The 144,179-nt window shown below is 48.6% G+C and overlaps 1 protein-coding gene across 1 annotated transcript; it reads left to right on the top strand.

Moving 5' to 3' along the window:
* Positions 1 to 21,659: 21,659 nt before the first annotated feature.
* On the top strand, positions 21,660 to 22,813 carry LOC123139248 (uncharacterized). Its single transcript, XM_044559045.1, has 3 exons — positions 21,660 to 22,255; positions 22,325 to 22,387; positions 22,466 to 22,813. The coding sequence occupies exons 1-3, from the start codon at positions 22,226 to 22,228 to the stop codon at positions 22,811 to 22,813; spliced, it is 441 nt and encodes a 146-aa protein (XP_044414980.1). The 5' UTR covers positions 21,660 to 22,225.
* Positions 22,814 to 144,179: the final 121,366 nt, after the last annotated feature.

Below are 144,179 nucleotides of genomic sequence, written 5' to 3'. Positions count from 1 at the left end.
GCTAAGTGAAAGTGTTAAAGCTATATAGTCCAGTTGCCTAGTTCGACGTGCGATCACCTCCTTAATGGACCAAGACGTTGGATCAAGTGTGATTACGCACATTTTCGCGAACACCCCCACATTGTATGCGTGGGGCTGAAGCCAATGACTGCTAACTTTCAGATTACATATATACATAAAACGGCCGCACAGGAGGCAAAATAGCACTTTCGGGCGAAAATTATAAACATAGCCTCATAATTACAATAAAATTGTTTTTACAATAAAATGATTTGTCACTCGAACATGACATTCTTCGAGCACCGAGCCTCTATTAGACGAGCACCTTCTGTTACCTGCTCCAAGATGTGCTCGTCCGGATCCTGGCTTCCCGTCGGATTCTGGGTCGCAATGATGGTGGCCTCCATATCTGTCCAATATGCCTTAACGCGGGCAAGAGCCATCCGTGCACCCTCTATGCACGCCGACCTTTTCATGGCATCGATTCGCGACACAGCACCAAGGAATTGTTGCACTAAAGCAAAAAAACTATCTGTCTTCGGCCCCTTCGGCCATAGATGGTCTATTATAGACCTCATTGCAGGACCGGACAACCTATGGAGCAATGCCACAATAGCCATCCTCTCGCTCAATGGCAACGTGCGCATTGGAGCACTGAATTGCGACCAGAACAGCTTTTCCACTTCATTATCTTCTTGATCCTTGAAAAACTTGGCCGCATCAGCCGTACTCTTCGCCAGATCCGCATACACGTCTGCAGGGCTCCAGCATCGATCCAGAGGAGCGTACTTCGGATCTAAGAACTTCATCCGCAATAAATAGGGGTTTCCAGCCGCTATTTCACCGGCCTATCGAAGCTCCTCCCGCGCATCCCTAATTTCGGAATGCGTCTCCTTGGCCACATCAAGGGCCTTCTTCAGGTCAGCCGAATTAGCCTTATTCTCTTTTTCAAGGAGCTCATACCGGTCGGCGCTTTTTTCAGCTCCACAGCCATCTCGGCTATTTTATCTTCGCTTCGGTGACGAGCACCCTGTTCGGCTCTCAACTCTTCGGCCGCCTTTAGGGCAGCCGCATTGCTAGCCAGGGCAAGTTCTGCCCTCAGGGCTTCCACGGCAGCAGCTCCATCTACAGTCCAAGCATATAACATTAACATTATTCTCCTCTTAGTTTTTCCTATAACAAATAAGGAAAGCAGAGCACATACCTAGTGAATCGTTAAGCCGCTCGTTCACAAGTGTGATATCGGCATCAATAACTCCAATCTGTCTCCTTAGTTCGGTGACTTGAACGGACCGGTCGGTTGCCGGACCCTTAGCCACCTGTGCATAAACACAGTATGATCATTACTCAACAATGTGATCCTCCGTTTGCCGCCTTGGGCTGGCAACCAGAGTCTAAGGGGCTACAATCCATATGGAGCACACCTAGCGCGTGCGCCACAATAATCAAGACTTGCGTATTTCGGTACATACCTCAAAGCCTCTGAGCATGCTCGTAAAAGCTTCATTCAACCCACTTGTGGCGGATGAAATCTTCTCAAGCACCATGCTCATTAATGAACGGTGATCCTCTGAGAGAGCAGCTCGCTCCAGAAAGCCCGTCAGCGTATCCGGCCGGTCGCCGAACTGTGCCGGACCTTTCCTATCGCCACCTGTGGGAGCCGAATGCTCCGGGCTTAGGGCAGCCAAAGTATTAGCTTCTGGCCTCGGCAAATCTAGACTCCTCCGTGACGACACCTCGGGGTCGCCCGCCCCATGAGACGGAGAGGTTGGTGGGGTTTCACTCTCCATCATCTCCGGAAGGATATCCCCCAAAGACGAACTCTGTCGAGAAGAGCTGCTAGCCGGACTGCAAAGAATGGATGCGAGTTACTGTTCTTGGAGGAGGAAGCACTAGCTTTGTATTTATGATTAACTTACAGCTCGGCTTAGGGCTGGCCCGTTTGCGGGCATGGCGCGGTGAAGACGCCCTTCGGGGCAAGGCCCCCTGGTGAAGTTTTCTTCCCTTGTCTGGGCACCTCCGTCTCCAAGTCTTCGGAGGTGGCCCTCTTCTTCCGGCAAGGGGAGGAGACCTTAGATTCCCCTCCCCGACTATCCTCCTTTGGGGAGGTAGCAATTCCGCCAGTTTGGAGGTGCAATGTGTGAAGTTCTGCTTCTCTGTTCTTTCCTTCGTCTTTCCCGGAGGGCATTTTACTTAGCACACTACAAAGCATCTTGGCTATGGCGGGACTAGGCGAGCCTTCGGGAAGTGGTGTCGGACACCTGATTCTCTCCGCCTTGCTGAGCCATTCCTGGCCACGGAGGATTTTCAGAATAATGTTATGATAAATATAAACGAAATGTTCGGTTTATGGGTTACTTACTTGGGTATCTGGGCGTTTGCAGCTCAGGCCCGCATCCTCGATGGTGTCCGGACACTTTACTTGTGGTCCGAAGAATAACTTACACATCCCTTCGAGCGTCATGCTGAAGAAGTGCAGAATAGTCCGCAGACCTTCCGGATTGAACTCCCACATCCGGAGAGGCCGGCGTTTGCACGGCAACATCCGTCGTTCTAGCATTACCTGAATTATGCTGACAAGGCTAATGTCCCTCTCACGAAGCTCCCGAATGCGGCTCTGCAATGTTGGTACATCATTAGCAGGCCCCCAATCCCGTCCTACATTGGCCCATGACGCCAGTTGAGGTGGAGGGCCTGAACGGAAGTCGGGGGAAGCCACCCACTTTGTGCCTCTGGGAGTCGTGATGTAAAACCACCTCCGCTGCCATAGATCGGACACCTCTGGGAAGGAGCCCTTTGGCCATGGGGCGTCGTCTTTCCTGCTTATTACAGTACCTCCGCACTCCGCGTGTCGCCCTTCAATCATCTTCGGCTTCACATTAAAGGTCTTCAGCCATAAGCCGAAGTGCGGGGTGACATGGAGAAAAGCTTCGCACACGACGATGAACGACAAGATGTGAAGGATGGCGTCCGGAGCTAGATCACGAAAATCTAGCCCATAATAGAACATGAGCCATCTCACAAAGGGATCAAGGGTGAAGCCTAAGCCGCGGAGGAAGTGAGAAACAAATACGACGCTCTCGTTGGGCTCGGGAGTAGGGATGACCTGCCCTGGAGCAGCAAGACTGTGCTTGATGTCGGTGGTCAGATATCTGACCTCCCTAAGTTTTGCGATGTCCTCCTCTATGACCGAGGAGGCCATCCACCGGCCTTGAAGGTTGGATCCGGACATGATTGAAGATCCGAAGTGCTTGAGTTTGGGCTTTGGGTGTTAGAACTCGAGATGCGAAAAGGCGCAAGGGTGGTAGAAAAGAGGGATAGGCCTCGGCACCTTTATAAAGGGGGTGAATATCAAGCGTCCTCAGCGTAACCGCTTGGGACTTACCTAAAAACACGGAGTCATACCTACAGATGTCGTGGGGTTGCACGCGCCCGTATTGATGGAGGATCCCGCGATAAGAGGAACATGATCTCTGCTTTGGCAAGGCGTGCCAATAAAACCGCCGCGCAACGTGTGTCGAGGCAGGCTAGGAAAACCGGTTCGTATTGGACATGCCATGATGTAAGGGCTCCCCGTGAGAAAAAATATCAGCAGATCAGATTTGTGGGGTATTGTACCCTCTACGATGGTGTGCAGGTGTTATATCACAAAGCTGGAGACGTAACCCGCCTTGCAATGCCGAAGACAAAACTACGCGCCGGACTCATCGTCATTGAAGCCTGGTTCAGGGGCTACTGAGGGAGTCCTGGATTAGGGGGTATCCGGACAGCCGGACTATATACTTTGGCCGGACTGATGGACCGTGAAGATACAAGACTCAAGACTTCGTCCCGTGTCCGGATGGGACTCTAATTTGCGTGGAAGACAAGCTTGGCGATCCGGATATTAGATCTCCTTCTTTGTAACCGACTCTATGTAAACCCTAGCCCCCTCCGGTGTCTATATAAACCAGAGGGTTTGGTCCATATAGGGACGATCATAATCATCATAGGCTAGCTTCTAGGGTTTAGCCTCTACGATCTTGTGGTATATCAACTCTTGTAATACTCATATCATCAAGATCAATCAAGCAGGAAGTGGGGTTTTACCTCCGTCGAGAGGGCCCGAACCTGGGTAAAACATCATGTCTCTTTCCTCCTATTACCATTAGACTTAGACACACAGATCGGGACCCCCTACCCGAGATCTGCCAGTTTTGACACCGACAGCGGTGCACAGGGTCTCCTGCCCCAGCTTCTGCTGACCCGGAGGTTATTGTTGCCGCAGCTGTAGAATTCTGACCGGGTTGTGTACCAGCCATGAAGATCCCTACTCTGCTCAGTGGCTCAAAGGGGTCTGGAATACTGCTGACACCGGAATAGCCCCCAAGCCCGCCGTCTTGTAGTTGATATAACGAATCCGTCTCACCCATGGACGACTCATCATCAGAATACATGGCCGTCTCACTGCCAGACACGGATCCTTCAGGAAGTTCCCCTCCATGGATGCACCCTACAAAGGCACGCTTCATGGTGGGCGGAGCCCGGGCGGGTCTTGCACGCTGAGCCGTCTCGATGATGTCGGTGCAGATGTCTGGCTCAGGGTCCAGCTCGCCGATCCGGCCGATGAAGACGTGAATTCCGCTGAAGGGGGGCCCGGTACCCGTACTCAATTGAGCCGGCATCGGGGCCCAGCCTGCGTTATCGATGTAGAGCTTGCCGCGATGACTCTTGGTCATCTGGCCCACAACATATCCCTTGAGCCCTTCGAAGCTGCCCTTCAAGAACTCAAATCCGCCGTGCGCTTGCCCCACGGTGGGCTCCAACTGTCGTGGAATTGTTACGTTAGATGTCCTATTGAAAGGACTTAGTCGTGGATCCATCGTAACTAGGAAGCTTAAAGGGGTTAATCGGGACAAAGGACATGGGGTTTATACTGGTTCGGCCCCTTACGGTGAAGGTAAAAGCCTACGATCCAGTTTTGAGTGGGATTGCTTATGTCTCGATAACCAGGGAGCAAATCCGCTTGACCTAGCTCTCGATCTGATGTTACTTGCCCTGAACTGCCGCCGGGTCGTCCCTTTATATATAGAGGTCGACGTCCCGCATCTCATAGAGTCCTCGCCGGCTCATAAACAATGTCCGGCTCGGTCTCTCTCTATTCCTGCCTTATATTACAAGTCTACACATGTGTGGCGGTTTTTCTCTACGGGCCTTAAGTCGCCCTTTGGGCCTTGGGCCCTTAACTGAACCGCCATCTTCAATATTGTCTTGGGCTTCAAGAGTCCTCATAGGTATAACCCGGCCCCTCCCGGGTGGGTCATACCTGATAGTTATATCCCCAACACTACTGTTGAGAGAGAACACGATTTGGTAAAGGTATCGATGAAAGGCCATGTAGGAGTACATGGTGGGTTGTTTCATTGGAACCGTTCTTAGGAACTGAGATCTATGTATGTGATTTAAGATCAGCTACTACCACGTGTTGGGCCCGAAACCAATGGACCCTCTCGACTTATTAACCGCCCCTGTCCTTTGTCCAGGAGTTGCAAGTATTTTGTGGTGTTTGTAGTATGCTGGAGGCCGTGCGTAGTGCTGACCTGAGGGGTGGGCTGTGATGCGGTAGGCACGTGGCCCGGTGTATCGAGTCGCCCGTTTGGTGACCCAGGAATCCTGCACACATCGTTCGGGGATGTAGTGGAAACCTCGGCTGGACTCCCTGCAGATGGCACCTGAATAGGCGATAAACCTGGAATAGGGACTTGTGCGGTTAGTCAGGTCATGGCTGACACCCTCGCCAGGCTTCTGCTTGAAGGATGTCAAGATACATGACGTGTACATGGCGGTAAGTGGCGAGAGCGTGTGTGAAGAAATACACCCCTGCAGGGTTAACATCATCTATTCGAATAGTTGCGTCTGTGGTAAAGGACTATTTGGTTGCTTATGCAGTTCATAGACAAGTGAAAGTGGATACTCTAAAATGAGCAAGATAAGCGTGAGTGCTATGGATGGCGTTCTCGTAGGGAGATGGGAGCGGACCCTTAGTGGTGTATTGATTGGTGAATATGTGGACTCATGTGCGCCACCTCAAAATAGTTACCAGCAGACGTAGTACATGATAGCAACAGAGTCAAAGCTGGCTTGCTGCAGTTAAACCCCCCCACCCCCTTTGTTGATACTGATGCATATGTAGCTAGTTCTGATGTAACTCTTGCTGGGTACATTTGTACTCATGTTTGCTTAATTTATGTTTTTGCAGAGAGACTGTAGTCTCACTAGTAGTTCCGCGTGGACTTTGACATTTAGCCTGTTACCTCGGCTACGATCTTGTGCCCTCGGCAGGGTCTTGTAGATAGTCAGGCTTCTCAGCCTTTTCATTTGTAGTTGTCTGTACTCAGACAAGTTAAGCTTCCGCATGTGCTTATTGCTTGTATGACTTCAATGTTGGGTCATCAGACCCATGTTTGTAATATCCAGCTCCTCGGAGTCTAATAAATAAATACTTTGAGTGGTAGAGTTTTGTTGTGATGCCATGTTGTATTTGCACATATCGAGCATATTTTTTGTATGTTATTGAAATGCTTGGTATGTGTGGGATTCGAGAACCTAGTTGTCTATTCTTGGTAGCCTCTCTTATAGGGAAATGTTTCCTAGTGCTTCCACTATGCCATGGTAGCTGGCTACTGCTCCGGAACACTTAGGCTGGCCGGCATGTGTCCTTCTTTGTTCCCATGTTTGTCCCTTCGGGGAAATGTCACGTGTTGTTCCTTTAAGTCCTTGTAGCCTGCTATGACTTGGGTTCATACATTGATGACCGACACGTTCATTGTTGGGTCATGTATGTCTGTTGCTGTAAGTTAGTGCCACTTTGGATTCACGACTTGTCATGTCAGCCCGGGTTCTCTGTCATATGGATGCTAGCGACACTATCATATACATGAGCCAAAAGGCACAAACAGTCCCGTGCCAGGTAAGGTGGCACCCGTGGGAATACCGTGGGTGAGGTCGCAAAGTAATATGATGTGTTACATGCTAGATCGGTGTGACTTAGGATCGGGGCCCTGACATGGTGGGATTGAATACTGAAACTCGGTCAGACCAATTTAGTTCAAAATGTGAACGTCAGGCTTTTTGGTGGGACCGACATGTCAACTCGATGGGACCGATTTAGTTAGGGTTAGGGCATAACCTAATCTCGGCGAGACCGATCACATGAACTCGCTGAGACCGATTTCTTTAATAGGCAAACAAAGAGTTGGTCAGGAAAACTTGGTGGGACCGATCCTTCATTTCAGTGAGGCCGAAACGTTACGTAGAGGAAACAGAGAGTTTGCATTGCGAACTCGGTGGCGCCGGATAGATCATATCAATGGGGCCGAGTTTTACTTTTGGTTTGGGACATATGTGGATATGAGAAAGTGATTGAGGGCTTTTGGAGCATATCATTAAGCATTTTGAGAAAGCAAGCCATTAAGCAACACCTCATTGCCTTTTAATAGTATTAGATTTTCCTACGGACTCAATGTGATCTTGGATCACTAAAATGAAAATGTAGAGTCTTGAGGTTGAGCCAATATGTGTCCTTAGCATTTTGAGGGGTCCACATTCCTAGTCCATGTGATGCCAATCATTGAACTTTCTGAAATGATCATTTTGATAGAGTATTAGTTCAGTGAGCTATATGTTGTTAGGAATTACCAAAACCACCCAGGGATTAGTTGCACTTTCAGCCTCGCGGCGAGCGCGACCTCCAGGTGGACGTTCTTCGTTGCGTCGGCGGGCAGTCGCAGGTCCACTAGTGCTTGAAAGAGGTTCCGTCCATGGAGGCCGATTATGGTAGCAGGCAATGAGGAGCTTGGGCGCGCGGGCTGGAGGAGTACGGCGATGTTGTCCACGAGCTTCTTAACGATGGTGAACTTGTTGATGGTGGCAAGGATCATCTGGTCCAACTAAGAGTCATAGCTGGCATCGACGATGACCATCCACCAGCCGATCGCCAACATCGTCTAGAGAATATCCGCTGGCCACTCGCGTGCATCACTGCTATGGGTCTAGAGTGAGCACTTTTGCGCTTAGTGTAGGTGCTTAGGTGCATACGATGTGGTAGATGCATTGGAATGGAGGGGCTCCTTTATATGAGTGCAAGCTGCATTGCATTCACATCGTGCTGCCTCTTTTCCCCATCCTCCTCCCATTACTTCCCTCATGCATTCATGATGCTAATTGAAGGAGGATGCATCATTGGCCGTTCAACAATTCGGGAACCGCTACCCTCTCCCTTGTATGCATTAAACTCGTATCAGGAACTGTCCTGGTTTACTAATAGCTGTCAAATCGAATAGTATTGTGCCACCCGCTACACACCCGGTTGAACACGCCTCCTCGCCTCCATCAAACACCTCCGTTAAACCCGCATGCAAACCAAGAAACCTACTCCAGCCACACGTCCGTTCATGATAGGGCCAGAATTAAATGCAACATCGGCCGAGCTCCACCCGTCCACCCTTAGTTTAAACGAGGCCAGACGCCCGCCAAGCTCCTACCATCCGCCCTCTATTTAAACGAGGCCAAATAGACAGCGGGCAAGAATCGCACCCCTCCGCTGCTCTCCCATCTCCTCCTTCACAATTTTCTCCACTCTTCTGATGTCTTCTGAGGAGCCGTTCTCTGGCATACTACCCGGGTGGGTGGCCTACTATCACGCCCAATATGTGACCCTATCCTAAAGGAACTCGAAGGTCCCACCAGGGATAGAAGCGCATATTGGAGTTGCTTTTGCAAGGAGGATAGCATTAAATCATACCATTACATAATAGTTGGGGATATATACAAGGCATACAAATGCCACATGAATACATCAAACATCATACATGAGACCAACATCCGACTACGGATGAATCACAAACAGAAACTCAAACGAAATCCATCATGCTAGCCCAGGCTACCGACCAGGAACCTATCCCCTGAACAAAGGAGAAGCAGAACAAGAACTCCAAAACAAGTAAACATCGCTGTCACATCATGATCATCGCATTAACTGTACCTGCAACTGTTGTTGTAGTAATCTGTGAGCCACGAGGACTCAGCAATCCCATTACCATGGGTATCAAGACTAGCAAAGCTTAATGGGTATGGAATTGATAAGTGGTGAGGTTGTAGCAGCGGCTAAGCAATGAATGGTGTCTAAATTACGAGTACAAGAGTAGGATGAGAAACTACGCAAACGGTCGCAAACTAGTAATGATCAATAAGTGATCCTGAACTACTTACGTTCAAACATAACCCAACCGTGTCTCCTCTAGAACTTCCCCAAAAAGAGACAGTCACGGTTACGCACGCGGTTGGTGTATTTTTAAATTAGTTTATTTCAAGTCCTCTATAACCGGATATTAACAAATTCCCATCTGCCACATAACCGCATGCACGGCTCTCGAAAGTTTAAACCCTGCAGGGGTGTCCCAACTTAGCCCATGACAAGCTCACGATCCGCGGAGACAATCCTCCATCGCAGGACCCTCCGATCAGACTCGGAATCCCGGTGCACAAGACATTTCGACAATGGTAAAACTAATCCACCAAGACCTCCCGGCGTGCCGACACCCTGATAGTAGCCGCGCGTATCTCATATCAGGCCACGTCTGGATGAGCTAAGCATACAGGTAACAAAATACCCCAAGTTGCCAAGGGGCGGCCCCGCACGGTGCTCTAGTTTGGGACCAACACCATCAGCACTAGCCCCCCTGTTTATGTGGAATTACTCCTCGGGTAGCGCTAACTCCCTATGCGTCAAGTTTAATATTAGGTTTAGTTATTATGTTGAGCAAATGGAAAACCAATGTTGGGTCTTGCTAGAAGAGTTTCATTCAAAGCGAACTATAAAGAGGGGCCCATAAACCCTCATCGTGTTAGGGACGCAAAATCAAGGAACATAACACTGGTATGACGGAAACTAGGGCTGCAAGAGTGGAACAAAACATCGGGCAAAAGGTCGAGCCTTCCACCCTTTACCAAGTATATATGTGCATTAATTAAATAAGAGATATTGTGATATCCCATCATATCCATGTCCCAACATGGAATAACCTGCAACTACACCTGCAACTAGCAACGCTATAAGAGGGGCTGATCAAAGCGGTAACATAGCCAAACAACGGTTTGCTAGGATGGGTGAAAAGGTTAGAGGCTATCATGGCAATTTGGGAGCCTTGATAAACAAGTGGTAGGTAGCGCGACATAGCGATAGCATCGAGACAATTAGCATAGCAAAGACAATAGTGAAATACAAGGTGATGGTCATCTTGCCTAAAATCCTGCTAGGAAGAAGAATGAGTCCATGAAGAAGACGAAACCACGAAGACGAACCAAGCGTAGTCGAACGAATCCTCACGATCGCAACGAAATAGGAACTAATGAGAAGAAGCACAACCGGAAAGAAACAAACAACATGGTAAACAAACAAGAACATAAACATGACAAGATGCTCAACCAAGTATGATACATTACTAGGCTATATGATGCTACTCATGCCAAGAGATGATGCATAAAAGAACACCACATCAAAGCAAGTTTAAATGAGGCCGGAATCAACATACAACAATTCTGGAAACTCCCCATATGCAAATTTCGAAATTGGTCCAGATCTGACTAACACATTATGTTGAAGTTGTCAAGCATCAAGTTAAAGTGCACCAAGATGATCTATGCAGTTTTCTAGTCAAGTTACATATAAAGTACATTTCATTCGGAGCTACAGCCTAGAAGATATGAGCAAAACAAGTTACACATGGCATTGATGCAAATGCAAGCAAAACACAATCACAAACACACCAAAACATGGATGCAACAAGTTAATATGAAACCACATGCAAAACTAAGAAAGTTTCATATAGGACATGCTCAAAACGGAGCAACGGTTCAACACATACACACGAAACAAGTTTAAAGGACAAGCTGTCCAAAACAACAACTAAGCACTTTGCAATCAAGGAAGCAACTTGCTACAGGAAACATATGGACACAAACTTGATATGCACTGAGATTAAAGATTACATGCCTCAAATAACATCATGGTTCAGGTTCATAGGCATCAAAAATAATCTAAGATGATCAAAGCAAAAGGTAACTTTATAACACATATTAGGACTTGGTGAAAAACAGGACATACATGTGAGCAGAAATAACATGTTGACATGTTGGAGGGATGGAACAATAATGCTACATTGCAAGACCATGGCAAACAAAAGCATTTCATTTAAGTACAGGTTAAACATGACAAAACATGATTCCTAAGAATCTCCATATAACCTCTAGAACAATGGCATTAATCAAGACAAGATAGCAAGTCATAACAGGTTCCCTGACATGGTGAAAAACAGAGGAAGGCTGAAAACAGATTCATGATGCATATTTTGAGACAACAAAAGACTATGCTACAGGAATATTTCATGGCATCAAAGGGCATGGCAAGCATGTACATGTAGATCACTGCAAAACATGAACACTGAGCTACTGCTAGAAAACAATAGAACATGCTCAAAACATCATTGCAAGATTGCAAATGATAACAGTTTCGCAGACCGAGTGAAATAAACTAAACATGGCAGTAGCAGCGACTAGTAGACATGTTTACGAGCTTATGCAACTCAACATAAAGCATTTCATGGCATGTCAATACAACCAGCAGCAATAGGGCATATTAGTGCAAGTACTCATGTCAAGAACATGGCCATAGAATCCATAGAACACTAGCTATTCACATGGCAAAACTGAACTTACTATTAATAGGCTGACAGCAACATTATTTAGCAATTAGAGAGCATGATAACAACAAGCTAAAGTAGGCTATAAATGCAAACAATGGCATGGATGAACAGAGAATAACAATATCTACGAAACCTCCTTACTGAGCATCTCCAGATTATGCATGGATACACTTGTAGAGTCAAGTTAACATGGCAACATAATGTAATAGTTATAGACTTGACAGATTTTACTAAGTCTCGGAAAACAGCAAACAACAAGTAGGACACTTTGCAAGCTTGATGCACTCACGACAAAGCACACAAAAATACATGGACATCACCACTATAAAAATGGCATGAAGATGGTCCTAAAATATGTTTGCATGATGCTCAAAACATAAACACGCAAAATGATATGAAAAAGACAAACAACAAGTTATGACAACTTCCAGCAGATTATAACATTTAGCACTTCTGCAACGAGGATTAAGGCATCAAGATGAACTCAAATAAGCATGCAACAGCAACCATCATGTAGAGCACTCTAAGATGAACATTTGCATACCAATAACATCATCATAGGTTAAACATGCACAAAGTTAGGGCCCACACAACATGGACACATAATGTTGAAAACTCAGGGACTTGGTCATTTTCACCTTGAAAACTGGGACGGAGGGGAGCGGGATGGCGCGGTCCAGGGGATGGCGGCGCGTTTGGATGGACGGGCCGGTGGATCTGGCCGACGAGGATCCAGCGAGGCGGATCGGGCTCCGGCGAGGTTGGAGCTGACTGGAGATGGCACTGGAGGAGCGAGGGAAGGCGGATCCGACGACCTCCCTGCCGGATCCGGCCGGGGCGATGAGGTGCGGCGAGCGGCGCGCGGCGGGGCTGCGAAAGTCGGTGGGTGATGCGGGCGGTGATGGATGCGTAGGGTGAGGCGGAGCCGGGAGGCGCGGGGAGGCGGAGAGCGGGCGGAGCAACGGTGGAGGAGCTTAGCGGTGGTGCTAGCGCGGCGCTGGAGCGGCGAGGCGGCGGAGCTACAGCGCGGAGGCGGCGGACGCCACGCGGTGGTGGCGCGAAGCGGCTACGGTAGTAGACGACAGCGGGCAGCGTGATGGACGGGCGCGGGGGCGGCGGCTCGGGCCGGCACGGCCCGGGGTGGGCCGGCCGTGGCCGGGCAGGCCGCGGTGGTGGCTGGCGGCATGGGGCCACGTGGTGGCGTAGGATTGGTGTCGTTGCATGGTGGACGCGTCTGGCGCCGGGTGGACACGTCCGGCGGCGGCGGGAGAGGGGGAGACTAAGGTTTGCGCGGAAATGGAGGGAGAGGGGCCTTTATATAGATTTTGGTAGCTGGGAGAGGGCTATTGAGGTGCGGTTTTCGCCCACATGATCATGATCCAACGACGAAGAGCATGGAGCGGCTTTAGATGGGCTAGTGGGCTGTTGTGGAGGGGTGCTAGGCTGCAAAGAGAGAGGGGTTTCACGGTTACATGGTTAGCCGTTGGGGCATCAAACGACCTCCAACTGGAACGAAATTTAACAGTCGGTCAACCGATGATGTACCAAGACCACTCGGCAATTCTCGTCCCATTCCGAGAACGTTTTCCTCCCGCTCACGAAACAAGATTTGGGAGGTGCGGCGGGTGCATGTGAGAGAGTCGAATTCCGAAACGGACAACGAAGAAAGTGACCGGATGCAAGTTTTGAGAAACATGCAGATGAAATGCACATGACGACATGGCAAAGTGCAACACACAAGCAAATGACATGGCAACGATGGCGAATAACTGGAAGACACCTAGCGCATCGGTCTCGGGGCATCACACCCGCCGAGCCCTTTGGATACGAACGAGGCCACTGGGTGCTTCATCAACCTCGCTTGGCCCGACGGAGCCAGTTGCCATCCCAAGCTGGTGCGTGGTTCAGCAACTAGACGCTCCAGTTCAGCTCGATGAGGAGTGGCGAGTTGCTCCATGTCGGCACGGCGGCGAGCACAGCGGCACGGGCGTCATCGCTGCCGAGTCCTATCGCGCCACCAGTTTCTGCGATGGCCGCACCTCCCGTGTCTGTGGGCACACCTCCCGTGCCTACGGCAGTGCCATGCAGGTAGAGACAGAAGCCGTGTGTGTGGAGAGTGACGAGTTGGTGGCCAGCTTCTCCGTGTCCACTGCGATCATCGTGGAGAAGTAGAACACGGGAGGACGCCGCCACTTGGGTCCCTTGAAGGCCACCGCCAAGGCGACGACTACGTATTCAAGTGGTTTCTTTGCTACTTCGTCTCTTCGTAGGACCTGCGTCGAGCCCGCAAGTGTTTGCCGGACATGAGGAAGACAAAGGGATCCGCGGGCGGCCATGTAGATTAGGTACTCCCTTCGTCAGGAAATATTTGTTCTAAAAATGGATAAATTGGATGTATATATAACTAAAATAAGTCTAGATATATCCATTTCTAGGACAAGTATTTCCGGACGGAGGGAGTATTAATTATATCACGAGAGTCCGATGAGCATCGCTTAGTTCATGCAAATGTAATGAAATGCATCATGTTTATATGAAGATCTGCCTTTTTTTATACGAAATCCTTCATGCTTATATGAAATCAGTCCTTGTTCGAACGAATTTCCTCTGGTTGGTTAGAGTTGTGAAAATGTATGACTCTGGCATTTGATGTCGTCCTCCGTGGAAGGAAGCGGGAGGAAATTTGTCGACTGCCATGGGAGATGCTCTTGTGCTGGAAATAATAGTCACATCCAATCCATTTGAGTTAATTACATGTATGATTCTCCCTCATAAAAAGTTAATTGGATGTATAGTGTACACTTGACTTTCTAGGTGGCTACAGCTTCGTACAGGAAGTTAAAAAGAAACAAATCCATCCTTAATCTTGTATTTTAAGTACTCTATGGGTTCCACTATCACTACAGTAGCGAAAGAAGTATATACTACCTCCGTTCCACAATGTAGCGCATATAGATTTTTTTAAAAGTCAAACTTTATAAACTTTGATCAAGTTTGTAGAGAAAATCATATGCATCTATAATACCATAGATACATCACAAGACATAGTTTCATATTATATACATTTGGTGTTGTAGATATAAATAGTTTTCTCTATAAACATGGACAATTGCAGAAAATCTATATGCGCAACATTATGGAATGGGGTGAGTATTAAATAATATATAATATAAAAATCTAAAGTTAAATACAGAATTCAAAATCAGGTCATTGCATTGCGAGCATCTGACGCTAACTAGTCCAGCAAATTTTCGTTGTGGACCATGTTGGAGATATATCTCTATGTCTACTCTTATACTCCCTCCATTCCTAAATATTTGTCTTTTTCATATTTCAAATTGACTACCACATACGGATGTGTATGTAGACATATTTTAGAGTGTATATTCACTCATTTTGCTTCGTATGTAGTCATTTGTTCAAATCTCTAAAAAGACAAATATTTAGGAATGGAGGGAGTAGAAAACAGAGTTGGTGATGATGGTGTGCGTGCCATCATGCAATATAGGCTGCCGGATGGGAAGGAAACTATGGCAATTTTGCAAAAAGATACCCACAACCCTCTCCACATTTGCATATAAGGCCTTCCCTCGTTCATCCTTTTCTCTCACAACATAATCTACTCATACAAATGCATCTTGATGTTCCATGCAACGCACGGGCATGTAGCTAGTTTCTTTTAAAATAGTTACTGCGATAATTGGGTTGAAGTGATATATTTTATGTCTGCCCCGAATGATTTCAGATTCACTAGTAGTAACAAAGAAAAGGTTGCCTTGTTAATTTACAGAAAACAGGGTGAAAACTATCACATGAGGCCAGTAAAATCAAGGCACATTGGGTTCAGCGTCATCGTCACTACAACTGTGCGCACGCGAGAAGTCTACATATCGAGGGGGCTACAGAGAGAAAGACGTATCGAGTGTGTCTGAGCGAGGCATAGAGACACAATGTTTGATAGAGAAACCAATTGACAGATTAAGATCATATTGAGTTGTCACCCTTCTGCTATCATTGTTGGGGGTCCGGAGGGGGGAGGGAGAGAAAGACGTATCGAGAGTGTGCGCGGTAGGCACAGAGGCACAACTAGCGAGTGTGTGTATGTGTGTGTGTTTGAGAGAGAAGCAATAGATAGATTACTATAAAGATCGAGGTGCCACCCTACTCCTTTGGTGTCGGGTAGTGTGTGTGTGTGTGTGTGTGTGTTTGAGATAGAAGCTAGTAGATATATAAGTATCAAGATCGAGGTGTCACCCTACTCCTTCAGTGTCGGGAAGTGTGTGTGGGTGGGTGTGGGGGGGGGGCAGTGACACTTAGATATAGGGATAGGAGTTTGTGGGACACATATCTATATTAAGGGATAGGTAGACAGAATGTGTGTGAGACATACTTAAAGCATCATGGAGATAAACAAACGGTGTGCATGTAAGTGTCGGAAAAAAATGAAGCAAGAAACAATGTCTACGCGCGCGCGCGTGTGTGTGTGAAAGATAGAGAGGGAGAGAGCGAAATCTCAAAACAAAAGGTGCTCTGCTAGAATCCCATTGTATGTATTCATATGGTTCCGAAGCTCGAGTTAACCTTAGGCATATGTGTGAGAGACATAATTATACTTTGAGACATTATTGGCGGTAGGTGGGCGGAATTAAAGGGGTGGGCGTGTTCGAAAGAGAGAGCGTGTGTGTTTCTGTGTGAGAGACTTGTAGGACAGGGTAGAAAGACGAATTCTAACCTTGACAGAGGGAGAGAAATACACGAAGTGCGCGTGTGTGATTTCGATGCCCACAGAGAAATGAGATATGTATGCGTGTGAGAGAGATTGCACAATTCCGTCACGTATCACTATCTAGCGCTCGTGGATGTGCATCGCTTGAACATAAATCAATGTCTACTTCATATCGTCGCCAAAGATACTATATCGATTCAATGTTGTAAAGATTGGACACTCTCATATCACATTTTTTCTTTCTAAATAATCCTTTTCAATTGTGCATGCCAAACTTAGAGTGATGTTTTTTCAAACAACCAATGTAGCTATCATGTACATGCACCATTGTTAGTCTTGCATTCAAATTCATTAGTCTTGGATGATTTAAGGTCCGATTATGAAGTAATATATGTAATATTCATATGTGAATTCAACGGGTACGCAATTTATAAAATGGAGGCTATGTAATCATATGAGGTAACACTTTTAAGTAACGGACTACAGTACCATTTCTTTTGTGGGACTCCAATATCCATTTCTTTTTGTGCGCCTGTACAATAACACGGCAATGCATTATGTTCAAAGTAAATAACCAATGGCACTAAATTATCTATTTACACGAGAAATACATAGGCTGAGCGTTTGATCCCCCTTTTTTTGAACGTGCCTCTACACCCGTACGATTGCCACGCACATGTGAACGTCCAAGTTATCTGTGCATCATCCCGAGCTATTGTCATTTTTTCTGGGGTGGAATTTGCACAAGTTATTAACTACTGACGCGTTCCCCATGTACATAGTCTTGCATGACCTTCCCGCTAGCAATGTCCAAAATTAGTGGAAACGGGATACGAACGACCCCGCGGGCAGCAAAATCTCCGTCCTCCTTCTAAAACATCCGCCACCTAGTCTTTAGCATGCGAAATTCCCCTTTTCTCCTTGGTGCACAGAGAACAACAGTTACAATACCGCCCTCATCTACATAATAGGTCAGTGCTTCTTTGGTAACTTCCGGTTCCCCCTACCACACGACACCCTCATTTCCTCTCCCCCTCCCGCAAAAAACGACTAACTCCACATCACGAGAGCATATTACCTCACGCAGTCCGTACTTCATCAGTGTTTCTACCCCTCCCCTCTCAAAACCCTAGATTTCTCATCCACCGGTGTATTAGAGCCCATTCACTACCGGAGCCGCTTCACCTTCCTCAACCCTACCGGAGCCGCCTCCCCTCTCGCCGACACCTTCCTCAACCCTACCGGAGCCGCTTCACTGACACCATCGTCAACCCTATGGGAGTAGCTTCGCCTATACCATTCTCAACCCTATCGGGGCCGCTTTGCCAACTCACAATTCCACGGCCTCATATCCGCTTCGTTGCACCCTCGTCCAACCTACCGGAGCAGCTTTTGAGGCATCGTCCACGACCGTAGATCCGCATCATCAACGCCATCCTGAACCCAACCATCGGAGAAGCTTCACCGACGCCCTCATCCACGACCTCAGATCCACTTTGCCCACACCATAGACCACCCTACCGGAGCCGCTCCACAAACACCCTACTCGACGGTTCTAGATCTCCTTACCGAACCCCGATAGCCAGTGCAGCGTCATCACCCTTGATGTTTCTAACCTGATTCCCATCGTCTGGCAATATGCCAAGCACCCGCCACGGCCTAGGTACTTTTCACATTTAAACCCGTCCAACATCACCTGCCCGATGTACTTCAAATATACTAACAGGTCGCTGTTACATGTTATGCAGCTGGCAAAAACTACAAGGCTGATATTTCTTCTAGATCTAATAGCTTGGCCAACCAAGATCCTGGATTGAGGCATTGCTATGATCTTGTAAGTGCATCTCTCTCTTGTATTGTTGTGTGCTTGCCACCGTACTTTGCTAGGATTTTCGACTAGTAATCCCTTTGTGCAGACAATGATTTCTACTACTAGTTGCTAAATTAGATATGTAGATGTCATACATGATACTACGTCGTACCTTCAATCCTAAATATTAGTCTTTCTAGATATTCCACTATAGGCTAGATACAGAGCAAAATGAGTGAATCTACACTCGAAAATGCATCTATATACATCTGTATGTGGTCGATATTGGAATCTCTATAAAAATATATATTTAGGAACAGAGGTAGTACATTACACAAAATCATAGGTGGCATGTAGGAATTCCAGTGAACTACATTAGGCTCCCTTAGAGTGCCTGCTAGTCCAGCACACAGAGTCATGGCTAGTTTATGCTCCGCACACAATCATTAATTGGTGGTTTAAATATGCGCAAGGGATATGCAATGTATTATCATGTAGAGATGTCTGAAATTAGCTTTGTCAAATTGCATATAGGGTTACGCAATGAAAAAGTACAAGATGTATGTGGCAATTTCATGGAACATCGTAACAAAAAAAGAGGCATCAGTGATCCTATACAGTGTGCTATGGTAGGTCACACCTCCGTTGCAACCATCATGACATGGTATTTGTATGTCAGTTCTATTGGCCAAGTTTCTTAGGGGCAGTTATTACAAGTTATCCTAAGAAAATAAGCACCTGTGAATATAAGCTCCAGGTAATAAGCCCACCAGTTCTTTTCATTGCCTTCCTTTTCAGCTTATCTTTAGTATGATCAGTGAAAAGTCTAGATTGCATTATTTTGTCATTTTACTGCCCATATGAAAATTTATTTTACTTGCAAACATCACAAATTGAACACAATGCAGTAATTAATATGATAGGAAAATCGACCATCACTATTTGTTCAAAATGCAAATACAAAGATACCATCTACTTGGCACCATCTACTTTGGTCAATGTCTTCCATAAATTCCCATTGCTTATTTAAACAAAGAATGCATGACCCAAATTTAAATGAAGAACAATTATTTATCGAAATTCGATGGTCCAAGTGGCTAGGTATTATCATATAGCAGCACCACCTGAAAGCATCATATAGCAGCAACAACTCATAGCAACTCATCATACAGCAGCGGCAACAGTGTGCAATTCATCATATGCCAGCAGCAGCTCATAGCAATTCATCATATATCAGCAGCAGGAGTAGCTCATAGAAATTTATCATATAGCAGCAACAGGAGCAGCTCATAGCAATCTATTATTTAATTAAAATAAGAGTCAAACAAAACACCACGTGCGTCCACATAGATTAAATTATCTTGATCCTTAATTTTGTTTATCGATGGCTGAGATTAAAAGATGCAAACGTTACGTAAAAAATATTTACACGTACAAGTATTAGAACATGGCACGTACAAATAGTGCACACAAGTTTAAAAGAGCGTCCATGTCCATCGAAACAAAAACTAGCACGCACAAACAAAAAAAACTTCACATCAATGGGTCAAGGATAACAACAAACAATAGTCAAACCTAGACAAATAAGGAATCTAAACAAATAAGGACAGCCACCAGACCACGTGAGGAAAGTTCCAAAACAGAAATGATTACATGCAGATAAGACAAGTTTACAATATGATCTCCACAAGGTCTCGGACACCCCAACCCAGACACCTGAGCCCATTATATAAACAAGTGCACCCGACCGCACAAGCACCCAACAAACAAGTAGAAGTCGGCAACCACGACGACCTGAACAAGGCACACGCAACTCGACATCCACGCGAAAAGCCACCTCCAGCCGCTTCTTTTGACTTCCAACAAAGTCACGCCAGAGCACAGTCGACGTCGGAAGAAGTGACCCCAAAGCACTTCTGGCCTGCATCATCAGATTGGTAATTTTATTTAGTATTCTTACTTTTTTTCGATAGAAATCTTCATAAATAGTATATCAACTGACAAATTGTTCCTGTTAATTTTGAAGACATAACGCTATGGCATACAAGAAGTTGAGCGACTTAACTACAAGGGGACAAAATTGGAACATTCAAGTGAAAGTAATGAGAATGTGGGATTCGATCAATCCTACGACCGATGAGCTTATTAGCCTAGATATGATACTGATGGATGAGCAGGTGTGTTTTTAATATATTTAATTGGAATCTTTCTGTCACATGAAGCAACAATTACTAACCATATTTTATTCTTTCGGCAGGGTGAAACAATCCATGCTACTATCTGGAAGAATCTTATAGACACTTTTAGATCAAAGATCAATGAAAAATCTATTTATGCATTCAGCAATTTTAAGATCATGGAATCCACAAAATATAGGCCAGTGAGCAATGACATTAAAATATTTTTTGCATACAATACAAAGGTAAAGGAGATAAAAGAATCTTCAGAAGTTTTCCCAGATTATTGCTTCGAGTTTGCTACCATGGAGAGACTAGAAGAAAGGGGAGAAAAAGATACACAATGCTCAGGTATGTTTATAGTTGTAATTTCGACTTCGAAATAGTTGATATTCTAATTGTTATATCACTAATATCCAAATATGCAGATGTCATTGGACTACTAACACAAATGAAGCCTGTGGAGACAAGAATAACAAAGAAGAACCCACAACCTTCATATATCCGCGAGATTGAAATCCTAATGCCAGAGTAAGTGCATATGCATATGCATGTCTCAAATTTAACCAAACCTCCCCGTGTGCACTAACTTCTTAGATTAAATGCTTTAGGGGTGATAAAATCAGAATCACGTTATGGGGAAAGTTTGCTTATTTTTTGACCGAGGATGTAATCGGCAGCCAAACTGTCCTTATTATTAGATCAATGATGGTATAAAGATTTAATGGTAAGTCCATAAAACTTACATGTTATTTTTATCATTTAAAATTCTAACTGATTGATTAAATAGGTCTGTGCCTAAAGTCAACCAGTGCCACAAGAATATATATAGATCTGGATATACCAGAAACACAAGAACTTCTTGATAGGTATGAAATACCACCAATTTATTTATTTTACGCTTATAAATAGTGACTCAAGTTCATTCAAGATTCAATATTCTTATTCACTTCATGCATGTGCAGGGACTCGACAGAAGAAACCTTACCAAAAATGATCAGTATAGATAGGAGTAATCAAGGAACACTAGAAGAACAAATGTTTTATAGGAGGAAAACATTGGAACAACTTACTACAATGAGGCACGAAAACCAGCCAGACCAGGTAATGCATCGGAATTTCAATAAATATGTCATTAGTCTTTGTAATATGAGTAAAATACCTGCAAGGACAATTCATTCAATATTAATTATAATGAAACCATAATGTACTTATATATGTCTCTTAATCCCCTACCCCTACCCCAATGCTAACGTTGATTTTTTTAGAATTTTGTCTTCACAACAATAGCTACAATAGACTGTTTGCAAGAAAATATTCAATGGTGGTACATGTCATGTGATAAGTGTCGCAAATTGGCTACTAAAGAAACCGACAAGTATTATTGCAAGAATTGTGGTATATATCCAGAAAAGGTCACACCACGGTAAGCATATTATATTACTAAAATATGAACAAGAATTGTTATATTGTATTTACTCTCCACTAACATGAATTGTATGTTAGGTATCGTGTTCGTCTTCAAATTAGTGACCATACATCTACTACAAGCTGCACTTTATTTGACGAGGAGGCTGCAAGATTGCTTAATACGTCTGCATCTAAGTTGCTGGACACACTAGATGGGAAATCAGAAGAAGCGCCAAAGATTATTCAACAATTATGTGGAAAAAGACTTATATTTCGATTCAAGCTCAATGATAGTAATCTCACATTTGGCACACAAAACTATGCAGTAAAAAGAACATTTGTTCCTGATGATAAGCTTGAGATGCTCTACTTGGACAATAAAGCCGAGGAGGTAAAGTTGCATTAACTTTTTACCATTTTTAGAATTCCTTTACTAATTAATCTTACATATGTTGCACAGGAACTGATGGATGATGAGGTTGACATCGTATTAATGAAGAAGCAGAACATGCTAGATAGAAAGGTGATTGATTTTTTAAAACTATATACACACTTTAGATTTTATAGATGTGTCTAATTTTAAAAATGTATATGTTTGCAGTCAAAGAATAATAAAGTTTCACCTGGCGAACTTTCATGCGAACTGGTGCCTGTGAAAGAGGAGCCACATGACAGCAATGGGACTACATTAAACAAAGATAATAGTCAAGACAAAATATCATCATCATCCCGTGAGCTCCGAAGTGGCAATAAAAGGAGACTGAGATCTGTTGTAATATTAGATGGCTCGGAGGATGAATGCATTGAGACGAATATGCCTGAACAAAACGAAAAAGGTGTCTGCGGGAACAAGAAACGTGTTAAAGCAAAAGCCAAAAATACAATGCTTGAAGATGAAGATGAAGTACAGAAAGCAAGGCCCAGGAGAACAAGGATGTTATCTAGATAATTAGTGGATCAGTAGCTTATGAACATGATAAGTAAGAGTAATTGACATGGATGAGGATAAGAAGGATATTATTAGATTAAGGGTGTGAGTGTTACCAATGTTCTTAGACATCTAGATAATTAGTGGATCAGTAGCTTATGAAATAAATAGTATAACAGTCTATTTGTATCGACCAAGATAAGTAAGAGTATTTGACATCGACTTGGATAAGAAGGATATTATTATATTAAGAGTGTGAATGTTACCAATGTTCTAAAACAGATTGATTTACTTTCTTCATGTACTTTCCTTTATGTACAAGCTATTTTCAGCAAATCTGTACAAGCCAGCACAATAGGTAGAAACACACTACAGGATCATAGTTTCCACATTAGGATTCAAGTCACCATTTGAAGAAATTATACTTTGGCAAATCTATACCAGACCATCGCCATATAGAGGAATGTACCAGTTATAAGCAAGTCAATGGCGTCTTGCTGGCAACTGGAATATGTTTCTCCGTTACTTGATGTGGTTACCAGACGTTACTTGAGAAAATTCAACAAGTTAGCTTTTTGCACAACAAACCTATACAAAAATTAATATCCATGGTGACATATTAACACGTAGAAGATAAGGCCTTTACAGCTTAAGAAAATAAACAAGAATTAATCTTCGGTACAAAGGATGCATATCATCAGTTTGCACTTACATTTAAAGTAGTCTGACAGCAAGAACAATGAGGAGGACATCATCTCATGGTAGTCAGATCCAATCATTCACCACCAGCAGGTGACTCGGTGAGTTCCCTCACAGCCTCCTCCACTGGGCCAAACTACAACACCTCTGCCATGGTTTTCTAGCCGTCGGCCATGTCATCTTGGCCGAAACCCTTGAGAACGCTCCGCCGAACTGCACGAGGTCGTCTAGGATCTAGATCCTTGAGAACGCGACGAACGCGTCCGCGCACTCCGCACAACGGCAAACTGCGCCAGACGATGAGAAGTTGGAAGAAATGAATGGAGAAGTGCAGTCGTGATGGTTTGGGAATTAGTCCGCTGATGGCAAGCGACGAGATCTTCATCAGCCGGATAATGGAGAGGTGGTGCAGGCGGATGGATAAGGTTACTGGTGGGGATCGACTGAGCTGAAAGATTTTTTCTTTTATAAAAGAGGAGAGTTCGACGTACACGATGACCTGTACGGGTTTGTTTATACAGGCTGGTCATTTTCTAAATGACTAACATGGGCCTGCAATAAAACTGTTGGGCCTGAATAGGCTTCATATATGGGGTATGTAAACTTGGGTTTGGAATTTATCTCTCTATACCATGATCGTTACCAACTCAGTTCCGACTCCTTATAAAATAGGCTGATACGAGGACGTGTTAGCGTACTGCCCTTAAATAGCCGGAATTTACACTTCCATTAACCAAGGGATCATATCATCTAGACCTTTGGATCATCGACCCATCAAAAACAAAGTCGACAAGATTAATCAGAATCGACCTAGATTTAATCGCTGGAAGAACTTGCACACGCATCAGGCTTGCCAGACTTCAGATTAGAAGGTAAATGCCCTCCGTGGAAAACTACTACTATCAGCAGTTCAAAGCGGCCTCATGATTTTTTTATTCATTATTACATTGTTTTACATTTAGGCATATAATTATAATACTAACTAAAAAAACTATTCTTACATGTCTTGCCTTTGATCTAGACATAAACTCTATTTTCTTTGCGAAAACAGTACCAGCTTTTGTTATGAACTAAAACTGACACAAAGAATGATAAAGTCATGGCAGCAATACAAAGATATGCTCTAATCATTTGTACATGCTACAAAATATTTTCCAGGATCGCTACAGGATTTGCTTTGAAGCAAAGATACAATTACGACAATAATTAGCACAGGCATGTGAAGCTTTACAAAAATTTAAAAAAATACAAGAAAACACAGTCGGGTATATCATTGACCTTTTTCTATCTTCATGTAATGCACACTATTTTTTGGTACTTCTCTAACATATATATTTGAAAGATAGCCCTTAGAAAAAATTGCAGAACCTAATAATTTTATGTATAGAGTTAAAATGATTTTAGAGAGTACTTCGCCGTAGTAATTCCCACGGAGCAACTGTCGTTCACTGAGAAGCACACAGTCACAGCAATAATACCATCCTCTGCAGCTCGAACCACACAACAGAATAATCCTGAAAGCATGATCGATAAGTATTATAGGTTGTTTCTACATGCAGCCGGCATCTCCTATTTAGTGCATATATTGTTACTGTCTTGATGACATTGTGCATAAAGTAGCTTTCAAATATATGGCACTATATTGCTAAAAGAATATTCAATGCAGAAATGAAGGGACAGCACACGTCAAAATCAGCAGGCCAACTTACAAAAGAAGCTAGAGAAGCTGTTATCAGGAGGAAACAACAACTCCAAGAAAAAAGGAGTAAGAGATGCAAGAATACAGAGCAAACAACCAATAAAAAAGAAGATGCTTCACGGAAGAGAAAGGAACAAATCAAACAAAGAAGAAATGTCAAGCGTGCAAAAACAAATGGGAGCGACAATGACCTTGAAAGCAACATCATAGAAACAAACGGCAGCACTACGTCCGAAAGTTATTATAGCACCATATGGAACTTTGGAAAGCCCACATACAGATGCGAACATTGCAATGCAATACTATGGTGTGAAGAAAGATTAAATTCTCATAGAGGAACCAAAAAACCTTCTTTCGGAATTTGCTTCAAACAAGGTAAGATTGACCTGCCAAAGATGGCACACCCTCCACCTTACCTCGAAGGACTATTAACAGGTGAAGGAAGTGATGCAACAAACTTCAGAGAAAATATCAGGTCATACAACTCAATGTTCTCATTCACATCAATGGGAGGAGCTGTTGACAAAGAAATAAACAAGGCAAAGGACCATATGTTTTTAGACTGCATGGCCAGAACTATCACCATATTGGAACTCTTCTACCTGAAGAAGGTAACAAACCTCGATTTGCCCAGCTATACATCTATCAGACAGAAAATGAGGTGCAAAACAGGATAGATGCTTCAAGATGCAATGATAATAAATCAACGGTGGACCCTGCCATTGTCAAAGAACTACAAAAAATGCTTCATGAGAACAACATCCTCGCAAAATCTTTCAGAATGGCAAGAGATAGATTCAAAGAAGAAGACTACCATGATTACACACTTAGAATACTTGGGAAAAGGAACGGAACACACAACCTTCCATCTGCATCAGAAGTTGCAGCATTGGTTGTAAGAGACCCAACTGGAGAGAGCGAAGGACGAGATATCGTTGTCGAGTACAAAAATATGGAGCCTCATAGAATATCGGAAATCCATCCAAAATTAATGTCGATGCAATACCCATTGTTGTTTCCATACGGAGAAGATGGCTTCAAGCTTGAAATACCTTACAAGCGAACAAAAGAAGGTGACAAAAGCAGGAAATATGTAACTATGCTGGACTACTATGCATACTAACTACAGCAAAGACCCGACCAAGGAATGTCGCTGCTAATGTCTAGACATCTATCTTTGCAATTTTGGGTAGATGTTTACACATGCATTGAGCAAAACAGACTAAATTGGATCAGGAATAATCAAGGGAAGCTACGGACTGAACTTTATAGTGGACTGCAGGACGCGATTGAGCGAGGGGACACCAGAACAGAGCAGGTTGGAAAGAGGATAATTGTACCTTCATCTTATACAGGAGGCAGAAGAAACAAGGCACAGAACTTGCAAGACGCTTTTGCAATATGCCGTTGGGCTGGATATCCAGACCTATTTATAACATTCACATGCAACGCGAAGTGGCCCGAGATCCAATACATGCTAGATGAAGCAGGAGGAGGCCTAAATCCAGCCGACCGGCCAGATATTGTTGACCGAGTATTCATGATAAAACTGAAGGAGCTAATGAGAGACATCGTTGTGAAGAAACACTTTGGAGAAACTATATCAAGTAAGATCAGCCGACTTCTCATCGCTAACTAATAGAACCTAAAGTTTAAATTTTTTAGCGCACCATAGCCATTTACTAAAATGCTTCAGAAATCTAACAAAATCAAACTTTTAATCAATGCAGTTATCTACACAATAGAGTTCCAGAAGAGGGGACTCCCGCATGCGCACATATTGGTATTCCTCAAGGAGAATTACAAGTGCAAAGGACCATCAGAAATCGATCAAATAATCAGTGCAAAGATCCCAGACAAAGATGTCGATCCTGACGGATATGCAGCTGTTGAAAACTTCATGATGCACGGGCCTTGCGGAGAGGCAAATACGAAATCACCATGCATGATGGACAATAGATGCACTAAACACTTCCCAAAACGATATAATGTCGATACCACAATAGATGAGGATGGCTTTCCAGTATATAGAAGGCGCGACAATGGAAGGACGATCAAAAAGGGAGGAGCAATGCTCGACAACAGATTTGTCGTGCCATACAACCGAAACCTTTTGGTCAAATTCCAAGCTCACATAAATGTCGAGTGGTGCAACAGGTCCACGTCAATCAAGTACCTATTTAATTACATCCATAAAGACGACGACCAAGTAATAGCCTTACTAAAGGAAAGAGACGCGACAAACGACTATGATGAAATCAAGAAATACCTAGAGATGAGATACATATCAACAACTGAAGCATGCTGGCGGATATTCCAGTTTGATCTACACCATCGTGATCCACCAGTAGAGAGACTGCCATTCCACATTGAAAATGAACAACAAGTTATTTTTCCAGACTCAACTGACATCGAGAAGATATTAAGAAAGCCAGGAACCACAAGTACTAAGTTCACTGAGTGGATGGACGCAAACAAAATACATGAGGTGGGAAAAGAATTAACCTATGCAGAATTCCCATCAAAATTTGTATGCAAAAGCGACACCAAAACTTGTGAGGAGCGGAAAAGAGGCTTTGCTATTGGTAGAATCTACTATGCACACCCTGCAAGTGGAGAGCGGTATTATATGAGAATGCTTCTAAACACAAAGAAAGGATGCACATCATTTGAGGATATTAGAACAGTTAATGAAGTTGTTCACCCAACATACAAATCAGCATGCCAGGCGCTCGGTTTTCTTGATGATGATAGTGAGTGGATTGAATGCATCAATGAAGCATCAACATGGGGATCAGGGACACAATTACGACAGCTATTCAGCACAATTTTATGCCATTGTGAGGTTACCAGCCCAAAGATGTTGTGGGATTCAACATGGGAGGCACTATCTGAAGATATCCAGTACAAAAGAAGAATTATCCTAAACTTTCCTATGCTGCAGCTCACTGATTCACAAAAAAAGCATATGCTCTGATCGAGATAGAGAAACTAATGAGGCAAGCAGGAAAGACACTAAAGGACTATCCAGACATGGAACTACCAAATGCTACAGAACTTGAACAACTTGGGAACAGAATGATAAATGAAGAACTTAGCTACGACATGGAAGCACTAAAGAGTGAGCACCAAACCATAATAAGCAATCTTAACCATGACCAGAAAATGGCCTTTGATGCAATAATAGAGTCAGCTGAGAGAGGACAAGGAAAACAGATATTTGTAGAAGGCTATGGTGGCACAAGGAAAACTTATCTATGGAAAGCAATTACAACGAAACTACGATCAGAGGGAAAGATAGTGCTTGCGGTAGCATCATCTGGCATTGCAGCTTTGCTGCTCCAAGGTGGAAGAACAGCTCACTCAAGATTCCACATTCCAATAAATATCACGGAAGAATCAACATGTGAAATAAAACAAGGCTCACATTTGGCTGAACTGGTAAAGAAGACCTCACTTATATTGTGGGACGAGGCTCCGATGGCAAACAAACACTGCTTCGAGGCACTAGACAAAAGCCCTAGGGATATTCTAAGGTTCACAAACCAAAACAGTAACGAAAGGCCATTTGGTGGCATGACCGTGGTGCTAGGAGGCGACTTCAGACAAATACTTCCAGTCATAACAAAGGGAAGGAGAGAACAGATAGTAAATGCCTCAATCAAAAGGTCATACCTATGGAAGCACTTCGAAATATTTAGCCTAACTGAAAATATGCGGTTGAAGTGCCTGTCAGAATATCCAATACAAAAGCAAAATGTGGCTGAATTTGCAGAATGGATATTACAAATTGGCGACGGAAAAAGAAGAAACGATGAAGGGGATGATTGGGTAAAAATACCTAAAGACATAATTCTACATAAAGGAGAAGACCCCAAAGAAGAGATAGTCAAAAGCACGTACCCAAACTTGCAACAAAACTACCGTGACCGTAAATTTCTCGAAGAAAGAGCAATACTATGTCCAAGGAATGAAATAGTTGAGAAGATAAATGACTACATAATGAGCCAAATACAAGGGGAAGAGGTGACATACCTAAGCTTGGACACTGTATGCAAGGCAACAATGAAGTACAACACAATGGAGAATATGTGTCCAACAGAGTTTCTTAACAACATGACCATCCCAGGAATTCCAAACCACGAGCTAAAACTGAAGGTAGGTTTGCCGGTGATGCTCCTACGCAACATCAATCAAGCAGCAGGTTTATGCAATGGTACAAGAATGACTATTACACAGCTGGGAAACAGGTACATTGAGGCACAAATAATCACAGGAACACATGTCGGTGACAAGGTATACATACCTAAAATCATTATGTCACCAAGCGACTCAAAGTGGCCCTTCGTGCTGAAAAGAAGGCAATATCCTCTATCAGTTTGTTTTGCAATGACAATAAATAAAAGCCAAGGTCAATCCCTAAACAAGGTGGGTCTATATTTGCCTAAGCAAGTCTTCTGCCATGGGCAACTATATGTGGCACTATCAAGAGTCACAAGCAGAGAAGGATTAAAGGTGCTGACTGACGACACGGAGTGCCCAAGCGAAGATGGCGCAAAGAATATAGTATACAAAGAGATCTTCTAATTTTTTTTGTTACTCAAGTAAATGTATATCAGGGCCAAATCATGATTTTAAAAAATACAATGTATGGTTCAGAACTGTGACGTCCATGTATTGTTAGATATGACCGGAAATAATGTATACAAAACGATATTACAGATTGGATTTCTCATTATTTCGTAACAAGAAATAAGAACATAACAATGCAGATTATTATTGCCATACACTGCTTTCATGAATAGAGATGTTAACAAATGTGTACAACTAGCTGACTTTCTGCATGGGCAAAAGTTTCAAAATCTTATTGCAGATCTGGAATAATAACCAGTCTGAAACATGATTCTCGCAAATCTACAATTTGGTAAAACTTGAATGTCAATTCTATCAGAATATATTACAAGTTCATCCATCATAATTTTTACACTAATGTCAGTTTGATTCCCTAAAAAATGCAAGGTACATAAATTGCAGAACTGAATATAGTTCCATGCATTAACAACAAAAGTATGTACGAGATTATCTAAAAAGTTCAAATTACAATGGCATAATCGATGCTAGGATGTAAACACGAATACTTCAAATTTTAAAAATGTAAAGCCAAATATCTAAATTTACATTTAATATAAAAAATGAAATTATGATGCAGATTATGGAAAGCAAGAGGCGAATGGGAGAGTACAAAGGGATTCATACCTGTCAGCACGTCCGCTGCCTAAGGCGACAGACACACAGAAGATGGCCCATCGCAAATGGACTTTCAACATAAGCAACAGTGAGATGCCGCCTCGCTGGTGGGCAAAAAATGGCCACCATCGTCACCTCCTCCAAGCTTTGGCCACGGATGGGCAAGCAAATCAATCTGATACAGTACTCCACTTGCGATTTGGTACAACATCTCCCCGTGGACAGGCAGGGCACTCAGATTTGGGGCAGCAGCCTCAATTTCTTTTTCCCCTTGCGACTTGCTACAGGATCGCACCATGGACGGGCAGGGCACTTAAATTTGGGGCAGAATCACCCCATGGACGGGCAGCCTCAGTTTCTTTCAATTCCCCTTCAAAGGCAAAGAAGAAAGGGAGCGGTGTACATCCCTTAAAAAAAAGAGGCGTACACATTTCTTCTAAAAAATGTACGCATAATGGGATGGGAAGCACGTTGTACATTTTTTTTAAAGGAAGCACGCCGTACAAATATTTCATTTAAACCTTAAGATTATAGAGGGGTAAATCCGGATGTTATAATGTACATTTTTTAAAAAACTGAGAGGTGTAAAAAAAATAAAAATGTGACTTTATATTTCATTTCTTATACAAATTAGATGGATCACAAGCATGTAGTTCTACAGGAAATGTGAAAAAAATGAATGAAAAAATCCAAGATAAAATAGATACTCCCTACATCCCATATTACAAGACATTATAACATCTAATATGTAAGTGATGTAATAACATCTTATATTATGCCAGAAAGAGAGTAGGTAATTTAAAGAAAAAAAGCACATATATGAAGATAAAAAAATACACAAAGTTTTCCAAAAAAATAATAATTTAATTCTTATGTGCAATGTCACAAGAAAAATGTCAACATGTTTGAAAAAGTAAATCAAGATCATTTAGCAAAAAATAGCAAATCTACATTATATTGACAGCACCATTGACAATCTTCAATGTCTCTATCAATAAAATAATCAAATGACTAAACTGAAATATGAAAAATGTAAATCATTCATTGCAAATATAAATATATCGAAACCTAGCCGCGCAAATGCGCGGGTACAACCGCTAGTTCATCATATAGTAGCAGCAGGAGCATCTCATAGCAATTCATCATATAGCAGCAGCAGGAGCAGCTTATAGCAACTCATCATATAGTAGTAGTAGGAGCATCTTATAGCAACTCATCATATAGCAGCAGCTCATAGCAATTCATCATATAGCAGCAGCAACTCATAGCAATTCATCATATAGCAACAGCAGGAGCAGCTCTTAGCAATGCATCATATAGCAGCAGTAGAAGCATCTCATAGCAATTCATCGTACAGCAGATCAGAATGAAAATTTGGCAAAAAATCAGAGGAGATCCTCACCTTGTTGGATGAGCTCATCCTTCAACAGCACCCCAAGGCCACGGCCTGGGAGGAGGGGAGGGGGAATAAGGTGCCTTCTGCCGCAGTGTGGCATCGGCGTAGTTGTGCGGCGCCTGCCGGAGAAGTGCGTTGGATGGACCATAGTGGAGTACCTGCTAGAGACCATGAGGATGAGGGACGGCGCTAGAGGGAGGAGCAGTCGGGGATATTTGGCCCTACCCACCGGTCATGTAGCCTAAATGGATATAGCATCGTCGAGGACCAGGCCAGATGGGACCAATGGCGATGGCTCGCTGGAGGAACCCTAGCGCTACAGGCAGGGGATTGAGGTAGAGGGAAAGGGGAGAGGAGATGCAAGCGGGCAGGGCAATGAACACTAGCGTGTTTGTTTTTACTTGAGGGTCAGGTGTGACGCGCGCGTGAGCAGTGGCATTTTGAGTGTAATACAGGCAGACAACAGAGTCATTTCACTATTCTCCTTCCCTTCAATTTTTAGTGAGCTTCTACCCGAAACACCCCCCTCCAAAGTGAAATAAATTTAGCCTAAGACTAATAACTCAAAAATGACTTCTTTACATCTTTTATGGCTTATTTTGACAATAAGCTCTGAAAAGGCAGGAATAGAGCTGGCTTTTAACCTGCAATTCAATTGTGCGTGCAATGATGAATCACTCCTGCCTGCTATAGTGTACATTTAGGCATCATCATACATGGCTGTTGGAGTAAATGACCACGGGTAGCCTCATCAGCTTCCCATGTTATTTCAAGACATGGGGCCGGCTGCGCCCCTCAAGCATCAAAGACAAAGGACCGCCTTTTTGAGGCCGGCTGGTCCAAACGACCAGCTTCCAGAAGGCGGCAGAATCCAGAAGGCGACCATGAAGCGGGCTGACTCCTAGTAGGCGGCCTCCAGGGAGGCCGGCTCCTAGCAGGCGGCTCCTCATGCCCTCAAAGTTTGCACCACATAAAAATGACGGGGTGGGGCGTGGCTACAGTGCACCTGCCACCTCTGAATCCAGGACGGAATGTGGCCACAGTGCAACGTACTAGGCGGACATCCTGCGCCCGACGCGGCACTATTGCCACGCTGCCCGTGACATCACCCATGAAAGAGGGAGCCATGCTCCCATGATAGGCTGTCGGTACGGCCAGCAGGCAGCGGGCCCTACCTGTTGATGAGAAGGTGGAAGGCGGCGATCCCTGACCAGTCGGCTCAAGGGGAGGCCGGCTCCTAACAGGCGGCCCTCCCCTTTCTTGGAGTTTGTGCGCCATTAACCAGAACAAACGGGGAGTGGCTACAGTGAACGGCCACCAGGCGGTGGGACTGTAGCCACGCCCTCCATGACAAAGCACGCATCATCAACAGCACGTCTACAGTGCTGAGCAGCCGGCAGGACCAGCAAGCGACGGGCACGGCCTATCGGTTAAGTACAAGATAGCCGGCGGGACCCACCAGTCGGCGGGTCCTAGCAACCAGCGGAGAAACCGGCCACCAGAGACGCTGACGGCTGGGACTGGCACCCAGACGAATTACCATTGTACCCCTGGGGGGTTGGTCTATATAAACCCCCCAGGGCACCCATGCAAAGGGTCCAGCTTCTAAAAACACCACGCCCACATAGAGAGAGGAGTAGAGCTAGCCTTGCCCTTCTTCCTCTTGCAAAACATCTCAACGAGCAAGCTTGTAACATCATGTTGAGTTAGTGATCATGCGGATACCCCGCAGAGCAGGACTAGGGGTGTTATCTCCTAGGGCAGCCCCGAACCTAGGTAAGATGCATCGGCGCATGTGTTTACGCCTTATCCCGTTTCCAGGCACCGGCGACATACTACTCTCCCCCACCATGATAAGCCATCCTTTGGCATATGTCGCCTGAAACCCCCGACATTTGGCGCCCACAGCGGGGCCAGGTGCACCATCGTCCGCACATCTGTTATGGACGGGAACCCTCTTTTTCCCTGGCGTGCGCAGCCAGCCTGGCCCACCTGATGGCGTTTGTGCCGACGCGCTGCTTGGCGCGGATGTCGCTTGCGCAGTGAGCGGCCTCGCCGATCTCATTGGCGAAATCTGCCTCTCCGACGAGCCCCCACCCGACGCGGGGGCCACTAGCTCCGAGAGCTGCCTCATAGAACTCCTCGGCAAGCTCCACATCGCCAACGAGACGGCCTCTAACCTAGAGTCAATCGGCTCCACCGACCCGATGCTTGTCGACTCCAACACGGCGTCCCTCGACGCTTTCCCCACCAACGTGGTGGTCATCGATGACCCGCTCCCTCGCACGGACAGCGGCGGCAGCACCATCACGGAGGTGCTCATCATCAGCCACAACGAAGCCTCTGGCGGAGCCGTCCAGGATCCGCTACAAGCGGCTCTGCAGGACCTTTCCGCGCCCATTGCAGCAGACGCCCACGCTGAGACACTAGAGGCCTGCCGTGTCACACACTAGTTGGCCACCATGAGACGCCTCTCTGAGGCCTACCAGCGTGAAATCGACCGCGCCATCGACGGCTCACCTGCTGCTGGTGAGCCCAGCCGCGTGGGCACTGTCCGACAATGCGGGACTGCCATCGCCAGCATGTTCCGAGTAGACCAGCCAGTCTACGCCACGCCCGCGGAGAACATACGCGCTGCTCATGTCAGGACCCCGACTCGATGTCACATCGATCTAGCCGGTAACACCTCATATCACTTTGCGGCCTCACGCACGGTATCCCCACGGGTGTCGTCTTACCTTTGCCCGGGACCGTTTGCGCCTTTTGGCTCACGTATATGATAGTGTCGCTAGCATCCATATGATAAGGAGCCCGGGCTGACATGACTAGTCGTAAACCCAAAGTGGCACAGACTTACAGGGACAGGCATCCATGACCCAGCTTCGAACGTGTCGGTCATCAGCAAGTGGGTCCGGGCTGTAGCACTGGGCTAGCAGGACTCCGGTAAACCGGGCTGTAGCGGGCTAACAGGACTCCGGTACTCAAAGCGTGACATTTCCCCGAAGGGACAGACACAGGAACGAGGAAGGACACATGCCGGCCAGCCTAAGTGTTCCAGAGCAGTAGCAAGCTACCATGGCTCAGCGGTAACACTAGGAGACATTTCTCGGTAAGAGAGGCTACTAAAGATAAACAACTAGATAGTCAGATCCCACACATACCAAGCATTTCAATCATACACACAATATGCTCGATATGTGCAAATACAACGAAGCATCACAACATGACTCTATGACACAAGTACTTTATTTAGGGCTCAGGGAGCCATACATAACATACACAAAGGTACGGGTCTCGCGACCCAACATACAAGTCATACAGTCATACAAGCCAACAGCGGAAGTAACTTGTCTGAGTACAGACAACTAGTAAAATAAAGAGGCTTGGAAAGCCTAGCTATACTACGTGGTCCTCCACAAGCTCAGGGTCACCACCTGGGTCTTTAGCCTACTCGTTGATGTCAACATCTACATAGAACCCATCAGAAGGGGTTGCAGCGTCTTCTGTAAAAATGTAGATTATAGCAACATGAGTACAAAGGTACTCAGCAAGACTTACATCAGATCCTACATGCATGCATAGTATCAAGAAGGGTTGGTGGAGTTATTGCAGCAAGCCAGCTTTGACTCTTGGCTAGACTATCCTACGATACTCCAACTTGAAATGGTTTTGCGCACACGAGTCCACTATTCACCACTTCAATACACTACCGAGGATCCACCTCCGTCTTCCTACGGAAGAGCCATCCTCGGCACTCACACTTATCTTGAGGCTTTTAGTAGTTCCCATTTACTTGTCTATGAACTGTATAGGCAACCAAGTAGTCCTTTACCGCGGACGCGGCTATTCGAATAGATCATGTTAACCCTGCAGGGGTGTACTTCTTCATACATGTTTCCACCACTTAGCGTCTGCACACGACATGTGCTCGGCAGACTTCAAGCGAAAGCCGACGTGGGTGTAGACCACGACCTACCTAAACACTTAAGCCTCTAGTCCAGGTTTATCGCCTATTCAGGTTCCACCCGCAGGGAGTCCGGCCGAGGTTTCCCATACGGCCCCGAACGATGTGAACAGGGTTCCCGAGATACCTAACGGGTATTCGGTACACCGTGCCACGTACCTACCGCATCACAGCCCACCCCTACGGTCAGCGCTGTCCACGGCCTCCAGTAGGCTACAAACACCAGAAACTACTTGCAACTCCTGGACAGAGAGCTAGGGTGAATAAGAAGTCGAGCGGGGTCATATTTCAGGGCCCAATGTATGGTAGTAGCTGATTCTTAAATCACACATACAGATCTCAGTGCTTAAGGTCGGCTTCAATGAAACAACCCACCATGTACTCCTACATGGCCTCTCATCGATACCTTTACCAAATCGTGTTCACCACACCACTCTTATTACCGACATAATCATTTCACTCTAGCCCATCACCCAGATGAACCAGACCTGACACGACTCTAAGCATAGCAGGCATAGCAAGGTAGGACAACACATACATAGGGCTCAATCAACTCCTACACATGCTAGTGGGTTTCATCTAGTTACTGTGGCAATGACAGGTCATGCAGAGGAAATGGGTTCAACTACCGTAGCACACAGCAGTTTGAATCGCGTTGTCTTAATGCAGTAAAAGAGAGCAGGAGCGAGAACATGGGATTGTATCGATATGATCAAATGGTTGGTTGCTTGCCTGATGGTTCGATGCACGGATACGGTTCTTCGTTAGGGTAATCGCGGTACTCCTCGGGGACAGAACCTGTCGCAAAGGACATCGATACACAAGCATCACCAAACAATGTGCAACAATATGATGCATGCATGAAACATGGCAATATGAGTGTGTTGGGCTAATGCAACTAAAGCCAGAAGGGTTTGAACAAATTTGAATCAAAGATTCAAATTCCAAATTCAAATATGGCCTTTTAAAGTGCCTTTTCTTGTTCTGCTTAAAACATCAATTTAACTTGTTTGATCATGCATGAAAATAGTACAGATGGATAGATTGGATTTTTCTGATCATTTTCATATATAATTTGTCCAATTTGGAGTTACAGAATAAAAGTTATGAATTTTTGAAGTTTAAATAATATTCTGGAATTTCCTGATTTAATTTAAATCCAGAAATTCAATTACTGCGTCAGCCTGACGTCAGTGTGACGTCAGCAGGTCAACGGAACAGGTCTGGGTCAAACCTGACAGTGGGTCCCGCATGTCAGGGTGATTATTTTAATTAAAACTTAATTAAAACTAATCCTGTTTAATTAACAGGGCTGGGCCCCATCTGTCATTGACTCAGGGGAGTCAACCAGGGCCCACCCGTGGTCAAAGTCAAAGTCGGCTGCCGGCGTTTAGTCGCCGGCGAGCCCGACGCGGCGGCGGGAGTGGTTTTGGCCATTTCGGCCACCAAATGGACCGCGGAGGCCACCGGAGTGGAGCTGAGGGCAACCCGCAGCTCTTGGCGGAGCCCGTTGGGGTCGGGGTGGCCGGGGTCGACGGCGGCGAGCTCGGCTGCGGCCGCCAGGGTTCGGTCGTGCACGGGAGCGGTGCTGGAGCTCGAAGTCGAGCAAAGCGAGGCGCTAGGGATGCTCTACGGGGTCTTGCGAACTCGTTGGACTCGCCGGGGTGACCAAATGGTCACCGGAGCTGCGTCGACGGCGAGCTCGGCGACGGCGGAGGTTCGGCCGTGGTGGGGAGGAGGCTACGGTGAGGGAACGAGGGGAAGGAGAGGGGGAAACGGTGGCGTAGCTCACCGCGGTTGCAGTGGCCGTCGAAGCGGGCTCGGGGACGCGCTGGAGACGGCGAATTCGACGGCGACAGTGGTCGGAGCCCGAAGAGGGGAACGGCGACGTGGCGGCGATGCAGGGCTTCCGGGGAGCTGTGGAGCGGTGGGGAGGAAGAGGGAGTCGAGGCGGAGCTCCTGAGCTAGTCGGGGGAGCGAGGGGTGGTCGGAGACAGCGGCTCAGGCGAACGGCGGCGACGGTGGTGTTCGGCCGGGCGAGGGAGAGAGCGAGGGGAGAGCCGGGGGAGAGTGAGAGAGAGCAGGGGGGGAGGCGTGGCGTCGTCCAGGGACACCGAGGCGAGGAGGGGAGGGCAGGCAGGCAGGGAGAGAGGTGGCGTGGCGCGGTGGCCGTGCGCGCGCGCCGGCCACACTCCCCTCCCTCTGTCGGGACGAAGACGACAGAGGAGGGAGGTGGGCTGGGCCGGCTGCTGGCTGGGCCGGCCAGCTGGCTGGGCTGCACAGGGAGGAGCCCAGGTAAGCTTCTCCCTTTTAGTTTTTCTGTTTCTGTTTTTATTTAATATATCTGCAACTTTGTTGAATTAAATAAAATACCTAGGCAACTCCAAAAATCACCAAACTATTTCTGGCCCATAGTTGGATTATTTCCAACATGAAACATTTTAGTTTGGAGATATTTGAGCATTTAAATATTTTATATTATTTTAAATGCCCAAATTCAAATATTTATGATTTAAATCAAAAACCTTAGGATGGCCTAGGAAAATGTGCACCACTTTTGGCAGAGGTTCTGAACCAAGGCAAAAATGATGGGCATTTTAGAAGGGCATTTCAGGTTCATTGAAAAATTATTTTAGTAACCCTAGTTGGTTTCAGAGGGGACTGGGGGTTCTGTCATCCCCATTTCAAGTTTCTGATGAAAAAGTAAACATGATGCAACACTCTAATGCATAACTAGCTAGGGTGTGACAACTCACCCCCACTCAAAAGAATCTCGTCCCGAGATTTGGGTTCCTCCGGGAAGAAGGCGGGATACTCAAGTCAAAGACGATCCTCCCTTTCCCAAGTTGCTTCATCCTCAGAATGATGAGACCACTGAACTTTGAGGAACTTGATGTTCTGACGTCGAGTGGTACGCTCAGCCTGATCGAGGATACGGATGGGGTACTCTCGATATGTAAGATCATCTTGGAGATCAAGCATTTCGTGGTCCACTTCACGGATAGGATCCGAGAAGCAACGCCTGAGTTGAGAAACGTGGAAGACATCGTGGACCCTGGAGAGGTGCGGAGGTAGTTCCAATTGGTAGGCAACTTCTCCTCGTTTGGCGAGAATGCGAAAGGGTCCAATGTAACGAGGAGCCAATTTGCCTTTGATACCGAAGCGATGGGTTCCCTTCAGAGGGGTGACCCGAAGATAAGCCTTCTCGTCAACCTCGAAAGTCATAGCCTTATGCTTTCGGTCATATTGACTCTTTTGACGGGATTGGGCTGTTTTCAACTTTTCACGAACGATACGAACTTGTTCTTCTGCTTCCTGAATCATATCCGGGCCAAAGAATTGTCTTTCCCCGGTCTCTAACCAATTAAGGGGTGTTCGACATCGTCGTCCATAGAGGACTTCAAAAGGGGCTTTACCCAAGCTAGATTGATAGCTGTTGTTGTAAGCGAATTCGGCAAATGGAAGGCACTTCTCCTAGTCCATTCCGAAAGAGATAACAGAGGCTCGAAGCATGTCTTCTAGAATCTGATTGACGTGTTCCACTTGACCACTCGACTGAGGGTGGAAGGCGGTGCTAAAGGAGAGACGAGTTCCCATAGCATTTTGGAAACTTTCCCAAAATCGAGAGGTGAAAAGACTTCCTCGATCCGAATTGATTTCCAAAGGAACACCATGGAGGGACACTATTCGGGAGATGTATAAGTCTGCCAGCTGACTAGCGGTTATACTCTCGCGAACAGGTAGGAAATGAGCTACCTTGGAAAGACGATCGACCACGACGAAAATAGCATTATTCCCTCTTTTGGTCCTGGGAAAACCGGTAATGAAATCCATACCAATTTTATCCCATTTCCATTCAGGAATAGCTAAGGGTTGAAGGGTGCCAGCAGGCCGTTGATGCTCTGCTTTTACACGACGACAGACGTCGCAATTAGCAATATACTGAGCAATTTCTCTTTTCATCCTAGTCCACCAGAACCTCTGGCGTAGGTCCTGATACATTTTAGTGGTACCGGGATGAATGGTGAGAGGAGATTCATGAGCCTCCTTAAGGATCAGCTGCCGTAGATGCTGGCTCTTGGGAACCACTAGACGGTTCTCAAAGTACACAACACCATGATCATTGGTGGAGAAACAACTAGCACCTCCGCTAGCAATGTTCTCTTTGATTTTAGATATTCCCTTATCTCGCTTTTGGGCAGCGATGATTTGATCCGTAAGAGTAGGTTTTGCTACCAAGGTGGAAAGAAAACCTTGAGGTACAATGTGAAGGTTAAGCTTCCGAAATTCCTCATGGAGAAGCGGTTGACTTTGTTGTAACATCAGGTTGTTACAATAAGATTTACGACTTAGCGCATCAGCCATAACGTTGGCTTTCCCTGGGGTATAGGTTATTCCTAAGTCGAAGTCTGTGATCAATTCAACCCAACGTCTCTGCCTGAGATTCAAATCCGGTTGGGTGAAAATATACTTCAGACTTTGGTGATCAGTGAATATTTCGCAACGATTTCCGAGGAGGTAATGTCGCCAGGTCTTAAGTGCATAGACTACGGCTGCAAGCTCTAGATCATGAGTAGGATAATTCTCCTCATGTGGGTGCAATTGCCGTGAAGCGTAAGCAATTACGTGTCGATCTTGCATGAGAATGCAACCTAGTCCTTGTCGCGAGGCGTCGCAGTAGATAACAAAGTCTTTGGAGAAGTCTGGCGGTACCAGCATGGGAGCAGAGGTCAGGCGTCTTTTCAGTTCCTGAAAACTGTGCTCACATTGTGGAGTCCATTCGAACTTCTTATCTTTCTTGAGGAGTTCGGTTAGAGGTTTGGCAACCTTGGAGAAGTTCTCGACAAAGCGACGACAATAGCTCGCTAAGCCTAGAAAACTCCGAACTTGCTTGACCGATTCGGGTGGAGTCCAGTTAAGGACGGCTTGAACTCGCTCAGGGTTAACAACAATACCTTTACCAGATATTACATGACCCAGATAGGTCACTTCTGACAACCAGAATTCACATTTAGAGAATTTTGCATAAAGGCGATGCTCTCGAAGTTTCTTCAACACTAGCCTTGGATGTTCGGCATGTTCTTCCTCGTTCTTGGAGTAGATGAGTATATCATCGAGATAAACTACGACGAATTTATCCAAATACTCCATGAAGATTGAGTTCATTAACCGAGAAAAGGTGGCTGGAGCGTTGGTTAAACCGAAGGACATGACGGTGTACTCGTATTGGCCATAACGAGTAACAAAGGCCGTTTTAGGAATGTCCCCGTTTCTGATTTTGATTTGATGGTAGCCCAACCTCAAATCCATCTTGGAGAAGACTGAGGATCCAGCGAGCCGATCATACAGGTCGTTGATCCTGGGAAGCGGGTATTTGTTCTTGATTGTGACCAAATTGACAGGTCGGTAATCTACAACCATCCGGTCCGTACCATCCTTCTTCTTGACGAATAGGACGGGGCAAGCCCACGGAGATGAACTAGGGCGGATGAAACCCTTTTTCAAGGACTCATCGAGTTGTTTCTTAAGCTCGGCTAGTTCTAGGGGTGCCATCTTATAGGGTCTTCTAGCAATCGGAACGGTTCCTGGAATGAGGTCTATTACGAACTCAACATCCCTGTCAGGTGGAACACCTGGCAATTCCTCTGGAAAGACATCCGGGAAGTTACGGACTACCGGAACGTCCTCAAGGTCTGGCAAAGGGCTGGCGTTAAGAGAATATAATTGTCGCTTGGCTATTCGGGTCAAAACATTGACTATCTTCCCCGAAGGATGGGTGAGTTGAACAGTCCTAGAGAAGCAATCAATTTTGGCTTGATGAGCTGACATCCAGTCCATACCCAAAATGATATTAATATCTGAAGATTTAAGGGCTATCAAAGATGCGAGAAAAACAAGTCTATCGACTTGGATTTCATTTCCATGGCTTACTCTAGAAGTTTGCCATTTGGATCCCGGAGTTTGGATTACCATAGAGGTTGGCATATCACCGAATGCGACGTTATGCAAGCGAGCATAGTTTTCAGATATAAAAGAATGAGAGGCTCCTGTATCGAAAAGAACAGATGCCGGGTGGCAATTAACAAGAAGCGTACCGAGAACGACGTCGGGATCCTCTTGAGCTTCTTCGGCAGAGATACAGTTGACATGGCCACGTGAAGCGGTGACCGGTTTAGCATGAAACACTTTTCCTGTCGGCTTGCCACGGACAACAGCTTTAGCAGATTGATTGGGGTTGGTCTGGGGACACTCACGCATATAATGACCAGATTCCCCACACTTGAAACAAGTCACGGAACTGGTACGTGGAGGAGCATTATTGGTTGGACCCCCATAGGGCTTGGCTGGGGCAGACTGTTGAACGGGGCGAGGCGCCTGGAAAGATGGCCTCGGTGTGAATCTGGGTGGCAGGGCGGTGTTGGGTACCCACACGCGGCGCTTCTGAGGACCAGCACCGGATGAGGAACCCGTGTCACGTCCATGCTTGCGTGTTGCGTCATAGTCAGTCTGACCAGTTTCAGCACTGATGGCTTTGTTGACAAGTTTCGAAAAAGATGTGCACTCATGCAGACGGAGGTCGCGGCGAAGCTCAGGACTAAGGCCCTTACGGAACCTTGCTTGCTTCTTGGCGTCAGTAGAAACTTCCTCGGTTGCATATCGGGCGAGATTACCAAACTCCCTGCTATAGGCATCCACAGAAAGTCGGCCTTGGGTGAAACTGCAAAATTCTTCACGTTTACGGTCCATGAGACCCTCCGGAATGTGATGTTCACGGAAAGCCTCGCTGAACTCAGCCCAAGTAGTGACATGGCCCGCTGGGCGCATAGCTCCATAATTCTCCCACCATAGACTGGCGGGGCCTTCAAGATGATATGCAGCAAAGGTGACCTTGTCAGCCTCCGCTACCAACGCGGAACGCAGTTTGTGAGAGATACTGCGAAGCCAGTCATCAGCATCGAGAGGCTCGACGGAGTGGTGGAACGTGGGTGGATGCAATTTGATAAAATCACTGAGTGACACCACGTTAGCCCTCTGATGGTGTGCTGTATTCTGTTCAATACGCTCCAACAAACGGTTTGTCTCCCGCTTGTTTCTCTCAGCTTCCATCATCACCTCGGCTAGTGAAGGAGGATGAGGCAGATTTTCATTCCTGGCTTCACTGCCTTCGGCCTGCTCTTGGGAAGCAGGGTTAGCGCGCGTGTTGACCATCCTAGGTAGACAAGACAAAGATTTAGTCAGGATGGTAAAATTCCGACATAGGATACATAATGTAAGGAATAACTCGGAATGCAAGATGATCATCCGTATGACATGGTAGATACAGAAACTGCTTCTTTTATTCCATCGTCATACACACCATACAGGGTTTAGTACAAGACCAAACAAAGTACTATTACGGTGAAAAGAGGATTACATCTCATCGGAGGCATTCCAAGCTCCTATACATTATTTTTCTACACCCCCGGAAGGAGTACAAACTAGGTCATATCCCACGAGTCACGCAGGACGATAGACGACACAGCTAGTGCGAACTAGTGATACTACTACTAGCTCAGACTGATCCGTAGTAGTCCTCGTAGAAGTCACCTCCATAGCCTGGAAGTTCAACATGTTCATCCGGAAATAGACGATCTCGCGGAGCTTGTGGACCATAGGGGCTAGGATGAGGTCGTGGACCAACAAACGGTGGCCTGCGGGGACCGCGAGGTGGGGTGATGCCTCCTACATCACGCCAAACCATCACGTCTGGCAGAGCAGATCTCACAGGATAGAGATCGCGCATATCTGAATATCCAGCTTGCACCGCCGGTGCGAACCGAGTCAAAGTGGCCCAGTGGTCAGCACGGGTATTGAAGAGCTCTAACCTTAAGGCCCGATTTTCACGGTCCTTATCCTCGAGCATCTCAGCAGTGGTGCGAGTCCGTGAATCCTCCTGAGTGGAGTCAGCATAGATAGCCTGGAGATACCCTTGTGCTCCCGGAAGCGATCCTGGCATATACCGGAAATCAGAGTCCTGAAATAAACCAGATCTGACTCGCATAATGGTCATCATGGAGTAGGCGGCGTCCTGCACAGCCATCTCAATAGTAACCCCGAGTCCATAGGAGCAGTGAAGAGGCTCGGTGGATCCAGGATAAGATGGAAATATCCTGACAGTGCAGAGGTACTGGCTTTGATTAAAGTCTCGGAATTGCTCTTCGACCGTGTACTCAGGATACCAGCGGTATCCAGCCTCAGTCATTACCCTGACCAACTTAGCAGTATGGCCGGGTACATCTAGGCATCGAGTCAGGCGAACCACTTGATTGAGGTCGCGAGTGGCCATCTGAAAGCACAATTATAATGCAAAGGCATTAGAATTTCTAGCAAAATTTTGGCAGCATAACAGCTGTAAATGCTCAAAAAGGATATTGAGACATTTGACAAAGGATTTCGTGCATACTCAACATCATCATATCAAAGTTCCGAAACCATTCTAACAACATAATGTGGTAGTAGAACTGATCTAGGCTGGTAACCATGAAACTTATAAGGTACTACTGATTAGTAACTCGTGATCCTGATAGAGAGAACAGATCCTAATTCCTTAACCCCCGGTGGAAGAATGGACTGACTCAGATTAGAAAGTCATAAGGTATAAGGAGTAAAAAGAGCCTTACGTTCCAACCCACAAACAATTCCCCTACATATAACTAAAGAATTTCTAGACTCAACATCAACCAGTTTGGCTTGGAGAACCTACAGGCAGTCCGGCTCTGATGCCAACGCTGTCAGGACCCCGACTCGATGTCACATCGATCTAGCCGGTAACACCTCATATCACTTTGCAGCCTCACGCACGGTATCCCCACGGGTGTCGTCTTACCTTTGCCCGGGACCGTTTGCGCCTTTTGGCTCACGTATATGATAGTGTCACTAGCATCCATATGATAAGGAGCCCGGGCTGACATGACTAGTCGTAAACCCAAAGTGGCACAGACTTACAGGGACAGGCATCCATGACCCAGCTTCGAACGTGTCGGTCATCAGCAAGTGGGTCCGGGCTGTAGCACTGGGCTAGCAGGACTCCGGTAAACCGGGCTGTAGCGGGCTAACAGGACTCCGGTACTCAAAGCGTGACATTTCCCCGAAGGGACAGACACAGGAACGAGGAAGGACACATGCTGGCCAGCCTAAGTGTTCCAGAGCAGTAGCAAGCTACCATGGCTCAGCGGTAACACTAGGAGACATTTCCCGGTAAGAGAGGCTACTAAAGATAAACAACTAGATAGTCAGATCCCACACATACCAAGCATTTCAATCATACACACAATATGCTCGATATGTGCAAATACAACGAAGCATCACAACATGACTCTATGACACAAGTACTTTATTTAGGGCTCAGGGAGCCATACATAACATACACAAAGGTACGGGTCTCGCGACCCAACATACAAGTCATACAGTCATACAAGCCAACAGCGGAAGTAACTTGTCTGAGTACAGACAACTAGTAAAATAAAGAGGCTTGGAAAGCCTAGCTATACTACGTGGTCCTCCACAAGCTCATGGTCACCACCTGGGTCTTTAGCCTACTCGTTGATGTCAACGTCTACATAGAACCCATCAGAAGGGGTTGCAGCGTCTTCTGTAAAAATGTAGATTATAGCAACATGAGTACAAAGGTACTCAGCAAGACTTACATCAGATCCTACATACATGCATAGTATCAAGAAGGGTTGGTGGAGTTATTGCAGCAAGCCAGCTTTGACTCTTGGCTAGACTATCCTACGATACTCCAACTTGAAATGGTTTTGCGCACACGAGTCCACTATTCACCACTTCAATACACTACCGAGGATCCACCTCCGTCTTCCTACGGAAGAGCCATCCTCGGCACTCACACTTATCTTGAGGCTTTTAGTAGTTCCCATTTACTTGTCTATGAACTGTATAGGCAACCAAGTAGTCCTTTACCGCGGACGCGGCTATTCGAATAGATCATGTTAACCCTGCAGGGGTGTACTTCTTCATACATGTTTCCACCACTTAGCGTCTGCACACGACATGTGCTCGGCAGACTTCAAGCGAAAGCCGACGTGGGTGTAGACCACGACCTACCTAAACACTTAAGCCTCTAGTCCAGGTTTATTGCCTATTCAGGTTCCATCCGCAGGGAGTCCGGCCGAGGTTTCCCATACGGCCCCGAACGATGTGAACAGGGTTCCCGAGATACCTAACGGGTATTCGGTACACCGTGCCACGTACCTACCGCATCACAGCCCACCCCTACGGTCAGCGCTGTCCACGGCCTCCAGTAGGCTACAAACACCAGAAACTACTTGCAACTCCTGGACAGAGAGCTAGGGTGAATAAGAAGTCGAGCGGGGTCATATTTCAGGGCCCAATGTATGGTAGTAGCTGATTCTTAAATCACACATACAGATCTTAGTGCTTAAGGTCGGCTTCAATGAAACAACCCACCATGTACTCCTACATGGCCTCTCATCGATACCTTTACCAAATCGTGTTCACCACACCACTCTCATTACCAACATAATCATTTCACTCCAGCCCATCACCCCGATGAACCAGACCTGACACGACTCTAAGCATAGCAGGCATAGCAAGGTAGGAACAACACATACATATGGCTCAATCAACTCCTACACATGCTAGTGGGTTTCATCTAGTTACTGTGGCAATGACAGGTCATGCAGAGGAAATGGGTTCAACTACCGTAGCACACAGCAGTTTGAATCGCGTTGTCTTAATGCAGTAAAAGAGAGCAGGAGCGAGAACATGGGATTGTATCGATATGATCAAATGGTTGGTTGCTTGCCTGATGGTTCGATGCACGGATATGGTTCTTCGTTAGGGTAATCGCGGTACTCCTCGGGGACAGAACCTGTCGCAAAGGACATCGATACACAAGCATCACCAAACAATGTGCAACAATATGATGCATGCATGAAACATGGCAATATGAGTGTGTTGGGCTAATGCAACTAAAGCCAGAAGGGTTTGAACAAATTTGAATCAAAGATTCAAATTCCAAATTCAAATATGGCCTTTTAAAGTGCCTTTTCTTGTTCTGCTTAAAACATCAATTTAACTTGTTTGATCATGCATGAAAATAGTACAGATGGATAGATTGGATTTTTCTGATCATTTTTCATATATAATTTGTCCAATTTGGAGTTACAGAATAAAAGTTATGAATTTTTGAAGTTTAAATAATATTCTGGAATTTCCTGATTTAATTTAAATCCAGAAATTCAATTACTGCGTCAGCGTGACGTCAGTGTGACGTCAGCAGGTCAACGGAACAGGTCTGGGTCAAACCTGACAGTGGGTCCCGCATGTCAGGGTGATTATTTTAATTAAAACTTAATTAAAACTAATCCTGTTTAATTAACAGGGCTGGGCCCCATCTGTCATTGACTCAGGGGAGTCAACCAGGGCCCACCCGTGGTCAAAGTCAAAGTCGGCTGCCGGCGTTTAGTCGCCGGCGAGCCCGACGCGGCGGCGGGAGTGGTTTTGGCCATTTCGGCCACCAAATGGACCGCGGAGGCCACCGGAGTGGAGCTGAGGGCAACCCGCAGCTCTTGGCGGAGCCCGTTGGGGTCGGGGTGTCCGGGGTTGACGGCGGCGAGCTCGGCTGCGGCCGCCGGGGTTCGGTCGTGCACGGGAGCGGTGCTGGAGCTCGAAGTCGAGCAAAGCGAGGCGCTAGGGATGCTCTACGGGGTCTTGCGAACTCGTTGGACTCGCCGGGGTGACCAAATGGTCACCGGAGCTGCGTCGACGGCGAGCTCGGCGACGGCGGAGGTTCGGCCGTGGTGGGGAGGAGGCTACGGTGAGGGAACGAGGGGAAGGAGAGGGGGAAACGGTGGCGTAGCTCACCGCGGTTGCAGTGGGCGTCGAAGCGGGCTCGGGGACGCGCTGGAGACGGCGAATTCGACGGCGATGGTGGTCGGAGCCCGAAGAGGGGAACGGCGACGTGGCGGCGATGCAGGGCTTCCGGGGAGCTGTGGAGCGGTGGGGAGGAAGAGGGAGTCGAGGCGGAGCTCCTGAGCTAGTCGGGGGAGCGAGGGGTGGTCGGAGACAGCGGCTAAGGCGAACGGCGGCGACGGTGGTGTTCGGCCGGGCGAGGGAGAGAGCGAGGGGAGAGCCAGGGGAGAGTGAGAGAGAGCAGGGGGGGAGGCGTGGCGTCGTCCAGGGACACCGAGGCGAGGAGGGGAGGGCAGGCAGGCAGGGAGAGAGGTGGCGTGGCGCGGTGGCCGTGCGCGCGCGCCGGCCACACTCCCCTCCCTCTGTCGGGACGAAGACGACAGAGGAGGGAGTTGGGCTGGGCCAGCTGCTGGCTGGGCCGGCCAGCTGGCTGGGCTGCACAGGGAGGAGCCCAGGTAAGCTTCTCCCTTTTAGTTTTTCTGTTTCTGTTTTTATTTAATATATCTGCAACTTTGTTGAATTAAATAAAATACCTAGGCAACTCCAAAAATCACCAAACTATTTCTGGCCCATAGTTGGATTATTTCCAACATGAAACATTTTAGTTTGGAGATATTTGAGCATTTAAATATTTTATATTATTTTAAATGCCCAAATTCAAATATTTATGATTTAAATCAAAAACCTTAGGATGGCCTAGGAAAATGTGCACCACTTTTGGCAGAGGTTCTGAACCAAGGCAAAAATGATGGGCATTTTAGAAGGGCATTTCAGGTTCATTGAAAAATTATTTTAGTAACCCTAGTTGGTTTCAGAGGGGACTGGGGGTTCTGTCATCCCCATTTCAAGTTTCTGATGAAAAAGTAAACATGATGCAACACTCTAATGCATAACTAGCTAGGGTGTGACAGCTCAGGCGGCCGCAGATGAGTAGGAACACTTGGAGGGTGATGAACGTCGCTACATGACGGAGGGCGTTCAACAACTCATAGACGCAGCTGCAGCGCAGCAAGAAACCGGGCGGCGCGTGGTGGAACCCGTCCAGCAAGCCGAGAACTTCCCCCCTCGCCGAGAGCATGGCACGACCTCCCGGACGCCGACTGGTGGCACCCGCGGCCCAAGAGACCAAGAGTCGGCTACTAGCCGTAGCCGGAGACGTATCACCATCGAGCGCGACCAAGACGACCGCCCACAAGCAGTGGAGCGACGGGACGATCGTCAGCCTCCCCCGCGCAGGGAGAGGCGCATCTCCCCGCCGCCTAGTGAGCATCCGACTCTCGGCGGCCGGCTTGGCCCCCCTGAAGAAGTCAGAGAGAATGATGCCCATCATCGGATCGACCTCCCGGCGCTAGAAGAAGAAGATGCAATTGGTCCGCCTTGTTTCGGCCCCTGCATTCGCGACGAGCCCTTCCCCAAAGGGTTCTCGCTCCCCAGAGATACCCCCAAGTACATCGGCTCTGTGTAGCCAGAACATTGGCTGGTTGACTACTCCACTGCGGTCAACATAGCAAATGGCAACAAGCGCGTTGCCGTGAAGTACATTCCGCTCAAGCTCCAGGGCATAGCCCGGACATGGCTGAACAACCTCAAGCCCTACAACATCAACAGCTGGATAGACTTCGTCGAAGTCTTCCTCCGCAACTTCACCAGCGCCTACAAGCAGCCGCCTAAGCCTCGCCAGCTCTCTTTATGCGTCCAAGGACCCACAGAGTCCGCCCATGATTACTTGACGCGGTGGGCCGAACTGCGCAACTCCCGCGAAGGGGTGCAGGAGGTACAGGCCATAGAGTACTTCACCGTTGGGTGCAGCGAAGGCACCCTGCTCAAGCACTGACTCCTCTGCGATGAGCCGGCCATGCTGGACGATCTGCTGATCATAGCAGACAAGTACACCACCGCCAACTCCTCCATGAAGTCGGAGCTCCATGTGGACGCGTCCGGGAAGGTACTCCTTTTGGCTCCTCAGACGCCGGCTGGTGACAAAAGTCGGCGCCGGCAACAGAACGACAACAAGTGTAAGGCCCCGCAACCGGCTTCCACCAGTCGGGAGGTGGAGACAGTCGAGGACCAGCAGCCGAAGGGACAACCCGGCCCCAAGTGCCGGAAGGGTGGCAAGGTTAATTGGCTGCCCGCCTTCTCCTATGACCAAACCTCGATGCACCGTACAAGTTCCATAGCGGCACGAAGCCGTCCAACCACACCTGAATCTCCATGGGCGAAGGACTGCTGCCTCCTCCGCCTACTGGCCAGCCGCCGCCGCCTCCTTCCCAGCAGCAGCCGGCCCAACCAGTAGCCGGTCTGCCATCTACCAGTAGAGTCTACGCCGCTACCATAGTCGGAAGGTCAAGTCAAGATCCTTCCAGGAAGGGGACCTTATGCTCTGGCTGATCCAGCGAACAGCCGGCCAGCACAAGCTCTCGGCCCCTTGGGAAGGCCCCTTCATCATTAGCAAAGCCTTGAGCAACGACTCCTACTACCTGATTGATGCACAGAAGCCCAGGGCACGCAAGAGGGACAACTCCGGCAAGGAAACAGAGCGCCCATGGAATGCAAATCTCCTTCGAAGATTTTACAGTTGATGCAGTATGTACCACGCTACCTTTTGTATTAAGCACAAAGACATCGAGTCCCTCGAGGAGCACTTGGGGGCTACCTTTTTATTTATATGATAAGTTTTACGCCTATGAATGTGTTATTTCATTCTTCTGCCTGGCACCGGTTTCGACCAGTTGGCCCGGGGGCTTGTCGCCTTGTACTAAGTTGATGCTACCTGCAGTCGGACAAGTAGTATGAAGGCATCTAAGCCCTCTCTTGCCATAAGCCGCAGTTCGCAGAGCGACTGTCCGGCTGGAAAGAGTTAAAAGGCAGGAAATGGTGGCCTCATGAAAATGGATAAGGACCAAAGCACTCGCATAGGACAAGCCGGCTCCTCGCCTAACCAACCGGCTGCTGAGAAGCCGGCCGGCCGGCTTCATACTTAACTTTGTACGTACTAAACAGCCAAAGTACTTGTCCTCCCAAATGGCTAAGTAGTTGACCAGGCCACAGACAGCAGAGCAGCTCTCCGGCTATGAAGGCGGCAGCCAAGGGAAGGTGAAAAAGGAAAAAGCCTAAAGAATGGAAAGCAATACATGTCAGAACTCGACAAAGCACAACTCATGCACGAATTAATTTACATAGCGAAAGGCCCTCGGCCAGCATTCAACAAAGTTTGAATACACCCCCAGCGGGTGGAACTGCGCAAAGTTAACAAGTTTGTTTAAAAGATTACAAAAGCAGGAGAAGATAAGATAAAATTGGCTGCCTAGGCCAGAGGAGCAATAGGCGGCTTCGGCAGGCTGGTGGAGTCGGCGGCGCCGGCTGGTGGAGTGTCCGTCTGGCGAGTCTCGGCCTGGTCATCGTCGGTGGCAGTTGGCCCGGTCACGCGTAGCTCGTTGCTCGAGGCTCGATCGTGCTGAGGCTGGCTGTCTACTCTGTCATCCGGTGCGTCGTCTTCACCAACTCGCCCTCCTCGTCCTCACCCTCATCGCTGGACGCGATCTCCTCCACCGAGTCCTCGCCATCTTCCGGGTTCAGCCCGAACCAGTTTGGCGGCACCTCTGCACCCTCCTCGTCCATCTCGGGAAGGAAGACACCGGTCTCGGTGTACTCGGCAATCGCTGCCGCACGACGAGTGAGCGCAGGCCCCATCGCCACCAACTCTTCCCTGGCCTCCTGCCGTAATGTGGCCAAATGGGCTAGGTTCAGCCCAACATGCCTTGATGAACTCCAAGGCTCTCTAGGAGCCTGCCCGAGCAGAGGAGCCGTTCCAAGCCTCGAAGCGGCCGATTGCCACCTCTAACCAGTCGGCGGTCTTGTTGGGGGTGCGTGGTGCTTGGAGGCCTGGACAGAGCACGAAAACCAACTGGGACCCGACGCACTAAAGGCAGCAGAGCAGACAGTGGGCTGGCTGCAGGCGCGTCCTGACGGCCAGGAGCTGCTCGTTCATGTTTCAAGGCGCGTTGAGCGGGATCTCCACTCCTACCCTCCTACACTGGTCGCTCCACGCCTTGATGGCCTAGCTAACAGCGATGGCATGTCCATGAAAGAAGTCTACGTAAATAAAAACAATGATCAGATGTCGGAAGCCGACTCTTGACGCAGTCGACGGCTATTTCAAAGGAAAAGAAGTTTATCGTCGATCATGTCCTCGATCTCGCCGTAGACAGTAGTGATGATCGCCTCCTTCTTGACCCACTTTCAGCGCTCTGTCTCAAACTCGGCCTGGTTGGCATCTTCCCCCTCCTTGAGCTTCTGGAGCTCCGCCTTGTGTTGGTCCGCCTGGTCCGCCAACTTCTTGGCCAGGCGGTCGCGCTCCTGGGCCACCTTGCTGCACTCCTCCTCCTTGGCGCCCAGCTCGGTCTGGACTTCACCCAGGCGCTGCTGTAGTGTGGCCTTGGCTCCTGCAAATATGAGAAAAATAAGACAATCAAACACATGACAAGGAAAAGAAAAGTGGTTGCTAGGATATCCGGCCCGACTGCTCGGCAGTCGGCCCGAATCTCAGGGGCTACACCCGGCGGGTGCGCTGAAGCGCCCCCACGAGAAAAAGACGGAGTGCTTCCTCCATCTCTCGGATAGATGAGTGTTCTGCTTGGCTAGCTCCTAGACCTGGGAATTGAAGGCGGCCAAGTGGAGGTTGTGGTAATCTTGCAACGGAGATAACAGAAGGAAAAGAACTTAGCTCTCGGAACTTATCTTTAAGTTCCGAGCCGCCTGCTCAGCAGCCGCCCCGGAACTCGGGGGCTACACCTAGTGGGTGTCCTGGCGCGCACCCACGAAAGATTACAAGAATTGAAAAACAAAGCACAAGAAACATACCCGGACGACCGCTCGCGTCGCCAAGAAAGCCTTGGTATACTCCTGGATGGCGGCGCCTTGGGCCTGAAGTTGGGCCCGAATGTCGTGCACGGCCGTGTTAGACACTCGTCCCGCCCACAGGCATCCAGTCTGCTGGGGCGGCACTGGTGGCCTATGCATTTGTGGCCGATGAGCTTGTGGCCATGATCTCCTGCGGCCGAGGCGCTGACACCGCCTGCGCCGCATGTCGGCATCCCGTACGTATTATGGACGACGGGGTTGTCCCCACCACCAGCTCGCCACTAACCGGTGGCGCTAGTGGCTCGTCAGGCTGACCGCCATGGGCCCTAGCTGTCGGCGCTTGCGGAGTCGCCTCCGCCCCCAAGATGATGGCATTGCCCCCTCCCGTCTCCATGGCCGGCTGATCATCGGCGGCTCCTCCAGTCTGCGCTGGGATCTCTGGCGTTGGTGGCACTGCACGCAATGGGAAGATGAGTTCGGTAGCCAACCGCGTGCGGCCTCTTCTGCTTGCGCCTTGGCGGCCACGTCCACCTGGGCCTTGGCCACGGCGTCCACCTAGGCCGCCTTGCCTGCCTCTGCCCTCTTCCGTTCCACCTCCTCCCGCTCCTCGTGCGCCTCTCGTGCATTCCTTTCTGTTGCCTCCTAGAGGTAGGCGAGCGTGTCCACGCGGCAGGTGTTGGCAAAGCCCTCTGCCGCCCCGATCACTAAAGCAGAAGCAGACCGCTCAAGAGAGAGCTGGGCCCTGTTCAAGCAAAATAAAAGGAAGCTTAGAAAGAGTTTGCTAGAAAGAAGAAAAGAAAACGTAGGAGAAATCAAGCACTTACGCGGACACCATCGGGGGCTGCTTCGAGGCTTTCTGGAACTGGGCCGCCTGGTCACATCAGCTGTATTCTTGGGCTTCTTCGGTTGGCTACCGAACAGCAATGAGCCGGCTCGGCGCTTTGACGTGCCGGCCTGGTGCAGTCGGCGCAGCTGAAGAGCTCACGCCCGCCTTGTCGGCACTCTACGCGTGGTGCGGGTCGTTCTCCTCCTCGTCGTCATCCGGCTAGTCGTCGAGGCCGCCTCCTCCTCTGGAGCCGCCTGCTCCACCACCGCCACCCGTGGCGTCATCCTCTTCCATGGAGGCAACCCCCAAGTCGGGGTCATCTATGTCACTCCTCGACCGGTCCGGCATGTATTGATGACCCGACTCTAGGGCATCGGTGGCCGACTAGGTTGTGAAGACATGTACCATTTCCGACTGATCAGGCGGCAAAGAAGAACTCGGATAAGTAAAGAAAAGAAAAGAACAACAAGACTCACTGCAGGCGGCGGGTGTGCGCGGTCCTACGGCCGCTTGCCGAACTGCTAGTACTTCTCCGGCAGCTTGCAGTTGGAGATGTAGTTGACCAGCCGGGCCACATCCACGTCCGGCAGGTCCTTCGAGCACATCCGGCACGGGTCCTGGTGCCCGTCCTCATACAGCTGATGATGTGCAGCCGGGCATTGAGGGGGAGCACTCGGCACGCCATGTAGGTGGCCAGCAAATCCGAGCCCTTGAGGCCCTCCGACTGCGTCATCATCTGAAGTCGGGTGAGGGCAATGTTGGAGGTGGCCAATAGGATGGCCGGCTTATACCGCCAGTTAGCGCATGGCTCAACAGGCGGGCCGGCTGCGTAAGCCGACAAGTTGATGTAGTCCAGCGTCGGATGGAGGTTCTGAATGTAGAAATATGACTTCTGCCATAGTTTAGCCAACTGCAGCAGGGAGACGGTCGGGAAGCGGTTCTCAGCACGCGGGCGCCGCACCGCCATGCAAGCTCCGCACTGAGCCACCGTGCCCTTGGCGGCGGTGCCGAGCTTGAGGTAGAAGCACTCTCCCAGAGCTTGAGGGTGGGAAGAGTACCAAGGTTGCCTTCGCACATGGTGACGAAGGCGGCCAGCAGCACCACAATGTTTGGCGCGAGGTGGTGCGGCTTTACTTGGTAGAAATTGAGGAAGGAGCACAGGAAACTCCTCGCCGGAAGGTTGAAGCCGCGAAGGAAATGCGACCAGAAGACGACCCGCTTACCCTCTTCCGGTGCCAGAAAGATTTCTACCTCGGGGGGATGCGCACCTTCACATGCGCCAGGTCTGGTGGAGGAAGGCGAGATGGTCCTCATGCACGTTAGAGCCGTCCCAGTCCCCGGCCCGCGCGCAAGCCATGAGCTCAGATGATCGCCGGAGGCGCGGCGCGGTGAAGAATGCTCGAGTCGTCGGCGGAGCAACAACATCGCGGCAAGAAGAAGCCCGATGACAGTGAGCTGCGGCAGCGCTTCGGCAAGAGGAAGAGGTGTTGCGGCAGCGGAGAAGAGAAGAGGAAGAGTGGAGAAGGAAAAACGAGAGGAGGGCACGTGTGCGTATGCTGCAAGCCTCCCCCTACTTATAACCCCAGGCGGCGAAGCCGAGGGGGCGAGGCATGGTGGGTCGTCGTATTAACAGCGCCCACTCCCCTGACGATCCCATGATTACCACGCCAGTTACGGCGTGAATTAATTGCGGCGGAAGCCCAACCACCCGCCCCGGCGGTAGCGGATTGGCGCGCTTGCCGAGGCCCTATAGTTGCAGGCCCGGGCCTGCGGCGACATCCCGTCACGCTCGTGGGCTGGCAGGCTGGCCTGGCCTGCTGACTTTGCATGGCGGGCGGGCAACGGGCGATAGGACTACCATCGGGCCGTCATGCCACCCGACACCGCGCGATGTTTCAAAATCATGAGGCGGCCTGCCTGGTCTAGGCCGACTCATACCAGGCGGCACTTCAGAAGACGGACAAAGCGGAGCACCCGGACCACTAGGAGTAGGAAGCTGCTGAGGCTCCTTGCCTTTTTCAGCCGTGGCGCCCCACCTGCTTCGGGGACTACTGTCGGAGTAAATGACCATGGATAGCCTCATAAGCTCCCCATGATATTTCAAGACATCAGGGCCAGCTGCGCCCCTCAAGCAACAAAGACAAAGGACCGCCTTCTTGAGGCCGGTTGGTCCAAATGGCCGGCGGGCAGAAGGTGGCAGAATCCATAAGGCGGCCATGAAGCGGCCAACTCCTAGCAGGCGGCCTCCAACGATGCCAGCTCCTAGCAGGCGGCTACTCGTGCCCTCAAAGTTTGCACCCACATAAACATGATGGGACGGGTCATGGCTACAGTGCATCTTGCCACCCCAGAATCCAGGACAGAACGTGGCCACAGTGCAGCGTACTAGGCGGACATCCTGCGCCTGGCGCGGCACTATTGCCACGTTGCCCGTGACATCACTCATGACAGAGGGAGCCATGCTCTCACGACGGGCTGTCGGTAGGGCCCGAAGGCAGCGGGCCCTACCTGTCCCTGAGAAGCCGGAAGGCGGCCAGCCCAAACCAGTCAGCTCAGGGGGAGGCCGGCTCCTAGCAGGCGGCCCTCCCCCTTTCTTGGAGTTTGTGCGCCATTAACCAGAAGAGACGGGTAGTGGCTACAGTGAATGCCCACCAGGAGGCAGGACTGTAGCCACGCCCTCCTCGACAAAGCACCCATTATCAGCAGCATGGCTATAGTGTTGAGCAGCCGGCAGAACCCGCAAGCGGCGGGCACGGCCTGCAGTTAAGTACAAGACAGCTGGTAGGACCCACCACTTGGCGGGCCCCAGCAACCAGCGGAGAAGCCGGCCACCAGATACGCTAACGGCTGGAAATGACACCCAGCCGGATTACCATTGTACGCCTGGGGGGTTGGTCTATATAAACCCCCCAGGGCACCCATGCAAAGGGTTCAGCTTCTCAAAACACCACGCCCACATAGGGAGAGGAGTAGAGCTAGCCTTGCCCTTCATCCTCTAGCAAAAGAGCTCAAGGAGCAAGCTTGTAACATCTTGTTACGTTAGTGATCGTGCGGTGTAACACCCCGAGTTCGATGCGCCAGGTGTCCTCCAGTTATTCGCCATCGTTGCCATGTCATTCACTTGCGTGTTGCACCTTGCCATGTTGTGCATTGCATCATCATGTTTTTCAAAACTTGCATTTGTCCGGGCCTCCTAGTTCTTTCGATTGTCCGTTCTGAGTCCAGACACACTTGCACGCACCTGAAGCACCTCCGAAATATTATTTTATAAGTGGCATAAAAATGTTCTTGGTATGGGATGAAACTTGGCGTGCAGTCTTGTTGTGTTGTAGGTAGACCGCCTGCCTAGTTTCATCGCATTTGGAGTTCGTTTGGTGCCCCAACGGATATCCATAGCGGCACTATATAGCCGGTCAAACGTCGGACGTTTTCGGTATCCGGAAATGGTTGCCGGGCTGCACATCTCTTCTCTCTTCTCAACCCACTCCCACTCTACACAGCCCAACTGCAACCCACATTATCTGCCTCTATCCGGAGCCGTCCGATCATGATCCGAGGTTCCAAAAATGGATGGAAACCCCCAAACCAAGCCCCCTTTTTCTATATATTACCCCTCCTTCCAAATTTGGACTAACCTAGCTCTTCCCCTACCCCCTAGACCCATTCTCCTCGGATCCGCCGTCACCAGATGCAGCGAACCCCCACCACCTCGAAATCCGCCGCCGGCCAATCCCTCCCCACCACTTGTCGTCGCCTCCGCCACGCCATTCGGCCAATACCAGCGTGCCAGCTCACCCCGCCATACGCTCTTAGCGAATCGCTCCGCGCCACGTTGCCCAACCATCCTCCCACCTTGCAAAAGCGTGTCAATATGCAGTTCTATCCTTGGTGGGACCTTTGAGTCTCTTTAGGATAGTGTCGCATATTGGGCATGACAAGTTGGTATCAGAGCCTCGATCGACCATAGGAGGCCCCTTGATAGTTCGTAGTTGGCCGTTGTCGAGTCTAGAAGAAAACTTTTTCGGAGTCTAGTTATATCAGAGAGTAGGAATTATTTTTTACTCCTCAGCCCCTTCGTCACTCTGGTGAGAAATCTTGATGTAGGTGTTTTGATATACTACTCTTCCCCTTCAATTTTTTTAGGATCACGCAGTTAGTTCTCGTTCATTGCGCTGTCAGCTCTTTTCATCCGGCGCTTTTCTCTTCGAGTGATTTGATCCTCGTCCTCTTTTCTGAGATCAATCTTCAGTCCCTTCTCAACGATGTTGTTTTCCTCATATGAAGTCGTACTTATTTTCCCCACCCGCCCACCATTTTTCTTCTCGAAGCCGGAGTCCTTCGTCGAGTATCCATCCTACTCGTGCGAAGCCTTTGCATTCTTTCCTCAGTTATTTCAACCGGTGTTTTTCTCTCCAAGTTATTCGTTGGTTCCCCTGTACCAAGTTGTCGTTGTTTTCCCTCCCTCCCACCCTTTTTATCCCCGGAGTCTGAGCCTCTATTCGAGCATCAATTTCATTCGTGCGGAGCCTCTTCAATCTTTCCTCAATTGTCTCAACTAGTGAATTCTCGTCTAATTCATCATGGTTCTCATTTTCTTTCCGGTGGATCCAATTCAAGTTTTTCGTTGTTGATCATATTCTTTTCCTCGACTCAAGTGCTTCCCCTTGCTTGTTCGCCTCTCGCCAGTTTATCCTTCCGGAGTGTTGGAGACATCTCAGAAGATCCATTTTCATAGTCAATTATTTCGAGGTTGTCATCTCAGTCAAGCCTTTCAGTTGTTCCGGTGCATCGTCTCTATCCAACAATCCTTTCTAACAGTGTTTCTTTTCAGTGGGCCCCAACCCACAGGTCTTTTCCCAGGATCTTACCTAACTCTTTTAATTTTCCTGAAGTTATTCTAAAATTCTTTTCGAAGTTTGACGTATGTATGAATTTCGTCAGCCAAATGCCTTTCTCAGACCGACTTCAAGTCATTTCATTGTTGGCTCAACCTCTTCCTTTTCATTCTCCTGTGGTATCTCAACAATTTTGGTGATGTTTCCCATCGTCATTCTCAACATTTGAAGACCGGAGAAGAGTTTTCCCTCTAAATCTTGTCCATTCTCCCGGAGATTCGTGGTTCTAGTTTCATGTTGTGCGATCCTTTCTTAACCATCCGGAGTATCTCAGGAGTTGTTTTTCCGTTTCGATTATCCAGAGGCCTTCATTTTAGAAGATTCCTTCATTCTAAGTTTTCATCTTTGTTCGCTTCATATCTGTACCGGTGCTTCGTTCAAGCATTCTTTAATCAGGTCACGATCTCTTCATCCTCTTGTCTCTAAATTCCCTCAAGTATCTTTGTGCGTATGTAATGCTTTCAGGAGAGTCATTCTTTTTTTCGTCATTCATTTCAATTCTTACGGTGGTTCATTCAAGATTTCTCTCCCTTCGTTATCGTATCAATTCATCCATCCATTCCAGTCCTACTAGTGTTTCTTGAAGACTTTCTCAAGGGTTGCGCTATATCTCCCCTTATCTTTTCCAACGCGAATAAGTTGTATGCAAATCCATTGCTTTTCATCAATTTTATTGGTGGAGGATAAGCATAACATAATCCTTATTCTTCTTTCACCAAGTTGATTAATCTCTTCTTTCCGGAGTTTGTCCATCATATCACATTCTCGGTTCTAAGTCGTCCATTTTTCTTGTCCGGACTACCAAGTTTTCTCGCTTGTCTTATCGTAAAGCTCAATCCGAATCATCGCAGGGCTTTAATCTTATTCTTTTCATCCTTCAATTCTTTCTCATCATCGTTGTGTCACTTGAGTTCTTCAGGGTGGTTAATCAGGTTTTAAGTCATTCTTCAAGTGTTCATCAAGATTCTTGTTGGATCTCAAGTATCTTTTCTTCTCGCGTCTCGAAGTGCCAGTAATTCTTCGTATTCTTTTGATGTGGAGTTATGCATTTCTTCGTCTTCACAACTATTCAATCTTTTCCGTTTGTGGCCGGTTATCACCTCATAAGGTTGAGATGTTTTCAATAAGTCCACAACAGAGCTAATTCTTTTGTTGTTGAATATCCAACAATTTGGTTCAATCCTTCCTTCTAGGGATGGATTCAATTTCATTCGTGGCAGAAGTTGTCATCTTCTTCTTCGTTCTTTTCATTCAACTATTTCAGTCTTTTGGAGGTATTGTGTTGTTCCTCTCGTCAAGTATCGTTCAATCTTGTTAAGTTCATGTTCTATTCCATTCCATGTTCAACAAGGTTGCTATCCCAAATTCTTTCGTTCTTATTCCTTTTCTATCTTGTTCTAACCGGAGTGTTTTCAGATTCTATCTTGTTCCTGAGCTTTTGATTCTCATCATATTCGCCGTCCTCTTTCCTACTCGAGTGTTCTCGACTTTGTTCATCCTCTCTCATGCATTCTTGTTTCACCTCTTCCTCTTCCCTTCTGTCTCGTTCCTAAACCTCGGGGCGAGATCTCTTGTTAGTAGAGGAGAGTTGTAACACCTCGAGTTCAATGCGCCAGGTGTCTTCCAGTTATTCGCCATCATTGCCATGTCATACGCTTGCGTGTTGCATCTTGCCATTTCATCATGTGCATTGCATCATCGTGTTTTTCATCATGTCCAGGTCTCCCAGACACACTTGCACGCACCCGCGGCACCTCCGAAATATTATTTAATAAGTGGCATAAGAATGTTGACGGAATGGGATGAAAATTTGCATGCAGTGTTGTTGTGTTCTAGGTAGACTGCCTGCCAAGTTTCATCGCATTCAGAGTTTGTTTGCTGCCCCAACGGATATCTATAGCGGCATTATATAGCGGGTCAAACGTCGGACGTTTTCGGTATCCGGAAACGGTTGTCGTGCTGCACATCTCTTCTCTCTTCTCAACCCACTCCCACTCTACAGAGCCCAACTGCAGCCCACCTAGGACCGCTCTATCTGGAGCCATCCGATCGTGATCCAAGGGTCCGAAAACGGTTGGAAACCCCCAACCCTAGCCCCTTTTTGCTATATGTAGCCCCCTCCTTCCAAATTTGGACTAACCTAGCTCTTCCCCTACCCCCTAGACCCATTCTCCTCGGATCCGCCGCCACCAGCCGCAACCAACCCCCACCACCTCGAAATCCGCTGCCGGCCGTTCCCGCCCAACCACTTGTCGTCACCGCCGCCACGCCATTCGGCCAATACCAGCGCGCCACGTCACCCGCCAGACGCTCCTAGATAATCCCTCCACACCACGTCACGCAACCATCCTCCCACCTTGCAAAAGCGTGTCAATATGCGGTTCTATCCTTGCTGGGACCTTCGAGTCTCTTTAGGATAGTGTCACATATTGGGTGTGACATGCGGAGACCCCGTAGAGCATTACAAGGGGTGTTATCTCCTAGGAGAGCCCCGAACCTGGGTAAGATGCGTCGGCGTACATGTTTACGCTTTATCCTGTTTCCAGACACCGGCGACGAACTACTCTCCCCCACCATTATAAGCCATTCTTTGGCATATGTTGCCCGAAAGCCCCGACAATGGCATAACCTAATACATGTGCATTCCATTGTAGAATCTGGAATATGCAATGGTTATGTTAGTTCATACGTTGCACATGATGTTTAAATGCCCCTTAAATATGGTCAGTCAAGTGATGGTCTTTAAGCCTCCTTCTTTGGTTATTTTCTTGGTATGTAAGATTTGCTCACACATTTGTTCAATTGCTTGTTTGTATCAGCCAGCCATACTAGGGTTGTTTGCTTTGATTACTTCCTGTTCTTGACCTAACACTATAACAGAGCTTGTCAATGACTTAAACACTAAGGGCTGCTATAGTGGGGACTTGTCTAACTCATAGGTGACATAAAGGTTTGGCTATACACTTAAACACTAAGGGCTGCATTCAACATGAAGTCGAGGAGGTGGAATCCATAGATGGTCATGATCGCCTCGAAGAATTCAGAGACGGGGGGACAAAGGCCACAGATGAAGTGAGCACAGAAGAATCGATACGAGTTCGGCGGATCTTCCTTCCCCTCCGCAAAAACTTTGAGCACCCCATGCCCTTTCGGAACGGTCCTCCCCCATAGATACCCACACCTCGCCTGAAGAACTGGGCCACTCAAGGTCGTCGGAAGGAATACAATGTCTCCCCTCCATTTCTAGTTCAGCTCCGCTGCTCTCTTGCTCCCTCGGTGACAACTTCCTTAGCCGCGGCCATCTACTTTCCCTTCTCTATGGGTTTCTTCCCCATTTCCGCGATGGTGATGCGGAAGGGGAAAAGATTCAGTGGGAAGGGCGGTGGCAGATGGGAGAAAGGAAGGAGGAACCATTGTCTGGTTTACGGAAGTAGAAGATGGGAGAGCAAGGCAAGAGACAGGTGAATCGGGCTGCTCTGCTTTTCCCTGCTCTTAAAGGGGGGAAGTGCGGAACAGAGGCACAACACTTCTGAAAGTTACCATTTTACCGTAACTACAACAGTCCCATGACCCCACAACACACAGTAATTGTGCAAAGTGGACGTTGGATTGTCTAGTCGCCATGGCAAACCGGCATGTGCAACCCTCTCATGCCACATGTTCGTGCATTGTTTGGGTCCAAACCCAACGAGCCGCGTCAACACGTGTGGCTCGGGCCTAGGGGCTTATGTCGGGGAAAACAGACAGTGGTATATATTTTCCCGTGACTCTTTCACGGACGAGCTAAGGCTATGACAAGATACAAGGAATCAAGAGCTTCGAAGGACTAGCATGCAGATCAAGAGGACCAAGACCAAGTCGGAGAAACAAGATGCCACCAGGAGAAAAGCCATCCTTCCCGGGCACGCGAGCGCGCCAAGGACGGTGTCGCCCCCGGAAGAGAACATCCAAGATGTCCCGGCCTACTAGGACTCATGAAGGCAAAACCACCTCACCCGACCACTCCGCCATGACCCACGTCACCAATCAGTGTAGTGTCAAGCCGCAAAGGTGATTAAGTGGGAGCCATTCGCCACATGGTGGCCTTTATCTACAGGAAATGCCTACATATGACACCCATCCTACGACGTGTCAAGTGAGCAGACGCGGAGCTGGCGAGAGAGCCCAGCAAGGCTTGCCGGGAAACCAACAATGTGACGTTGAGCGATGCATTTAATGTGCCCTGTCAGCCTGCAGAGTTAGGTGTGATAGCACTGTTTGCTATCTTATTAGTGCATAATGACTACTTTGCCATTGTGGTAACCCCTTAATCTACAAAAGAAGGCCCATGGCAACCGCAAAAAGGGTTAGAAGGTTGGACAACACACACCAATACGCGCGTAGCCACTACCGCCCCTGTCGGGCAAGTGTACTATGCTCCACCACCATTCTTCCACCATCAATCCAACAAAGCAGGAGTAGGGTTTTACGCCTCACGATCACCCAAACTTGGGTAAAATCACATGTGTGATCGCTGCCACGCTGCCCCGCACCCCGCATTCTTCTGCTCTTTTTGCAATGCGACACCCCCCCATCCGATAGGTGGCCGTGCTTTCCCGCGACATGTAGCGCACCATTAATGGGCTGAAATTAATGATGGGCTGGAAATTGTCAAATCTGGAATGGGCCTTTTATGGGCCGATTCTGTCTAACTTTTATGGGTCATGCTTGTGAATGGACCTGACTCAAGTAGGCCGCTAATAGGCCGCCCGCTTATTTTGACAGGCCTAGCCTTTTAACCTGAATGGGCCACTATTGGGCCGACACACGTGTCGACGTATCATAGGCGCGTTCCGTCCATTCACTTGATGACAATTGTCCGAACGCCGGGCCGACACATGGATCTTGCGGCGAATGAGAATTTTACACGTGGAAAATCCCCATTGGTCCGGGCTGTTAACGGGTTATCGGATCCAAACTAGAACCCGATAGCTTAATGTTGACCCGTTAAAGTGGATGCCACGTGTCGGTTACCCTTGACGAAAGCACTTCTATGACGCACGATTTATCATCATGGATGTGGACACTTCTGTGATGATAATTTTGGTAATGTCATGGAACACTTCTACGATGGCACATGCATGACTATCTTGATTCTGTCATAAAACTGTAATGGATGTACATGCATGACAGAAAACGTGACCTACTTTTTCAAACACGTATCATCACGGAAGTGTATTTTTTTGTAGTGAAGGATACTCTGAAACCCTGAGGCTACCGGCAGAATAGTGGAGTGCGCTTTGGAGTTCTCCAGTTTTGGCCTGAAGTTTGAGAGAACATCAACAATCCAGAGCAGGGCAGTGGCAGAGTTTATTGCGGAATGGACGCCAACCTCTGAAGAGGAAGTGCCAGAAACAGCTATCCCTTGCAAGGACGTGCCACAAGAATGGATTATGTATTTCGATGGTGCCTTTTCCATACAAGGTGTAGGGGCTAGCGTGCTTCTCTTCGCCCCCTCAGGGGAGCACTTGAAGTATGTCATCTAGATGCACTTTGCCTGGGAAGAGGCAACCAACAATACAACAGAGTATGAAGGGCTCCTTGCCGGGCTCAGAATTGCTGCAGAGTTGGGAACCAAGAAGTTGATAATTCAAGGAGACTCACTGCTTGTGGTGATACAAGTCAACAAGGATTACCAGTCCATTGATGGAGGCATACATTGAGGAAGTGAGGAGATTGGAGGAACGCTTTAACGAATTGCAAACAGAGCATGTACCCTGTGCGAAAAACAGCACTGCTGATCATCTGTCAAAATGTGTTGCTCAAAAGCTTCCTGTAGAACCAGGGATTTTTGTTCTCCATCTTAATCAGCCCTCCGTATCCCCAACAACAATGGCCCGGAAAAGGAGAAAGATGGACTCTGGTAAGCCTCTCCCGGTGGGGCCTTCTGCTCCTAGGAGGGACCCTGCCGGAAACAACTCCTCACAGCTTGCCGGACCGCACCCTCCATCCGAACCCATGGTCCCTGCGAACAAGGAATGTGTCCCCGCAGTTGAGGAGGTGTAACTAGTCCTCGTTGCCAAGCCCCAGGCTCCAACTTGGGCAAGGCACACAGTCCACTTCCTCCAAACTGGAGAACTCCCCAATGACCAAGATGAAGCTGAAAGAGTAGCCCGGAGGTCCAGTTTGAATCAGTTTGTCGATGACACTCTGTAGAGAAGGAGGCCCAATGGTGTGAAATTGAAGTGCATATGCCGGGAAGAAGGAAAGGAACTGCTGGCTGAGATACACAAAGGCATGTGTGGATCCCACATTGGATCAACGTCATTGGTTGGGAAAGCATTCCGGCAAGGATTCTATTTGCCCACAACCCTCCAAGATTGGGTTGAGCTAGTCACCAAATGTGAAGCCTGCCAGTTCCATTCCAAGAACATCCACCTCCCACCCAAGCTCTTCAAAAAATCCCTTTATCATGGGCATTTTTAGTCTGGGGGCTCGATATCCTCGGCCCTTTCCCCCGAACAATCGGGGGCTTTGAATTCTTGTTCGTTGCTATCGACAAGTTTACAAAGTGGCCGAAAGTGACTATCGTGAGAAAGGTGACTGCTTAGTCAGCTATCAAGTTCTTGAACAAACTAGTGTGTCGTTTTGGAGTCCTCACAAGGATCATTACTGACAATAGCACGCAGTTCACGAGTCGCGCCTTCTTGTAATTTGTTCATACCCTCGGAAGCAAGATCTCATTTGCCTCTGTTGCACATCCCAAAAGCAATGGGAACACTGAGTGGGCGAATGCTGAAGTGTTGCGAGGACTCAAATCAAGAACCATTGATACGCTGCAGAAGCACGACAGGCGGTGGATCCATGAGCTGCCGGTAGTCCTTTGGTCCCCCAGGACGACACCAAATCGAGCTACCAGGCAAACTCCGTTCTCCCTGGTCTATGGGGCAGATGCAGTTATCACCACAGAACTCATTTACTGGTCGCCTCGAGTACTTGCCTACGTTGAAGTAGCGCAAGATCAGCACCAGCGTGACGATGCTGTGCTACTCGAGGAGAACCGTCTCCGGGTTGCTACGTGTGCTGCACGCTATCAGCAAGCCTTGCCTCGCTATCATAGCCGCAGGGTTCATGACCGGTGTTTTGAGGAAGGCGACCTTGTCCTTAGGCGTGTTAAGTCCGCCAAGGGTACAAACAAGTTGACACCAAAGTGGGAAGGCCCTTACCAGGTAGTACGAGTTGCTAGACCTGGCGCAGTCTGTCTGGAGACCGGAGATGTCATTGAAGTGCAAAACTCATGGAATATTGAGCATCTCTGCAAGTTCTACCCATAAGGCGCGGCTGTTGTGCCCTACCCGGCAGCCACCCTTTAGTACAGGCCTTGCCTCAACTGCATGTAACCCCTTGTACAAAGCCTGTCGATGACCCTAAGCGGCAGAGAAATAAACGAAGCGCCGGGGCCCCCCGACCAAGTTGCATTCATGCATGAGCATTCCAAGAGCATTGCATAAGCATTTCATGAGTATTTTGCATGTGCATATAGATAGGATCGCATTCTACATCATTCTCATGTGCATGAAGCCGTAGGTTCCTGTCGTGAACTTGGCTTCTACAAGAAGATGAGGAGATGGACCATTGCTGTGATCCCAGCAAGCCAAACAGATAAGTTCTACCTCTTGTCCATTAGTGTTCTGTAAGCTAAACCTTGTGCATGAGAAAACCTCGCCGCTCTTTGAAACGTAGGTGCTCCCACCATTGGCTCGAACGTTGCTTCGGCCAGGATGGTCGTAGTGGCCTTTGATGACAAGGAGTTAGCGGGGGTCTGGACCCTTTATTTTTTTGCCCGGTAGGCTCAGTTCTCCGGGAAACAAAACAAAAAGTGTACCAGCAGGATAGCCTGCCGGGGAAAACTCGTTTATTTACAATAAAGATACATTTCATCTCTGCATGGACATATACATGCACGGGGTTCCTGGCAAGGTTCATCTTTTTCATTAATATGCTTATCATACAAGTACAAGCCTTACAGAACACAAACATGGACTCGAGAGATTACATTATTTGAATTAAAATTTGGCAAGTGCCTACAGATTTAAGATTGGAAAAAAGTGCTCCCTAATGCCCTTTCGTGTCCCTCTCCTTCTAGGTACAACAGTCGAAGGCGAGGAGGGCAAAAGGAGTGCCAGGGCACAAAACCAGCCTATTCTCGTCGAGCTCGAGGAGAGGTAGCCTGGCGGCGGCGGGAGAGCGCTAGGGAACGCGTCGATGGAGAGCATGGCGGAGACAACCCGTCAACCGCCACCACCAGAGCCAACATGATGCGGCAGGGCTAACGGTACTGCAGCTCGAGAGGAAGCCTGTCGGGGTCCAGCTGGAAGGCTGCTGGAGGAAATCAGGAGGCACCATCTCCACCCCTGCATCCAACTCCCCAGGAAATCGCATTTCCAGGAAGGTGGTGCAGGTTCAGATGATGGCATTGCCGCCTAATGAAGATGGTGTGGGCGGCACTCAGCCGGAGTCAGAGTCGTTGCCCTCCCGCCCACTGTCGTTATCATCGCTGTCACTGTCCTCCTCATCCCTTTTGCTCGAGGAGGAGCTTTCGTCGTTGGTTGAGCTCTCTGCGCAGCACCCTAAGCAAGCCCCTGAGCGCCCAAAGATCTTGATGGAGAGCAGGAACGTGCCCCTCTGAGAAGCCATGGGCTCGAGCGAAGGTCTTCCAACCACGGCGGAGGTACATCACATGAGAAGCAGAGAAGTCGACATCAACCCACATGCCGCCATAAACACAACCCCTCAAATGCAACCTTAGAGAGCGTGGGTGTTCAAGCTCCATTTCCCACGTGAATGGGGTTGGGAGGCGAAGATGACCGCACGGAGGTTTCTACAGCCTGATGATGAACTATCGAGGCTGATCCTCGACGTGGCCTTCTATTGGAGGAAGGGCCGCCGGTGAAGGCACGACCGAGGCACCACCCCGTCCACCTCTTCCTTGAGCACCACGGCGACCTCGATATCGGCCCTCCCTCCTCCTCTCACGGTGGGCTCCACTACCACGGGATCTGGAGGAGGGGAGATGCGTTGTTGAGCATAAGCCCTCATCGCCGCTGCTGGAATACCACCGCACCCTCGTCCTCTCTCCATGGCGAGTGAAGAAAGATTGTGGAGGAGGGGAAGAAGCTTGTGTGAAAATGCGCTTCTCTTGTCCCCTCTTATAGAAGGATGAGGCTGGGGGCTAGCCTCTCGCACAGGTAACAGCCGCCCCGCTCCTCCAATGCGGCCTCCCCGCGCCTTCTGTGGCTCTAAGAATCAAGGCCGACCCTCTGCTCCAACTAGCGATGTCGGGTTTACGACCAGGGCACTCGTCCTCGCGCTCTCTGCATCCACCACCTACCATGCCCAATGCATGCCGAGCACGTGTCAGGTGCGTATGTAGCAGGAGGCAAGTGGGATGGCAGTTTCAGTCCCGTGATCATGGGGCATGGGCGATCTGTGGGCCACGATCCAAGTTTTTCCGCAGCGATTGCGCACGACGCATGGGGAAAACGGAAACTTGCCTAGGCTTAAGATTAATGAAGAAGCAAACAAGACTTCAAGAGGCCACCCTCTTCATTACCCCTGCCTGTGCACATATTAGGGCCTGCCCCGACGACGCTCGGAAGCGCGATCAGGGCAGGCACAGGGGCTTCTATCGGTGCAACAAACCCTAGGTCTATTGCCGAGACTGTGCACAGGCATGAGAACAAGATTACGGCACCAGGCCGTGCCAGAATGCAAGAGACCAAGACCTTCGAAGAACCAACATGCGGATCAAGAGGACCAAGACCAAGCTCGAAAAAGCAAGATACCAGAAGAAGGAAAGCCTCCCTTGCCGGGCAGGCGAGCTCGGCGAGGGCGGGGTCGCCCTGGTAGAAAATGTCCAAGACATCCTGGCAGGGCCTGCCAGGACTCACGGGGGAAAAACCACCTCACCCAGGCACTCCTCCATGACCCACGTCACCAATCAGTGTGGTGTCAAGACGCAAAGTGATTAAGTGGCAACCACTCGCCACATGGTAGCCTCTTTCTATAGGAAATGCCTATGAACGACACCCATCCTGCCATATGTCAAGCGAGCAAGTGTGAAGCGGGCAAAACAAGCCAGGCAAGGCTTGCTGGGCGAGCAACAATGTGACATTGAGCAGTGCATTTAATGCGCCCAGTCAGCCCGTAGAGTTAGGTATGATAGCACTATTTGCTATCTTATCAGTGCATAATGACTATTTTGCCATTGTGGTGACCCCTTAACCTATAAAAGGAGGCCCACGACAACTTTAGAAAGGGTTATAAGGTTGTATACCCACACACTCATACGCACGTAGGAACTACCTCCCTCGAGGAAACCCTGCCGGGCAAGTGTACTATGCCCCACACCACTCTTCCACCATCAATCCACCAAAGCAGGAGTAGGGTTTTACACCTCGTGGCGGCCCAAACCGGGGTAAAATTGCCCGTGTGATCTCTGTCATGCTGCCCCACGCTCTTCTGCTCTTTGTGCAACGTGACATCCCCCCTGCCAAACTAGAAAGGGGCCCTTGGTCCCATAGGTGGTTGCGGTTTCCTATGACACATACTTTGCAGTGCATACATACTAATCATCGTGACAATTTCAGGCTGACTTGACACTCCAACTTCACGAGGAGATGTCCGACTTTCAGTGTTCATTGTTTTCTGGACCTCTACTCATTCCCCGGCCTCAGATCCAGAACTGGGTGATCCACATTGAGGGGAGTCTGCGGGCTATGTATCGAGCTATCACGTGCACCCGCACTTCAGACGTTCTTCACCACCAGCCCCTACAACGCCCCCGCATCACTCCATGCATCACCGACATGACCCACGTCCACGTCTAGCTGAGCAGTGGACGACCAGGCCACACCCTCCTGACTAGGCTGGTAGTTTAGTATGGCAGCACCAGCAGGATCCCATGTCGGGCTACGTGTTTCGGCCACACCCACACCAGCAAGGTCCCACACCGGGCTTCGTGATGCAAGTAGGGGTGGGCATTCGGTAGAAACCAAAAATTTGGCTTATACCATTCGGTGTATAGTCAAATTCTACAAAGTTAGAAACTGAAAATAACAACCCAAAACAACAAACCGAAAATTCAGTTAACCGTTAGTTTGGTTCGGTATTCAGTTTTGATCGAACATTTGCTTAGATTGCTTACAAAGTTGTGCATGACTAATACCTACTCACTCCTAGCCTCTTATATAATTGGGCACCTCGTCTCCTTGATCTTAGCTAGGAGATGTGGTTCTAAAAGAAAGTTGCTACATGCTCCACCATCCCTAAAAAACATTGGTTATTGGGTTTAGGCATGGAAGCTCGGTAAAAGGCCTATGCCTGATGCCAAAGGCTCTAGCCTCGAGGCCCATCAAGTTGGCTGGCTAGCTCGCACGTGAAGCTCTCATACGCGGCTGTGCGGGCGAACACACGGCATGGTCGCGAGCGGCGGCTAACGGCTTCGATGTGACTGTGAGCTTCGTGTGACGTGTGACTTCGGTTTTCCTTCGGTAATATGGTTTTACACTGAACCGAGTGATTTCATTTTGGTTTTCGTCGGTGAAAACTTAATTTTAATGTACCAACTGCAAAAACAAAAAAATCGGTGGTTTCAGTTTCGGTTTCGGTTCGGCATTCGGTTTTTATGCCCACCCCTAGATGCAATAACAACCTACAGATATCTTTCTTCATATTAATTATTTTCAATGACGATTGGGACTACGGATTTTGTCAGTACTTATGTTCCTCCCTCCCGCAGGAGCCTACGGATATATGGCGTGTATGTCCGAACATGAGGTGTCTATGTCCGTATCCAGGTGGGATAATATCCATGAAGGTGGGCATAACACACATGGTTACATATCGCAGCACAACGACTGGATAGACATATATTCGACTCCTGCACCAGGACCCACACAGGAAATACAGTATGACCAGGACGGGTCCGAGCTTCCTCCTCGTAACCCTAGGGCACCCCACAGGTATCACTACTAGGGAAAAGCCTAGCAGCAGAGCGGGTTCTTGGAGTATCAGTAGCGCGGGGACCAACGCTACTAATAAGGCGCTACAGCTAACTCGTAGCAGCAGCGCATGCGCTCCCGCGCTACTGATATACAAGTGTAGCAGCAGCGTTCTTACCGGGAGCTTGCTACTGCTAATAGCTATAGCACGCTTCTCTGGTGTGCGCTACTGCTACTACCCCGCTGCTGCTAACTTTTCTCCACTCGCTACTGCTAATTTTAGTAGTTTTTTGTTTTTTTTCCCGGTATATTTGTTTTGTATTTGAACAGGCTTTATAGAAGAATGTTTAGCACATACAAATGTCATGATGATACACATACAAATGCCTGCGAGACCACAAATGTAATCATAGCATATACATACAAATAGTCTCATCATAATCATCATCCAACACAAAGTGGTATCTTTTCGAAAATAGCAATACATGCAAGTCTCAAATACTTGCAACTACAACGTCATCCATCTAAACAAAGGTATACGCGAGAAGAGCTATCACTATGAGTGAGAGTGGAACTATGCAGTACATGAGGTGGCGGTTACGAGTCCTCTCTCGCTCTAGCGTGAACCTCAAGTAACTAGCTTCTCCTTCTTGTCTGCTTTTGAAGCCTTTATGGCTGCACCCTAGAACCCATTCACTTGCGCCTGACACTCATGCCACTCGTTGTACACCCCTGGAACCTTCCCTTTATATACGACATACCACTTCCATCTCGCCATCAAGAAACTAGGTACCTGTTAGAGATGCATGTTCATGAAGAGGATGTACAATCATATATATGCAACAAAATATACTAGAGCAACACTGAAAAAGAAAGGGTTAGCAACTAGATGCAACATACAGTACGCAAACTAATTAACTAGAGGTACACAGGTCATCGTACGCAAACTAACAAAGTAGCGTTACGCAAGTTTGGCAGGGACCGTGGACATCACAAAGTTTCATCGCTACAAAAAGTATACAAGTTCAACCGACACATATCATCATCATCGGCATCATAAATCACTAGAAGTTCCATCCTTCCATATCATCGACGATGGACCCTAGCTTCTTGAATGGCGTGAGGTCTAGACATTGCATGCCTATGCGAGTTTGGACATCAGCTCGCGATATAGGGCCGTGGTGGAACATCCCCTTCTCATCGACGACTTCTTTCATGATGATCGTCGCAATGTCGTTTTGGATGCGAAAGAAGTTATCTCTAAGTTTATAATCCGCTTCTCCATCAGATTCTAGCCACTTGTGGATATGATCATCATTTCTGCTTCTCATGCAAAGATTTTGGTGATCCGTGTTGAACTGAATCATGAGATGGACGATGTAGAATCCATCCTTCTTGCTTGGTTTTGGGACATGGATGCAGGAGAAGTTAGTTTTATGCGCGAAACCCATCTTCTTGTTCCTTTGTTTCCTAATCTGCATGTGGCCACCTCTAATGCTGAAGCCTTGGAGAGCATCATCTAGAATATTCATTATGTGGGTGTAGTCTTTTTTCTCATAGTCTCTGGAAGGGTCAAAATACACGGCGTGGGAGACTTGCGGGTAAAGAACGATAAGGACGGAGCGCCCGTTGCTGCAAGGAAAAGACACCTCAAATTATTCCCCATATGAGAGAGAAGGAATGATTGAAATTCATGTAAGGGTTGTCCGGAACTGACTTACTTTAGAAGATAAGGCACGAGGACAGTTTCCTGGTCCTTATTCTGTACCATGAAGTTTTGGAGGTACTCCCTAGCAGTTTCACGCTCAAAGTCGCCGAGAGTCAAGAAAGACTCGTGCATGTAGTACGGATCCGCCACACAGATTTGCGAGACTTCTTCACTCTTCATGTAGGAAGAACACCTTGTCAGAAACATCTCAAAGATATGGTCAAACCGCAGGAAGAACACCTTCGCGGGCCATGTCTCGATGTATCACTTCCCCTTAGGCACACGAGCCGCGTATGTCGGATATCCTGGATCCTTTGAGGCTAGTAGGCTTTTCTCAGTCGACAGAACATGGTCGTGCAGTCTCCTGAGATCCCCTGGTAGTGCCTCCAGCGGTTTTGGCGGTAGCATCGGCTCGCCCATGAGATGGAACACAGCCGCACCTTTCATGGGTACACACTCTTTAGAATGCATCGTCTGGCTGCTTTGTGCTCTGGCTTGTTTGGAGGCAGTTATCTTCCCCGATCTCTTCCTCTCCTTTTTCTTGGGCACACCTTCCAGACCCTTCCTTAACCCCTGCCCCAGGGTTCCCGGGCTAAGCATTGTACCACCCCCGGCTAGTTGAGCTTGTGTTGAGGCGACATCTTCAGGCGTGTCCTATGAGGAATTCATGAAGAGAGACTTTTTGCAATCCTTCCAACGACCTTTCTGCCCGGGCATATCATCCATATCCTCATTAGCATGCTGATAGCCCGATTCGTCATATGATTGACTCATCATATCTATGTCACAATCATACGCGTTTGTATTGAGGAAACCCATAGGGCCGATTCTCTGTTCTACAGGACCGATTACATCAGCCAGTACTATTGCACCCCCTTCATCACGTCGTCCGCTGCTCTCACTCGGCACTACAGGAGCTGGTAATTGCGTAGGGGGGGTGGTGGTCTCCGCACATGCTTGTTGATGTGTGGTTATTGGTGTGCTCTCGGCCGGCTCCAGATGAATAAGATTCTTCGGCCATAGCAGCACCCAACCCTTGCAGCTTCCAATCTGCGGCGGGGTCTCGTCGTCCTCTCCCACATGCTGTACTGGAGGAGGCAACGCCTCGTTCCACGATTTCACACTAGACAAGCTAACCCTGAAGTGCCCAGCGGGGATCGGCTGGTTGTGGAACATGGGTTTCAAGGGGTTCAATATCATCCCCTTTCCCACGTCAACCTTCTGGCCTTTTATTAAGTAGAGTATGGTGCACGGGGTTTCTTCGCCCTGCAAACACATATGTCTATGGCGTAAAACATCCGAAAGGCAACAAAAATGGAATATTCTATATATATATATATATATATATATATATATATATATATATATATATGTTGGTGCGGCATGTAATTACCGTGACGGCGTTGAGCTCAGCCAAAGACGAAGGCCCACCTAGCACGCCAGAGACTGAGGACGGGCTGCTATGAGCGGGAGCGACCGCGAGAGGACGCCCGGTTGCGTGAGCAAGTGATGGTGCGGTGTTGTTGTTGTTCATGGAGTTGCTCCCGACGAAACTGGGCATCGGGAAATCATGTACCGTCTTGTCTGGATTTTCCTTCCTGCACGCAGTTACAGCTGCATTGACAGCCTGCTGTAGCAACTCATTTTTCTCCTCGACTATTTTTTCTGCGTCCGCAGCTGCTTTTTTCTCGACCGCAAGCTTCACCTTCGCGTCGATGTCCTCCTAACTAAACTTCTTTTTCTGCTTCTTGGCCTCCGGGCCCTCGTTGTAAAACACCTTCCACGTGACGCCGTCTCCAGCGCCGTGCACACGACCATATTGCGGCCGCTGGCCCAAAGGGAGTCCCTTAAGTTCGTTCAAGGACTGGTTGAGAGGGGTGTCGCACTTGGGCCTCATCGGAGAAGTAGGGCTTTCGGCTGCAAGCTGGTGATGCTTCTCCAGTAGTCTAATCAATTTCCCCCTGATCTGGTCCGTGTAAAAAACCTTTTTCTCCTTGTCCCACTTGTAGCGGGCCCTGATGAAGTCACGCTCAAAGGGGTTGGTGAACTTCGCGAAGGGGTCTGGGAGACCGGCAGCTTCATGTTCCGCGTCCTCCTTATCCCATATGGGCTTTTACCGAGGTAGCCACGGCTTCTGAGCCGATGCTTCCCCATGTTCCTTTGCTAAAGGCTCTTGAATTTTGCAGCCTTAGCCTTGGCTGCCTCGGTAGCGCAAGTGTCTTGAACTTTTCGAACTCCTCTTCCGTAAGTGTCGGATTTTCCTCCAGAATCTTGGACAGGGGTTCCTCATCCTCAATAGCTCGTTTCACCCTCCCTTTCCAGGAGGCCAAATCATTGCTAAACATGCCCATGGCATGATTGTTAATCTTTTTCATCTTCGGATCATCCCACGGTTATTCTATGTTATCATCCCGGTTGGGGAACTTGAATCTCTTGTGCAACTTCGTTAGGAGCAACTGCATCAAATGTTCTTTACTCCTTAAGTCATCATCGTTGATGCTCGCGCATTCCCGTAGGATGCATCCTACTTTGTTCCCGTAGCACTTGCGAGGTTCTTCCGGCTCTAATGGCTCAAACTTGCCAGGTGCCATCTTTGTTATCACAAGTCGTCCAATCCCTAGTTTGTTAGGTTTTCGTATCCTCTGCTACTTATGCTTCCTCTTTTCGATAGCGGCATCGGCGCCGGTACCTTCCCCGTCGGTATCTTCCCCGCCGGTACTTCCCCGCCGGTCTCGGCGCCGCCATCGGTGCTGGCGCCGTCAGTGTCGATGTCGGCGTCAGTACCATCGTCGAGGCCGACCTGCAAACCTTGCTTAGTAGTCAAATAGTCGAGGTACTCTTGTTCACCGTCATAATCCATCTCGTCTGCATCTTGGTCAGAAAGCCCAGTTTCTTCGTTGTTCGACATGTTTCCTATGATTAAGTGTCCTCGTTTATTTCTAAAAGTATGAATAAATGAGAAATGACATAAAAAAGTAATCTATGTGCCAGCACTCGATATGCCAACTATGTAGCACAAATCATGCATTTATTCATGGCAAATTTCGGCATGACCTTTGCTAAAAAAATGGACATATCGAGCGCCTGAAATTCATCGCAATGGAAATGAATCAACATTCCGGCATAACATAGGCCACTCGGATCATTTACCAAAATTGAACCAAAACATCACATGTCCAAATGACATGTTCAAATTCCAAACATGACATATCCACATATCACATGTCTAGTTCAAATTTGCATATAAATTTAGTCTACCTAAATTTGCTTTAACAAGGGATGTTGATTTGGACAATTGCTTAAATGCTGCCTTTTCTTTTAACTACAATTGCTTAACCCTAAATTTCTGTCCTATTTTAAAACCTAGCTAAATTCATAACTAAATAGATAACCTAACTAACCTACTACCCTAACTAAAACCTAAGTAAATTAACCGAAGAACCCTATCTAGCAGAGAGAGAGGGGAGGGGGTTTACAGAGGGTGCAAGGGCGAGGAGGCAGGCCCGACGATGGCCGAGGTTGGGAGGGGAGGAAGCAGAGGAGGGAGGCGAGGGCCGACGGATCGGGGGCGAGCGCGCCAGGGTCGGGGGTGAGCGCCGGGTCGGGGGCGAACGCCGGGGTCGGGGGCGAGCGCCGGGGTAGGGGGCGAGGGCTAGGTCAGGGGCGAGCGTCGGGGCCTGGTCGGGGGCGAGCGCCGGGGCGCGGCGGTGCGACGGGGGAAGAGAGAGTGGGGATTTGGGGGGAAAAGAGGCGGGATGAAGCAGCGAGAGTGAGAATTTTGGGTTAAGTGGACGTAGCAGTAGCGCGTTTAGAAAAAACGTGCTGCTACTACCTTCACTAGCTGTAGCGGTTTAGAAAAAACGCGCTACTACTACATTCACTAGCTGTAGCGGTTTAGACAAAACGCGCTGCTACTACCTTCACTAGATGTAGCGGTTTTATAAGGAAATCGCTACAGCTAGCTTGACTGTAGCTGTTTTATAAGGAAATCACTACTGCCAGTTTTCCTTTTTCTTTTCCTTCATTTTCTCCCACTTTTATTTCCCGAGAGCAGTGAACGAAGGGAAGGCGATATATATTGCATCATTTGACGGTTAAATATATATAAAAAATAGGGACATATATATTACATCATTGGACCCATGCATAATAATGGCTAAGTGTGTATACAAAATAGGAACATATATATATATATATATATATATATATATATATATATATATATATATATATATACAGACGGTTTATTCTGCTAATATTAGCAGAATAACTATTCTGCACACCACTTCGGCACTGCACGCTCAACAGAAGCGCACTGCATCATTTTGACGACGAGCACTGCAATAGAGACTAGTGAACTTCGTGTCGAAAAAAATTGCACGCGGTGTTTTTTTGGTACTGTTTTCGCTCTAATTTTATAACCGTTTATCGGAATGAGGCGTGTAATATACCATTGAAAAGCTATGGATTAGGCGCAACTTTGACATGTTGAACACTTTTTGAGATTCCACACGGTTTAAAAGCAGTTTTGAAAATAGTGCGGCGGATGACGAGTGGCAGCGAGCGTTTTTTCGCGTTTTTTTCTAGACCACTTGTCGGAATGAAGAAAATGATACGCCGTTGGATAGATATCGTCGAGGCGCATCATTTCCATATATAAATCTTTCTGTAATTCATTACGGTTTAAGAGCAGTTTCAAATTTACTAAATCGAGTAATTCTATTTTTCAAAAAAATTCAAATTTTTGGTACTGTTTTCGCTCTAGTTTTTGAACCGTTTGTCGAAATGAGGCATATGATATGTCGTTGGAAAGCTATGGACAAGGCGCAACTTTCATATGTAGGATTGGTTTTGATATTCCTTACGGTTTTAAGTTAATTTTAAAAATCGTGCGGTGGAGGACGAGTGGCAGCGGCCGTTTTTTTAAATTTTACAAACCGGTTGTCTAAATGATTCAAATAATATGTCGTTGGAAAAATATCGACGAGACGCAAATTTTTCATGTAGAACACACTCTCTAATTCTTTACGGTTTAAGAGCAGTTTTAAAATTAGCAAAAAGCGGACACTCTGTCTTTTCGTGACACCAAAATCGTCGTCGGACAGAAGAACACACTGCTTCAAACTGAAGACCGCACTGCAACAGACATTCAAGAGAACTTCATGATTTCTTTTTGTCGAACATAAAATTTCTTGCACAAGTTTTTGTTGTCTTTTTTTTAACTTTTTTCCGAACGAGAGTGGACCACAACACTTCCGAAAGTGAACCGTAACACTACCAAAAGTGAACCTCATGATTTTTTGTTGTCGTTTTTCCATACTTATTAATTTTTTACGCGCGTTGACCAAGCGAGTGGACAACGGGGACTGAGCGAGTGAACTACATCTAATACAGAAGCGAGCTTCATTTTGAGATCTTTTTTGTTTTGTGTTTACCAAGTGGACAACATAGGAGTTTTATAGCATACAAAATTTGCACTCTCCACCAGCCAAATCACGGTACTGAGCTGCAATTTTTATAATGAACTAATGAAGTGCACTTTTCAACAACAACAAAATTGAATAATGTAGAACTGCATCACTTCATCTTTTCCTGCAAAAATTAGTAAAATGAACCTCAATAGCAAACCATAGCAGACTTCATTTGCACTTCACGTCGGGCGTAGGTGAATCACAACACCATCGAGAAGTGAACCGCGACACTACCGAAAGTGAACCTCGTGAGTTTTTGTTGTTTTTTCTAACATTTTTTTATGAACGAGTGGACTGCAGAGACGAGGGCAAGTGAACGGCAACATTTTTTATTGAATGATGAATCGTAATACTCTTTTTCCAGTTTTTCAAACATTTTTTTGCACTTCAAGTTGGGTGCAAGTGACCGACATCACCCTCAAAAGTGAACCCCGTTATACCAGGGATCTAGCAATAGTATGTGCTTCTCTAAATGAAGTGCATTGGGTTTCCCACCATTTTAAGTGTTTCTTACATTTTTTTCTCTTATGCGTTCTGCCCTGCGAGCTCAAAACTAGTAAACTGCACAGATTCATTTTCCTGTAACTTTTCTATTTAAGGAGTGTATCACTATTGTTTTTTCCTAAACGAATTGTGTCACCTTGACCCTGAGTGAACTTCTAGGACAAGGTTTTTTAAAAGTCTTAATTTTTTGTTTCTTAATACACTGCTGGTCCTAGTGAACTCCATCATTGGATTTGAATGTTTATTCACAGTGAGCTGCATGAAAGTGCAACAGGTTACAATTTCTAGTCCATAGAAATTTGCAAAACAAAATGAACAGCAATAAAAAGAACAACATTGTACAGTTGAACGGACCCGTCACAAAACAAGCAGAGGACTTTACAATACACACAAACAAGCATGGGGAAAAACCAAGTAAGTGAGGTTTGGGCCATCCCATTTCCAAATAACCAACTACAGCCGAGAGCCTAAAAAGTAAATGAGCTGCACTCGACACAGGGGTACGAAACTGTAGAACAACAGAAGCCAAAAAAATTGCCGATGCCCGTGGCTGAACCGCATGAGGGCACGCGGTGCGCTGCTCGAGGGATGCAGATGCACTGCAATGGCACGGCCAGGACCTCGCAAAACGAACCACAGGCCGATTGCAAACAAACCACATGCCTGAAGGGAGTCGTCCACGCTGGTGATGTTGTGGTCGCGCCAGCGTTCGCGTCGACCCTGTCAGCAGGAGGCATGGCTAGAACAAGAGGAGAGGGGAGGCTACCACAATGGGAAATTGTCGTTGCCAGGGGACAAACATTGAAACTGCATGAAAACAAACCGATTTTTTATACCGTGAGATAAACTGCAACAAACAAAAAATACTTGAAAAAAATGCATCCAGCGTACTACATGAACAAGCTGGGCGAGCCGCACGCCCGAGCAACCGAGCTTCATGCTGCTCGGCCGTGATGCACTCCTATCACTGGCGAACTGCACATCAACGGCCAAATCTGAAAAAAAGCTTTCCGAACTGCATGGCCAGTCAACCAGCGATTGGAAGGGCACGGGGGAGCACACGCCTCCTCCCGCGGGCACCGAGACGCCTGGATCCAGTCACGAGCTTCCGGCGAACAAGGACGACGGTGCTGAGCTCCTCTCTGCTCTGCATCACAAGCAGATTCTCCATACCCCACTCATCACGGGTACGTAGTACAACATCGGGAGACAGGAGCGGTCGCCATGGCTCACCCCGACCACCAGATGCCCTGTGCGAGCCTTCCCTGTGTGCCTCCCCGTCGCTGGTCTCCCCGTCTCCTCTACTGTTCTTGGCCTACCTTGCTACCTTTTCCCTCTCCGTCGGTGGAGAAGAAGGGGGCGAAGTAGGGGCGACGGTTACCGGGAGATGCGGGTCTGGGCGTGGGAGAGGTGGAGGCGCATCGAGGCGATGGCGCCGCGGCGGCGCGGGGGAACGAGGCTGTGGGGCGGCGGCGCGGGGGAGGCAGGTGGGCCGGCGGCATGTGGGAGGCAGGTGGGGCGGCGACGCGGGGGAAAGAGGTGGCGCCAGGGGGTGGCGCGCCGGTGGGAGGGGTTCGTGGATTTGGTGGTTGGATCGGGAGGAAGAGGTAGTGGGCAGGAGGTGTTAGCAGAATACAGTTTTGAGGTGTAGAATAAGGTTTTGAGGTGCAGAATAAGGTCTTAAAGGATGTTATTAGAATAGACCCACCCTATATATATATATATTAAATCATTTGACCAATCACATACGGTTCCTCAGCGCTGACGTTTTCGTTTTTGAGTCAGCTTCTTTCCCTTCTTGTTCGTCGAAGAATAATTGAGCCCCTCATTGTGACTTTGCCTTTTCCAATGAGTACGATTTTTCTTAGGTAATGTAGTATTGATTCTTCTTTTGACGTATACTTCATCATCATCGTCATCTTCCCTCATTGGGTTGCCATACTGATCATAGTCTTCCTCATTGGCGACTCCATCCATTCCAATGATGTTCCTTTTGCCTCTCCTCACGACAACACGACTGGGATTGCATGGGTCGGTTATGAAGAAGCATTGTGTCACGTGCTTAGCTTGTACCCATGGCTCGTTTTTGGCGATAGCGTTCACGGTAGCGCTCTTGGCATCGGGTATAGTCATGGTAGTGAAAATCCGGTTTTCTCTTTCGACATTCTTAGCCCATCTGACACGGAACATCGTCGTGTTGTGCAGTCTAGAGTAGTCAAGCTCCCAGATCTCCTCGACCCTTCCATAAAATCGTTCAGTTGCACCGTTGTCGCAGCCGGTCATGCATTCCATCGTCACCCCTGAGTTCTGATCATCACTGTCCATATCTTTGGCCTCCGTGAAGAACGTGTATCCGTTGATATCATATGCCTGATAGGTTACGAGGTTGGCCGAGGGGCCATGTGCTAAGGCGTATATGAGCAATCCGTCCTTAGAGCCCTCCTCCGGGGGATTAGCAATAATATGCTCTTTGAACCAATGCAGGAAAGTGGAGTTGTGCTCTCTAGTAACTTCGGCGTCCGTCCTACATACCCCCCGGTCACGATACTTCTTTGTGATAATTTCTTTGTGCAGTGCCATGAAAGGATCTACCTCGTCTAGGTGTTGTAGCACTACCAAGTTTGCTCTGTCAAAGTCGTTGCATCGATCTGAGTATGCCACGTGCAGTTCCATGCGACCGTTGTAGTGACCTTCTCCTTCGAGCCTCCCATCGTGCTTGTTAATGGGTAAACCAACACTAACACCAGGAGGCTGGTCTGCGCCATATCAAAAATTCTCATAGAAAGAGATGCACTCTTGTGTCACATAGCCCTGGACGATGCTTCCATCCGGACGGGACATGTTATGAACAAATCCTTTGATGATCCCATTCATCCTCTCAAACGACATCATATTGTGCAGGTATGACAGCCCTAGGTCTATTATGTCATCCACAATATGGACACACCGATGCACCATCACGTCAAAGAACGCGGGTGGGAAGTACATCTCAAGCTCATTCAGTATCACAATGATCTCTTCCTGTAGCCTTCGGAGCTGCTTCACACTGATCGACTTTCGAGAGATGACGTCGAAAAAGTTCTAGAGACCAATAAGTGTGTCACAGACGTGCTTGTCCATTATCCCTCTAAGGGAAACAGGTAGTATCTGCGTCATCATCACATGACAGTCATGGGACTTCATCCCGCTGAACCTTTTCTTGTCCGTGTCTAGATATCTGTTTATCTTGCCACAGTAACCGGAACTAACTTTGACACCGGTAAGGCACTTAAAGAATTGATTGATCTCAGCCTGACTTAAGGTGAAGCAAGAAGGGGGGCAATAATCCTCTTTCTTTATTTTCTTGCCCTTCTTCTCCCGTGCCTCTGTCTTCGTCTCTGTCTCGTCTGACATTTTACGGGGCGGCATGTGCAGATCTTCCCTGATTTTCAAATCTTGCAAGTATTTTCTTGCCTTCGGCCCATCCTTGGTCTTAGTCGGCATGTTCATCAGTGTTGCGAGCAAGCTCTCAAGGACATTCTTACAGATATGCATTTGATCAAGGCAATGAGGTGTATCGAGTTTGTGCCAGTACTCCAAGTCCCAGAACACAGACCTCGTCTTCCATACCTTCAGCAGTGGCTCCGGCGCCTTTCTCATCATCTTTCCCAGCATGGGACACTCCTTCCAGTTTTTCAATGGCTCATCGATTTCGGCACCGCTCCGCTTACGTGGAGGTCCTCCATGCTCAGCATGACCATTGAATAGATCTCCACGGTTTCTCCACGGGTCATCCTGTTTGAGACATCTTCGATGCCCCATGTACACGATTTTGCCAGACCCGCCATCTTTCCTTGACGTTAGCTGCTGAGACGTCGTATCATCCATGCACCGCGTGCATCCGCAATATCCATGGCACACATGGCCTGCCACATATCCGTAACCGAGATAGTCCTGCACTGTCGTGATCAGCACGGCTCTCATGTTGAAATACTCGCCTTTGCTGGCGTCCCATGTCGTGTCTAACTCCTCTTGAAGTAGCCCCAGATACAAATTAATATTATTTCCTAGTTGTTTTGGCCCTTGAATAAGCATGCTCATGTGAATGTACTTCGATTTCATGCACAACTAGGGGGGAGGTTGTACATCCATACAAACACGGGCCATGTGCTATGGTTGGTGTTCTGGTTGCCAAACAGATTCATGCCATCGGTACACGCGCCGAGCACGATGTTCCTTGCATCACATTCAAAATACCGATAGAAGCTGTTCAACGCTCTCCTCTGGCTTCCATCCTTGACGTGTCTCAGCTTTGGATCATCTCCATTGTTGGGCTTCTTCCTCTCCACGTGCCAGCGCATTAGCTTTTCTTCCTTGGGATCTACAAAATACCTCCGGAGACGGGGAGTGGTCGGTAAGTACCATACCACTTTCTGGGGACATTGCTTCCTGTCCTTCTTGTATCGATAAGCATTGCACACAGGATAACTTGTTTTTTCCGCATGCTCCTTCCGATAAATTATGAAATCGTTGATGCATGCATGGTATGTAACGTGTGGCAGATCAAGAGGGCACACGATCTTCTTGGCCTCATCAACACTACTAGGACATAGATTACTCGCGGGAAGAACATCCTTTAGGTACTTGAGATGCTCATCGAGGCTAGTGTCGGTCCATTTGTTTTTAGCCTTTGTCTTTAGGAGTTGGAGTGTGAAACTGAAGCGGGTCACCTCGGGATTGCAACCATCATACAATGGAGTGTTCGAGTCTACCACCAGTTGCTCCAGCTTAGCCACCTCTCTAGAAGCAGCTCTCTCAGTACTCATCTCCTTGCGAAGCAATGCTTGAACATGAGGGTCCCGCACGATTGAACTTAGTACCGACGAACTCTGCTGCGTGGAGTCCATGTCGTTCTCTCCGCCGCCATGTCCGGCTCCTTCTCCGCCGCCATGTCTCGCCCCTTCTCCGCCGCCATGTCTGGCCTCTTCCCCGCCGCCATTATCGATCATCTCTTCGTCTTGCCCCATGTCATCATTGCCTGCCCCGTCGGCATCCTCAACATCGTCATCCTCATCTTCAATTATCCACCGAGTATAGCCATCCATGAAACCAGTCATGAGCAGGTGTGCTTCGACACGACCATCGTCATGGGGGTCGAGCCAAACTATTCCTTTGCATTATCAACACGGACATAAAACCTCTGTCCGGTTATTTTCTTTCATGTCCTACAGCGCTGACTGCAACCACCCGTCCACCATCGTTCCACTGACTATCGTCAACTCTGCACAGTAATAATAAACAAATTGATTATAAAAATGCATGCATGCATCAAAGTCATACAAAAATTCGGCATGACCTTCCTTAAAAATAGGACATATATAGATCTAGAGTTTTCCCGGGATTCGCCGAAACGGAAATAAATCGCAAAACATAGGCAACTCAAAAGCACAATTTGGCATCAACTCATGCCACACACACAATTTCCATAAACATATCACACACACATAAACATATTTCCATTTTGCAAAAGCATGAAATTTTAATCAACTCTATCTCGAGATCAAGCACACGATGGAGATGATGATGGTGGGAGATCAAAAGTGCACAAAGCTCTTCTTGACAAATATAGATCTAGTTAGGGGGAAAATAGGTCACTTAACTAAATGCTACATCTACATACCTACCTAATTTGGGAGGAGACAACTTCAACTAGTGGAGGGGGAAGGAAAAAGAGAAAGGAGATGCATTAATGGTGGTGGTGTAATTACGTAGGAGTAATGAAGAGAGAGAAAGGTAGGTAGAAGAGGGAGAGTAATGGGGAAGACGTATTGAGGAAGAAGAAGAGTGAGAGTGGGAGAGGTAGGGGAATTTGAGAGGAGGGGGAGGGAGGGGGAGGAAGGGTGGGGGAAAAGTTTTGGGTCCGGATTAGCAGTAGCGCGAGACTTAAAACGCGCGGCTGCTAAGAAAGTAGCAGCAGCGCGCTTTCGGGTCAAGCGCTACTGCTAACCGGGACCAAAAGTGTGCCCTATTATAAAATTAGTAGCAGCAACCTTGCTACCTCTTGAGCACTGCATTGGATTTCCCCGAAGAGGAGAGGATGATGCAGCAAAGTAGCGTAAGTATTTCCCTCAGTTTTTGAGAACCAAGGTATCAATCCAGTAGGAGACCACACACAAGTCCCTCGTACCTACACAAAACGATAGCTACTCTCAACCAACACGATTAGGGGTTGTCAATCCCTTCACGGTCACTTACGAGAGTGAGATCTGATAGAGAAGATAAATAATATTTTTGGTATTTTTTTATAGATAGATGCAAAGTGAAAAGTAAAAGGCAAAGTAAAAACAAAGCAAGTAAATAAAGTGATATAGATTGATATGATGAGAATAGACCCGGGGGCCATAGGTTTCACTAGTGGCTTCTCTCAAGAGCATAGATATTCTACGGTGGGTGAACAAATTACTGTTGAGCAATTGACAGAATTGAGCATAGTTATGAGTATATCTAGGTATGATCATGCATATAGGCATCACGTCCGAGACAAGTAGATCGAAACGATTCTGCATCTACTACTATTACTCCACTCATCGACCGCTATCCAGCATGCATCTAGAGGATTAAGTTAAAAACAGAGTAACACCTTAAGCAAGATGACATGATGTAGAGGGATAAATTCATGCAATATGATAAAAACCCCATCTTGTTATCCTCGATGGCAACAATACAATACGTGCCTTGCTGCCCCTTCTGTCACTGGGAAAGGACACCGCAAGATTGAAACCAAAGCTAAACATTTCTCCCATTGCTAGAACTACGAATCTAGTTGGCCAAACAAAAAGGATAATTCGAAGAGACTTGCAAAGATAACTCAATCATACATAAAAGAATTCAGAGAAGATTCAAATATTGTTCATAGATAATACTGGATCATAAACCCACAGTTCATGGGTCTCAACAAACACACCGCAAAAAGAAGAAGATTACATCGAATAGATCTCCACAAGAGAGGGGGAGAACATTGTATTGAGATCCAAAAAGAGAGAAGAAGCCATCTAGCTACTAGCTATGGATCCGAAGGTCTGAAGTAAACTACTCACACTTCATCGGAGGGGCTATGGTGTTGATGTAGAAGCCCTCCATGGTGGATGCCCCCTCCGGCGGAGCTCCGGAACAGGCCCCAAGATGGGATCTCGTGGATACAGAAGATTGCGGCGGTGGAAATAGGTTTTTGGCTCCTGTTCTGATCGTTTGGGGGTACGTAGGTATATATAGGAGGAAGGAGTACGTCGGTGGAGCAACAGGAGGGCCACGAGGCAAGGGGGCCCGCCCAGGGGGGCGCGACCACACTCGTGACCGCCTCTTTTGTTCCTTGGAGCAGGGTCCAAGTCTCCTGCATCACGTTCGGTGAGAAAATCACGTTGCCGAAGGTTTCATTCCGTTTGGACTCCGTTTGATATTCCGTTTCTTCGAAACACTGAAATAGGCAAAAAAACAGCAATTCTGGGCTGGGCCTCCGGTTAATAGGTTAGTCCCAAAAATAATATAAAAGTGGAAAATAAAGCCCAATATAGTCCAAAACAGTAGATAAAGTAGCATGGAGCAATCAAAAATTATAGATACGTTGGAGACATATCGGGCATCCCCAAGCTTAATCCCTGCTCGTCCTCGAGTAGGTAAATGATAAAAAGAGAATTTTTGATGCGGAGTGATACTTTGGCATAATTTTAATATAAATCTTCTTAATTGTGGCATGAATATTCAGATCCGAAAGATTCAAGACAAAAGTTCATAATGACATAAAAATAATAATACTTCAAGCATACTAATCAAAGCAATCATGTCTTCTCAAAATAACATGGCCAAAGAAAGTTATCCCTACAAAATCATATGGTCTGGCTATGCTCCATCTTCCCCACACAAAATATTTAAATCATGCACAACCCCGATGACAAGCCAAGCAATTGTTTCATACTTTTACATTCTCAAAACTTTTTCAATCTTCACGCAATACATGAGCGTGAGCCATGGATATAGCACTATATGTGGAATAGAAGGGTGGTTGTGGAGAAGACAAAAAGAGGGAAGATAGTCTCACATCAACTAGGCATATCAACGGGCTATGGAGATGCCCATCAATAGATATCAATGCGAGTGAGTAGGGATTGCCATGCAACGGATGCACTAGAGCTATAAGTATATTAAGGCTCTAAAAAAGAAACTAAGTGGGTGTGCATCCAACTCGCTTACTCACGAAGACCTAGGGCACTTTGAGGAAGCCCATCATTGGAATATACAAGCCAAGTTCTATAATGAAAAATTCCCACTAGTATATTAAAGTGACAAAATGAGAGACTCTCTAACATGAAGATCCTGGTGCTACTTTGAAGCACAAGTGTGGTAAAAGGATAGTAACATTGTCCCTTCTCTCTTTTTCTCTCATTTTTTTTATTTCGGCCTTTCTCTCTTTTTTATGGCCTCTTCTTTTTATTTTATTTTTCATCCGGAGTCTCATCCCGACTTGTGGGGGAATCATAGTCTCCATCATCCTTTCCTCACTTGGGACAATGCTCTAATAATGATGATCATCACACTTTTATTTTTCTTACAACTCAACAATTACAACTCGATACTTAGAACAAAGTAGGACTCTATATGAATGCCTCCGGCGGTGTACCGGGATATGCAATGAATCATGAGTGACATGTATGAAACAATTATGAACGGTGGCTTTGCCACAAATACGATGTCAACTACATGATCATGCTAGCAATATGACAATGATGGAGCGTGTCATAATAAACGGAACAATGGAAAGTTGCATGGCAATATATCTCGGAATGGCTATGGAAATGCCATAATAGGTAGGTATGGTGGCTGTTTTGAGGAAGGTATATGGTGGGTGTATGATACCAGCGAAAAGTGTGCGGTATTAGAGAGGCTAGCAAAGGTGGAAGGATGGAAAAAAGTGCGTATAATCCATGCACTCAACATTAGTCATAAAGAACTCATATACTTATTGCAAAAATCTAGAAGTTATCAAAGCAAAGTATTACGTGCATGCTCCTAGGGCGATAGATTGGTAGGAAAAGACCATCGCTCGTCCCCGACCGCCACTCATAAGGAAGACAATCAATAAATAAATCATGCTCCGAGTTCATCACATAATGGTTCACCATACGTGCATGCTACGGGAATCACAAACTTCAACACAAGTATTTCTCAAATTCATAATTACTCAACTAGTATGACTTTAATATTATCACCTCCATATCTCAAAACAATTCTCAAGCATCAAACTTATCTTAGTATTCAACGCACTCAAAAGAAAGTTTCACATATCTTGAATACCAAGTATATTAACATTAAGCAAATTACCATGCTATTAACGACTCTCAAAATAATCTAAGTGAAGCATGAGAGATAAATTTTCTTTAAAAAGAATCCACCACCGTGCTCTAAAATATCTAAGTGAAGCACTAGAGCAAAAATTATCATGCTCAAAAGAAATAAGTGAAGCACTCTGAGCAAAACTATCAAGCTCAAAAGATATAAGTGAAGCACATAGAGTATTCTAACAAATTCCAATTCATGTATGGCTCTCTCAAAAGGTGTGTATAGCAAGGATGATTGTGATAAACTAACAAGCAAATACGCAAATAATACAAGATGCTCAAAGCAAAACACATATCATGTGGTGAATAAAAATATAGCTCCAAGTAAATTACCGATGGAAGTGGACGAAAGAGGGGATGCCTTCCGGGGCATCCCCAAGTTTTGACTTTTTCGTGTCTTTGGATTATCTTGGGGGTGCCATTGGCATCCCCAAGCTTAGGCTCTTGCCACTCCTTGTTCCATAATCCATCAAAAGAATTCACCCAAAACTTGAAAACTTCACAACACAAAACTCAATAGAAATCTCGTGAGCTCCGTTAGAGAAAGACAACAAAAGACTACTTCAAGGTACTGTAATGAACTCATTCTTTATTTATATTGGTGTTAAACCTACTGTATTCCAACTTCTCTATGGATTATAAACTATTTTACTAGCCATAGATTCATGAAAATAAGCAAACAACACATGTAAAACAGAATCTGTCAAAAACAGAACAGTCTGTAGCAATCTGTAACTAACGCAAACTTCTGGAACTCTAAACATTCTACAAAAATAGGAAGTCCCGGAAAATTTGTTTATTGATCAGCAGCAAAAATAATCAATGCAAAATCACGTTCCTGTGATTTAAATAAATTATATTCGTGCATGCAAAGTTTCTGTTTTTCAGCAGAATCAAATCAACTATCATCGTAGGTTATCCTATAGGTTCTACTTGGCACAAACACTAATTAAAACATAAAACCACATCCAAACAGAGGCTAGATGGATTATTTATTCCTAAACAGAAGCAAAAAAAATTGGGTTGCCTCCCAACAAGCGCTATCGTTTAACGCCCTTAGCTAGGCATAAAAGCAAGGATAGATCTAAGTGTTGCCATCTTTGGTAGGCAATCCATAAGTAGCTCTCATGATAGATTCATATGGTAATTTTATTTTCTTTCTAGGGAAGTGTTCCATGCCCTTCATGTCGTAAGGCCTCTGAGGAAGAGGAGCGAGGCTTGGACCATATTTATATCGCTTGCCTCCGCCTGTACTTCCTGAACTACCTCCACTCGTACCGCTACGCACCAAAGCTGCGGGATGTCTCTTCTGCGATTGCTGAGACGGCGGAGATGGCTGACGTGGAGTTGGACCAGGAGAAGTGGCTTGACAATGTGCCAGAATTGAAGCAGGAGGTGTGGCCTGACACGGTGCCGGACTTGAAACCGGAGAAGTGGCATGACGCTGTGCCGGGCTTGAAACCGGAGGAGTCAGCTCACGTGTTCGGGGACTTGGAGGAGGTGGCGGACTTCGAGGAGAAGTCATCTCACACGTTCGTGGACTTGGAGGAGCGGGAGTCCGCTGACTCGGTGGCGGACTTCGAGGAGGAGTCGGCAGACGACGCGGTGTTGGTGGACTTCAAAAGATGATGCAATCCTTTCTCCATAGGATGATACGATGTATGGCCTCTCCCAGTGTGCGCTCGTCTTCACCTCCAGGAATGTCAAGCGTTAGCCCCGAATATGGGTCCACCACTTCATCGACCATGACACGAGCATAGCCCTCTGGAATCGGGATGCAATGGTAGGTTGCTTCGGGGGTAAGTGGAAAAGCAACGCCGTCCACCACCTTCATGGATATGTTCTTCATTTTGGAGTGTAGCTCGCAGTTAGTGTCCTCTATGATGCCATCCACAGGGTATGTATCCAGTAGTGTGTCGCCCAGGGCAGAACCAACGCTGCTTCTCAGCATGGATGGGACAGTGCTATCCAATGTTGGACGATCATCCGCTTGCTGCTGCCACTGCTGAGACCCCCTTTACTGGCTAAGTGAGTCGATCTGATGTTGCTGCTGCTGGAATTTGAGTGCCAGGTCCGCGTGCCTTGCTTCTAGGCCTTGAAGGCGTTCTACGTCCTGCTTCCTCTGCTCCTCCTCCAGCTTCCTTTTCTTCTCCTCCTCCATCTTCCTTCTTGCACGGCTCCTTTAGTCCTCGTTCCATTCTGAAAAGCCCTCATACTAGGGAATAACGCCCATGCCTCGTGTTCTTCCAGGGTGTTCAGGATTTCCCAGGGCACGCGTAAGCTCGTCGTTCTCTCTGTTGGGCGTGAACACCCCCCTTCGAGCTTCATCTATTGCGTCAATTATCTTTTGTTTAGCTCCTTTTAGACTTGCCTTCCGTGAAACTTCGCCTGTCTTCAGGTCCAACGCTCCCCCATGCGCATAGAACCAAGTTCTGCACCTGGGGGGCCAGTGCCGGGTAACCGGAGTGACCCCTGCATCCTCCATCTCTTGCTCAGACTTATCCCACTTAGGCAATCCCACCGTGTAGCCACCTAGACCCAGCCTATGGAACTGCGTCTTTCTTGCGGCATTTGCCTTGTTTTTCATCGACCGTTCCTTAGATAATTCTGAATCCTTGAAGGTCACGAAATCGTCCCAGTGTTCTCTTTGCTTCTCCAGTGTTCCCGTGAAATCTGGAGTCTTCCGTTCTTTAGCGAGGTAGTTGGCCCATACAGTTTTCTTGTGGGTGTTGAATGCAATTGCCATCTTCTTAAGAGCAGCGGCCTTGACTTTCTCCACATCTGCTTCAGTGAAATGATCTGGTAGGGTGAAATGTTCCATCAGAGATTTCAAAAGGTCTTTTTTGGCTCTATCGTCGACCCAAGTAACACCTGGACGTTTAGTCTTTGGCTCTTTCCATTCTTGAATGGAGATCGGGAGTTTGTCCTTCACAAGAACTCCGCACTAACGAGTCCACTTGATCACAATGTTCTTAGGCGTGAGGTGTTCGCCACTAGGTTTGATGGATTCGATGTGGTACTTTACACCATCCTTCAACAATCTGCCCGGGCCTCGCTTTGTCTTGCTGTCTGTAGAAGCAGATTTGCTCGATCCAGAGGGCTGAAAGAAGAAAGTTCGATTCGTTAATATATCTTCAATAAAAAAACATGTGATGATCAACATGATGCATGCTTATATAAATATACCTCGCCGGTAGTCTTTGTTATTTGAAGATCAACATTGTCTGTGTCATCACAAACATTGTCTGTGTCATAATCATAATCATAGTTCATGACTTCATTAGCCCGGTCGTTGAGATCGAATATCTTTTCATCACCCTCTCCAGTATTGTTCAGATATTGGGAGCCGTCATCTGCTTCATTCAGATCATCTAGCCTGTGAGGGCTGCGTATGATGTCGAACAATTCCTCTTCTCTCTCTCTACCGGTATTGTCCGCCATAGCTTTTACTTTACTAATACAGAAGAAATATAAAACAATTTAGTATTCAAATTACAATGCATGGATGCAATTAATCAATAAGGACAAACTGAATCTCGAATACATCGTCTCGAATATATAATCTCGAATACATCATCATCTTAATATATATAATCTCGAATACATCGTCTCGAATATTATATCTCGAATACATCACTGGCTAGGTACCTAATAAAGATCGAGTACTACAGAAGAATCTAGGGCGCCACTCGCGGTTCCTGGGGCGCGGGCGGTGCACACCCAAAGAGAAGGAACCATCACAGGATCATATCTCCGGTCATCTTCCCAAAGAACCCGCCAAGTAGTGGAGAACCTGACGTCGTCCATAGCAGCCATGTAGCGATGGACGTGCTCATCTTCCTCCCTGACACGGGGAAGCACCACCTCCGGCGGGGCCGGCTGCCTCTGCATCGAATGTGGCCCACGCGAACGCCACCAAAGAAGATCAAGGTCGACGACGGGACCCGAGGTCGGGTTCCTCACCAAGCGGCGCGCCCCTCCAGGTAGCACCTCCCAGTGCCAGCCCGGCGGAGCCCAGTCCCGGACATGGGTCCCTTGAAGCAGGACGTCGTCGCGAACGGGTCGACGGCGAGGATGCGGGCCGGGCATATCGTCGAGAACAAATACTATATGCCCGCAAAATGTAACATTTTTTAAATGATTGGATTGTGATAACTAAAATTCTATATATATATGCAAATTCTAACAATTTGACATTAATCTAATTCATCTAACTAAAACTAATTCTAAAATTTCCTGATTATATAACTAACATTTCCATAACAATTCTAATATTTATATAACTAAAAAATAGAAAACTTGCTAACATTTCTATAAATATTTCTATAACTAAAAAAGAGAAAACATTTATAACATTTCTATATAACTAACATTTCCAATATTTATATAACTAAAAACAGAATAATTTCTAACATTTCTATAACTAAAAAACAGAAAAATTTATAACAAACAAACTAATGTGTGTGTGTGTAGTGTGTGTGTGTGTGTAGTGTGTGTGTGTGTGTAGTGTGTGTGTGTGTGTAGTGTGTGTGTGTGTGTAGTGTGTGTGTGGACATGGCGGCCGGGGCGAGCTCACCGGCGAGGCGACGACGGGGCGGCGACGACGAGGCGATGGGACGGGGCGGCGACGATGGGGCGACGAGAAGGGGCGGCGACGATGGGGCGGGGCGGCCGTGGCGACGGGACAGGCGGCGATGACAGGGCGGGGCGTCGGCGGGGCGCGGCGACGAGGACGACAGGGACGGGGACGACTAAGGCGGTGACGTCGACGGGGGCGGCGACAAGGGGCGGGGATGGCCGGGGTCGGCGACGAGGGGCCAGGGCGGCGACGTCGACGCGGACGGCGTTGATCGGGGCAGGGCGGCGCGACGGAGGGAGGAAACAGAGGGAAACTTATTTATTTTCAAGTGTTGTACATATAGGATGGACCTTTAGTACCGGTTGGAGCCACCAACCGGTACTAAAGGTCTGTTTTGGCCAGGCCAAGCGGCGGGAAGCGCACCCCCTTTAGTATCGGATCGTGGCTACAACCGGTACTAAAGCCCCCCCCCCTTTAGTACCGGTTGGAGCCACCACCCGGTACTAAAGGGGGTGCGCTGGCTCCTGGCGGTGCGCAAGTTTAGTCCCACCTCGCTAGCCGAGAGGCTACCGCACTGGTTTATAAGCTCCAGTGCGGTAGCTCTCTCAAGCTCCTCTCCTAATTAGGCCTACTGGGCCTACCTGTCCTCTTCGCCTAGTGGGCCTACTGGGCCTTTGCGGGCCTGCATCCTAGCCCAACAAAAGCTTGTGTTCCTAGTCGTATGCAGGCCGCTTTGGCCCAGTAGGCGGGCTTTTTTATTTTCTTAATTTTTTTCTTTATTTATTTTTGTTTTATTTATTTTTGAGTTGTTTTTTACTGTATTTAGAGTTTCTTTGTGAATATTTTTCTTTAGGCACAAAAAACTACAAACTTTCTGTTAGTGCCGGTAGTTTTCAAATTTGAATAGTTTAAATTTTGAATTATTTGAAATTTGTGTGAATCACTAGTTTGTGAATAACTTAACTTTGAAATTTTTTTTCAGTGATTCTTTTTTCTTATGTTTAATATTAGTGTGTTTTATCATTATATTCAATTTGGTAATGCTTAGGTTATTTAAAAAATGAAATGCCTTTGTAACAGTTCAGTTTTCGTCGGAAACCCTAATACTTCGAAAGAGATTGTCCATTTTGTACACGAAGTGCATCCAGTTTTTGCCGTAACCCTCTCTACTTTATTGCACATGCTATTTGTATGAAACTATGATACCATGCCAACTTTCAACCTTTTCTGAGTTCATTTGAAATGCTTTTCAATTTCAGGGTCATTTAGCTGGAAAAAAATCAGTAAATGCATGAAAAGAATTTGTTTGCACATAAAATTTCTTCGCGTTTCAAATGCCAAAACACATAACTACCCTAACTATTACAGACATTCCCTCCTGGATGTGAAACACAGAAGAAAGTGATGATAGTGAAGCCGATCACATCCCAGATCTTTGGGTGTGTCGGTGTACTAGAGTAGGGGTACCCTAGTATCCCTAACTTGTGCACGGGCAGTTGCAGCACCCTGCGGCAAGGCTTGCTGGGCGACCGCCAAGGTCCTCCATGGTTCCTTTGGAACCATTCAAGAGCAAAGTATTCAAGCCAAGAGACAAGACCCCGGCAAGAGGAGCTTGTTGGGAAGGCCAACCAAAACATCTCAAGGAACTTGCCGCGACGCGCCACGCGTCCCGGCAAGGCCCGGTGAGCGACAAGCTTCCGGGCGTGACAAGACAATGGCCGCAGCAAGGCGCTTGCCGCGACAAGCTACCACCCTGTACCCGCGCTCCAGCACATCCACCAACGTGTCGCCCTGGGGCCTTCCCAGGCGCGCGTGGCGGGAGGCTGTGTAGCCAGCGGTGCGAGGTGGCAAGCGACGCTGACAAGATCACCATCATGGCGAACGGTGGCGTCCCTGACGGTCCTTTTCTGCACTGTTTGGGCGACACAGACGGGCATTTAATGCCTTTGTCCCCTACCGTCAGGGTTAGGTAGGATACACTGTACAGGTAGTTGTACCAACCGCTACACTTTTTCCACTTTTACCCTTGTCTACGTTGCCACCTGTCGGTGACCCCTTTAGCATATAAAAGGAGGCCCACGTGCAACGTAGAGGGGGTTCGACTCATTCCGAAGGCGGAAGAACACTCACGCTCGGTCTCGTTAGCAGCTGGAGTGTGCTGTAGCACTCAGCGCTCCCGAGCAAGAACACAATACACTAAAACATGCAGTAGTAGGAGTGTTATCTCTCTGAAGAGCTCCGAAGCTGGGTAAACTGCTTGTGTGCTTCGCCTCGATCCGCTCTTCGTGCGATCTCCGCCCCCCGCCGAACCGAAAGGGGCTCGGTCCGCCGGTCCCATAGGTGTTCGTGGATCAGCTTCCCCGACATCTTTGGCACGCCAGGTAGGGGGCGTCGAGGTTGTGTGAATCCAATCCGGCGTTCACACGAGCTAGATCTTTAACCTTCTCATTGACATGCCACCGAATAAGAAGGCTTCGGGGGCAACTGTTTCGTCCACGTCAATCCCACCACCACCGGAGCAATCGGGTGGTGGAGTAGACGCCGGCGGAAGAACGGGTGTCGACGAGGAAGCTCACGGTGCTGCTAGGTCCAAGGACAAGGCTGCACAGACCTTGGAGTCCCTACATGCACCGTGCCCATCTCAGGAGGCGCAGGACCGACAGCGTCATGGTATTCGCAGTACCATACGTTTGTTGGACCAAGATCGAGCTGGTGGATCTCGGGGTGCTCAAGACCAGCATGCACGCCAACATGCTGGCACGAGCGAGACACGGTCGCCTGGACGGGATACTGCTCCTTCTAACATAGTTAGAAGTCCGAGCATATCCCGCTCCTCGCACCGTTCGCCACTTCCGCCCACCACTCGAGCAGAAGCTTTGGCGCGAGCTCAACTGCTCCTAGATTACCCTCCAACGACAGACAAGATCGACGAATGGAGGGCCACCATTCAGAGTCTCATCGGCTTCGCCAACGGCGACACTCCGCGGCAGCCAAGTACATCGCTGCCGCGGCAGGACTGCCAGGCATGAGCCGATGGCGACAAAACCGATGGGGGTGCAACCACCATGCACTCTCCCCCCCGAAGGCCAAGACCACCGACTCGCCAGATCCACCTCGACAGCGACTCCACTGCATCGTCGGATCCACGAGCTCGTCGCGATCAGTGCCAAGTTCTTCACGAACGACAACAAGAAGACGCTCGTACTCGCATTGAGCGCTGAAGAGAAGCGCGGCGTCAATCGGACCAGCGCGCTGGGCCCGCTGTCGACATGCATGCGCCATGGGAACCAGGCGACTTGCCGTACGCGGTAGGTTGCCCTGCGTTCACTCGTGAGCTGCGGCAAGTCCAGTGGCCCAGCACGAAGAATTTCAAGCCAGACATACCGGAGAAGTACGACGGCAAGACGCATCCGTCGGAGTTCCTCAACATCTACACCATCGCGGTGCAGGCTGCCGGGGGACGGGACAACAAGATTCTTGCCAACTACTTACCGCTGGTGCTCAAGCCCAATGTCAGATCCTGGCTCATGCACTTGCCGGACAACTCCATATCCTCCTGGGCTGACCTGTGCCATCAGTTTGTTGGCGCCTTTACGGGCGGCCACAAGCCTCATGGCCAAGAGAGCGACCTTCATCTGCTCGCCCAGAAGGAAGGAGAGCCCCTGCGCAAGTACATTCAGAGATTCAGCTGCGTACAGCACAACATCCCAGATGTCCACCCTGCTGCGGTAATCAGCGCGTTCCATCAGAACATGCGAAACCGCAGGATGCGGGAGGAGATGGCGATGTGCAAGATCAGAGACGTCAGTGAGCTGTATGCCCTGGCCGACAAGTGTGCGCGTGCTGAGGAAGGGAGGAAACTCCCTGGAGAGAATACAGGAGCAGGAGGATCTGATAGTGAGGATGCCGCCCCGGCAAAGAAAAACCAGCGGCGGAACAACACGAAGAAGAAAGGTAAAGATGTGCTAGTCGTTGAGCAATCCGGCAAGAAAGCCAAAGCTGGTAGCTCCGGCAAGGAGGTTGCTGCGGGCACCAACCACCAGGCTGTGGCGTTCGCCGACAAGCAGGACGGCACCAACAGGCAGTACTGCAAGATCCACCGCACCAAGGGCCATGACCTCCAGAGCTGCAAGAAGGTAGAGCAGCTTGTCGAGCAGCAAAAAGCTGAATACGAGCGGCGCGACAAGGAGAAGGGCCAGGAAGGTGCTGGAGGAGCCAGCAAGAAACGCCCCGGCCGAGGAGGATGCCGCGGCAAGGCCAAGCAGCGGCAAAGAGATAGGCCTCCCCGCGGCCATGACAAGGATGAAGATGACGACAACGATGAAGATATGGATGATGATGAGACCGATGAGCAGGAGTTCCAGAAAGCCACAGAGATCCTGTGCGTTGACGGCGGTGCTTCTCTGCATACTTCACACTGCCAGCTCAAGCAGTGGGTGCGAGAAGTCAATGCGGCGGAACCACCCATCGTGTGACGCCCCCGATTTAATCGTACACTAATCATGCACGCAAATGTGTACGATCAAGATCAGGGACTCACGGGAAGATATCACAACACAACTCTACAAATAAAATAAGTCATACAAGCATCATAATACAAGCCAGGGGCCTCGAGGGCTCGAATACAAGTGCTCGATCATAGACGAGTCAGCGGAAGCAACAATATCTGAGTACAGACATAAGTTAAACAAGTTTGCCTTAAGAAGGCTAGCACAAACTGGGATACAGATCGAAAGAGGCGCAGGCCTCCTGCCTGGGATCCTCCTAAACTACTCCAGGTCGTCGTCAGCGGGCAGCACATAGTAGTAGGCACCTCCGGTGTAGTAGGGGTCGTCGTCGACGGTGGCGTCTGGCTCCTGGACTCCAGCATCTGGTTGCGACAACCAGGAAGAAGGAAAGGGGGAAAAAGGGGGGAGAAAGCAACCGTGAGTACTCATCCAAAGTACTCGCAAGCAAGGAACTAAACTACATATGCATGGGTATATGTGTAAGGAGGCCATATCAGTGGACTGAACTGCAGAATGCCAGAATAAAAGGGGGATAGCTAATCCTGTCGAAGACTACGCTTCTGGCAGCCTCCGTCTTGCAGCATGTAGGAGAGAGTAGATTGAAGTCCTCCAAGTAGCATCTTCAAGTAGCATATCCAAGCAGCATCTCCAAGTAGCATCGCATAGCATAACCCTACCCGGCGATCCTCTCCTCGTCGCCCTGCGGAAAAAGCGATCACCGGGTTGTCTGTGGAACTTGGAAGGGTGTGTTTTATTAAGTATCCGGTTCTAGTTGTCATAAGGTCAAGGTACAACTCCAAGTCGTCCTGTTACCGAAGATCACGGCTATTCGAATAGATTAACTTCCCTGCAGGGGTGCACCACATAGCCCAACACGCTCGATCCCATTTGGCCGGACACACTTTCCTGGGTCATGCCCGGCCTCGGAAGATCAACACGTCGCAGCCCCACCTAGGCACAACAGAGAGGCCAGCACGCCGGTCTAAACCTAAGCGCACAGGGGTCTGGGCCCATCGCCCATAGCACACCTGCACGTTGCGTACGCGGCCGAAAGCAGACCTAGCCTAGTGGCGTTCCAGTCCAATTCGGCGCGCGCCGCTCCGTCGCTGACGTCTGAAGTGCTTCGGCTGATACCACGACGTCGGGATACCCATAACTACTCCCACGTAGATGGTTAGTGCGTATAGGCTCGTAGCCAGACTCAGATCAAATACCAAGATCTCGTTAAGCGTGTTAAGTATCCGCGAACGCCGAACAGGGCCAGGCCCTCCTGTCTCCTAGGTGGTCTCAACCTGCCCTGTCGCTCCGCCACAAAGTAACAGTCGAGGGCCGTCGGGAACCCAGGCCCACCTCTACCGGGATGGAGCCACCTGTCCTTTCAGCCCCCTCGTCAGAATCACCTGCGGGTACTCAATGAGCTGACCCGACTTTAGTCACCATCTGTATAGTATGTATGTATGTAGTATATACCCGTGATCACCTCCCAAGTGATCACGGCCCGATAGTATGGCAAGGCAGACTGACAAGAATGTAGGGCCAATGATGATAAACTAGCATCCTATACTAAGCATTTAGGATGGCAGGTAAGGTATCAACAGATGTAGCGACAATGCCAGGCTATGCATCAGAATAGGATTAACGGAAAGCAGTAACATGCTAAACTACTCTAATGCAAGCAGTGTAGAGAAGAGTAGGCGATATCTGGTGATCAAGGGGGGGGCTTGCCTGGTTGCTCTGGCAAGGAGGGGTCGTCGGTGACGTAGTCGTACTCGGTGGCATCAGCGTCGGTCTCGTAGTCTACCGGAGAGAAGAGGGGGAAGAAGTAATGAATATAGAGCAAACAAAGCATCACAAAATATAACAAGGCAATACGCGGTGTTCAGTGTGCCCTAACGCGGTAGTAGGTGATACCGGTGAAGGGGGAAAAACATCCGGGAAAGTATTCCCGGTGATTCGTGTTTTCGGGCAGAGGAGCCGGAGGGGGAAAGTTGCGGGTTCGATAGGTTAGAGGGGTGTGGCGGACGAACGGACTGCGTATCCGGAATCGTCTCGTCGTTCTGAGCAACTTCCATGTTGAAAATATTTTAATCCGAGTTACGGATTAAAAGATATGATTTTTAAAAGATTTTAATAATTTTGGAATTTAATTATTTAATTAATTAATTCGAAAAAAAGTATTTATGACGTCAGCATGATGTCATGCTGACGTCAGCAGTCAACAGGGTTGACTGAGTCAACCCTGACAGTGGGTCCCGCATGTCATTGACTGATAACTAACTAACTAAATTAATTAATCTAATTAGTAGATTAGTCAGGTTAATTAAATGATTAATTAGTCTAACCAGGTTTAATTAAGTTAATTAATTCTTTAATTAATTAATTAATATTTTAATTATTTTAATTATTTTTTTATTTTTTTATTTTATTTTATTTTTTTTAAATCTTCTTTTTTTTTGTTCTAGGGCGTGGGCCCCGTTTGTCATGGGCCCAGAGGGCATCGGACCCCACCCGGCAGTGGCCCAGGAGGCCGGCCGTGCGCGGGTGCGGGCGCTCGCCCGAACGGGCGTGGGCGCTGCGGGCGCAGCCCAGCAAGGCGTCGCGGGGCGCCGGTGGCGACGGCGAGGTCATGGCCGGAGCGGGGCGCAGCGTGGCCGTGGCCTGAGCGGGACGGCGCGGGCCGGGGTTCCCGGGGGGGGGGGGGCGCTCGCGCGAGGCCGAGGCAAGGGAGCAGCACGGGGAAGCGGGGAGGGGCCGGCGTCGCCGGAGGGAGAGGAGGCCGGGGGTGCGGTCGCGCACCGGGCGCGGACGGCGAGCCGCGCGGGCGGGAAGAACCGGGACGAGGCCCGTGCGAGGGGGGCGGCGCGGCCGTGCGGGGCCGTGCGGGGCCGCGGCTGTGGCCGCGTGGGCGCGTGTGGGCGCCGCCGAGGTGCGGGCGTGCCGGAGCCCGGACGACGCGGTGAGTGAGCGAGGGGGAGAGGGGAGGGGTTGGGGACGGGACGGCCCGGCGCGGCACGGGCGACGGTGGCGCCGGAGCACGTCGAGCGGCGACGGCCGAGGCGACCTAGGGGGAGAGGGGGAGCGAAGGGGGGAGCTCACGGGGGGGGGGGGAGGGGCGCGTAGGGTCTAGGCAGCGTACTCGGGGGTGGCCGGAGAAGACCGGCGAGGAGGAGGGCGAGGAGGCGGCGCTCGACGGCGATGGGGTCGGGAGCGGCTGTTGCACCCCCGATCCAGATCCGTTCGTGGGGGGGGGGGGGAGTCGGGGACGACCCCGCGGCGGCGAGGGGGCCTTGCGCCCAGCGCGGCAGGTCGGGGAGGTGCGGACGGGGCGGCGGGGGTCGTCGGCGTCGGGGGGGGGGGGCGACGGGATCGGGTAGCTCCCGATCCGGACGACGCGGGGGAGGAGAAGGAGGGGATCGGGGTGGGGGGGCGAGTGGGGAGTGGGTAGGTTAGGGTTTGGGGCGTGGGGGGTTATGGGGGTGGCCGACTGGGCCTGGGGTCGGCCCAGTTGTGCCAGGGTCCAGGGGGGTTTCTCTCTTTTTTTTTGTATTATTTTCTGTTTTCTCTTTATTTATTTTCTTTTCTGTTTTTATTTATTTATAAACACTTAGGCATTTTATAAAATTGTGAACCTTACACCATAATTATCTTTGTAATATTTGGCAACCACCGAACATTTTTGTTTTAATTTTCGAAAACTTTTATTGTTTTCTTTTATTTAAATTTTGAATTTGTTTCGGTTCTGAACTATCGAGAGTTTATCACAGTAACCGTGGTGACGTGGCATCATTAGCGGGGAATCACTGTAGCTTAATTATCCGGGCGTCACAATTCTCCTCCACTACAAGAAATCTCGTCCCGAGATTTAGGATCGGTTATAAGGGGGAACGGGTCTGGTTACGAAATTCTAACGATTCTTCTCGATCATAGTAGCTCTTCTCGAAGAGGTCGACCCATTACATTGATGTCTTCCGTCCTCTCCTTCGGGTCATCATGATGAAGTTTGTCGTCCTTTCTTCGGGGTTCCATCGTACTTACGAAAGGATAAAGGGTGGGTATCCCGAGAGAATGGAACTTTGCAGGTTTGACTATCTGGTCGATAACATCGGGGAGGGTGGCGGAAGTAACTCTCGAATTGAAACTTAAGAAAATATCAAGAGCAGAGTAAGGAGGTATCCTGGGAAGTTTCGAGCGGGCAGGCAATCGTTCGATGTCTGATATGTGGCGTGAAAGGGGTTCGAAGCCACGGGAATAAGTATTTGTCTGATACCAGATTGAAGGTGGCTCATGAATTACCTATGAGGCCACGCGCGAGGAACAACCTTGGGTATAGGGGGGTACAGGAGAGTCAGGTTTCGATCCTGTGGAGCTGTGGGTTATGGGCCCACCATGTGGATTAAAAAGTAGGAAGGACAGTGACATCTTGCACGATCATGTAAGCAAGGCATGCCAGAGGATAATCTGTTGGTTATGTCGGCAACAACATCGGTACCAAGGGCGAGGGACGAAGAGAACCATTATCCTGCTCGTTGAACGAGGCGGGCCAATAGGCAAGGTTCTCGTCCATCGGTGGCTACCGAAATGTCATCGACAATAGTAACAGGGTCTTACTGACACGGTCGTACACCAAGGTGTTTACATAAGCAGAAGAATATTACTGCTTAGATCATATAGACCTCAAGAAAGGTTAAACCAAACAATGGAAAGGAAAAGGTGATCATCAGATCAAATAGAACAATGGAATGGAAAATGTGTTTATACACATATTTCAGGGGTATATCCTTACCAATGACAAGTAGAGCATGATATCCATGACAGGATATAATGTAGAAGACCCTTTAGGTAAGGGGGGAGAAATCTCATGATATTACCCATACAACGATGTTAGGATAAATGATAAATAAAATCTAGCATCGTGCTTCAAATGTTCCTGTTGAAAATCGGAGTACCATTGACATGCTTCGAGGTAGCATTGACATGGTCTTCAGGTGAAGATCAAACTTTGGAAACACAAAGGATCCATCAGGAGTAACTGGTAGAATAAGTCTTACAATTTCCTCATGGATGAATGGATAAGCTTGCTGAAAAGGAATCTATAATGATAGATCCTCCAGCCGGGGGGGGGGATGCTAGGCATGACATCATCCTACCGGGTCATCAAGGATCAACATCATAACTCTCTGAACGTTGTCCCAACCATCTTAGCTGACCGGGATTCGGATCCGATTGGTGTCAGGATACCTGAGACTCAGGATGTCCGAGAAGAAAAGGCGCAACACAAATCGACGAGATGACATGGTAAGATTCTCGGGGAAATGAACTATGAAGCGATTTCCGTTATCAAGAGTTCATCATTAACCCAAGGAGAGGACAAGGAGGTGTCTGGTGAACTCAACGGCAATTCACCGAGATTCCCAAAAGATGGATGTCCACAATTAAGTGAACAAGGAGATAACATTTGTTAGCTCAAATGGCATAATGATGTATGCTCGAGGAAAACATACACATTTAACCATTGGTTGAAAGGTGCACCCGAAGTATGGGCTGGGTTGCACGACCGACGTCGGAATGGTGATTCAATAATCGATAGTCTAAGAATTTCACTTCAAAGCAAGAGGCTTGCTAGAAGTTTTGAATTCTCACGACATAGCTCAATTGTCGGTATTCCGGTTGAAAACAATACGGGGGCCAAGGAATGAACGAAGATGGCAAGAAGTATTATGATATCAAGAATTCTTAAGAGGTGGTGAAATTCTCACCACACCCTTGACAAAAGGAGATGGTAATACTTCCGAGGTAAGGAAGATCAACTGCTGGGTAGCAGGGATCCCAAGGTTTACACAAAACACGAACAACTTGTGTTGAACGGAAGGCAATAAAGTGGTCGATGATAATACAATTCATCGAGGGCAAGGATGGTATTTCTCATCATAAATTCAATCGATATCCTGGAAGAGCTCATAATGCTCATGATGATCACGACACATTTGTCAAGAGATCTCATGAAGATGTAATCGATCGGCGATGACATCAAGTTGAAAGGGGTGATGAAGCGAAAGGTTATTGGAACCATGGGTAAGACACAAACTCGAACTCAAGCTTGTTGTTCAAGGCGAAATGATATGACGATGAGGATCGACGTAAGGTTAGTTCATCGTCGAAAATTGTGCTCCGAGAAGAAGGACCGGGTAGTACAGTTAAAATGATCACGCCATTGGGTACAAACTCGTACGTATAGAAGCTTACGGAAGAGTTGTTGAACCGTAAAGCGGACTCGGTTCAGTTATCGGTGTCTTTGAGTGTTCAATAACTCAGAGCCCGCGAAAAATTGGAATCAGTGGGAAGGTAGCACTTGATGAAGAACTCATAAAAAGTTATGCAGTTCCATGATAATCTCGAGATACCAGGGGGGTAATACTCGACACAAGATCAAAGTAAAGGTTGGACTGGTGTATTGATCCATAGAAGACAATTATTTTGACTTGTCCGAGAAAGGAGAACAAAGAAGAACAATCATGGTCGGAACCACGGTTGCAAAAGGCCAGATCCTAGATATAAGATGAACTTATATCAAAGGAATAATTATTTTTACGAGCAGCTTCCATGATAAGTTATACATCGTGTCCCTGGGCATGAACGCAAGGTTCAAGGTCGACTCCCACTTCTTCAATGTATAACCTTCCATTCACTATTCGCTTTGATAAAGGCATTAGTGTTGAAAGTTTTACCTGGTGAAATACCAGATGAGTATGACTCGTGAAAACTTCCGGGTTCACACCGATGAGGGAAGGCGTTGGTTCAATCCCATCGGGGCTTCTTACGAACATATACCATAAGCTTCAAGAGTAAATATCATCAGCCCGAAAGCAGAGCATGGTTGACAAAAGGAAAGGATACAATTTACCAAAGGCATTATGTATCGGAGAAAGAACTCACAAAGTGATTAATTATGAAGGACACTGTCGGGTAATAATCCAACAGTGGATATGGCGATCCAAAATGGGGCTGATATGAGTATCGATACCCAATCAGAGGAAGAAGGATTGCAAATGCATCGGTTTATAGAACATCTGAATAGTTCAACGCTTAATTAGCGAAGTAATTATGATTTTCAAATCGAGGGATCAGGAGCAAATGCTCTGATCAAGGATGGATAAGCTGAATAGACTTAGGGGTACAATCGACGACAATTGGATTGGTCGAGAACCAATTCCAGTTAAAAGAATGGCAGCTCAGCCGGAAAAGTAACTTATAAGGATCAAAGATGATTGCGTGTATTCGCAAACATATTGAGTCAACAGACTCAAAAAGATAATGACAAGGAATGTCAATAAGACTACGAGAGTTATGGGATTAACCATAATGCAAGCAAGCAAGAATTTCAAGAGCCAAAGGCTCCAGAGGATTTTTGGAAGATCGAATATTATTTTGAAGACTTTTGTGAAACACAAGAACAACTGGGGTTGAGCGGATACTCGACAAGTGCGAGGGTTTATTTGAAGGGGTATTCATGTAGCAAAGAACTGCTAGGCAGTAGGCACAAAGTATTCTCGGAACAAAAGAGAAAACTTCGGGGTATCTTGTAATAACAAGATCAATGGGGGATGATCGTATGAATGGCAGGTGTAAGTAGTTATCCATACGGGTTTATCGGTGGTCAGGAATAGCAAAAGTGATGAGCACAAAGTCTCGAGAGAACATCAGAGAGTATCTTCGGAATCTTCTGATTAGCAGACGATCATCTGAAGTGAGGGGGGGTTCTCCGGGAGAAAGTACTTGCGAGAACCTAAAGTTAGTTTTGTTTTTAGCAAATTCATTTATCCCGAATAGAAGAGAGTTCAGAGTCCCAGAGTAAAGGTCGTGGAGTAAAAGATCCTAGTACCACCCGATGGCGACGTGGGCCCGTAAGGCACACAGCCAAGTTAGTAAAAGTTTTTGCAATGTCTAGACTCGACTTCGGCCAAGGAGTTGGAAGGGGGATTCCTACAGGCAGTCGGCTCTGATGCCAACTTGTGACGCCCCCGATTTAATCGTACACTAATCATGCACGCAAATGTGTACGATCAAGATCAGGGACTCACGGGAAGATATCACAACACAACTCTACAAATAAAATAAGTCATACAAGCATCATAATACAAGCCAGGGGCCTCGAGGGCTCGAATACAAGTGCTCGATCATAGACGAGTCAGCGGAAGCAACAATATCTGAGTACAGACATAAGTTAAACAAGTTTGCCTTAAGAAGGCTAGCACAAACTGGGATACAGATCGAAAGAGGCGCAGGCCTCCTGCCTGGGATCCTCTAAACTACTCCAGGTCGTCGTCAACGGGCAGCACATAGTAGTAGGCACCTCCGGTGTAGTAGGGGTCGTCGTCGACGGTGGCGTCTGGCTCCTGGACTCCAGCATCTGGTTGCGACAACCAGGAAGAAGGAAAGGGGGAAAAAGGGGGGAGAAAGCAACCGTGAGTACTCATCCAAAGTACTCGCAAGCAAGGAACTAAACTACATATGCATGGGTATATGTGTAAGGAGGCCATATCAGTGGACTGAACTGCAGAATGCCAGAATAAAAGGGGGATAGCTAATCCTGTCGAAGACTACGCTTCTGGCAGCCTCCGTCTTGCAGCATGTAGGAGAGAGTAGATTGAAGTCCTCCAAGTAGCATCTTCAAGTAGCATATCCAAGCAGCATCTCCAAGTAGCATCGCATAGCATAACCCTACCCGGCGATCCTCTCCTCATCGCCCTGCGGAAAAGCGATCACCGGGTTGTCTGTGGAACTTGGAAGGGTGTGTTTTATTAAGTATCCGGTTCTAGTTGTCATAAGGTCAAGGTACAACTCCAAGTCGTCCTGTTACCGAAGATCACGGCTATTCGAATAGATTAACTTCCCTGCAGGGGTGCACCACATAGCCCAACACGCTCGATCCCATTTGGCCGGACACACTTTCCTGGGTCATGCCCGGCCTCGGAAGATCAACACGTCGCAGCCCCACCTAGGCACAACAGAGAGGCCAGCACGCCGGTCTAAACCTAAGCGCACAGGGGTCTGGGCCCATCGCCCATAGCACACCTACACGTTGCGTACGCGGCCGAAAGCAGACCTAGCCTAGTGGCGTTCCAGTCCAATTCGGCGCGCGCCGCTCCGTTGCTGACGTCTGAAGTGCTTCGGCTGATACCACGACGTCGGGATACCCATAACTACTCCCACGTAGATGGTTAGTGCGTATAGGCTCGTAGCCAGACTCAGATCAAATACCAAGATCTCGTTAAGCGTGTTAAGTATCCGCGAACGCCGAACAGGGCCAGGCCCACCTGTCTCCTAGGTGGTCTCAACCTGCCCTGTCGCTCCGCCACAAAGTAACAGTCGAGGGCCGTCGGGAACCCAGGCCCACCTCTACCGGGATGGAGCCACCTGTCCTTTCAGCCCCCTCGTCAGAATCACCTGCGGGTACTCAATGAGCTGACCCGACTTTAGTCACCATCTGTATAGTATGTATGTATGTAGTATATACCCGTGATCACCTCCCAAGTGATCACGGCCCGATAGTATGGCAAGGCAGACTGACAAGAATGTAGGGCCAATGATGATAAACTAGCATCCTATACTAAGCATTTAGGATGGCAGGTAAGGTATCAACAGATGTAGCGACAATGCCAGGCTATGCATCAGAATAGGATTAACGGAAAGCAGTAACATGCTAAACTACTCTAATGCAAGCAGTGTAGAGAAGAGTAGGCGATATCTGGTGATCAAGGGGGGGCTTGCCTGGTTGATCTGGCAAGGAGGGGTCGTCGGTGACGTAGTCGTACTCGGTGGCATCAGCGTCGGTCTCGTAGTCTACCGGAGAGAAGAGGGGGAAGAAGTAATGAATACAGAGCAAACAAAGCATCACAAAATATAACAAGGCAATACACGGTGTTCGGTGTGCCCTAACGCGGTAGTAGGTGATACCGGTGAAGGGGGAAAAACATCCGGGAAAGTATTCCCGGTGATTCGTGTTTTCGGGCAGAGGAGCCGGAGGGGGAAAGTTGCGGGTTCGATAGGTTAGAGGGGTGTGGCGGACGAACGGACTGCGTATCCGGAATCGTCTCGTCGTTCTGAGCAACTTCCATGTTGAAAATATTTTAATCCGAGTTACGGATTAAAAGATATGATTTTTAAAAGATTTTAATAATTTTGGAATTTAATTATTTAATTAATTAATTTGAAAAAAGTATTTATGACGTCAGCATGATGTCATGCTGACGTCAGCAGTCAACAGGGTTGACTGAGTCAACCCTGACAGTGGGTCCCGCATGTCATTGACTGATAACTAACTAACTAAATTAATTAATCTAATTAGTAGATTAGTCAGGTTAATTAAATGATTAATTAGTCTAACCAGGTTTAATTAAGTTAATTAATTCTTTAATTAATTAATTAATATTTTAATTATTTTAATTATTTATTTATTTATTTATTTTTTTATTTTTTTTTAAATCTTCTTTTTTTTTGTTCTAGGGCGTGGGCCCCGTTTGTCATGGGCCCAGAGGGCATCGGACCCCACCCGGCAGTGGCCCAGGAGGCCGACCGGGCGCGGGTGCGGGCGCTCGCCCGAACGGGCGTGGGCGCTGCGGGCGCAGCCCAGCAAGGCGTCGCGGGGCGCCGGTGGCGACGGCGAGGTCATGGCCGGAGCGGGGCGCAGCGTGGCCGTGGCCTGAGCGGGACGGCGCGGGCCGGGGTTCCCGGGGGGGGGGGCGCTCGCGCGAGGCCGAGGCAAGGGAGCAGCACGGGGAAGCGGGGAGGGGTCGGCGTCGCCGGAGGGAGAGGAGGCCGGGGGTGCGGTCGCGCACCGGGCGCGGACGGCGAGCCGCGCGGGCGGGAAGAACCGGGACGAGGCCCGTGCGAGGGGGGCGGCGCGGCCGTGCGGGGCCGTGCGGGGCCGCGGCTGTGGCCGCGTGGGCGCGTGTGGGCGCCGCCGAGGTGCGGGCGTGCCGGAGCCCGGACGACGCGGTGAGTGAGCGAGGGGGAGAGGGGAGGGGTTGGGGACGGGACGGCCCGGCGCGGCACGGGCGACGGTTGCGCCGGAGCACGTCGAGCGGCGACGGCCGAGGCGACCTAGGGGGAGAGGGGGAGCGAAGGGGGGAGCTCACGGGGGGGGAGGGGCGCGTAGGGTCTAGGCAGCGTGCTCGGGGGTGGCCGGAGAAGACCGGCGAGGAGGAGGGCGAGGAGGCGGCGCTCGACGGCGATGGGGTCGGGAGCGGCTGTTGCACCCCCGATCCAGATCCGTTCGTGGGGGGGGGGGAGTCGGGGACGACCCCGCGGCGGCGAGGGGGCCTTGCGCCCAGCGCGGCAGGTCGGGGAGGTGCGGACGGGGCGGCGGGGGTCGTCGGCGTCGGGGGGGGGGGGGGGCGACGGGATCGGGTAGCTCCCGATCCGGACGGCGCGGGGGAGGAGAAGGAGGGGATCGGGGTGGGGGGGCGAGTGGGGAGTGGGTAGGTTAGGGTTTGGGGCGTGGGGGGTTATGGGGGTGGCCGACTGGGCCTGGGGTCGGCCCAGTTGTGCCAGGGTCCAGGGGGGTTTCTCTCTTTTTTTTTGTATTATTTTCTGTTTTCTCTTTATTTATTTTCTTTTCTGTTTTTATTTATTTATAAACACTTAGGCATTTTATAAAATTGTGAACCTTACACCATAATTATCTTTGTAATATTTGGCAACCACCGAACATTTTTGTTTTAATTTTCGAAAACTTTTATTGTTTTCTTTTATTTAAATTTTGAATTTGTTTCGGTTCCGAACTATCGAGAGTTTATCACAGTAACCGTGGTGACGTGGCATCATTAGCGGGGAATCACTGTAGCTTAATTATCCGGGCGTCACACATCGAGTCACGCAGGCCTCTGAAATTGTCCAGCACGCCTATCATCTTTGATATTGAGGACCACCCTGGCCGCATAACTGCGGTCGGGTGCTTGCCGATGTTGGTTTCACCAACTATCCGCAACCTCAAGGTCACTAAGATGCTAGTTGACGGCGGGGCTGGCTTGAACCTGATCTCCTCCGCGGTACTCCAGAAACTCCAGATCCCTGGCAGCGAGCTCGAAGAGACCGACACATTCCAAGGAATCAATCCGGGAAGAAGCAAGCCGAAGGGAAAGATCACGTTGCCAGTAACATTTGGCAGCAAGCTGAACTTCAGGACTAAGAGGGTCACTTTTGACGTTGCTGACTTTCCATTGCCTTACAATGGGATACTCAGCCGACCAGCACTCGCCAAATTCATGGCAGCCTCTCACTATGCATACAATGTGCTGAAGATGCCAGGCCCGATAAGTGTCATCTCTGTCCCTGGCGACAAGAAGGATGCTCTTATCTGCGCCGACAAGATCTACCGGGAAGCAGCAGCCGCAACAGATCGCAGATCACTCGCCGTTGAAGCTCCCGGGGGGAAGAAGAAGACCATGTCCGGCAAGAGTTCTGATGCCCACTCCGGCAAGCGCACCTCTTCGGAGTGTTGCGCTACCGTCGAGGACGCACCATCGAGCTCCACCGGCAAGTGTAAGAAGACAATGGTAGTTCCACCAGAGACCAAGAAGGTGTCTGCCAAGGAGGACGGCACTGGTGGTACCTTCACCATCAGTGCCACTCTCGACCCTAAATAGGAAAGCGCGCTCGTTGCTTTCCTGCGGGCGAACGTCGATGTGTTTGCATGGCAACCGTCTGATATCCCCAGTGTTCCCAGGAAAGTAATCGAGCACCATCTTGCTGTCTGTCCTCATGCGCGGCCCGTCAAGCAGAAAGTCAGAAAACAGGCAGTGGAGTGCCAAGTATTCATCGCAGAAGAAATCAAGAAATTGGAAGCAGCAGGCCTTGTCAGAGGAGTGCTCCATCCTACGTGGTTGGCCAATCCTGTAGTCGTGCGCAAGGCAAACGGGAAATGGAGGCTTTGTATTGACTTTACCGATGTCAATAAAGCTTGTCCCAAAGACCCATTTCCCTTACCGCGCATTGACCAAATTGTTGACTCCACGGCCGGATGTGACTTGCTTTCATTTCTTGATGCATACTCAGGATACCATCAGATCTTCATGGCAGAAGAGGATGAGGAGAAAACCGCATTCATCACACCATGTGGAACATACTATTTCGTATGGATGCCTTTCGGTCTAAAGAATGCTGGTTCAACATTTGCAAGAGTAGTCCATGATGCTTTTGAGCCACAAATGCACAGAAATGTGGAAGCCTACATGGATGACATAGTGGTCAAGAGCAAGGACAGGGCAACTCTGATCCAAGATTTAGACGAAACTTTTACAAATCTGCGCAAGATCAACCTCAAGCTTAACCCCGAGAAGTGTGTGTTTGGAGTCCCCTCCGGCAAGCTTCTCGGGTTCTTCGTATCTCAACGGGGAATTGAAGCCAGTCCCGACAAGATCAAGGCCATTGAGCAGATTGAAGCACCGAAGCGCGTCAAGGATGTATGAAGGCTTGCCGGTTGCGTGGCTGCTCTCAGCAGGTTTATCTCTAGGTCTGCTGAGCGCGCCCTGCCATTTTCAAAATATTGAAAAAGGAAGGTCCAATGAAATGGACTCCGGAAGCAGAGGCTGCGCTGCAGGACTTGAAGAGATACCTGTCCTCCACTCCAACACTTGTCGCACCTAAGCCACAAGAGAAGTTGTTGTTGTATATAGCGGCAACCGATCAAGTGGTTAGTGCTGCGTTAGTAGCGGAGAGGGAGGCGGACGATGAGCCACCAACCACGGCGAGTACATCTAGCGACAAGCAAGGGACTTCGCCGGCAAGCTCTTATCCCAACAAAGATGGATCTGCGCAGACACGTGAGGAGATGCAGAAGAGAATGGTGCAGCGCCCAGTTTACTTTGTCAGTTCCCTTCTGCAGGGAGCTAGGTCAAGGTACTCTGGTGTGCAGAAATTGCTTTTCGGCCTTCTCATGGCCTCGAGAAAGCTGCGCCATTACTTCCAAGCACATGAGATCACAGTCATCACTCGTTTTCCGCTGAAGAGGATACTGCAAAATCTGGAGGCAACAGGCAGGATTGTCGAGTGGGCACTGGAACTGTCAAGCTTTGGCCTCAAGTTTGAGAGCACTTCAACTATCCAAAGCAGGGCATTAGCAGAGTTCATAGCGGAGTGGACGCCAACACCAGATGAAGAAATTCCAGAAACGAGCATCCCCATCGAGGAAGCAAGCAAAGAGTGGCTGATGTACTTTGATGGTGCCTTCTCGCTGCAAGGCGCCGGTGCCGGCGTGCTACTTGTCGCACCCACCGGAGAGCACCTCAAGTACGTAGTCCAGATGCACTTTCCCAAGGAGCAAGCAACAAACAATACTGCAGAGTATGAAGGTTTGCTTGCCGGTCTCAGGATCACAGCAGACCTTGGGATCAAGAAGCTCATTGTCAGGGGTGACTCACAGCTTGTCGTCCGCCAAGTGAACAAGAATTATCAGAGTCCGTTGATGGAAGCTTACATTGATGAAGTGAGAAAGCTAGAAGAGCACTTTGACGGCCTACAGATAGAACATGTTCCAAGAGCTCGGAACGACATTGCCGATGGCCTGTCGAAGTGCGCCGCACTTAAGTTACCTGTGGAACCAGGGATTTTTGTGCTCAAGCTGACTCAACCGTCCGTAACACCATCAACTGAACAGAGCAAGAAGAGGAAGTTGATTTCTGGTGACTACTTTCCGGCAGAGCTCCCCGAAGCCGCCGCCAAGAAGGTCCCCAAGATCAACACCAAGGATGCTGAGGAGCAGTCTGCTCCGGCAAGCCTTAGGGTTTGTTCCGTTGAAGCAGACGCTCCCGATAAGCTTTGCTCCGGCAAGCTTGCCGGGGAACGTCAAGCTCCGGCTGAGCCGCAGGTTCTTGCCGTAGAAGCGGATGTTCCCACAGCAGCAGATGTGCCTTTAGTCCTTGTTGTCGAGCTGCAAGCTCCAGCATGGGCACATCAGGTTGTCCATTTCCTTCAGACAGGAGAACTTCCCGAAGAGCAAGAAGAAGCGGAAAGAGTAGCCCGGCAGTCAAGTATGTACCAGTTTGTCGACAACACACTATACAGAAGAAGACTCAACGGCGTGAAATTGAAGTGTATTCACCGGGAAGATGGACAAAAGCTGTTGGCAGAGATACACGGAGGCATATGTGGTCACCACATTGGCGCAAGAGAACTTGCCGGCAAAGCGTTCCAGCAAGGTTTCTTTTGGCCGACAGCCCTCCAGGATGCAACTGCACAAGTAACCAAGTGTGAAGCATGCCAGTTCCATTCCAAGCAAATACACCAGCGAGCTCAAGCTCTCCAGACGATCCCTTTATCCTGGCCATTTTCGGTCTAGGGGCTCGACATCCTCGGCCCCTTTCCCCGAGCTGTCGGGGGCTTTGAGTACTTGTACGTTGCAATCGACAAGTTCACAAAGTGGCCGGAAGTGGAACCAGTGAGGAAGGTGACAACACAATCAGCAGTCAAGTTCTTCAGGTCAATTGTTTGCCGTTTCGGGATCCCTAACAGGGTCATCACTGACAACGGCACACAGTTCACGAGCCGCACCTTCATGCAGTACGTCCAAGATCTTGGCGCCAAGGTCTACTTCGCTTCTGTTGCTCATTTGAGAAGCAACGGCCAAGCGGAGAGGGCGAATGCTGAAGTGCTGCGCGGGCTCAAGACCAGAACTTTCGACAGGCTGCACAAGTGCGGAAAGAACTGGATTGAGGAGCTGCCAGTGGTTCTTTGGTCGATCAGAATGACGCCAAATCAAGCTACTGGCCAGACACCTTTCGCTCTAGTCTATGGAGCAGAGGCAGTTCTCCCCACGGAACTCGTATACGGGTCACCTCGAGTGCTCGCTTATGATTAGCTTGAGCAAGAGCAGCTGCGACAAGATGACGCGCTGCTCCTTGAGGAGGACCGTCTTCAGGCTGCTGTACAAGCTGCTCGATACCAGCAAGCTTTGCGCCGCTACCATAGCCGCAAAGTTAATGCCAGAAGTTTCGAGGAAGGCGACCTTGTTCTTCAGCGTGTTCAGTCCACCAAGAATTCCAACAAGTTGACGCCGAAGTGGGAAGGCCCTTATCGGGTGAAATGAGTCACTAGGCCTGGCGCTGTCCGCCTTGAGACCAAAGATGGCATTCCGGTGAGCAACTCCTGGAACATTGAGCCTCTTCGTAAGTTTTACCCGTAGGGCGCGGTTGCCGGAACCCGTTCCGACAACCACCTTTTGTACAAGTCTTGCCGATGTTGCATGTAATCCTTTGTACAAAGCCGGGGGCAGACCCCGTGCATAAGTAAAACTCATGTGCTCCGCACATCTTGTCAATTTCATGCTTTCTATCTTATATTTGCATGCGTTATCTGACACTTTGTGCAGCACCAGCCCCCGATAAGCAATAACGAGCCATAAGGCTCCATATCTTTATTTTCTCTTCTTTCTCTTTCTCAAGGAAAGAAAGATTCCCTCGCACACAAGTTTGTCAGGGGGAAAGGAGAAGATAATGGTGTGGACCAAGCGTCGCTCGAGGAAATTTCGCCTTACCGGGAAGCAAACGACAGAAAAGCTAAGTTGCCAAAGTTTGAGCAATCAGTTTTAAATTTTTTAAGTTATCTTCCTCGAACGACCGTGCTTTGTATGGAAAACCTGTGCGCGGAGGAACCAACTCGTAGCTAGTTGCGCCCTTACTTTGTTTCGAGTCCGCTCAACAATTTAAGAGAGCTGCGACTAGTTGCGACAAGGTTTCTTGCCGGTAGCAGCACCGCCAGTAGGCTGCTGATGTTCCGCACTCAGCGCTCGCGGCTAAGGTGCCCGCACCGGCAAGTTCCCTAAAAGCGTAGGGCAAAAACATACAAAGGAAGGAATCAAGTAAAGGAAATAACATAGCAATCTCTACCCAAAATAGAGTTATATTACAAGATAACTTGTCGCAGCTCTAACAGATTGTTCTCATGACATGACCAGCAGCGACAAAGAAAAAGAGAAAACGGGCGGCCTAATCTACGCGATCGCCCTCAACCCTCTTGATTCCGCTCACCTTGTCCACAATGGGTGCGACAAGGGCCTGGAGCGCTTCCAGATCAGCATCCGGCGGCAAGGACTTGAGGACATTGGTGAGGTTCAGGCCTGGGTTGCGGAAGGCCACCTTCACCAGCACCTTCTGAAGAGCTCCTGCACAGTTCTTGCGCGACTCGTCGGCCAGCTGCTTTGGGATCTTCTCCCGGAGGCGCTGGAGGGCCATCGCCACGCCTTTGAAGAACAGGCTGAGCTTGGCGCTGGGTTGGAGGTGCTCGTCGGAGGAGTACCCGAGATCCTCTATCCCTAGCTGCGCCAGCTCCCCGTCGATGGCTGCGGCAAGATCCACAAGACCCTCGGTCCAGTGCACCACAGTCTCCCGGAAAGCGTCGTGGGCGCAGCAGCATTCGCCAGCAGCGCCTCGTCGGTCTTGATCTTCTCCTTCAAGGCCACCTCCTGCTCCCTGGCGCCATCCAACGTCTTGGTCAAAGTGGCCAACTTCAACTCAAGATCCGCGTTGGAGTCCTTGGCGGCGCTAAGCTCTTGGCACCTCTCGGCGAGACGACCGTGCAGCTCACCATGAGCAGCGGCATCCTTCTCGCGCTCACGCTTGAGCACAGCAAGCTCCTCGCCGCTCGCCTTGAGATCAGCCTCCAGCTGCGCCACCCTCGTCTCCAGCTCCTTCTTGGCGGCCTCGGCAGCTGCGGCAACGTCCTTTGCTTCCTTGAGAGCCCCGCTGATGCGGAGCATCCCATGATCATTCCCATGGACGCATCTACATCCTCTACAACACCACTTGGACCTATGACTCGAGCACGTGCAAGAGCTCTCGAAACCGAGGTGACATCTCTCCTCTCTCAATTCCCTTTCGATTCACATGAGACATGGTTACTACCTCAAACGGAAACACTATGCATACTCAGGTACCAAGGACTTCACCGTGAAGAAGCTAGGGAGCAAGGAGAACCGGAAGTGGAAGACATACGTGAAGACGGAGAGGAAAAGCGCCACAGACCAGATTGGCCGGACGATCCGGACGGCGGCCCAGATGATCCGGACAGAGCCCGGACGATCCGGACCCCCATCCGGACGATCCGGCTAATTCGACCGAAGACTACAGAAGCCTCCCCCCAGAAGCCGAATCATCCGGACCCCGTCCCGGATCATCCGGACCCTGCCCGGACGTCCAGACCGCCAGCCGGACATCCGGCCCTACGCCTCCACCAGCCGAGTCCCCGGATCATCCGGGCCTCCACCCGGACCATCCGGACCTGCCCGGATCATCCGGCTTCGGACCCGGATCATCCGGCCAGCGCCTGTGTGCGCGTGTTGGGCTGAGCCCGTGTACCCCTTCGCCCCCCTAGCCTATAAATAGGACTCCTCCTCCTCCTTTTGAGACTTAGCATTGGATTAGCTCATTTTGTGTGAGAACCTTTCCTCATCCACTTGGATACTTCTCCTCGGAGATCAGGACCTCTCCGGAGAAGATCCCCAAGCGGATTCAAGACCCCTCTTTAGGGAAGAACATCAAGGCCTCCTCTTGGAGAAGAACGGTTCCGTTGTATCCTTTCCCTTTGTTGATTGTGAACCATGTGTTACCTTATGTGAGTGATGATCTAGCACTCGTGTAATCGATTCTTGTTCGGTTTAGTGATTCTCTCTCGTTTCCCTCGTGTTCCCCTTTGTGATTTCCGCGGGTTTCTCTTGTTTCTCCCGTGGGATCCCTCCAAACGTGAAAGATCGACGCTATAGGGTTCCACCCTACATCATCTATGGTGTCATGAGCCACGTTGATCACGTTTTTGGAGCCCCTACCCCGTGATTTCTAGCTTCATTTTGTTGTTTTCATCCTAAATCCGAAAATCCCCACCAAAAATAGCCCCAAATTTTTTTGTGATTTGTTGGTTTTGATGAAGATTTGTTGATTTTGATCCGTGGATTCGGTGTGTAACTTGTGGATCTTGCTGTTCCCCACCTTTTCCCCCTCGAAATCCATCCAAAATCCGTAGAATCGACGAATTTCTCGCCGTTTTCGAGTTCTTCCCGAGCAGTTCCCGACCGCGTTTGACCTGCCCGGATCATCCGGACCCTGGCCTGGATCATCCAGACGAGCCCGGATCATCCGGCTCCTGGCCCGAATCATCCGGCCTCCTCTGCCGAAACTGCATTTTTGCAGTCCTCCACCACCACCACCTACGTCCACATACTCCCCCACCCCAACACCACCACTTCCACCTGCCAAAATACCACGACACAACCTCTGTACCACCATTCGACTTTGGGTTCGAGAATTTGAGTTGTCATTTCCGTGTCCTATTGTGTTTCGGCTATTTAGGCGCGGTGCGACATCAACAACCAACGCTCATCTTCGTTGACTACTCATCTTCTCTACGGACGGTAACTTCGACGACATCTTTGTCATAACTTGCAATTGCATTGATAACCCACATTGCCTTATTTCGCGTCGCTTACCCATCGAGACTAGCCATTGAGTATTGCCGGCAACGTGACTTGTGCACATTAGGGATCATACGCCATACCATACATACCATACCATAGTGGTGCATATCTTGGGATCCACTTGTGTGTCACAAAGTTGTCATAGCATACACAATTGCTATCTTAGTTCGTGAACTTTGCATAAGAAAAGAGCTCAAAAGAGAAAGAGCCAACTAAGCTTTTAAGCAGAGAGAGAGAGATAAGCAAAGAGCTTATGAGCAAGAACCATAGCATCATACAACATTAAGATTGTCATATTGGATCATCTTGGATCATTGCACCGAAATACCATACATATAGCATACTTGGGATAGAGATAGTTGCATTTTTGCCTAGTAGGTTGTGCACAAGTTTGCGTATCCGCCTATTGTGCAATCGTGCTAGCGCCTCTCTAGTATTGTGCAACAAGAGCATTTTCGTGGTCTCCACATTTTGGCTCACTCTTGGATTGCACAATCCCACTTATCTATTTACGTGTGAGTTTCCGTGTACCCATACTTGCTTGGTCTACTTGTTGCATTTGCGAATTTGCGAATCCTTTTCAACATCTTTGAGTCAAACTAACGATTGCAATCAATTTTATGCCACCATCCTAACCAAGCTCCACTATAAGCTTTTACTTGTGTAGGTGTGAGAACCGATAAGAATTGGTACCAAAAGTGCTATTTCATCGTCCACATTTGAGTGAACTTGATTCACTTTCAACATCGGTCAAAGGTACATTGGTATTCGTTCTTTCCATTTTCCACTTACATTTTGCTTGACATGATGGATAGGCCAAGTACTTCTACAAACCCACTCTTCATCGAACAAGACGACGACATGTCATCATTCGTCACAAAGAGCCACCTCTTTGGTGCTCAAAGGGCGTTACACCAAGAGCAACAAGCTATGAGCGACCGCATCGACAACCTCGCCACCGACTTGTGACTCTCCGAGCAACGTACAAGAGACTACTTCGACGGCAAGTTCAACTCTCACAAGCAAGAAAATGATGCAATAATGGACGAGATCCGCGCCTTGATGAGGAACCGGCATCATTCCACTTCTTCCTCCTCAAGACGGAGCCGCTCGAGTCGACACTCCGATGACACCTTCTCTGGCTCAAGTACACCGTCTTCGACCATTCTTCGACGAGCCGCGCATCAAGACCGTCATGCACCTCGCAACCTGCTACATGACAAGAATTCACAAGAGCAAGACAATGAGCAAGTCCCTCGTCATCAATCAAACCAAGTGGCTTTTGCTCAAGCTCAAGAACGGCAACGACTTCGGCGCCAAGAAGAAGAACGAGCGCGTCTACACCAAGAAGAACAAGACGCCGAGGCTCAACGTCTTCAACAACAACAATGAGAAGCGTAAGCGCTTGCGGCACAACGTGCCCTTCAAGAATCAAGTCGAGCCATCGCCAACAGCAATCGCGAACGGCACAATCAAGAGGAAGCTCTTCGAGAAGAAATCCAAGAGAGGAACGACCTACCGCGTGTGCAACGTCAAGCTCCACAAGCCCCTCCTCAAGCTCGTCAAGCTCCCCTTCAACCTCAAGTTCAACAAGGGCAAGTTGATCATGGACTTCCTCCACGCCAAGAGCAACATGAGGATGACTATCATCCACGTCAAGGACGTCATCATCACCATCGCCAACAACACAATGAAGAGCAACGCTATGGCAAGCTCAAGTTCACAATGCCCAAGTTCAAAGGAAGCAACGATCCGGAAGAGTACCTCTCATGGGCATTGAAGGTCGACAAAATCTTTCGTTTGCACAACTATGAGGAAGAGAAGAAGATCGCTATGGCATCACTTGAGTTCCAAGACTATGTGCTCATATGGTGGGAACAAGTCCTTGAACGCCGGGAAGCAAGAGGTGAACCTCCAATCACCACTTGGGCTCAAATGAAGGATGTCATGCGAGCACGTTTTGTGCCAACCTACTACAACCGCGATCTCTTCAAGAAGCTACAACTCCTCAAGCAAGGAACAAAGAGTGTTGAACAATACTACAAGGAAATGGAGATTGCCATGATTCGAGCCAATGTCACGGAAGATGATGAGCAAACAATGGCACGATTCTTGAATGGACTCAATCATCCCATCAAGAAGATCGCCGACTTCCAATCCTACTCCAACCTCATTGAGCTCGTGCATCAAGCTACAAAGGCGGAACGTCAAGTGCAAGATGACCTCAAGTACGCCAAGTACTCATACAAGACACACGGCTTCTCCAACATCCAAGCTTCAACGACTCCTCCAACATCTACGTCAACCAAGCCTTCTCCAAGCAACGACGACAAGTCAAGTTACAAGAAAACTTCCACAAGTTCAAGTCGTCTTCCTCCTACTACGAGCAACTTCAAGTCGCGTGCTTCATCATCTACTCCAGCCGATGAGACCGTCAAGACAAGCTCCTTTAAGTGTTTCACTTGCGGCGGCCGAGGCCACAAGTCCTATGAATGCACCAACAAGCGCACCATGATCCTCAACGACGATGGCACCTACGACTCAATGAGTGAAGATGAAATGGAAGCTATTGAGCAAGTGGCCATGCAACGGCGCGTGAACGAGGATGAAGATGATCAAGTCTTTTGTGATGAAGATACGAGCCCCGCTCTTGTTGTCTCCAAGGCCTTGACACTTCAACATCAACAAGAAGAAGACCAACGATGCCACATCTTCCACACAAAGGCTGGCATCAATGGACGATCCGTCAAGGTCATAATCGATGGAGGTAGTTGTCACAACTTGGCAAGTAAAGAACTATGTTCAAAACTTCAATTGATCAAGAAGAAGCACCCGCACCCCTACAAGGTTCAATGGCTAAGCGACTCCGGCACTATACGAGTCGAGCATACGGTCCAAGTCTCTTTCAAAATAGGTGCTTATGAAGACACTTTGGAATGTGATGTGGTCCCAATGACCGTTTGCCACCTCCTTCTTGGTCGACCATGGCAATTCGACCGTGGTGTCATCCACAATGGGCGAACCAATCACTATAGCTTCAAGATGAAAGGGAAGGAGTATGTGCTACGACCTATGTCTCCTAGTCAAGTGATAGCCGACAAGCAAGCCACCCACCATGGAGAGAAGAGTGAGAAAGTCACCCACCCAAAAATGAGTGAGAGCCACAAGCCAAATATGAGCGCCTCTTCGCCTAGAGAGAAAAACCTCATCTTATTTGCCACCAAAAATGAGATAAGAGACATGTGTGAGAACCCATCGAGTGTGATGCACTTTGTCCTTGTGTGCAAGGATGGAGAACCAAAAACTAACACTTCTCACGAGCTACCTTTAGTGTTTCAATCTCTTTTGCAGGAATTCCAAGATGTTTTCCCCGATGAGCTACCTCCGGGTCTTCCTCTGCTTCGAGGCATTGAGCATCGAATCGACCTCATCCCCGGAGCGCCACTTCCAAACAAAGCTCCATACCGTGTCAATCCCGAAGAGACAAGGGAAATCCAATGGCAAGTACAACAACTCATCGACAACGGTCATGTACGTGAAAGCTTAAGCCCTTGTGTCGTTCCCGTTATACTTGTGCCTAAGCCCGATGGAAGTTTCCGCTTGTGTTCCGATTGTAGACCTATAAATGCTATTACCGCTCGCTATAGGCATCCCATTCCTCGCTTAGATGATATGCTTGATGAACTTAGTGGAGCCAACTTTTTCTCAAAAATAGATCTTAAAAGTGGCTATTATCAAATTCGCATTCAAGAAGGTGATGAATGGAAAACTGCTTTCAAAACTAAATTTGGCTTGTATGAGTGGCTAGTCATGCCTATGGGTCTATCAGAAGCTCCCGGTACTTTCGTGCGTCTTATGCATCATGTGCTTAGAACTTACATTGGAGTATTTGTAGTGGTTTACTTTGATGACATTCTTGTGTTTAGCAAAACAATGAAAGACCATATTAATCATGTTAAATCTGTTTTGCAAACCCTTCGCAAGGAACGCCTTTATGCAAATTTGAAAAAATGCACGTTTGGTGTTGACAAAGTGGTTTTCTTGGGATTTGTTGTCTCTTCAAAAGGTGTTCATGTTGACGAAACTAAAGTTGAGGCAATTAAAACTTGGCCCCAGCCAGCCAATTTGCAACAAGTGCGTAGTTTCTTTGGCCTTGCAGGATTTTATCGCCGATTTGTGAAAAACTTTAGCACAATAGCCGCACCTTTGCATGCTTTGAGCAAGAAGAATACTCCTTTTGTTTGGGGAACTTTGCAATCAACCGCTTTTGATGAGCTCAAGTCTTTGCTTACTCATGCTCCGATTCTTGCTTTGCCCAATTTTGACAAAACTTTTGAGGTTCATTGTGATGCAAGTGGTACCGGAATTGGCAGAGTTTTGATGTAAGAAAAATGAGCCATTGCTTATTTTAGTGAAAAACTCTCCGGTGCTCAACTTCAATATCCCGTATATGACAAAGAATTGTATGCTCTAGTGCGTGTACTACATGTTTGGGAACATTATCTTAGACCGCATGAGTTTGTCATCCATACCGATCACGAAACTCTTAAGTACTTAAAAGGTCAAACTAAGTTGAACAAGCGACATGCTAAATGGAGTGAATTTATCGAATCTTTCCCATATGTGATCAAGTACATTAAGGGTAAGGAAAATGTAGTTACCGATGCACTTTCTCGCATATGCACACTCGTGACTAAACTTGAGTTGAATGTCATTGGCTTTGAGCACATGAAAGATTTGTATGCTAATGATCCATCTTTTGCATCTCATTATGCTAAATGTTTGACGCATACATCTTGGGAACAATATTACCTCAAGGATGGTTATCTTATGAGAGCTAACAAACTATGCATTCTCGAGTCTTCTCTTCGTTTGCTCCTTTTGCAAGAGGCTCATGGAGGCGGACTCATGGGACATTTTGGACGCGACAAGACCTTCGCCACGCTCTCCAAGAACTACTTTTGGCCCAAGATGTTTCGAGACGTCTCACGCTTCACCACACGATGCTCTACATGCCGCAAAGCTAAGTCAAAAGCTCAATCTCATGGTCTTTACATGCCTCTTCCTATTCCTTATCAACCTTGGGAAGACATTAGCATGGATTTTGTACTTGGTTTGCCTAGAACTCAAAATGGAAAGGATTCCGTTTTTGTTGTTGTGGATAGATTTTCTAAGATGGCACATTTCATTCCTTGCAACAAGGTAGACGATGCTTCACATATTGCAAATCTCTTTTGTAGGGAAATCTTGCGCCTCCATGGAGTACCAAAGACAATCGTCTCCGACCGCGACTTCAAGTTCTTGAGTTACTTTTGGAAGACCCTATGCACCAAGCTAGGAATCAAGCTCTTGTTCTCATCCGCATACCATCCTCAAACCGACGGCCAAACGGAGGTGACGAACCGGACTCTCTCCACTCTACTTCGCGTGTTAATCAAGAAGAACATCAAGGAGTGGGAGGCGTGTCTACCCATCGCCGAGTACGCCTACAACCACGGAAGACATACGACTACCGGCAAGTCCCCCTTCGAGGTCGTCTACGGCTTCAACCCATTGTCCCTATTGGACATTCTACCTCTTCCTCTACAAGAGCGCACCAACCTCGACGCAAGTGCCCGTGCAAGCTACATCAAGAAGATGCATGAAGATACAAGGCACACCATCGAGCGCCAAGTACAACGACTAGCGTCCAAGCTCAACATCAACAAGCAACCCATGTTATTCAACATCGGAGACCTAGTGTGGCTGCACCTTCGCAAGGACCGCTTCCCCAACGAACGCAAGTCCAAGCTTCTCCCTCGAGCCGACGGACCATTCAAGGTGCTAGCACGCTACAACAACAACGCTTACAAGATCGACCTCCCACGCGACAAGTACAACGTGAGCGACATCTTCAACATCTCCGATCTATCCCCATACCATGGTGATGAAGATTTCGATTCGAGGTCGGATCTTTCACAAGGGGGGGGGGGAGATGATGCGGAGCATCCCATGATCATCCCCATGGACGCATCTACATCCTCTACAACACCACTTGGACCTATGACTCGAGCACGTGCAAGAGCTCTCGAAACCGAGGTGACATCTCTCCTCTCTCAATTCCCTTTCGATTCACATGAGACATGGTTACTACCTCAAACGGAAACGCTATGCATACTCAGGTACCAAGGACTTCACCGTGAAGAAGCTAGGGAGCAAGGAGAACCGGAAGCGGAAGACATTCGTGAAGACGGAGAGGAAAAGCACCAAGGACCAGATTGGCCGGATGATCCGTACGGCGGTCCGGATGATCCAGACAGAGCCCGGACGATCCGGACCCCCATCCGGACGATCCGGCTAATTCGACCGAAGACTACAGAAGCCTCCCCCCTGAAGCCGGATCATCCGGACCCTGCCCGAACGTCCAGACCGCCAGCGGGACATCCGGCCCTGCGCCTCCACCAGCCGAGTCCCCGGATCATCCGGGCCTCCACCCGGACCATCCGGACCAGCCCGGATCATCCGGCTTCGGAACCGGATGATCCGGCCAGCGCCTGTGTGCGCGTGTTGGGCTGAGCCCGTGTACCCCTTCGCCCCCTAGCCTATAAATAGGACTCCTCCTCCTCCTTTTGAGACTTAGCATTGGATTAGCTCATTTTGTGTGAGAGCCTTTGCTCATCCACTTGGATACTTCTCCTCGGAGATCAGGACCTCTCCGGAGAAGATTCCCAAGCGGATTCAAGACCCCTCTTTAGGGAAGAACATCAAGGCCTCCTCTTGGAGAAGAACGGTTCCATTGTATCCTTTCCCTTTGTTGATTGTGAACCATGTGTTACCTTATGTGAGTGATGGTCTAGCACTCGTGTAATCGATTCTTGTTCGGTTTAGTGATTCTCTCTCGTTTCCCTCGTGTTCCCCTTTGTGATTTCCGCGCGTTTCTCGTGTTTCTCCCGTGGGATCCCTCCAAACGTGAAAGATCGACGCTATAGGGTTCCACCCTACATCACCCGCCAATTGCTTGCTCGCGCGCGGCAAGGTCCTCCTCGTGGCTGTCAAGGTTGACCTTGCGCTGCGCCAACTCACCTTCCTGCGCAGACAGCTTCTCGGCAGTGAGCCGTTGCTGCGCTACAACCTCAGCCTTGCCGAGGAGGAAGGATTTCCGCTCCTCGGCGAGCTGCTCCCGCTCCTCTGCTAGGGATCGGAGAGTTTCCTGCCTTAGACCTCGGAGTTCCTCCACGCGCTTCTCAATATCCACTCCCGCCTTCGCGACAAGCGCCTCTCGGGATGCCAGCTTGGCTTGTCGGGCGCGGTAGAGCGACAGAAGCTTCCGCAGCAACCGCTCCTCCTCAGGCTCGTCGCTGCTGCTGCTTGGCGCGTCGACCAGTGCCAGCCCAGCGGAGGCGAGCACCTCTTCGTCAAAAGTTTCTCCTTCGACCGTCGCCCTGGAGCTCGACGCCCAGGGGAGCTTGATGAAGACGCCATCGCCGGCCTTCAAGTAGGCGCCGGGCTGGGGCTCTTCGGAGCCTGGCGCTGCAGCAGCGGCAGAAGGATCGGCGGTCGGTGCAGCGCCTGGCGCTCCTGCAGCCTCGGGGCCGTCAGTGCGATCGCCGGATTCCTCGCCAGCTTCTGCGGCGGCAGCCTTGGCGGCCTCTTCGCCGGCGGGATCATCAGCGCCGGCCTCTTCTTCAGTGGCAGCCGCGTCGTTGTTGTTGCCGCGCGCGTTCTCCTCGCCGGCGGCCTCGGTTTCCATTGGATCTGCGGCAGATGGATCTGACGACCGAAGAGGGGAGAAAAGTCAAGCAAATATTCAAGCAGAAAATCAGAAGAAGAAGAACCCAAGGGAAGTTCTCAAGCGAGAGGATTACCTGGATCTGCAGCCGTGGTCTCCGCCACCTGGGGGTCGAAGGTGCTATCTCTTGCCGGAGAACTGTCCCTTGTCGGAGAATTCTCCCTTGCCGGAGAACGCTCCCTTGCCGGGGAATCCTCCCTTGGCGGCGTAGTCGAAGCAGATGGCATTTCGGGAGCGGCTTCCGGGCCCTCCTGGTGAGGCTGCTCTGCTCCTACACAAACCAACAATCAAATATCAGCAAAGAAAGAGCCACCATGCGCGCCTGACAGCAGGAAGTAAACTATGTACTTACGCTGGGGGCTGCGCTGGGGGCTGCTTTGGGGAAGAATTGCCGGGTCCGGCAAGGTGGTCTCAGGCGTGTCCCCTGTTGCCGCGGTAGGTTCATCCTCGATGACAATCACCGGGACCTTGGCTCTCTTCGCCGCTCTCTGGGCCAGAGTCCTGAAAAGGGATAAGTTCGGAGTAAAGCAAATCAGATACAAGACACACATCAAGAATTGAAGAATTACAAGTACAGCGAAGGATCTTACTCTTCTTGTTCCTCGTCGGAGCTGAGCGCGGAGAGGTCAAAGTCCGGCTCGCCTCCGGAGCGACGAGGCGGAGGAGTGGGTTCCCTTGTCCACTTGGCAGGAGCAGGCGCGGTGGACCGGGAAGACCCCGCTCCAGTTGCCTGTCACATCCCTAGTTCTGACAATGCCTAGTGCATGCATTAGAGTGTTACATCATGTTTAAATTTCATTTAAACCTGAGATGGGGATTGACTAAGCCCTAACACCAAATGAATTCAACTAGGGTCAAAATAAAACCTTTTTCATTGAACTCAAAATGTCCTCTAAAAATGTTCAACATTTCTGGTTTGAGGTGGAAGCATCTACCAAAAATGGTTTATATTTTTGCAGGGCATATTTGGTCACTGAATTAAACCATATTGTATTTGACTTTGGGCATTTAAATACTATAAATAATTTAAATGTTCAAATAAATGTTGGAAAATTGTTAGGGGTCACTGAAATAATTCAGAAAACACCCATAACTGTTTCCAGGATTTTATAAAATGATTTGATATTTTAAATCAAATCAAAAACAAATTGCAGAAAATAGAAAAGATAAAACAGAACAGAATTATAAAAGAGAGAGAGAAAGACCCGTACCTGGGCCACTTACCTGTAGCCGGCCCAGCTCCCCCACCTGGCGGCCCAGCCCACCTCCTCCCCTTGTCATCTTCCTCCCCTCGCACCGAAGCAGCTCGGTGGCGAGCGCCGATGCCGCCTCGGCCACCTCCTGCTTCCACCGAGGCGTTCCCGAGCCTCCCCCTCACGCCACGCACTTCCCCTCGCCCCTGCACCTCCCCTCTCTTCCCCTGGACCCCGTTCCCTCCTCCGCTTTCCTCCCTGCACGCTCCCGAGCGGAGCTCGTCGTCGCCGACGCCGTTCGCCGTAGCCACCGTGCTCCTCACTGCCACCCGAAGTACCCAGGAGATCCGCCTCGACCACCTCTTCCTCCTCGCCGAGAAGCGCACCGCAGAGCCCCTGCAACGTCGCCACCGCCGTCTTCTTCAACCTCGGGACCGCCGGCCATCTTTGTCAAATTCGTCGGCTCCGGTGCCTCCCCGAGCTCCCCGAGGCCACCGTCGCAACCCCTGTGAGCTACTCTTCCATTCCCCCTCCTCCTCGCGCTCGTTCCCGTACCCTAGCCGCCTTTTCACCGGAGCCGATTGCTCCTCGCCGCCGGCCATGGCGTGGCCGTGGCCACAGCCACCGCAGCTCGCTCCTGAGCCCACCCACGTGCTCACCGCAACCTCAGGAACCCAAAGCACTTAACCATTCGTCCTCCCATGCACTGCAGCGCCGGTCCCGCGAAACCCCGAGCTCCGGCCGCCGCCTCGGGCTCCATTCCGGCGAACCCCGGCCACCCCCGCACCTCCCGTTGGTCCCCCTAGATGCGCACGGGTGCGGGCTACCTCCTGGTGCCCTTGGCGCGTCGATCCGATGCCCCTAGCGCAAGTCCGGCGCTCCCCCGCCGTGCGGAATGGTCGCCGCCGGCGAAACTCCGGCGACTGCCGATGTGGCACGCCTAATTAGCACTAATGACCACACTAGACACCCCCACAGCCACTGACAGTGGGCCCCACCCCTGGTCAAACCCCAGTCAGCGCTGGGTTTGACCGGGATTAGCTCCTGTGTCACTGACGTGTGGACCCCACACGTCAGGTTTGACCTGGACGGCGCCCGTTGACCTGCTGACGTCATGCCAACGTCATGCTGACGCAATATTCATTTTCTGGAATTTAGTTTATTTTATTATATTCAGAAAATTCCAGAAAATGCCTAAAACTTCTAAAAATCATAGAAATTCAACCGTAACTCCAAATTAAATAATTTATATATGAAAAATTATCAGAAAAATTCAAGGAATCCATCTGTACCATTTTCATGCATGTTAGAACAACTTATAGCTGCTGTTTAGCACAAATCAATTAAAGGGCATTTAAATAATCACATATGGAGTTTGAATTTGAATCTTGGATTCAAACCAACTTCATTTAATCTGGTTTTAGTTGCATTAGCTCAAAACACATTCATTTTGCCATGTCATGATCATGCATCATATTGTGCATTGCATTGATTGTGTTCCCTTCTGTGTTGCCGGTATTTGTCCCCTCTCGATAGACGTGATACCGATGATGTGATCGTTGACACTGATGAAGACTCAATGTTATCTTCAGAAGTGCCAGGCAAGCAAAACCCCCTTGTTCATTCCGATACAATCCTACTCTCTCGCTCCTGCTCTCTTTTAATGCATTAGGACAACACCGATTCATCTGTTACTTGCTGCGGTAGCTGAACCCCTTTATCCTTTGCATGACCTGTCATTGCCACAGTAAATAGATGAAACCCACTAGCATGAGTAGGAGTTGTTTGAGCCCTGTTGTGCCTACTCATTCATGTTTGTTTGTCATGCCTGCTACTGCTTAGAGTTGAGTCAGGTCTGATTCATCGGGGATGAATCAGAGGTGTGTGAACATGTCCTACGGTGTGTGAGCTAAGTGTGTGAACACGATTTGGTAAAGGTAGCGGTGAGAGGCCATGTAGGAGTACATGGTGGGTTGTCTCATTGCAGCCGTCCTCAGGAACTGAGTTCTGTGTTTGTGATCCATGATTCAGCTACTACCACGCATTGGGCCCGAAACCAATGGACCCTCTCGGCTTCTTAATCACCCTTGTCCTCTGTCCAGGAGTTGCAAGTAGTTTCTGGTGTTTGTAGTATGCTGGAGGCCGTGGCAGCGCTGACCGTAGGGGTGGGCTGTGATGCGGTAGGCACGTGGCCGGGTAAACCGGGCGCCCGTTTGGTGTCACGGAACCCTGTTCACATCGTTTGGGGCTGTGAGCGAAACTCCGGCCGGATCTCCTCATGGATGGAACCCGAATAGGCGATAAACCTAGACTAGAGACTCGAGTGTTTAGGCAGGCCGTGGCCGACACCCACGTTGGGCTTCCGCTTGAAGGTTGCCGAGTACATGTCGTGTAAACGGCGGTAAGTGGTGAGAGCGTGTGTGAAGAAGTACACCCCTGCAGGGTTAATATGATCTATTCGAATAGCCGTGTCCGCGGAAAAGGACTTCTGGGTTGCTTATATCAGTTCATAGACAAGTGAAAGTGGATACTCTAAAATACGCAAGATAAGTGTGAGTGCTATGGATGGCGTTCTCGTAGGGAGACGGGAGAGGATCCATAGTGGTGTATTGATATGGTGAATATGTGGACTCGTGTGCGCCACCTCAAAAGTGTTACTTGCAGTCGTAGTTCAGGATAGCCACCGAGTCAAAGCTGGCTTGCTGCAGTTAAACCCCACCATCCCCTTTGTTGATAATGATGCATATGTAGTTAGTTCTGATGTAAGTCTTGCTGGGTACATTTGTACTCACGTTTGCCTATTTTATGTTTTTGCAGAGAGACTTCGGTCTCGCTAGTAGTTCCGCGTGGACTTCGACGTTTAGCTTGTTACCTCAGCTACGATCTTGTGCCCTCGGCAGGATCTGATAGATAGTCAGGCTTCTCAGCCTTTTTCATTTATAGATGTCTGTACTCAGACATGATAGCTTCCGCTTGTGCTTTGACTTGTATGCTCTGAATGTTGGGTCATGAGACCCATGTTTGTAATATCTCGCTCCTCGGAGCCTATTGAATAAATTACTTGAGTCGTAGAGTCATGTTGTGATGCCATGTTGTATTGCACATATCGAGCATATTGTGTGTATGTTATTGAAATGCTTGGTATGTGTGGGATCTGACCATCTAGTTGTTTATCTTTAGTAGCCTCTCTTACGGGGAAATGTCTCCTAGTGTTTCCACCGAGCCATGGTAGCTTGCTACTGCTCCGGAACACTTAGGCTGGCCGGCATGTGTCCTTCTTCGTTCCTGTGTCTGTCCCTTCGGGGAAATGTCACGCGATGAATACCGGAGTCCTGTTAGCCCGCTACAGCCCGGTTCACCGGAGTCCTGCTAGCCCAGTGCTACAGCCTGGATTCACTCGCTGATGACCGACACGTTCGATGCTGGGTCATGGATGCCTGTCCCTGTAAGTCTGTGCCACTTTGGGTTTACGACTAGCCATGTCAGCCCGGGCTCCTTATCATATGGATGCTAGCGACACTGTCATATACGTGTGCCAAAAGGCGCAAACGGTCCCGGGCAAAGGTAAGGCGACACCCGTGGGAATACCGTGCGTGAGGCCGCAAAGTGGTATGAGGTGTTACATGCTAGATCGATGTGGCATTGAGTCGGGGTCCTGACAGCATTGGTATCAGAGCTTGACTGCCTGTAGGATTACCAAGCCAAACTGGTCGAAGTTGAGTCTAGAAATTCTTTGGCTATATAAGGGAATTGATTGTGGGATGGAACGTAAGGCTCTTTTTACTCCTTATACCTTATGCCTTCTGATCTGAGTCATCATCTTCTCTTCTACGGGGATTAAGAACTAGGTCTTCTCTTCTTTCTATCAGGATCATGTGTTACTAATCCGTAGACTTATAAGATTGTTGGACTTAAGCCTCGTTTCAGTTCCTAATACTTCTGTATGATTACTGTTGATCTCGAAACCTTGATATTGTGCTGTTGAGTGGTTATGCCACCATTTTGTGATTGTCTCAAATCTTTTTGAGCATTTACAGCCGTTATGCTGTCCGAGTCATCCCAGGTTTCTAAATAGTCTGATGCATTTGCAAATCCTTTCTTCCCGTTTCAATGTTCCCATGGGCCAGATTAACCACACTAATCAGTGAGTTGAGGTACTCCGTTACCTTGACATATATGTTGGAGATATTATTATGACCCTAGGTGTCTTAGGGGATCATCTAGTAATTTAGCCATGATTTGTGTTCCCAGTGTGATGATTCTGGCCATCATTCTCGAAAGCATCCCGTGATGCTACTTAGTAATAGGTATTCTGTTCCTGGGTTCTTGAACCCGAGATTCACTCTACCTACTTCATGTTGATAGTAATTGCTAGTGCCTTTAGGATATTAGTAACCTTTACGATAGTCCTTGAAGTCCGTGGTATCTTCTTCTTCCAAATTCCATGAACTACTTATGTCAGAAGTTCCTCGTTGAACTGAACGATCACAGCCAGAGTGCTCTTGATGAGTTCTCCATTATATGTTATGGCTCTGCCAGTTCTACTTTTCTGCATGGGTTATCCGGAAGAATTATGTTGAACTTGGATCGACATACTAATCTATGCATCCACAACTCAGAAAGTTATATGTTCCTTTGAGTTGTCCCTCTTTAGTTGTCTACTGACCCTCGTCTATCAATTGATAGTCAAGAGTATGTGTGCGATCGTTTATCGATGCCTATTACTCTTTTGGTCCGTCAAGCCATTCTGTCCTGAATGACTTGGAGAAACAAACTCCAGTACCTCTTCCATATCTAGGATTGGGTCAAAGTAGTTGTATTCCGCAGATCAAATGCCAATCCAGCTTTTGGTTTTGTTCTACCTTGGAGTGTTACCCCCTTTATGTCAGAATTGTCATGAGAACTACACCAACTCTCATGAATTTTGACGTAGTGATACTTCTCACCATCATTACTCATTCCTCGGTTCCGCGTGGTTATAACCGGAATGTCGACAAGTGAATCGTGATGTGTGAAATCAATACGCCTAGCAACCTCGTTGCTGGGTAGTTAAAGGACAATAATTTCATTCTTAGCGTGCTGGTTTTGAATCATCATTCTAAGGTTGATCATGCTACCTAGTCCTTGTTCTCGGTGCACTCCTCGATCGATGAGTTAGGATTATTTCAAATCCTTGCTCTATTGATCATATCGTCTTGCCCTGAAAAGCAAGATTGTTCTCGAGCTTAGTAACATACCGGTGGTTCGTGATTTTCTGAATATCTTCTCAGAAGTATTACCAGGTTGTCACCTGACCGCTATGTTGAGTTCGTGATCAAGTTGGTTTGTTCCTGTAAACCACCCCTTCTCCAAGAATCCGTGTTGGATACCCTGAGCTAGTTGGATAAGCTAAACAACAACTTGGAGAGTTGGAAGATAAAAGCTTGTCCGACTTAGTTCATGTTAAGGGATATCTTTTGTGTGTCTTTGTGTGTTGAAGAAAGATGATATCTTCACCAATTGGTCCTTGTGAACAATTGTTGGATCTATTATCTTACCCAAACCTTTGATTGAGTATGGGCTATCATCCAATCAGACCAGAACCAACGATATTCGTAATGTTGTCTTACTCGTGGTTGATCCCTCGAGCATACACCATTATACCTTTTGGGTCTGACCAATGCTATCACCGTGTTCACTTAACTATGGAATTCCTTTTAAAAGGAAACCTAGATGAATTGTTGTTGAGCCCATTGACAACATCCTTATCTCCTCCATGATTTTGTTGGACATTAAGCTAGTGTTGGAAACTTTTGAAAGCATTTTCTTCATGCTAGCTCATGAAGTATTTGTTTGATGAAAGGAGTGACTTCCTCTTGTACACGTGCATTTGATGAAAGTTGCCGCCGTGGATTTGAGAAAGTTAGTTTTGCTTCCTCTGGAATCATCCCAAGTCAGTCATGCATACGTGCGAAGTATTCTGTGGTCTGGAGACTTGCAACCTTCATTCCATATGTGTTCCGAGCACACCAAGCCACTGATTGATTTGTTCAAGGAGAAGAAGTTCCTTCTTAAGAGCATGCCTTATGCAAGGATTTTATATCCTCATCGATGGTTCCCCCTCCTGAACTCGGTAGTGTTTTATTATAAGACTACTTTGTGGTCATGCTTGTCTGGGACAACGTGTTCACATGTTTGTAGCAGAACCAGCTCATGTTTTGGAGCTTGCTATCATAGTTCATCTTCCGAGAATCCCGCAACGTCATCTCGTCGATTTGTGTTGCAAACTTTCATTTTTCTTCCTAGACTCGATGGGTCTGGAATATTCTGACACCAACCAGATCTGAATCTCAGGCAGATATGATGGTTGGAACATTTCCCCAAGAACTATAATATTGGTTCCTCGATAACTGGTAAAGTGGATGTCGTGGCCAGCACCACCCAGCCAAAAGACCTATTATTGTAGTATCTTGATTGAAGAAGTTGGCCACCTCCCCATAGGGATTTCGTAGGATATACCCCCTAGTTGCCCCTATGGATTTCTGTGTTCCGAAGTCCGACCTTTTTACTTGATGTTCTAGATATCAAACCATATCTATGAATGGGTTACACTAGCACATCAAGGAGAACATTAGAAGCGGAGTGCTAAATGTCTCTCGGTCGATCATCCAGATTTCGTTCCCTTGGCCTCGCTAAGATGAAATCTGAGAAAGTGTTATCCTCCTTTGCATCAGCATCGTCCATCGCTATTCATCATGGTAGTATGTTGTGTTGTCAGCACCCTTGACGCGGTTGTTGATAAAACCTTGATGAATGTGGAAATGCTCAAGTTCTTGAGAGCACGCACAAGTGCTACGTGTTATCATCAGCACTAACTGGGTTTGCTCTCAGTTTCCTCGGTTATGCTATAACCATTCCAATAGTGGGATAACTCTCTATTGTTGAGCCTCTCCCCAGTTACTAGAATCATTCCCATCATTTGCATTTTGTTCCCAGTTTACACCGCCAATGTGCCATTCTACCATGGGTCTCTTCCATTTCCGGTGATAAGCAAATTCATCCATTACGTTGTCTTCAACAAGGTAATCCACATCATCCAAATCCGAGTATGCCATTCTACCGACCCCCTCCAAACGATCGCTCGAGAATTGTCTTAGGCTGGTTTTAAGAGTTTCAATGATCTATGAATCAAAGGTAATTCTTTTTGCCACTTAAGATAATAATCTACGAATCACCCTCCTCCAGGATGTTTCGTCGTGGTATCATGGCAACTCAACTCCTCGCTACGTTGACAACCGTTTACCACCTTCTTAGGTGTGGAATTATTGTCCACCTAGTGAACCTTCGTCATCTGCTTCCCTCCATTCCTATGGATGTGTGCTTCGCCTCTCAGCTCGAGAGATGTTGCTATGTCTCATTCCGTGAGTTAATCCTGAGTTGTTCGACCTTCGAGAAGAACCATTCTTTTAGGATCTTTCCTTTCCTCTCGTTGTCATGATAGTTGGAGTTCTCAAGGCAAGACTTCAAGACAATGATGGTGAATGAATCAACGTTCAACTGAAGTGCACCCTGGATCGTGAAGATTGTACTAGTTTGCGTTTCCCCTTCATCCTACCCTACGCTTGAATCTCGAGACGAGATTCTTGTTTAGTGGGGGTGAGTTGTCACATCCCTAGTTCTGACAATGCCTAGTGCATGCATTAGAGTGTTACATCATGTTTAAATTTCATTTAAACCTGAGATGGGGATTGACTAAGCCCTAACACCAAATGAATTCAACTAGGGTCAAAATAAAACCTTTTTCATTGAACTCAAAATGTCCTCTAAAAATGTTCAACATTTCTGGTTTGAGGTGGAAGCATCTACCAAAAATGGTTTATATTTTTGCAGGGCATATTTGGTCACTGAATTAAACCATATTGTATTTGACTTTGGGCATTTAAATACTATAAATAATTTAAATGTTCAAATAAATGTTGGAAAATTGTTAGGGGTCACTGAAATAATTCAGAAAACACCCATAACTGTTTCCAGGATTTTATAAAATGATTTGATATTTTAAATCAAATCAAAAACAAATTGCAGAAAATAGAAAAGATAAAACAGAACAGAATTATAAAAGAGAGAGAGAAAGACCCGTACCTGGGCCACTTACCTGTAGCCGGCCCAGCTCCCCCACCTGGCCGGCCCAGCCCACCTCCTCCCCCTTGTCATCTTCCTCCCCTCGCACCGAAGCAGCTCGATGGCGAGCGCCGATGCCGCCTCGGCCACCTCCTGCTTCCACCGAGGCGTTCCCGAGCCTCCCCCTCACGCCACGCACTTCCCCTCGCCCCTGCACCTCCCCTCTCTTCCCCTGGACCCCGTTCCCTCCTCCGCTTTCCTCCCTGCACGCTCCCGAGCGGAGCTCGTCGTCGCAGACGCTGTTCGCCGTAGCCACCGTGCTCCTCACTGCCACCCGAAGTACCCAGGAGATCCGCCTCGACCACCTCTTCCTCATCGCCGAGAAGCGCACCGCGGGAGCCCCTGCAATGTCGCCACCGCCGTCTTCTTCAACCTCGGGACCGCCGGCCATCTTCGTCAAATTCGTCGGCTCCGGTGCCTCCCCGAGCTCCCTGAGGCCACCGTCGCAACCCCTGTGAGCTACTCTTCCATTCCCCCTCCTCCTCGCGCTCATTCACGTACCCTAGCCGCCTTTTCACCGGAGCCGATTGCTCCTCGCCGCCGGCCATGGCGTGGCCGTGGCCACAGCCACCGCAGCTCGCTCCTGAGCCCACCCGCGTGCTCACCGCAACCTCAGGAACCCAAAGCACTTAACCATTCGTCCTCCCGTGCACTGCAGCACCGGTCCCGCGAAACCCCGAGCTCCGGCCGCCGCCTCGGGCTCCATTTCGGCGAACCCCGGCCACCCCCGCACCTCCCGTTGGTCCCCCTAGATGCGCACGGGCGCGGGCTACCTCCTGGTGCCCTTGGCGCGTCGATCCGATGCCCCTAGCGCAAGTCCGGCGCTCCCCCGCAGTGCGGAATGGTCGCCGCCGGCGAAACTCCGGCGACCGCCGATGTGGCACGCCTAATTAGCACTAATGACCACACTAGACACCCCCACAGCCACTGACAGTGGGCCCCACCCCTGGTCAAACCCCAGTCAGCGCTGGGTTTGACCGGGATTAGCTCCTGTGTCACTGACGTGTGGACCCCACACGTCAGGTTTGACCTGGACGGCGCCCGTTGACCTGCTGACGTCATGCCAACGTCATGCTGACGCAATATTCATTTTCTGGAATTTAGTTTATTTTATTATATTCAGAAAATTCCAGAAAATGCCCAAAACTTCTAAAAATCATAGAAATTCAACAGTAACTCCAAATTAAATAATTTATATATGAAAAATTATCAGAAAAATTCAAGGAATCCATCTGTACCATTTTCATGCATGTTAGAACAACTTATAGCTGCTGTTTAGCACAAATAAATTAAAGGGCATTTAAATAATCACATATGGAGTTTGAATTTGAATCTTGGATTCAAACCAACTTCATTTAATCTGGTTTTAGTGGCATTAGCTCAAAACACATTCATTTTGCCATGTCATGATCATGCATCATATTGTGCATTGCATTGATTGTGTTCCCTTCTGTGTTGCCGGTATTTGTCCCCTCTCGATAGACGTGATACCGATGATGTGATCGTTGACACTGATGAAGACTCAATGTTATCTTCAGAAGTGCCAGGCAAGCAAAACCCCCTTGTTCATTCCGATACAATCCTACTCTCTCGCTCCTGCTCTCTTTTAATGCATTAGGACAACACCGATTTATCTGTTACTTGCTGCGGTAGCTGAACCCCTTTATCATTTGCATGACCTGTCATTGCCACAGTAAATAGATGAAACCCACTAGCATGAGTAGGAGTTGTTTGAGCCCTGTTGTGCCTACTCATTCATGTTTGTTTGTCGTGCCTGCTACTGCTTAGAGTTGAGTCAGGTCTGATTCATCGGGGATGAATCAGAGGTGTGTGAACATGTCCTACGGTGTGTGAGCTAAGTGTGTGAACACGATTTGATAAAGGTAGCGGTGAGAGGCCATGTAGGAGTACATGGTGGGTTGTCTCATTGCAGCCGTCCTCAGGAACTGAGTTCTGTGTTTGTGATCCATGATTCAGCTACTGCCACGCATTGGGCCCGAAACCAATGGACCCTCTCGGCTTCTTAATCACCCTTGTCCTCTGTCCAGGAGTTGCAAGTAGTTTCTGGTGTTTGTAGTATGCTGGAGGCCGTGCGCAGCGCTGACCGTAGGGGTGGGCTGTGATGCGGTAGGCACGTGGCCGGGTAAACCGGGCGCCCGTTTGGTGTCACGGAACCCTGTTCACATCGTTTGGGGCTGTGAGCGAAACTCCGGCCGGATCTCCTCATGGATGGAACCCGAATAGGCGATAAACCTGGACTAGAGACTCGAGTGTTTAGGCAGGCCGTGGCCGACACCCACGTTGGGCTTCCGCTTGAAGGTTGCCGAGTACATGTCGTGTAAACGGCGGTAAGTGGTGAGAGCGTGTGTGAAGAAGTACACCCCTGCAGGGTTAATATGATCTATTCGAATAGCCGTGTCCACGGAAAAGGACTTCTGGGTTGCTTATATCAGTTCATAGACAAGTGAAAGTGGATACTCTAAAATACGCAAGATAAGCGTGAGTGCTATGGATGGCGTTCTCGTAGGGAGACGGGAGAGGATCCATAGTGGTGTATTGATATGGTGGATATGTGGACTCGTGTGCGCCACCTCAAAAGTGTTACTTGCAGTCGTAGTTCAAGATAGCCACCGAGTCAAAGCTGGCTTGCTGCAGTTAAACCCCACCATCCCCTTTGTTGATAATGATGCATATGTAGTTAGTTCTGATGTAAGTCTTGCTGGGTACATTTGTACTCACGTTTTCCTATTTTATGTTTTTGCAGAGAGACTTCGGTCTCGCTAGTAGTTCCGCGTGGACTTCGACGTTTAGCTTGTTACCTCAGCTACGATCTTGTGCCCTCGGCAGGATCTGATAGATAGTCAGGCTTCTCAGCCTTTTTCATTTCTAGATGTCTGTACTCAGACATGATAGCTTCCGCTTGTGCTTTGACTTGTATGCTCTGAATGTTGGGTCATGAGACCCATGTTTGTAATGTCTCGCTCCTCGGAGCCTATTGAATAAATTACTTGAGTCGTAGAGTCATGTTGTGATGCCATGTTGTAGTTGCACATATCGAGCATATTGTGTGTATGTTATTGAAATGCTTGGTATGTGTGGGATCTGACCATCTAGTTGTTTATCTTTAGTAGCCTCTCTTACGGGGAAATGTCTCCTAGTGTTTCCACCGAGCCATGGTAGCTTGCTACTGCTCCGGAACACTTAGGCTGGCCGGCATGTGTCCTTCTTCGTTCCTGTGTCTGTCCCTTCGGGGAAATGTCACGCGATGAATATCGGAGTCCTGTTAGCCCGCTACAGCCCGGTTCACCGGAGTCCTGCTAGCCCAGTGCTACAGCCTGGATTCACTCGCTGATGATCGACACGTTCGATGCTGGGTCATGGATGCCTGTCCCTGTAAGTCTGTGCCACTTTGGGTTTACGACTAGCCATGTCAGCCCGGGCTCCTTATCATATGGATGCTAGCGACACTGTCATATACGTATGCCAAAAGGCGCAAACGGTCCCGGGCTAAGGTAAGGCGACACCCATGGGAATACCGTGCGTGAGGCCGCAAAGTGATATGAGGTGTTACATGCTAGATCGATGTGGCATTGAGTCGGGGTCCTGACATTGCCGTAGCAGGGTGAGGTGCTCACGCGGCAACAGTGCTTGCCGTGCTCGAGCGCGTCGCGCGGTGCAGCGGCTGTTGACCCATGTGCCGCCCCGCTACGTCCCCGGCCTTGCGGAGACGCCTTCTTGGTGGAGCTGGGGGCTCCGCTTGCGGCAAGCTGGCTGAAGGTGGGGAGGAGGAGGAGCCGATCTGCAATGGGTCACCTGCGCCCTCGGCAGGCTCGCTCGACTCAGATTCAGGCCTGACAAGTTCTTCCTCGCCGACAAGCTCTTCTCGCTCGGCAAGGCTTGCCGCCTCTGCCGCCTCCGCCTCCTCCAAGGTGAATCCAAATTCGCCCGCGGCAGCTGCTGCCGCCGCCTCCTCCACCCTAGTGGCGATGCGCTGCATCTTCGCATCGGTGGTGTCGCGGGTGAGGCTCTTCTGTTCATCGGGGCGGACCAGCACTTCTACCAAGCTATCAAAGAACTCCTGCACGACGTCGTCCGCAGGCTCTTGCCAAGTTGGAATGATTCCATGCGAGTCGCACAGCGGCATCATTGCACGGATGCGGTCGAGCGAGGAATTGTTGCACAATGGAACAACACTCCTCGGCAACATGAAGGGATGTTGGGGATCGCGCTTGAACAGCTCCAGAAGCATCGCGTCCAGCTCCAAGACAGTGAAGTTGAAGTTGAGGCCCGGGCGCAGCCTCATGATATCCGCCGAGTTCTGGAACTCCCAAGCGGGTCTCCTCCTCTCCTGAAGGGGGGCGATGCAGCGGCGGAGAAAATCTGCGCCAACGGCGCCTACGGTGAGCCCGGCAAGCCTGAGGCGTAAGATCCGGGTAACGGCAATCTTCAGCCTGTCATCTTCCGGGGCCACGTTGCTCCAATCGTTGCCGCGCACTATTGGGGTTTGGCGCCGGGCGGTGAATGGCTGCGGGTTCTCCTCGACGATCCAGCACCAATCTGCTCTCCACTCCTCCCACTTGCTGCGGAGCTCTCCCTCCAGATAGGCTTCCTTCTTGCCGACTCTCGAGATCCAAGCGATTCCGCCGGCAAGGGGCTCTCCTCTCTCGACTCGAGGCATAAAGAAGTGGCGGAAAAGAGCTACGTTTGGGTGGACTCCGACAAAGTTTTCGCAGAGATGTGCGAAAACTGCCATGGTCAAAACGGTGTTGGGGTTGAAGTCAAGGAGGCGGAACCCGTAGGTGTTCATGATATCACAGAAGAATTCAGATAAGGGCGGGCAGAGCCCGCAGTAGAAGAACATCGCGAAGAATGGGTACCCGTTCGGAGCCAGTCTCGAAGCGGTGGCTGAGAGTACCCTCGTGCGCGGATGCGCTCGCGTCTCCGTCGACCAGAAGAGGTAGTAGTACTCCCTCAGCTCCTTCGTGTCGAGCTGAGGGGGGAAGATGGCCCGCTCCTTTCGTAGCACTTCGAGCCGCTGCGCCTCGGCTGACTTCACGCCCTTCCCCTTGTCGGCTTTCGGAGCCATGGCGGAGGTGGCGGGGGAGATCGGCGGCGTCGGTGGCGCTGGTGGCGATGGGGGGCGGAGCGCTGCTCTCTTTCGACTTTGGGAAGAAGGGGGGATCAACGGAGATTTCTGAGACTGGAGTAACAACCGGCGAGATGGGCGAACTGCCCCTGTTTCCCCTGCTTATAAAGAGGGAGGGGGCGGACGTTTCACCCTTCCGAATAAAGAAACCACCCACGATCTCTCCCACGACGCCGCATTCGACGCGTGCCGTTGGGGAGGGCGCGGTGGATACGGAGTAAGATACGGCGTGACCCAGGCCGCGCGTGCCCGTGCCCTGTTTTGGGCCTGGCCCAACAGCGCTCGGCACCGTGTGTGGCCCAGGCCCGGGGGCTCTTGTCGGTGTACTAGAGTAGGGGTACCCTAGTATCCCTAACTTGTGCATGGGCAGTTGCAGCACCCCGCGGCAAGGCTTGCCGGGCGACCGCCAAGGTCCTCCATGGTTCCTTTGGAACCATTCAAGAGCAAAGTATTCAAGCCAAGAGACAAGACCCCGACAAGAGGAGCTTGTCAGGAAGGCCAACCAAGGAATCTCAAGGAACTTGCCGCGACGCACCACGCGTCCCGGCAAGGCCCGATGAGCGACAAGCTTCCGGGCGCAACAAGACAACGGCCGCGGCAAGGCGCTTGCCGCGACAAGCTACCACCCTGTACCCGCGCTCCAGCACATCCACCAACATGTCGCCCTGGGGCCTTCTCAGGCGCGCGTGGCGGGAGGCTGTGCAGCCAGCGGTGCGAGGTGGCAAGCGATGCTGACAAGATCACCATCGTGGCGAACGGTGGCGTCCCTGATGGTGATCTTGTCAGCGTCGCTTGCCACCTCGCACCGCTGGCTGCACAGCCTCCCGCCACGCGCGCCTGGGAAGGCCCCAGGGCGACATGTTGGTGGATGTGCTGGAGCGCGGGTACAGGGTGGTAGCTTGTCGCGGCAAGCGCCTTGCGGCGACCGTTGTCTTGTCGCGCCCGGAAGCTTGTCGCTCACCGGGCCTTGCCGGGACGTGTGGCGCGTCGCGGCAAGTTCCTTGAGATGCCTTGGTTGGCCTTCCCGACAAGCTCCTCTTGCCGGGGTCTTGTCTCTTGGCTTGAATACTTTGCTCTTGAATGGTTCCAAAGGAACCATGGAGGACCTTGGCGGTCGCCCGGCAAGCCTTGCCGCGGGGTGCTGCAACTGCCCGTGCACAAGTTAGGGATACTAGGGTACCCCTACTCTAGTACACCGAGAGGGTGTGAAATTTTTTCTTCACGTGTGTCCCTTTGCGCCGTAGCCATGGAAAATCTTCATCATTTAACTAGATGCTCGGGTCAATATTCACTGTGAATGAAGCAATTTCATCAAACTTTTCATAATCTTCTGACATGTCCACTACAAGGATATCCCCTATAAAGCAACAAATATTCTACAACGTTTTGACTATATGTTGCAAAATTCACAAGAGATACGCATATAAGCATGGTAGCATATGCGTTGTAGACTTGCAGACTTGAGTAGATTGGAACCGGCCACAACTCAAAGTAAAGCCCAATGCAGCCTCTTGTCTAGCCCAGCCCAAGTTGGCTTTCAGGATAATCTTAGGTCGTTCCCTGTCCCCAGTATAGCTGGCCAAATAGGCCGTGCTAACTGGGCCGGCCCGGTAGCACGCAGGAACGGCACGGCCCAGGCACGGCATGGCCCGAGCTAAACAGGCTAGGCCCGGCACGCGGCACGCCATGGGCCATGCCTGGGCCTGGAGGCTGGGCACGCGGGCCGGCACGGCACGGCCCGTTTAAATTTATTTTGGAATTTTTTTATATATATGACCTAAATTACAGCCCAATAGGCCTAAAATACAGCCCAACAGGCTAAAAATCAGATGGGCCAGCGTGCTAAATGTGCCACGGGCCGGCCCGTTTAATAATCAGGCCGTGCCTGGGCCAGAGAGCCACGCCCGTGGGCCGGCACGGCACCGCCCGGCTATTAAACGTGCCACGGCGGGCCGTGCCGGGCCAGGCACGATTAGCACGGGCTGGGCCGTGCCGTGCCGGGCCGGCCCGTTTGGCCAGGTCTGGTCCCCAGCCTCCCCTGTTCCTCTCCTGACCTCCCACGCCTGCCGCCGCCCCTCGTCAGTTGCCGTACATCACCACTCCCCTACCATCCTCTCTCCCGGCGTGCCGTCCCTCACCACTCCCTTGCGACGCTCTCTCCCGGCGCGCCGCCCCTCAACACTCCCCTGCGAACCTCCATCCAGGCGCGCCGTCCCTCATATCCACTCCCCGGCGACCCTGCATCCCGGCGCGCCATCCCTCGTCACCGCTCCCTTGCGACCAACGGTGAATCCAAGGTACGACGCGTCGCCCTTCTTCACCGCTCCCCTGTCACCCTGCATCCGGGCGCGCTGCTCGTCGTCACCGCTTCCCTGTGACCCTGCATCCCAGCGCGCCGCCCCTCGTCACCGCTCCCTGGGACAACGGCCAATCCAAGGTACGGCATGAACATGCTTAGATTCTCCTTTTGCCCAGCTGTATATCATATCATTGATGGCGAAGAACAGAGAGACCAGGGATGAGATTAATTCTGCTAGGGATCCAATCCCGAGATAATTACTATGGGAGATTCTGATTGTGTGACGAGTTTCTTTGAAACATAAACGTGATGCATAGGCATGTGTTCTCACAAAGCAGGTCTCAAACAACCGGCTTAGCCCTCTTTTCATCGGATTAAGTTCGTTTCCATGTCTATTTTTGTTTCCTGGTGTTTAATTTCGTTTACAATTTGGGCATACTGAAAAAAGTCCAGATTACCAGGCCAAAAAAAGAGTCAAGATTCATGCTTTGTAGTTATGGTTTATACACTAGAAGAAAAATGAATTGAACCTTCACACAATTTGTGAATTATCTGACTTTTATGAACGAGACTCCTAATCCATCTAAGTGCTGGCAAATGTTTTCAGGTGGCTTATACAGCGTCGATGAATATGGTGTTAGCGAGAGGTTTATGGCGCTGTTTGGCAGTAGGTTTTATTGTTGTTCGTGCTCCTGCTCTTCGATTCAAACAATCTTATCGATTATTGGGTGACACAAGGATTGGGTCCTGCTTGCACTTATGATGTGGGATGATGGTTTTGTGTGTAGCCCTGACCAAACTCTGGCCCCTCCAAAGTCAGGTGCGGGAGTTCAGGTTCATTCTTCATCAGTTTTAATGCCAAGTATTCATATTTGGATGATACCTCCTCATCAACGGGTGAGTTGTTTGGTGCATACTATTAATGGATCAGCACTTGGATGGTTGGATTGTGATGTGGACATATTATCGAATAGGTCCAATATATAAAAATAGGAGTAAGCATAAGTGCATTGCCTATAGGTTTATATTCGGTCAGAACATGCATATACACAATTTACGCCAATTGCTTTCTTCATGCAATTATGCAACTGTTAACATTTCACTGATGATGTGATATAAGGGAATTTAACTGAATTTAATCTGCTTGTTTGATTTATGTCAATATTCTTTTTTAAAGATGGAGCTACATAATTGTTCGTTGGTGATCGACCTAAAAAATCTGGTGTTTCCAATATGTTGGTGTTTGATCGAGGTACAAACAGAATTTTGATTGTGTAGTTTCAGCAGCCTTGCTTTAGGACTGTTCTCGTTCCATCTTCCATATGGAGGGACTATAATAGCATTTATGTAGCTTTGGTAATTCCTTTACGAGTTCTTTCCTTTCGATCCATTGATAACTTTGATTTTCTCTAACATGCATGAACTAAAGTATTCTTGAAGAGCCTGAAAAATCATAACAGAGACATATCTCTTGCTACAGTTGTAAGTTGTATTCTTAAATTTAAACATGATGGTGTTGAACTTACAAATGAATTCTGGGAAGTGCATGTCGATATGGCACTTCTGAAGACTTGATATTTGGTACGGAGTCGCAAACTGTAATACTCTCCGTAATGCAGACAAGACAAAGATTGCATGGCCTTCAACCTTTGTACGTGACTAATATCCTTCCTCTATCACTAGTTGCATCATGTCAATGCATTGTGTGTTAACAATTCATTTTGTTTTTGTGTTTGTAGATTCAAAAGATAAATGGATGATTATATGGGTGCATGGCAAGTATACGGCAATGATGATGATGCTGTTCCTGATCATGATTATGAAGATGGATGCTTACAGTTTTAGTTAAGTTGTAGGGATGATGTTCTTTGGTTAGGTTTTAATTAAGTTGTATGGATGTTGATGGACGCAAATAATTGGATTATGCATCACATTTGGATGTTGTTCCTCCTGTAATATCCACTATTGTAATCCAACATTTTTATCTAATATATGATTTATTCCTCTTGTGAGTATATTCTGTTATTTTTTGTTCACTTGAAATAAATAATTATCACCATTGCATGGAGCATTAACTTAATTGTTAGCAATATAATTATTAACTCCTGAAGCATTGGAAAATCTTCACTACCAAGCAATGAAGATTTTGGTTCCTGTACATTAAGCACCAACGTATAAAAGTGTTGTAGAAGTTCATTTTGTGTGTTGTAGCCTTGCAACGGTCCTTTTTACCAACGAAAATATAAGCGTTGCATTATGCGCTAGCAACATTGGATAAGACTACGCATCCCAATCCGTTGGTAAAGACACTAGCAACGCATATATAGAATTTTAGATATGGAAAATTGCGTTGCTATAGGGGGGGGGTCATGTTGTAGTGTCTGTCTTGTCATCCACTCCCACGATGTTTCTTTTCCCTGAAAGAACTATGTGGCACTTTGGCTCGTCGTATGATCCATTCGCTTCCTTATCTTTTCTTTTTCTCGGCCTGGTAGACATGACTTTCACATAAAAAACCTGCACCACATCATTGGCTAGGACGAATGGTTCATCTGCATACGGAAGATTGTTGAGATCCACTCTTGTCATTCCGTACTGTGGGTCTTCCGTTACCCCGCCTCGTGTCATATTGACCCATTTGCACCAAAACAAAGGGACCTTCAAATCACCCGATCCATAGTTAAGTTTCCATATGTCCCCTATGTAACCATAACATGTTTCCTTTCCCGTGTTGGTTGTTGCATCAAAGCGGACACCACTGTTTTGGTTGGTGCTCTTCTTATCTTGGGCGATCATGTAAAATGTATTCCCATTTATCCGGTACCCTTTGAAAGTCATTATATTGGAAGATGGTAACTGGGACAACGAGTACAGGTCATTTTGAATATCGCCATCATTCAGGGCACGTTTCTGCAACCAACCGGCAAAAGTCCTTGTTTGTTCGCGTGTAATCCAGTCGTCAGACTTCTCCGGGTGTTTGGACTGTAGAAAATTCTTTTGTTCCTCCATATACGAAGCCACCAAGGCGGAATTCTATAGAACCGTAGTGTGCTTCAGTGAGAGAATGCCCGTCCATACATATTATTTGATGCCCTCCAAGCGTGCCTTTTCCTTCCAGTCTACCCTCATGCCGCGATTCAAGAACACCAATCGGCTTAAGGTCACGAATGAAGTCAATACAAAACTCAATGACCTCCTCATTTTCATGGCCCTTTGAGATGCTTCCTTCTGGCCTAGCACGGTTATGAACATATTTCTTCAAGACTCCCATGAACCTTTCAAAGGGGAACATATTGTGTAGAAATACAGGACCCAAAACGTTAATCTCTTCGCAAAGGTGAACTAGGACGTGCGTCATGATGTTGAAGAAGGATGGTGGGAACACCAACTCGAAACTGACAAGACATTGCACCAAATCATTCTGTAACCTTGGTATGATTTCTGGATCGATTACCTTCTGAGAGATTGCATTGAGGAATGCAAATAGCTTCACAATGGCTAATCGAACGTTTTCCGGTAGAAGCCCCCTCAATGCAACCGGAAGGAGTTGCGTCATAATCACGTGGCAGTCATGAGACTTTAGGTTCTGGAACTTTTTCTCTGCCATATTTATTATTCCCTTTATATTTGACGAGAAGCCATATGGTACCTTCATGCTGAGCAGGCATTCGAAGAAGATTTCCTTCTCTTCTTTGGTAAGAGCATAGCTGGCCTGACCCT

This window comes from Triticum aestivum, chromosome 6B, assembly GCF_018294505.1.
Source record: "Triticum aestivum cultivar Chinese Spring chromosome 6B, IWGSC CS RefSeq v2.1, whole genome shotgun sequence".
In the NCBI taxonomy this organism is placed as follows: Eukaryota; Viridiplantae; Streptophyta; class Magnoliopsida; order Poales; family Poaceae; genus Triticum; species Triticum aestivum.
The sequence above is the reverse complement of the archived record's forward strand: the minus strand, read 5'-3'. Positions and strand labels throughout refer to the sequence as shown.

What these genes read in the sequence shown, in the direction of transcription:
- LOC123139248 (XM_044559045.1), top strand. Translation starts at nt 22,226, where the DNA reads ATGCTCTACTTGGACAATAAAGCCGAGGAG. An exon ending in TGGACAATAAAGCCGAGGAG is followed by an intron (nt 22,256 to 22,324) that starts GTAAAGTTGCAT and finishes TATGTTGCACAG; the next exon opens with GAACTGATGGATGATGAGGT. An exon ending in AGAACATGCTAGATAGAAAG is followed by an intron (nt 22,388 to 22,465) that starts GTGATTGATTTT and finishes ATATGTTTGCAG; the next exon opens with TCAAAGAATAATAAAGTTTC.